General features: G+C 41.2%; 1 protein-coding gene across 2 annotated transcripts; it reads right to left on the bottom strand.

Annotated features, from left to right (window-relative positions):
• Positions 1–32,940: 32,940 nt before the first annotated feature.
• ADGRL4 (adhesion G protein-coupled receptor L4) lies at positions 32,941–131,936 on the bottom strand. 2 transcript variants are annotated; one of them, XM_054037085.1, is made up of 17 exons: positions 131,815–131,936; positions 128,731–128,880; positions 76,073–76,225; positions 69,096–69,251; positions 68,167–68,237; positions 65,873–66,052; positions 65,599–65,782; positions 63,222–63,338; positions 60,950–61,143; positions 59,585–59,755; positions 57,838–58,041; positions 55,980–56,200; positions 55,799–55,865; positions 37,002–37,093; positions 35,276–35,444; positions 34,610–34,668; positions 32,941–33,067 (listed from the first exon to the last, which is right to left on the bottom strand). In XM_054037085.1, the coding sequence occupies exons 1-17, from the start codon at positions 131,834–131,836 to the stop codon at positions 33,058–33,060; spliced, it is 2,220 nt and encodes a 739-aa protein (XP_053893060.1). In that variant the 5' UTR covers positions 131,837–131,936; the 3' UTR covers positions 32,941–33,057. The 2 variants fall into 2 exon arrangements, with proteins under 2 accessions (XP_053893060.1, XP_053893061.1); XM_054037086.1 differs by lacking the exon at positions 32,941–33,067 and having other exon boundaries at positions 33,432–34,668.
• Between the last annotated feature and the right edge of the window lie 12,243 nt (positions 131,937–144,179).

Below are 144,179 nucleotides of genomic sequence, written 5' to 3'. Positions count from 1 at the left end.
CTCTGGGGAAAGCAGTAGCAGGATTATGCTTTTCATGGCCTTTTTAGAAAAAATACTGGGAAAGCAACTTCTGAATTGTTCTGTAGCAGTCCCTGCACTGATCAATAAATAACAATATTCATTCTTGAAACCAAAGTGTGATATAATGACCAAACTGAACAATTCTATATGGCCTGTAGTGGAATAAAAGAAACACAGGGAGATGCCCTGCCATATAAGGTTTATACTCTTTATGCACTTTGCCTTTTCCTTCACCTTTGACAATAGGTATCTACTGTTTATTGTATGAATCAGTCAATGAGCTAGAGTTTCAGCGGGGGGGGCTCATCAAAGTCTATGGACTTATGCAGATTTACTGCAATTGACTATCTAGCCCAGTATTTCTAATCCCCCACTCAGGATGATCTTGGTTAATGTAATTTATTGTAATTACTTTTTTCTGGTAGGATCTATACCAATCAGCTGAGATCCCCGTGAGTGGGAAATTAGAAATACTGCATGAATCTCATACATTACATTCTTGTTGGATTCTTAATTTCTTTCCCAGAATCTTTGGACATTGTGACATTAAAAACTAAGAATGCAAGAACCAAAGAAAATCAGAAATTTGACAACTCATTCATTTTGAGCTAGATCCTGAATTCCTCATGTTTTATAATAAATTTGATCTTAGGACTTCCAGATTTTTCAGTGGTTGATTTTCATCTGTTATGAACGATGATGCAGCATGCATGAAAAAACAAAGTCCTCATACCCAATAAAATCACTCACATTTATTGTCTAGTGATAATACTATTGTCCCATAGACTATTGGCCACTGTCTCACAAGACTCTTGTTGGAGTAGAATTGGTGATACTATTAATAAGATCAGCAAGAGTCTTACTAAAATTTGGCTTCCATGTGAAGAAAGATGCATTTTATCAATGGGGCTGTGAGTAACTCCAGAGACCTAAACATGCTGCTGGAAATCCATCAACATGTGGGACTGAGAATGGGTGTCTTGCTAGATTTCTGCTACCAGTGCCTAACTCATTGTTCTGGTAGCTTTACATACTATTTTGGTGGTGCTTATTACTAAACCTGGAATCAGGAGAAGTTCAGATGTCAGGTAGAAGCCCAGAGTTGATACAATATAATTCAGTAACTTACTTTCAATAACAACAAGGAGTCTGGTAGCACCTTAAAGACTAACAGATTTATTTGGGCATAAGCTTTCGGGGTAAAAACCCCACTTCTTCAGATGCATAGAGTGAAAGTTACAGATGCAGGCATTATATACTGACACATGGAGAGCAGGGAGTTACTTCGCAAGTAGAGAACCAGTGTTGACAGGGCCAATTCAATCAGGGTGGATGTAGTCCACTCCCAATAATAGATGAGGAGGTGTCAATTCCAGGAGAGGAAAAGCTGCTTCTGTAATGAGCCAGCTACTCCCAGCCCCTATTCAAGCCCAGATTAATGGTGTTAAATTTGCAAATGAATTTTAGTTCCGCTGTTTCTCTTTGAAGTCTGTTTCTGAAGTTTTTTTGTTCAATGATAGTGACCTTTAAGTTTGGCCAATGTACATGGCAGAGAGGCATTGCTGGCACATGATGGCATATATAACATTAGTAGATGTGCAGGTGAATGAGCCCTTGATGGTGTGGATGTGGTTGGGTCCTCTGATGGTGTCGCCAGCGTAGATATGGGGATAGAGTAGACAACGAGGTTTGCGACAGGGATTGGTTCCTGGGTTGGTGTTTCTGTGGTGTAGTGTGTAGTTGCTGGTGAGTATTTGCTTCAGGTTGGGGGGTTGTCTGTAAGCGAGGACTGGCCTGCCTCCCAAGGTCTGTGAGAGTGAGGGATCATTTTCCAGGATAAAAGAACAGGAGTACTTGTGGCACCTTAGAGACTAACAAATTTATTAGAGCATAAGCTTTCGTGGGCTACAACCCACTTTTCCAGGATAGGTTGTAGATCGTGGATAATGCGCTGGAGAGGTTTTAGCTGGGGGCTGTATGTGATGGCCAGTGGTGTTCTGTTATTGTCCTTGTTGGGCCTGTCCTGTAGTAGGTGATTTCTGGGTACCTGTCTTGCTCTGTCAATCTGTTTCCTCACTTCCCCAGGTGGGTATTGTAGTTTTAAGAATGCTTGATAAAGATCTTGTAGGTGTTTGTCTCTGTCTGAGGGGTTGGAGCAAATTCAGTTGTATCTTAGGGCTTGGCTATAGACAATGGATCATGTGATGTGTCTTGGATGGAAGCTGGAGGCATGTAGGTACGTATAGCGGTCAGTAGGTTTCCGGTATAGGGTGGTGTTTATGTGACCATCACTTATTTGCACTGTAGTGTCCAGGAAGTGGATCTCCTGTGTGGACTGGTCCAGGTTGAGGTTGATGGTGGGGTGGAAATTGTTGAAGTCCAGGTGGAATTCTTCAAGGGCCTCCTTTCCGTGGGTCCATATGATGAAAAAGGTCATCAATGTAGCACAAGTAGAGGAGGGGCACTAGGGGACGAAAGCTGAGGAAGTGTTGTTCTAAGTCAGCCATAAAAATGTTGGCATACTGTGGGGCCATGCGGGTACCCATAGCAGTGCCACTGACTTGAAGGTATAAGTTGTCCCCAAATCTGAAGTGGTTGTGGGTGAGGACAAAACTCAGCCACCAGGCGTGCTGTGGCCTCATCAGGGATACTGGTCCTGACACCTTGTAGTCCATCCTCATGTGGAATATTGGTGTAAAGTGCTTCTACATCCATGGTGGCCAGGATGGTGTTTTCAGGAAGATCACCAATGCATTGTAGTTTCCTCAGGAAGTCGGTGGTGTCTCAAAGATAGCTGGGAGTGCTGGTAGCGTAGGGTCTGAGGAGAGAGTCCAAATAGCCAGATAATCCTGCTGTAAGAGTGCCAATGCCTGAGATGATGGGGCGTCCAGGGTTTCCGGGTTTATGGATCTTGGGTAACAGATAGAATACCTCTGGTTGGGGTTCTGGGGGTGTGTCCATGTAGATTTGTTCCCGTACTGTAGCTGGGAATTTCTTGAGCAGATGGTGTAGTTTCTTTTGGTATTCCTCAGTGGGATCAGAGGATAGTGGCCTGTAGAATGTGGTCTTGGAGAGTTGCTTTCAAAGTCTTCCTTCCAGCCAATCCACAAAGAAATGTAGCTGTAAGAAGCATTGGAGGAGTCTGATAAATCTCATCTTCCAGGCATAAAAGTATCTGCTGGTAACAACAAAGTGAAATTCAAATATGAGACATGCAGCTCAAAAAAAAATATGCTTCATGTGAAAGCACATCAGCAACTCCACCTATAAATTCCCACTTATCCAATGCATTGGGAAATGTATAGAAAGCGATGAAAGGGAGTTGTGGTAGTGCATGCACCAATACTTAGTCAATGTCTGAAGAATAAATAAAGCAAATTATAGACCTGCAAGTTAGTGATCAATGGACTCTAAAAATATAAAATTGTCCATACTGCCACTGACTGTGATTCAGCCTTAGCCTCTAGATGATAATTACTGGAGCATCGGGGAAACTAGCATAGCTGAAATATATAGTATATTGAAATGAACAAAATTCCACACATTTCTAAGCATCTCAACACAAAGGAAAGATTTTGTGCTATTCTTGGACCTGTGCTGCTATCCCACTTTGCCCCCGAAGATATAGAGAGCAGGGAGTAGGCCTGCTGGCCACTAACTAAAGACTTGCCGACAACCTCCTGAAGAGGTGGAAAATTAGGCTAGTGTACATGCAGGCTTATTTGGGAAGAAACAAGATGGTGCTAAAGATCACTCCAGGAACTGAAAAGGAGGGGACCACTTTCCTGAGGCATAGTAGGGAGAGGGGTTCTACTAGTGATGATTGAGAGAAGATGGTTGTATGTGGGAGGCCAAGGAATAGCCAGGGGAATTGTATGGAGTGATTGGTGCAAATGTTCGGATAATTTGGATAAGATTTAGATAAGCACCCAAACTTTTTAATCCTTATTCAGCCAAAACTCTGAACCTTTGAAGATTTGCCAATCTCTGATTTTGAGGGTTAGCTGGAGATCACCTACTATTCTAAAGGTCACAAGAGTGCGTTGCTAAGCAGGCATTCAAGGAAATTCCCTTTGTATAGTTTTGTTTGGGCTCAGAGAGAAGATTCCAGAGTTCCATTCTGAGATCACTATGCCATTGCTGGGCCCAGCACTTTGCCTCTGGTGCCATTCATTTTGCTCTAGAGCCCTGCAAAATCTTGGATCCTAGGTCAGTGTATTTGTCCCAAAGATGATGCTTTATTGGAAATCCCTTAATGAAGAATCAGTACCATGGCCCATGTTCAAGAAAGATGAAGGCTAGTAGGATAATCAGGGGAATAGAGAGGGCTTGGCTTCTTTAGTCTAGCAAAACACAGGCTGAGAGGGGAATCTGATTGCTCTTTGTAAATACATCAGGGGCGTAAACACCAAGGAGGGAGAAGAGCTATTTAAGGACAATGTCAGCACAAGAACAATATTATAATATGTTATAATATGACGATGAATAAATTTAAACTGGAAATTAGATGGCTTCTAACCACCAGAGAAGTGAGGTTCTGGTACAACTTTCCAATAGGTGTAGTGGGGTAAAACTACCTGAGTAGTTTTAAAATAGAGTTTTACAGTTATGAATAGGATTCTATGACAGCATTAACTGTGATAGTAGGGGACTGTACTCAATCACCCAGGAGGTTCCGTCCAGTTTTATGTATGTTTGGATTTGGTTAGACAGACTGCAACAAGAGAATAGTCAAGAGGGAAAAGAAAAGCACATCAAGGGAAGGAGTGAGCAGGACAGATAATCCTAATGATCATCCACTATAGCCTCGTGGGGTGACAAGTCAGGGGTTGTCTCTGGTCCTCACACTTGATTCCTTCTGTAGTTTGGTTTATTTGGCTTTGGTGACTGTACCAGGCTTTTGGCCACAAGTGAAGCAACCTGGAAGAGGTGAAAGCACAAAGACAAATTTTTCTTCCAATGGAAGCACCAAAAGAAAATGTCCCCAAAAATGTTTCCCTTGTTTCTTAAATAGGCTGTTCCATGATCTTCCAGACCCTTCTAGTAGTTTCCATTATTGCATAGATGACTAGATCGTGCCAGATAAGCATTTGTGTAAGGAATGGGGTGGATCTACTCTGCCCAGATAAAGATGGGGAGAGATTAATCCATCCCTGAGCTCCTGGATGGGCAGGAGGAGCACAGTCTGTACCATCCTTTAGGATAGTGTCGCCGTCTCTTTCTGGGGTACTCAGACCATTCCACTGACCAGGGCAAATGGGGTTTTACTACTTCCCCGTCCCCTTTGGGCTGATGTGCCCTCTTTGACCCCTCCACATGCCCTGTCAAGGGATGGGGAAACACTGCTCCAAACTTCCATGTGAATTTGTTTACTGTTCCAGTCTTGGCATTTTAGTTTAACAAATTAAAATTATTTGAATACAAGAATTTCTGACTGTTTTTCACTTATTTCCACTTATTTTATTGGCATCTGAATAAAACATATGCACAGGTTACTGGAAACTTGCTACACTGTTCACCTCCTTAACTCTCAGGTCCAAAATAGATTCTAAAAATCAGAAAGCAGCTATAGTTCAGCACTACACAGCGAGAGACTGAGCGCATGAGACAGTGTGAGAGAACAGCACATGTACATTAGAAAATAGTCCAAGGACCTGATTCACTTGCTGCAGGATACAAGTAACTTCACTGGGAATAATTTATATCCTGTGGTGCGAAGATAGGTCTCCAAAGAGCCTATACAGGAAAAAAAACAGAGGGTTCTCTATATACAGCAAATGGCTCACTTCTTACAAATCAAAATTGCTATGTGCTTTCAAAGTAAAAGAAGTAACAGCACTTAAAGTATATATGTGTACGGCAGGTTTACAGGGGAGCCATTTCATCCCACGTTTCTTTAGCTTTCTTGTGTCATTAGGCAAGAAGTCTTCAACAACAGTTTATACTAACCTCATTACAGACCATGCAATCTTGGGGACGGCTTTCTATACAGCCTCTTCCCCCAACTGTTCATGATCAAGAAGGACACAGTTCACAGTTTCCTCTTTCCCCAATTTTATTCAGTTTTTATAAAAGCTTGCGGTAAGTAATGAACGTTCATTTCTATGAGCACATTGAAAAACATCTATGTGATGGTTACGTGAGAGCTTCATAGCCCTTTCAGTCCATAGTACAGAAGCGAGCCTTTGGGGCACCTCAAAAAGTTTTAAAACACTTGATTTCATTCAGGGAAGAATCAAAGAGTTTCAGGAGGAGAAATTGTCTTTCCACACATAAAAATGAAGGGATCTTTTAGCGAGATGACAGCAAACCTGCGTTCTGTAATCCCGCAGGGGTTCTTTTAATAAGTCACTGAAAAGTTCCATTTGATGAGTTAAACCTTCCATTTTTTTCATACTTATTATAGCCAAGGAGGTGCTAACCTAGTACAATGGGCAAGGGGGCGTTAACACATTACAATAGACTAGACAGAGTTAGTACAATACGGGACCTCAGTACAATGAGTGAAAGAGGCAGTGTCTGCCACACAAAAATGTGTTTTAGAAGAGAATGCTTTAGGCTGTTACTGGTCATTTTATAGCTGCCATTACAACCAAATGATATTAATTAAAGATATTTAAATATTTCCCTACTATTTTTTTAAACAGAGTGCCTAAAGATTCATAGGTCAGAAGGGACTGTTTTCACCATCCAGTCGGCCCTCCAGAATAACACAGCCCAGAGATTTTTATCCACTGATTTCTGCACCTAACTAGAGTCAGGCAAAATTTTTTGGACAAAAGGTTTATTCACTGGAAAATACCATTTAGGCCTCTGTGTATATGGAAATAGCAAAAGAAAAATGTCAGTATGTCAACTTCTCTTTTCAAAATGATGTTTTGTTTTGCAATTTATCAAGATTTATTTCAAACAGATTCGAAAACACCTAAGAATGAAACAAAAAACCCTGGAAAAAATAGTTTTTGGTTGAACTAAATATTTAATTTGACCTGACATAAAATTTCATTGCTATTTTGGTGAGAAAAAAACAAAAAAATTACTATTTTGGGTAGACCCAAAATGAAAATTTTGTCCGATTTTTCAGTTTGGCCACATATTCACTTAGCTCCACATCTAACTCAACAAATTGAAGTTATAGAGATGAAGTTAAGCGAGGGATTAATTTGGCCTAATAAATCAGATACCATGGTGATTGGAGTCATATTACCATGTAGATAGATAGATTAGCTAGCTAGATGTAGATGGGAATGCAGCAATATTGTTGCTGGTAGTATTGGACTATATCTGAATACAATTTGCATAAATTAAAGCTGCTTGCTCTGTGATCAATTTTTCTATAGGCAAAGCGAGCCTCCAATGTCCACCTTTGTTTCCCTGATTATATCCAGGCCCATCAGTTCTCTCACTTCCATTCATATTCACTTCCCATTTCGTGCCTGAATATCACAGAAAAAGTATGATACATCAGCCATACATTCCTGCTGAAAGAAAGAAAGATGCATTTGTCAGAAGAGAAGAGAAGAGAAGAGAAGAGTATTCCTATCTGTCGCTTCATTGTAAAGCACAATGTGGGAACAGTCTTCTCAAAAGAAATTCACAACATGCACTATGTAAATTTCCATAGGTATTCGGCAAACTAAATTCTGCAAATGTATGTGACCTACTTTATTTCAGACTATTTAACACCTAACGGTATCCCTACTGCCAATCAAAATGACAACTTCAAATGTTATATATGCCCTTGATCTGAGAAGAACTGAACTGTTGATGGATGACTTGAATAAGACTCAGGAAAGCTATAGGAGAAAATGAGATGTGTAAGAACTAGATTTTACAGCACTGTTGCACAGATGCACTGTTAGGGAAAAAGCACTGTTCATTCTGTTGACGTGTGGCCAGACTGAGGCATACAAGGTAGACTGGTGCCTCTGAGCATAAATTTAACATTCTGAGTTACAATTTAAGATCATTTTAATATTCATATTAAGGGCAGCTGAGAATCCAGGTAGCACCTTTTCTGAGTGATTACAAAAAACCCTAATAGCAAAGCTTCATACAAAACACTGAGGTGCTAGGAAATAACTGTCAGCAATCATAATGTATGATGCACACTAATTTTATGGATGCAGATGCAAAGAGAAGGGAAGCCAAATGCTTTTGGAGTTAGCTACTGCTGTGCTCTCAGTACAATTTAAAGAGGTCTGTGCTGACTACTGGACCTTATTTCAATGGCTTTGTATCAAGGAAAGTGGGCCTTGCTGTCCAGTACATGCAAGCTGCTTAGTGGTATGTAAGCATGAATTTAGTAACCAGAGCACATGTATAAATTAGAAATATAGTTAGTGCTTGGGTTCAGTATTACTCAGTGGATGTGTGCTAAGATAAAGGGATCTGAGGAAATATTTCTGGATTCCTTTTGACAACTCTACTGAAGGAAGGGGAAGGATGGTCTTGTAGTTAAGGTACTCGCCAGGGACTGAGGAGAACTGGGTGAAATTCCCAACTCTGGCACGGACTTTCTGTTTGATTCTGGGCAAGTCACCTCATCTGTCTGTACCTGTTCCCTGTCTGTGACAAGGGGTCTTGTTTATTTAGCTTGTAGGGTCTTTGGGGCAGGGTTTTTCTCTCACTATGTGAACGTACAGCATTTAGACCATGGGGCTCCAATCCCAGTTGGGGCCACCAAAGTACACATAATGATAATAATATTACATTGGCATTGCTGAGAGCTGGCTGTGTCTTCAACAGATTCCTTCAATGAGCTGTGGTTAAGCGGAAAGGCTTACATCATCAAGCACAAAAGGATTTGGCTAGTGCATCCAGCATTACAAACTCTGCAAAGATGGCACAAAATAGATTTTGAGCAAACTTCCACTTTATTCTTCCAGCAGGGATTTCTCTAGTTCAGTGGTCTGCAACCTTTGCAGCTCTGAGAGTCACTCTTCTCATGAGCCCAAGGGCCACAACTAATTTACATAAACATATTTACTAAATCTGCAGAGATGTCATATCAGATAGTATCCCCATGATGCATTTACAGTATGGAACTTGAATACATCCGATATATTTTCCAATCCTTAAAACTGTTTTTTCTTGCTTTTTATTTCCCTTTCTCCCCTATTTTATTCCCCTTTCTCCATCCATCTGCTTCTTTCCTTCTCTCGTGTAGTTTTCTTTCTCCCTTTTATTAGTCTTTCCCACTTTCTTCTGGCCTTTTTCCCATTCCCATTTCCCATTTCCTTTCTCCATCTATTCCTTTCCCCTCTCCATTTCCCTCAATACCTTTTTCTCAATTTCATAGCTGTTCACTACTCCCCCCCCAATTATTACTCAGTTCCCTCTTTCCACTACCCCTTTTTGCCCTCCTCTTTCATTCTTTCTTTCTCTGTTGTCCTTCTCCAGTCTCCTTTCTTTTTGATTATTCTTCTTGTCTCATTGTCTTCTCTTCCTCCTCCTTTATTCCCTGTCCACACTCTCCATGTCTTTTGTTACATTCCTGCTCTCCTTCCTCATTTCCTTCCCCTTTCCAGCCCGTCTCCTCCATTGCCCACTAACTCATGCCCATTGTCCCACATCTCCTACTCCTTTCCCTAGTGACACCTCTGGAAGGCTGGATCATGGAGTGAAAACAAAACTCCTCCTCTCCGTTACCTAAAGCTCTTGGTTGCTAGCACTTTGTTCCTGTTCCTGCATCACACCACATTCTACATAACTTTGCCCAGTGTCAAAAAGTCAAAACTTACACCAAACTATTGTGTACTCTTACAGCTCTAGTCAGAACAGAGAGCTCAGAAGGAGACAAAGCACAAAAGAGTTAAGGTTCAAAATATAGTTCACTTATAAAAATACTATCATTATATGGTTTCAGAAATTATAAATATTTGTAGCTATATTAAAAAATATCCCAAACATTAAACTCCAATGAAAGCTGAAGTTCCTACACCAATCTTAAATTTGTTCCAATATCTTTGGCTTCTCCCAATCATGCAGCAGAGAGTTTAACCACTTGCTACATGAGTTTTGATCCATATTTGTGATATAGCAATGTATTTGCTGGGGAAAAATGCACATTCCTTTGCAACTTGGCTTTTTACAAGTGTTGAAAGATCTACCAATGAAGGCTGCAAGGACCAGCTCCTGGTCCATTGAACGCCATGTGGGTTTTACCATTGGTTTCAATCGAACCACAGTTTGGCCCTTTGAGTTGTGTGGTCTTTTTTTATTCGGTGTGTTGGATGGAGAAGATACAGGACAATGTATGGTCTCTATGTGGAGAGTACTGCCTCCAATCTAAGGACTGTATTCAATATTCTTTCCCTGTCACTTGAATGTCCTTGAGGAATTAAGTGATGTGGAGACAGGTTACAGTGGGATGATGAGATTTTTTCTGTCCTATATTTATGAATGAAGATGGGAAATACAGTAGTTTCTGGCCATTAGTGAGGAGTTTGTTTTTCTGAAGCTCAGTTACATGTGATTTGTTTTGCAGCTAACAAGATAGTATATTGAACGAGTGAGTGCCTATGATCTGTACTGCAAAGGGAGTAAGGTGCTCCTTAGTGTATATGTGAATACTAAAGGTGCTCCTTAGTGTATATGTGAAAGCTTGGTGGAATATGGGAGCATGGTTAGAGTTGGTCTTAACCTTGAGAAACTCCAAAATGGCCAACTGAGGTCTAATGCAGCAGTTTTCATTGGGGATTGGTGTCTGCTACAATTTTACACAAAAGACTTGACATTCAAGAATGAGCAAACTATTACACCAATGACAGGTTTCAGAGTAGCAGCCGTGTTAGTCTGTATCCGCAAAAAGAACAGGAGTACTTGTGGCACCTTAGAGACTAACAAATTTATTAGAGCATAAGCTTTCGTGGACTACAGCCCACTTCTTCGGATGCATACAGAGTGGAACTACAGCCCACTTCTTCGGATGCATACAGAGTGGAATAATAATAATAATTCCACTCTGTATGCATCCGAAGAAGTGGGCTGTAGTCCACGAAAGCTTATGCTCTAATAAATTTGTTAGTCTCTAAGGTGTCACAAGTACTCCTGTTCTTATTACACCAATATTTTCTGGAGGAGGAAGGTACCTTGATTCATTTTACACGTGCCTGTGTGTGTACACACAGATAGAATAATGCTGTCCAGTAAGTCTCTCAACTCATGTCAGAATGTTCTAAAAAAATCTAAATAATACATTTTTGCTAAAGTATCTAGTAAAAGGGCTGTGTTATTAAGAGCAACTTTTCCAGCTTCGTATTCATTAATAAAAGTTATCTATACGTGGAAGCTGAATCTTTTTGTTAGTTAACAGTTGTCAAACACTGTCTAGCGTGATTAATGATATTTTCGAAATATAAAACAGGGCTAATTGGTGTCTAATCTGAAAGCAATTCTCATAGTTTAAACCTTCTTTCACTCTTTTGCAGGAATGCTTGTGTGTTTTTAAAGAGGAACTGATTGCCTTGTCTAGGGAGTGAATTATTTTATTCTTCTGTATTAACAATTCATGAATGATGCCAATAGCAGCAACATGATCTTCTTCTCCCTATCCCACCAATAACCTCAGCTGTGTCCTGGAGGGTAAACTCATGTCACATCGATCAACGGTCTTCATGGTCTGTAGCATAGATATATGAACTGTGGCTTATGCTATGTTCTCTTTTGCTCTCCTGACTTGTGGGAGTTGGGGCTGTGCAAAAATGAATTAATCGTTACAAAGTTTCCCATCATCCTGCTGTTTATGTGATTTGTAACTCAACTAGAAAGAAAAAGGAATATGGGTTTTCAAAGTGTGGGCAGAGATGCTGCTAGCCCATTGGGGGCCCTAAGTAGGAATATTTTTGGGGACCCCCCTCAAACAACACATACTACAAAAGTGAATACGGGGCCCCCTTAAGCTGCTTGGGGCCCTAAGCAATTGCTTAGTCTGCTTATGCCTAGTGCTGGCTCTCAGTGGGGGGTCATGACCAGATGTCAGGAAGTCACCATAACTATGCCCTTTCCCTGTTGCCAATTGATAGGGATGTCCCAGCAAAGCCAGAAGGACATTGCGGGGAATCAAGTTCTTCCTAGTATTGGAAAATTTGAAAACCACTGGATTAGAAAGCTAAAGAGCAGTTAAGGGGGTCAAATTTTCAAACCAGACCATAAAGTTGCACCAGCAAATTTGCACACTCCATTTCTGAACATGAGCAAAACCCTGCATTTGCATCAAGAAATGACATTTAACTATACAAAACTGGATAAACAAACATCAAAATGCCTGATTGTAAAAACAAAATCAAATGCAAGATTATATGCAGACAAAAATTGTATGCTCAAATTGGAAGGTGTAAATTTAGGCCTTGAGCTCGACCTGAAGTATGTACATGACTTAATCCACTTTTGTTCCCTTTAACTTCAATGGCAGTGCTCACGAGAGCCAAGTTAACTTAAATGTTTGCAGAATCACAGCCCAAGAGGCTAGATTGAGACCACTTGCAAAAACTGGGGCATGATTGTAATCTGATTTACACAAGTTTTACACTAGAATAAATACACTCATTTAGTGTATGGCATGGTGCATAATAGATACACACACACACACACACACACACACACACACACATTGAGGGACTTTAGGCTTTCCTATGTACTAACATGTCTGTTCAACAGACATTTCTCCCAGTTCAGTTTCATGATTGCCTTTGGTATGGGTGCTTGAATGGTTAGCTACAGTGGGGAAAATATTGTGATTTAGAAAAAATAATCTTTTTTATGCCTTTCATTACAAATAACATTTTTGATGACCGGAGTATCCATAATAAGGCTTGACAAACAAAAGGTAACTTTGGTTGCCAGACAAAAAGAATGAAGAGGCAAATAAGTGAAGCTAGTTTTAACAAAAGTCGCTGTGGCCTCTGATATTAAGCATTTGATCTCTCTGGGGAGGGAAGAGATACAATCTATCAAAAACATGTTTTGAGGTAGCAAGCCATATATCTGAAAATATAAAATCTGAGATGACTCCTCTTATAAATGACCTTGGGAGAAGAAGAGCTTGAAGACAGAGGAGTTATAAACAAAGGACGAAATAAAAGCAGTGGCAGAACTGCAGGGCACATGGATAAAGAGGTAGGAGATTGCGAGCATGAGAATAAATATCAGTCAATGGGATGGGTTACCCAGGGTAAAGGGTAGATAGCCTCAAAAACTAAATCCAAATTTCTTGAACATCTTAGCTCCTAATGCTGCAGAGCACGGTACTGTTTTTGCTTTTCTATTCATAGCACTTGTAGCCTTTGTTCATAATGTATATTATGATTTTACATTTAGTTTTTTTCTCTTGCTGCTTAAATTGTCTTTTGTTGATTTCTATTACAATAATTAATAGAGAATTTGTACAATAAGAACAAAACCAATTCAGTTCAGGACGACTGTCTGGAGTATGTGTCCTTAGGAGCTTTTTCCCTATCATGATGATTAAAGAACATTCAGATGCATTCTGTAATCTACTAATATATTTCAATCATATTTTGATTAAATTCTTATAGTGTGGCTAAAGACCACAATGGAGATCAGCGCCCCACTACTATCTTAGGCACTGTACAAACATATATTTAGATACAGTCCCTGCCTCCGAGAACATACAGTCAAAGTGGACAAGACAGATACAGATCAGGGGAAAGGGAGCTGGGAAACAGCTGCACAGGAATTAAGTGACTTGCCTAGAGTAACATAGGAAGTCCATGGCAGAGCTGAGAACTGAAGTCAGATTGCTCAAGTCCCAGTCCAGTGCCTCTTCTGAAAGATATTCTACAGCACACATTATACAAATTTTCCATGCTGACCCCCTTTGCTCACAGAACTTTGTTGTCCTAGAGTCCACAAAATGGACTGTTCTGCATATGGGCAGCAGCAAGGTAAACTTCCCCACACTAGCCTGTCAGTTGCTAGGACTGACCATTTCCTCTTAGGACAGGACCATTCTTTTTGTTTTCACGACTGCACACTGATTAACATCAGGTCTCTGTGGTCTCAGTGGCACACTGGTCTTATGTATTGTGGCATGACCTCCTCCTTTCTGGGGCACCCCTATCTGAAACCTTGCAGCAGTTGTTAATGGATTGCAAAATCATTTGAGAGCACGTGATTTTGGTGAAATCTGTCTCAACTGTATTTTAAGCCGAGTATACACATTTAGCATTTTTTTTCATATACTTGCACGGTGAATAGATCAAATGGTAAGATATGCACACATGTTTGATTTACTTTGAAGGACTGAAATGCCACCTGGCATGTGTACTCGGCTTGAAAGGAACCTTTGCCACCTCATATTCCATGTACGTGGGTTGCAAAAAGCTCCCTTTGTCTACACATTCCTGGCATGGAAATGCCACAAAGGCAATCGAAAAAGAAAATTAACGATTTTTGTTTCAAGAAGGAGATTTCTGTGGCTAAATTCTGTTTTGGATTATCTGACTTCAGAATCACAAGTGAACATGATTAAATCTAATGGAAATTACACTCTAGGGAAGTATACACCCTAACTGTGCCCTTATCTGTACTAAACTGTGGCCAAATATTATTAAGTATATTGTGGGGTAACACTGTTAGATTCTATTTTATACTTTTAGGGCAACCATATATTTCCAGTCTAAATTACTTATTTTAGTTTGAAGGAAAACAACAGAAAAAGATAGAACCAAGAAAAGTCTTCACAGGAGAGCACAGTGGTTTTCAAAGATGATGGGTTTTTTTTAGCCACCCAGCTCTCAGTAATTTCAAAGCTCAGTGTGGGTGCATATGTCACCTTTGTAACAGATTACATCTGAACTGAACACAAAATGGCAGCTGCCTCCAGCAGACAACATAGACCTAAATATTTAAGGTCCTGTACACAGAAACAAAATCACATTAAGTAGCTGCATATACTGGAGCAGGGCGATGGGATAAGAAGTCTTTTCTAGCACTGATTACATGATTGTATGAAAAACAGTGGTTAAGGCCTCTATTTTCACCTCAGTTTCTGTGTGTGGATCCCATTAACATTACGGGGAGTTCACTATGTGTACCAAAAAAGGATATACCGTATGCTGTAGTAGGTATTATAGAGTGCTTCAGTTTTAATGACAGATTGCTATGTGGCCTGATGCACTAAAATAGTTTAGTCCTGTGTTGTTTCAAAATGCACATTCTCTTTAACTGTCTTTGTTTGTGGTCGCTGTTTATATCTTCAGCCCTTATTCTCCTGGAACAGCTTAGCACAGTTATAAAAGTAAATGATTTGAATATGACTCAAAAGAGTAAATAAACCCTTACCCTGCAATTGTTCTAGGCACAGCGAAAGAGCAAACAATTATTTTGACAGGTAGACAGGAGACAGGTCAAAGTGGTCTGCTGAAAGTTTGCTTTCAACAGAGGTCAGCAATGTAAAGCTTTTTTTATTTCATGATGACCCGACAGCATTCACAGATACAGACTTCATTCCCAGACAGAATGTTTGTTTTCTCATAGGCAGTTGTTGGTTTGTCCATATCTTTTCAATGGTCTTTTTTTGTGTGTGTGTTAAAAGCAAGTGTTTGTTTCTGAATCATGCTGAAAAATCATTGCCAATATGAAAATCATGATAAATTTACCTGTCTTTGATGCAGCCTCAGTTTGGACAATGAAATTAGGCAGGTCAGGTTCACTTTGTATTTATAGTCAGTTTCACTTTCTGCTTCTCATTGTTTCACTCACAACTTCACAACTGCAGGTCTGCCAACCTCAAGCTTTCAAAAATCATGTCTCAGTCCCCACAAAACCACAAGATTGGCTTAAAAATAATAAGATTTTAAATAACACACTTTGGCTTCTTTTTATTTGTCTTCTGGTCTTTGAGCCTTTAGTGGGCACTTAAAAACCACAAGGGCTAGAAGTTTACTTTTTTAAAATGAAAACTGAGGTTCTCCTGCAGTCACTTGATTCCAGCAGCTTTAAGCAGAACACCAAATAAAATATCATAAGAGTTGGCAATGCTGAAACTGCAGGGGAATATTGGAATGTCAACACAATAGTTTTCATTCAAAATATTCTGTCAGTGTTGTGTGGGATGAGCCAGTGTCCCTGAAAACTGGGAGTGTCCCTGTGTCCTAGCCCCTGTACAAAGAATGGTGTCTTGTCCTGTTAGTACCCCTTCCTGGGCAGAATGGTCACGTGGAAGAGCCACTGAGCAGCTGAGCCAGTGAAACTGACACAGAGTGAGAGAACATGAGAATGAGTGCAGTGGATAGAGTGGAGACAAACGGCAGCGATAGATAGGAGACAAAACAAAACAGAAGTAAAAATACAGAAAACCCCCAAGAGGGGAGCAAGAAATAAATGAAGAAACCAGAACAGGGGGATTATAATTTTAAAAGGTGCTGGCTGAAGACTGGGCCAGCTCCAAGCACCAGCTTGTCAAGCAGGTACTTGGGGCGGCCACTCCGGAGAGGGGCGGCATGTCCAGCTATTCGGCAGCAATTCGGCGGACGGTCCATCACTCTGGCCAAATTGCCGCCGCAGATCGCGATCGTGGCTTTTTTTTTTTTTTTTTTTGGCTGCTTGGGGCGGCCAAAACCCTGGAGCCGGCCCTGGCTGGAGAGATGACAGTGTGAGCCTCCTGACACAACACCTCACCCAATACAAGGTTGCCCAGTGCCCACACAGGAGGGTTAGAAACACACACACAGAGCTGCCTCCATACATAGATCTTGAAGGCCATTCTGACCCACTGAAATGAGCTATCTACAGCATTCAGGCTGGATTATTCTCTTTATCTATAGATTGCGGATGTATTACCTTCCCTGGCCTCCTTTTAAAAGGGGCCTGCAAGGAACTTGCTCTGGTGGAGGAGGCTCTTGTTAGTGCAATTCCATTGGAGAAGCAGGTAGGGAAGCACAAGGCACAGAAAGTTCCTTACAGTTAGTTAACCTCTAACTTTATTTACAGTGATGTATAGATCACCTGGGTAATAACAAGGGTAGAAATTGACTTGCTTTCTAAGGGCCTGATCCAAAGCCAATTAAAGTCAACTGAAAATTTCCCCTTGACTTTGGATCAGGCCCTACAGCCAAAGCAGCATCTAAGTCCCCAGCATGATGTATAACACTCTCCTGGGAAGGAACGTATTGTCGGAAGAGAGCCTCCAATTATAAACTTCATAGGAATGCAAGGATCCAGCAGATCCTTTAGTGTCTCACAGCACCTAGTAGATCTTCATTAGCAAACATTCTTCCCTTTGAAGATGAGGAAATACACAAGGGGTCAGATCCCCGGCTTGTGTAAATAATTGGAACTCCATTAAATTCAGTGTTTAAAATCCTCTTTTCTGGAGCCACAGTACATAGCAGACCCAGCTCATTTCTGGTGTAATTCAGGACACTCTTTCTTGTAGTTCTTTATGAGACAGGTGGGTCCTCAGGTGGGATTTAAATGACTAGAGGGCTTGGCACACCAGTTTAGGTTAAGCAGAGCTTGTTCCAATTATATTTTTTCTTGCCTTGCTAGATGAATTCAAGTCAGCCCTCCTTAGATACACCATCATTAAACAGCCAATTACAAGTCCACTTTGGTAATTCATAGGTACAATAAGAATTGCAGTTCTTGGCTCAGGATGACACTAATGCAGCAGTGCAGGGAAATAAGGTAAGTCAGAGCTCCTTCCCCTGCATGTCATCTCTAAGCAGAGTGTGTGTGTGTGGGGGGGGGGGGGGGGGTGAGGAGGGAATCTGTGTGGCCTCTATTCCTCCACTTCATGTGACCAACTAAGCAGGGAGGTGTAGAACCCTGACTTTGCCCCCACAATGGGCCAGCCAGTGGAGCACCAGGGTAAAAGGTGACATTAATTACTACTTTTCTGGAATCACAGTTCCTTCCTGGGGCTCCTCTTAGGGTGATGCATCTATATGCCACCTTATATTCAGGGCATCAAGCAAAGACTCAATCTAACACTTACTGATGAGTGTTGAAAGCATAAAGAACAGAGCCTGGGCCTGACTCTTCCCTCACACTAGCTTTACACCAGTGTAAATCCATTGACTTCACCAGTGTCAGTCCTGAATACAATTCTGTTGGCAAGAGGGGAATCCAGCCCCTGAAAAGATTCCATTTGGACATGTTCTCATGGGGTTCTCCAGAAACCGCTTTACTATAATGGTCATTTGTGTGGGGATTTGTGCTGAAGGCTGAATCTCTGTGGTATGGGTCCAAGGCTTAATCCGTAGAAACTCCAACATGATGGACCACAAGCGCAATATGAATAAATGCAACATAAGGCAACATAATACACTTCTTCACTGAATTCTAGAGGCCCTGACTGAGCAACACATGTGTTTAACTTAAAGTACTAGCTTAAATTCCATTGAGGTCAATGGGACTTGCTCAAGTGCTTCGTTGAATTGGGGCCAGAGTGAGGTAGGGTGAGGCTCCCAACTCTCTCCAATCTCTCTCTAAGGACACTTACCCCCCAGTATCTTCAGCAGTGACTTCCCCAATCTCTCAAGCAGTGACTTCTGCGAGGATCAAGAGCCCAATACCCCGCCAGCCAACCCTCATGTTCCCAATGACCTTACCTCCCTGACTGTACAGCACAAAGCTTCTTCAGGGATTCATGCCAGGAAGTCACCCCCAGCAAATGCAGAGAAATAGTTGGGAGTGGCGGGGCGGGGGGGGGGGGGGGGGGGCGGAAGCGAATCTAAAGGTAGATGTCAGAGTCTTACCTGTTTAACACCTATGTTATGAAAAATGCCACTCATATTAAGCCCAGATCGACTCCACCCTGTGGATCTATCACTTCATTACTGTACCAGTTGATATGCTGAATCTTGTAGCTACCCAAAAGCAGTTTTCAGAAAAAAAAAAATCCCTATGTAATTCCTTGCTCCCATCTTATCCGTCTATCTATCTGCCTAGGCTAGGCATTTAGACTGAGCTCAGCACCATGATATCAGAACAATTCCTCGGCTATTTTATATTGTGCCCCTCATTTTGGGTCTTTGTCACACCTAGGCTGACTGAGGGAGATGATTTTAGTGCCATTTCTTCAGATTAGTTAGCTTTCTAAGTGCTCTCCAGCAGGTGGCACTAAAACACTGCGCCAGGGTACAAGCTGTATAGCTCACTTCTCAAATGTCATCCTTTGATAAGAGCTCTACAGGGTCAGAGGGCTGGTAGATGGAAAAGAAGGTGTATTCGCAAACAAAAAATATTTCATCCTTGAAAAAAAATGAACACTGTATAAGTTTAAACTACTAGCAGCAACTGTCTTGAACTTGCACTGCTAGTTGAGAGAAATTATATCCTTCTTATATTTACATAGCATAAGTGTGTGCGAGCATATGCTGTGGGAAGGTCAGAGTATGTGTATGTTTCCTGCAAAGAAACAATTCTTATGTCTGGGTTATGTACTAGCAGAACGAATCTGCAAGAACCCAGAATTAAAAATGTATTTATTATCCTCAGGGATATATTGTCCTCTCGATGCATGGGGATTTGTGTGCATACTGTAAGTCCTATTAGTGTTAATGGGAATTATGTGTGTAAATCCCCAAATCCCAGTGCACAAAGATGAGAGTGTCCCCTCAAGGGTCTGAAATATGTATTTGAATTAAACCTGGCTGTTGGGAAACTCATCATGCTGCTGCTGTTATTATAAATTTATACTTACTAGGACTAAGTTTCACCTGAAACAACAGAGCCTGAAGTGTTATTTGTTCCAGCAAATTATTTTGTTAGATGTGATAATCAGTTCACAGCAGGACTGCAAGTGGCTACTCAGATTGTTGACAATTCTGGGTCCCGGCCAGCTCAAAATAGCCTCTGAAGCTGTTCCAAAGGTCATAGAGGATACTCCCAAATCCAGCTCCTAAGGGGAGGTATCCATGGGTAACAACCAAATAATGCTAGTTCCAGTTTTCTGCGGCAGCTCCCACTGCCTTTTCCTGAGGAGTGGAGTTACAGACCTGCCCATCCCACTCACTACTTATGACAATCAGGCTGAGCCCCCTGATATTTTACCGTGGAAAGTTGGGAGAAGAGTGAGCAAGTCAGGGTTTAATGGGAGTGCTAAACAGGCTCTTTTTGGCTGGTAGCTCTATTGGAGTTTAGTTAGGGTCACAACAATAGGAGTCATGTGGCCCAAGGATTCTTTCTCCTTCCCCCACAAACAAACATCAGCTTTGATATTGGTTTAGGAGGGAGTCCTTCAAAGAAGGTCCTGCTCTTTTGCTTACCTTCCAACCCCAACTCAGAGTTAGTGGCAGAGTTGGGCTGTGCCGTAAGGTTCATGCAAGCTACTAACTAGGCAGCAGTACTCCTTCAGGCTTCACACCCTGGGTTGTGGAGAGGGAACAGGATCATGAGAACAGTTACAAAATTATGGGAGGCAGGAAATTCACTGACTATCGCCTCTGCCCTCCTTCCCTGAGCAGCTTCCAAAATCCTCACTGGTTCCTTTGGTTAGCTTACCACAGAGCAGCCATGTATTACCTTGTGGCTTGCACAGCCCAGATATTTGGCTGAATCTCTTTGCATCTAACACACCAGGGTGCCTACATTTAAATAACATGAACAGATACAATAAAATAGTAATTCATAAAAAAGAAATTAATTAATAGAACAATTTAGACTCATGCAATTATTTTAAATCCCAGCCTTCTATTGTGAGCCAGCGAGTGAGTACAACAAAAGTTCTGTTAAACCTTGAAATGGAATAGAAGTAATTTCATTCCTCATTAAAAACACAGTGAATAGCTGCAGCAGCATTGCTGTGTTCTTTGTAATGACTTGTTTCACTGATGGATCAAATAGGCTGTTGACAATGGTTGAATGCAACTGACAAGCTCTTCTAATAAGACAAAAAATTCTACATTTTATTGATTACAAAGCAGCAGTGCTAAAATTGGGTTTTTGTCCCTTTAAATTTTTTATTGACTACAAAATAAAGGCCCTTTGCCTTTGAAATTGCACCTTGCCATGGTATTACAATGAATTATAATCCTAACCTATTTGTGCTTCCTCAAAGGCTTAAAACGTTTGCTTTCATGGCAAGCATATTGTAAAATGCCTGTATCTGCATATATATTTTACAGGGCCTTCTATCCCAGATCTGTAGAGGATTTAAGAAAAGGGGCCAAGTGAACTTAGAGTCTTGGAATATGAAGAGCTATGCTATATAATGGCAGAAATTACTGAAAGAGGTTCTTTGATTTGTGTTATGCAGGACGTCAGACTTCTGGTCCCTTCTGCTTTAAAAATCTATCAATCTATGTTCCTGAACTGCTTGGGAGTGGAGGTCAGAGTGTACAGGAAAGTACTGCAGTATCTCATATCACAGCATGTTAACAACAATAACACTACACTGTGTCTTTTACCCATAAAACTTCTATGACACTTAAATATTGAATTCTCTAATACTATTTAAAACTTTCCACGTTCAACCTCAACCCAACATTAATTCAGGAGAAAGCGAGGGAGGAATAATATGAGCATGTGCACACACACACTTTCTGCCCACTGCTATGTGAGCAGGCAGATCTAGGAAGGACTGAAGGACTGTTTTTTTTTTTTAATAGAGGCTTCCAACTGCTTTAAGATGGGCTTCTTACAAAAATCAGCCAACAACTCTTTGCTAAGTGGCAAGGGGCTGTAGCCAGGTGTCCTAGCCACAGAGAAAATTATCTGTCATTGATCTTCTGCCACCTATATTGAGACCTGCTTTCAGATCAGCACACCTTGTTTGTTAGCTGGAGCATGAATTTTGCTGATTGGAATTTGGATTTAAAATTCCGAGAAGGCTGTTTGCCACTAGTTGTGGGAACCTAGTGTTAGCTAGGCGAAATCCCGTGGGTAGGCATTTAAATAAATGACATGATTCGTATCGGTAGGTGCTCAGTTCCCTTCACTCTCTGGTGACTCCTTTCAGTGCCTAAGTATAGATGTAGGTGACTCATGAGCTTGAGAATTTTGGCCTAGGTACATGGTATTGTCATAAACAGCCACTCAGCCTTAGAGGTGGCTGGCGGAGAGAAGCTTGCTGTGCTGCTGTTGCTCATTCTCTCCTTGCCCGATGGATAAACAGAGCCCTTTAGTTTCCTGCTTTGTCAGTGTATCACTTTCAGTTGAAGGGAAAAGGGAAATGTACAGTGCCTCTCAGAAATAGTGCATCTCTTTCTTGTGTGGCAGCAAAACAAATAGAAGTTGAAAGTAAACGCTTTCTACTGGCAGACCTGTCCCTCTTTCTGTGGCTGGAGTTACATTTCCCTTTAGCCAGCAGCAAGGAAAAAAGTTCTGCCAGTGAAATGAGTTATTTAAAAGCGTTCACACTTTAACTCTTTATTTGCTTTGTCCCACTACACACAAAATGCAAGAGTGTGTTAAATGGTCCTGTTTTCTTCTGACTGACTTGAGTGCTGGGTTAACAGAAAATAGATTTCCCTCTTTATCCACACAACAGATTCAGTAATGACAGCAGCAGTGCATGCTTCCCATACAGTCCTCCCAGTGTGTGCCTTGGCCCAGATCGGGAAGGGCCACCGCCAGAGGCAGCACTACACCGTTCACTTAGGACACAGACTGCCATGCATAGCTAGTGGAGAACACATCTGGGAATCTCAGCTCATACAGCTGGGATAAATTAGTGCAGCTCCTCTGCAGCCAAAGAAAGGAGCTACATTATTTGACTCCAGATGAGAATCAGGCTCTCGGTATGTAGATGTCAGGTTCTAAGTGCTGCAAATATTGAACAATATTGTTCAATACATTGAGCAAATTTTGTTTGACTAATTATCTGTTCCTTCTGCAGAGGCATAAGGCTAGATTCTGCTTTCATGGACACTGGAGTAACTCAAGAGTAACTCCATCAGTCCACTGACAGTGAAGCCCAAATCAAGCTAATTGAAACTGACATGTTGGAGATCTTAAAAACTTGGATTGAAAAAAGGGACAACTTTGTTTGTGAAAAGTCTTGTGAAAAACGTTTCCATTTTTCAACCGGCTTTAACATTTCCATTTGGAATGCAGACTCCTACTCTTCTTGATCAGCAGTTCACAAAGGCTTTTGATATGTTGTTATTTATATATACATAAAATGTGCAAGGCACGTAACAAAACCTGCTTGAAGACTGGGCCCCGCCCTGAAGACCTTACAATGAGTAGATGGGGGAAAGGATGTAACATACACTTCAAAGGGCATGTCCACACTTCGAGCTGGAGCTGCAATTCCCAGCTTGAGGAGACAAACTTGCACCAGCTCTCGTTGAGCCAGCACTCCAAAATAGAATGCAGGAGGGACTGGTCACCCATCTGAGACCCTAGGCTCGTATTTGGGGTGGCTAGCCCCGCCTGCCTCTCGTGCTCACACGACTACACTCTAATTTTAGCGCACTACCTCCATGAGAGCTAGAGTGAGCGCGGCTCTTTGAATTGCATCCCTAGCTCGAAGTGTAAATATACCCAAAGTGACCTAAGGGAAGTTAAGCACCAATCTGGTTGGTTCTGCATTGGTTTGTTTTTAAAATGCATCCATTCTCTGCAGCTCCGTCCTCTCCCCATCGGCCCCAGTGCCCTGAGCTTGTTCCTCCCCATTTCGAATGAACTCTCCCTCTTCCTTTCCTTTCTGACCAGCATTCCCCACTGCTGGCTGTAACTTGGTGATAAAGACGCTTATATCCTCAGCCAGCTGGAACTAAGATCAGAAGACACTGGGGGCGATGTTAGAGAATTAACTGATTGGTGTAAAACAAAAGAAAAAATGTTGTCAGGAAGCTAAGCACTTTTGAACCCATTTAAACAAATAAGTGGCAAAGGAGCAGGTTTGTCACAAGAATACATTTTGCGAGATGCAAGCCAAAACATGTAGGATAGAGAACAATCAGATGGAGCCTTCTGAAACCAATGTCTGTTGGAAGACTGCGTCTGTGTAAGGAATAAAAGTTCCTGTCTTTCAAAGAGTAAGATAAAATAGGCCAAATTCTGCTGTTGGGTCCCCCTTTGCAAATTCATGCCAAAATCTTTAGCTTGCTCAATTTGAAACACATTCAAGGACACAAGAAGGCATCCCTGCATATTCTCTTTTTGGTCTTACCTTTACAAGTATAAATCTGGTTAAAAAAATTATATAAAAATAATTATGCATTTACCGGTTTCTATGCAGTACCTCATTTTATTTAGTAACAACTGCCTGGAATTTCCACTTTTCCATCAGCAGTAATAGAGTTAATGTGTTCCTCTTGCACTAGCCTCCAGAGACTATACTCACTGTGGTTCCAGACGGATTTCAGAATTCTCTAAAGTTTTGCTGCCCTGATAAATGACAGATGTGGGAGCTATAATTTGGTGTTTAGGCCCACTACAGTAAAGTGACAGGCTTACACACAGTTAATGGGTCTGATTCTGCTCTCCCACTGACGGCTGGGTACTGCAAGATGCTGAGTATCTCCAAGTCATTGGGAGTGCAGGTCACTCAACAATTCATAGGAGATGCTCAGTATCTTGCAGAATTTGGCCCTTATATTAGTTTTACATCAGTGTAAATCCTTTTATTTCAGTGGAATTGCCCCTGATTTACTGTATACTAATGTAAGTAAAATCAGAATCAGACTCAGTGTTCTTGACCTTAACTACTCCCTCTCACTGGTCTGGAAGTTGCAGTTTCAGTTAAGAGAGTGGATTGATTTTCTCTCTCTCTCTCTCTCTCTCTCTCTCTCTCTCTCTCTGATACAACAAATTCTGGAAGCAGAGTCAAAGTGTGTTTCAGATTTACAGTCCCTTTAGCTCTTCTTTCTATGGGAAGGTGGAAATCTCAAATGTGACCAGTGTCATGGAAAGGATGTTTACTTTGGCCACCATCCAGTAGTACTGTAGTAACTGACAGGTAAAGCATCAGAGGTCAGCTTGCTGGAGTGGCACTACAAGGGCTGGAGAAGACACTGTTATGAGCTGGGTTAAACCTTGTTATGGGTTGAGTTAAAACCTCATTGAAAATGTCGTGTGAGCATACCCATCACTTAAGATAGTTGTGAGAAAGTTAAAGGGCCACACCTAAAAGAATAGAACCGGCCGAGGAGTTCTGGATTATGTGGGCAGAAGGGCTTTTTGCTGAGTATTATTTTGTGCATGTGTGTGTAAGGGAAGGAAACTGAGGACAGACACAAACAGTAAGAGAGGCATAGGCAACAAAGCAAGAAAGCCAAGCAGTAGCCTGCGAGCATGATTTATGATCTTGGAAAAAAAGCTAGAGAGACAGCTGTTTGGGTTCGGTATTGGCTAAAGAGGTTTGAGTTTGTAAGCTAAGAAACTGCTCCTTTTGGTCTTGGTTCTTCCTGCATTTCTTTTAAATAAACAAGACTGAATAAAAAAAAAATACCAGACTCCATCAATTTCAGTTTCCACATGGAACATCTCTAGAGCCCTGAATTCTGACTAGCAGCTTGGGTCAAAAAAGGAAACAATACTATTGCTTTGTTGTCACTGTATAAAACCCTTCGCCAGGTGCTGTTTACCTGTCATGTCAGTACAAAAAACATAGAACAACTGTCACTTGTAATACTTCCCATAAGTATTGCTTGAACTACGGGGGGGGGGGGGGAGAGAAAGGAGTCTAAAATTTGCAATATGCACTCATTCCCGAATGGCTTAGAATGTGACTTAATTACAGGCATCACTTTGCAGTGGCTCATGCATACAGTTTACAGAATCTAGATCATTGGCCTTCCAGAGATCTTACTAATTCAGAGACCACTGGCCTCTTGAAAGGCCAATTCACTTTTTAAAAGTCTTTAGGTTGCTTTTGACAGATTTTCACATTATTCATAGAGAGAAAGTACAGAGTGTGCTTCGGTTCATCCTTCTCATTGCACATTATACCATATTGAGGTCACCTCTGACTGATACATTCGGAGGGCGGTGCAGATCCAGAAGGAAGGCAAATACCCAAGCCATATGTCTCTGGTTCAGTACATATTTAATATATATAATTTATTTTAAAAGAAAGCAATATGTTTGAAAGAAAAAAGGGTGAAACCTAAGTGATAGTTCAGACCACATAGTACCATAAGCAAATGTCATAGGTGGTGCTGCTTGGGTGGTTTCATAGAAACCTAGCTGGACCCTAAGATCTTTTACTCTTCCCTTGTTATGGTAAACGTTTTCCTGCGGTGTCTGCAGCATTATTATGTCGGACTCAGTAGCCTGTAATACTGTCATCCTGCTTGGAAGCGTTGCATACAAATAATTCATTAAAAAGGCAGAATATAGGATGTAATTGAAAGCTGATTTAAGATTTGGTGGATGTCTTTTCAATTTTGTTTAGCTCTAGAGGAGACATCCTTTTCAAACTGCGATAATTTCATGTGTCTCTCATTTTCTCAATAATCCATACATTTGTTTTTTTCCCTTTTTTTTAACACAACCACCGCCTCATCATTTCCCTTTTCTCTTGTCATGTTCAATTTGCAGGTAAGGAACCAAGTGGTTCTTCAAGAGATGGTTTTACAGTATATCCACTTCATCCAAGAATTGTTTATTTTACCTTTGGAAACTTTAAATTGTGGGTTTAGCAAGATTGTTTTCACTACGCACTCTGCATCACATTAGAAATGAAGAGGTTACTCACCCAATGCATTAACAGTAGTTCTTTAAAATGCGTGTCCCTATGAGAAGATTTGGAGAACTGTGAGGATTTCTCCTTCCTAGAGAATGTTGCACCAAGGTGGAAGGGCCATTAGAAATACCCGGATACCAATGTCCAGGGGGGTACTAAACTGGTTCTGAAGCAGGGCGAAGGGAACTCTCCATCATAAGCAGTCAAAGTTTGACTTCTTGGTTCTTCCAAGCCTAGATTTCATGGCTAGAGAGAAGTTGCCCTTCTGTGAAATGTGCAGCTAGTCTAAGCAGCAAATGCACTTTGGGTATCTGTCACTGACTGGGATGGCCTTTTTACATGAGAGGCAGCATTTAAACCACAGCAAATCAGGCACGCCCCTCACAGGGAGGATTTCCCCGGAGGGAACAGAACAAGTTTCAATAATCAAAAATGTGATTTAAAAATTTTTTTTTAAACAAATACTAAATGAAATACTACTAACAAACTAATGAACTAACTACTTAATTAAACAGAACCTCTAATTTCTGTAGTAGACAAGAAGTGGACACGCTAGCTCTGTCTTGGGCCAAAGCAGTTGAGAAGTTGCTGCCTGGGTGGTTTGCCTGGGCAGCCTGATATAGCCTTGGTGCCGGGCACAAGGATACGAATGGCGCACACACAAGCTGAACGGACACTGCTCATGAAAATCTCCAATTGTGGGCACACACGCACCAAGAGTGGAGCACCCATAGGCACTCTACTTGAAGAATAACGTTTTCTCTACAAGTGACCCAGCCATCCCCCATTTCCATCTCTTCCCATGAAGCAACATCCATACTCTCCAGCAACCAAAATGAAATGTTGGTTCCTCAAACTCCGAGCCTAGGGATGCCACTCTTTGGATTGCAGAATTTGATTGGAGCCTGGAAAGAAATTGTGGATCCTAGGTGAGAAAAGGTTGTACCAATGTTTAGTGTTATGAAAACTGCTTTGGAGCCCTCCTTTGGAATTTCAGGGATGAGCAAAATGAGTAGGGTTTTCTTGTTCTTCTGAACACTATGGGCCAAATCCTGAAGCCAATAGGAGTTATCCTGCAGAACTTTGGGAATTCAGTGTGTGAGAGAGCACAACAGAATGTGAGAAGGAAGGCTGTGCTCTGTAACAGCATGCACCATAACTTCAGTGAAGGGCAGAGCATGGTGCAGTAACCTTAGCTTTCCACTGCCTCCATAGCACTAAGAGCTAGAAAGCAGATGTATATAACCTGCCTTTACTTTACTACCATGCATGCCAAATGTGCTGTAGATGCTGCTAATTTCTTTTAGCTCCTAACTCCCAGGTGACAGGAACCCTGACTTGTGAAAGAGTCACAGTGGCTGCATGATTTCTAGATCATTCTTGGGCATGATATTTTTGGGGATTTTGCAGATTATGTGTTGTAACTTGATCTTTCACCAGTAACATAAATGAGCTGATGCTAAACTACAGGGATTAAGATGAACATTTATAAGTGTGTCAAGGGGAAAAGTAGTATTAGAGGGAAAGTATGTGCATTAATTAACAAATGAAGGAAGGGATGAAATTAATGATGGCTCAAAAGTAGCTGAGATACCAAACTTTAAAAAAAATTCTCTTAAAAACACCCCAACTGTATATAATCAGTAAATGAGGAATAACTAATGAAAAATCACTACTGATAATGAGCAGATAAGGGAATACTGTACTTGGAGATCATGAATATATGCAGATCCATTAGTACAGATAATAGGCATCCTAAGACCCCTATCATGCAAACACTTACATATGTGCTTAACTTTATGCACATGAGTAGCTCCATTTAAGTTAATGGAACTACTCATGCATAAAGCTGAGCAAATGCATAAGCGTATGCAGGACTGGGATTTAGGTGCTAAAGGAGAGTAAACAAATTGTATCACTGATAATTATTTCTGAAACTCATGGGGAGCCAAGGAGGGACCGGAAATCTGGACACTGTAGAAGCAATATTCCAAAAAAGGGAGAGAAGTGATTCAGGCAACTACTGCCTTTAAGTCAAACTTCTAGTCCCAGAAAAATAATGGAACACATATGGGGGGAGCGGATCACTATCTAGAGTATAATTAAATAATGGATATTAGCAACATGGATCTATAATGAACAAATTTTGGCAGACAAGTCTTACTCACAAATTGTTCAGATTGGCCTGGGTTTATGTGCACTGAAGGGTTTATGAAAATACATACGATACATACAAAGGATTAAGTCAGAAGGAGATTTCTAGGGTGTTGCTGTAAGGATTAATGAGAGTAAACATCACCTCAATGAAATTCACAGATGGTACTTGAGTTTGTGAGTCTCCACCATACCCTCCAAAATATTAAGGAGTAAGTACAATAGGAGATAAGAATATTTACCTACTGGAGGAGAAGGAGATACAGGAGACAGTTGCAAAATGGCTGCTTTAGGGCAGCAGTTGCTTGTATCTGTCACATTTAAAGGGCCAGCAGCTCCTCAAAAGGTATTCTGGGAAAAAGGTCCTAGAAAAGTGCAATCACACACTGGGAGATTTGGTGGTAATCTCCAGGCATTCAGAGATGAATCAGTGTCTGTGTAATACCCTACAGACCTGACCCAAAGCCCACTGTAGGCAATGGAAAGACTCCCACAGGCATCAGAGGCTTTTGGATGAGACTCTGTATCACCATTCCTACTGTCTTCTAAAATTGTGTGGGACTGTAAGTCTCACAAAACATTTACAGCTATTAAAAACTACTAACAGTAGCAACCAAGGAACAGCTTGCTTGAATCGCTTTAAAGAGATAGGATTGTGTTTCACAAGGAACTAATGTGTAAAGCTTTACAATGGAGAAGTTGTCTGTACAGGGCAGATTTAAGTGCTTCCATCTCCATTGAAGTTGGAGAGTGGGTGCTAAATAAGGTCAGCACAGTTTGTATCCTTTACACATGGGGAGGTGTAGAGAGCTGCATGTATTGTGGAATGCTTTAGCAAGTTTGACATTTTTCTTTACGTGAAATAGAGTGTCAGTACACTGAAGAGGGTACGGTTTCAATCCTATATCTACCCTAACGATGTCATTTGATATAAAAATAGCTTTTCCACTCTGGTTTGGTGGGGTGGCATCTTCACTTGTGTGCACCAGAGCTGCCGAGTGGCACAGTGAGGGAATTATGTGTGTCTGAATACAAACCGAAAAGGAGGAGCTCAAACAGTGACAAGACGCTGCCACCCCTCCCCCCCCCACCTTCCCTGGATGGAGGAAAATTTCAGTATTTTCAGTATTCAGTATTACATTTTGGCTTTTAGATCCCACTTGTAAGATTTCCCAGGAAGGGACCGGGTCTTCCTATGTTTTCATACAGCACCTAGCAGGAGGGGAACACTGCTCCTGAGTAGAGTCTTTGAGGGCTGCGACAGTACAAATAATAAACAGTATTTGATGCTAGAGTGGTACTGAAGTTGTGGCACCTGGGAAGAGGTGCCTGAAACATTCTGCTTATATAGAGGCAGCACTCATTCTGCCAGCTGCCACCAGATGCAGCAGTGCTCCTAACAGCTGGTCCAAAAACAGCGCTATGTGCTACCCACATAATCTGACCTGGCCACACCACCCTGAGGCAGAGGACCACTGTTGGGCTATTCAAGCCTCTCACCTCTTCTTTAATAGACCATAGGTTATCCATCCTGCTTTCCTTGCAGCCACACCACAAAAGACTGAATTCAACTCCCTATGCAGTTAGCAATTTATCCTATGTACAAATGAGAAAATGGCCTATGTGAGAAGAGAAAAATTCCTTGTATGGGCAGACCCCCATACTTATGAAGAGTAGTTTGTAGCCACATGGCCCATGTAGGGAATATCTACGTGTAAAAAAGTACACAATCATTCAGAACTGAGACATGGGAGGGCTGAATATGGTAGATGTAAATACTTACTTTGCCCACCTAAGTAACATTATGTCCTATAAATAGTAATAATAATCACTATACATTAATGTTGTGCTGTAAATGCCCATGATTGCCAAGTGGGACTAAATAGCGGAATAAATGGCCACACTGGGATACTGTCGTTCATGAAAAAAATTAGAGAGTTGAAAAAAAAATTGGGAAAGTTTTAAGTGTAATTTGAACAATATTTGCGGTGGTGGTGGCACATGCTTGTTTCTTCACAGCAGGCAAAGATTACAGGTGGTCTATTCTGCAGCGCTTCTCTTGCAGTCTGAAACTTCCAAAGCTGGGCTGGCTGTGAGGATAATTATCTCCTAAATGCTGCAGCTTCTTTGAAATTCACTTTCAATTCAGTGAGGAATGGAGGGGAAGTAATTATTTACAGAATGAACAGGTCTTTCTTAACCTAGATCTTATTTATAAAGTTCTGTAGCACATCTCCAACTATAACAGTGAACATAAGCTTTCATTGGTTTAGTAGAAACACTCCCTCTCTTCCAGCCAGCACAATTTCAGAGTTGAATCTTAACATTTTATTTTTATCTATCTCGTTCACTGAATTTCCCTCCCCCACACTGAACCCACTTTGATGTGCCACACTTTCAAAAGCTCTTAATCTGTAGATCTCAAAAGAGTTTAAATCAGTCAACTGGTGATCAGCTGGCCTGACAAATAGGTCATGCAGCTTTCTCATTGGCACTGCAGTTTGTTCATGTTATACAACTCACTGGAGTATGAGCTTTCTTAGCAAAGCCATAGATAATGTGAAAGTGGCGTTTTCCATTTGGATATTTCTGTTGGTTACATTCTATGCTTTGGTTTTGGTGGAAGCACACAGAAATGAATTTTATTGTAATTACTCTGAACCCAGAATAACATTTCTTAAATTGCATCTGAAGAGGTGGAAAGGTACATCAACAAAACACACAGACTCTGAAATATGATTTGACATGCAGAATATGTGGTACACAATTTATTGATTACACCCTGCCATATTACAGAACTGTTGCTAGTTTCATTATTATTTCATTATTGATTAAAAATGTGTTTTTTATCATGATTTTATTTTGCCATTTAGTACGCATCAAAGAATAAAGCAACATAGTTTGACTGTGTGGTTTTATACCTACTGTAGTATACAGTATTCTTCATTTGCTAAAGGTCCAGTTCTACAAAGACTTATGCATGTTCTTAAGGTTGCAGGATTGGGATCTCCATGAGAAATACAAGATCTTTATCCAGTATGGAAAAGTCTTCCAAATAGCTCAATAAAAATCAAGTCACTCTGTCAATGACTAACTCATTGGTTACCTGAATACTCAACACTAATTACACTGCATGCCGAAACTACTCAAATGAAACACATGAATCTAAACATAATTAAACAAATTAGGCCATAGGAAAATGGTCAGTACTCAGGTAGCTTAACCTAGGGAATAGCTAATTTCCAAGAGATTTGGGGAGCAACTAGAAAGTGCTATGCCAGTATCCCATGGGAACTGAATTAGGTTCAGGACTCCTGTCTGCTCACAGTTCCACCAAGCCAGGAACCATCTCCTCTCTTCCCTACCCTGATGGCTCATTCAATGATAGCCATCTACCACCTGTTGCTGAGTCCTTTCTCCCACTCTCAGCCCAAGAAGCAACAGTATGTACTTGCCACAGAGCCTGGTATAGACCACAGAGCAGCTGAAGAACAGACTGGCCACCAAAGCTGGTCAGGAAGTGAGAAACTGGCTGCCTCAATGTGTGGCTGAGGGCCAATTTCAAATGTTCACAGTGATAGATGGCTAAAGGTGAGGGAAAGGCTTATTCTGGAAATAGTATTGGAAATGAGAAACCTGTGTGGGATGGGGCATGTGTTGATGAGGTGATTGATGTGTCCAGTACAATGACATTTATCCTCAATATTTAGTGAGGACAAATATATTAAGCTCCTAAGATTTAAGAACTCTAAGAACCACATGATAGATCTTCTCTTTCAAGCATGGATCTGTGAGGAAAGTAAAGTATCAGAGTAAAGATGTGACCCATGGATTGGACAGCAGAGTTTTGCTCTAAAATATGTTCTTTAATTATAAAATCCATTGTAATGTAAACACTTTGTGGGATATTTTCTTTCAAAGGTACTTTTTCAATGTCCCTGAGCATACTGAAGTCATTATGCAGTTAGTAGAGGTGTTTCTTTGCTCAGACAACCTTAGCACAGGTTACACATTTCTATATGAGATAACAGATGATGCGTTAATAGGTATTCCTGTGAAAACACATATGTAAGTGATATGCATCTGTATATCCCCACAGCTTAAGGAGAATATACAGCTAGCAAAATGGATGCAGCAAAACATTCAGGCCAAGAAATATGTTAGCTATAAAACTTGTTTCTTTATTTCTTTAAACGAACTAAAGGAAACATGTTGAAAGAATCAAACAAAACAGTTCAGTTTATTAACATATTTTACATACAGGTGACCGACAGTAATTACTTCTCTCTGAAAAAAAAATGAAAAGAAGATTGCCACTTGAATTTTCCAAAGATGATTTTGACAGAAACATACAATATGTTCAATGAGAAATGTACTGTAAGTAAAGCCTTGTATGTAAGGAAAATAGATAAAAACCAAGCAAATTTGACCATTGCTAAAAAGCCTTCTTGGTTATAAATAAAATTATTGAGAGGTGTTCTTTATTTCCACAGAAAAAAGACAGTAGTAGAATTTTATAAACAGCTACATATTTACACAGCCCTCTACCAGTAATGGGACTGGGCCTGATTCTTTAAGGTGTGGGGCACTTCCTGAGAAGGCAGTGGGAACTGAGGGGTCTCTGCACCTCACAGGATCAGGCACTTAACATGACAGCAGACCTTATAAGAGGACAACATTGGAAATGCTGAAGTAACATGTTTAGGCTGCAATCGTGCAAAATGTACATGAGTAGGCCCGTTGACATCAACAGAATTATCACACGCTTAAAGTTAAACACATGTGTAAGTGTTTGCAGTATCTGGGGCCTGGATGGAAGTCTATTGCATGTAACAAAGGAAGCAAAGGAATCTGCTATATTTACAATATATTTTACACTGAAACTAAGGCACATACCCTTGCATTTACACTTGCATTGATTTGCCCATGTAACTTATGCTCCTGCATTTTAATTTGACAAATAAGGTCAGGATCCTGAAAATGAGTACCAGATGACAAACTCATAAAAACCTTTCTTTTCCAAAACCTTCTCAAGTCACAATGCTGGACGTAGTAGATATCAATCTTTCAATAGTTAAATAAAATCAGCACCAAATTCTTGTGAAGATATTCACAAAAGAAATTGGACTTACAAAATGTCTAGTCCAAGTTATTTTATTAGACCAGACCTCAGAGGAATTCCTTACAAGTTAAAAAAAGATTAAGATACAACTATATATTTGGGAGGGAGGAGAGAATTATATGAAACCACAAAACATTTTAAAAATCTACTTTAAATTGAACAAAAGCTTGGGCTGAAGCAGACCTGTATCTATGAACACTTTAATGGAACCCGTTCCCTGTAGATGGTTAATATACAACTTTATGTGAAGAATCTCATTACCACAAAAAAGGCAACAGGCATGTTTCCACTAGCAAAGTGATTAATAAAATCTGCTGTGCCAGTTGGGTTTTTTTCTCTCCCTTTTCTCTCTCATGAACTGCAGATATTTCTAATATTAGAAATAAATCCTAAACTATGAAAAGTCTCTAGCATCTTTAGGAATTCTACTCCTTTTCTCTTCTTGTTTATGATATTTGTTTTACAATAATCCAGCTTCTCTTGTGTATGTATACCAATTGTACACAGTGTAGTATAAATACCGTGCATGAGTGCACATTTAAGTACAGTGCCTATACTGGAGAGACAGTTATTGAGTTAAGAGAGAGAACTGTTCACTAGGTCATTTCATATTTTCACAATGCTACATTTTCTGAAATAACAATAATAATGGCTGGGTTCCTCCCTTATTCCATTGTACTGCTCATACATATTTTTCTTCCATTTACCTTAAGCAGCTGAAACAGCAAGGAACATTTTTGAATAACCTATAATATTCTTCCTGGATCTGAAATGAAAAGATGGGATTAAAACATGACAAATTTATTAACAGATTAATAAAGCCAGTGTTCCGTTTTACTTGGTTTTAAAGGTGTTCAGTATTGAGGTACTGATTTTAGCATTAGGACTGATTTTAGCAAAGGACACCAAATCTCAGAACTAGAAGGTGAACAGTAAGCCCCAGTTCAGATCCTAATTGAAAAGAATGAAGACCAGATTTATTCAACCTTTTAAATTATTTCATAGAGTAGTTGCATTGTAATAATTTTTGACATTGAAATGCATTGTTTTTAAAACCCTAAACCTGGGAGAAATATCTGAGAAGATAAGAATTTGGGGTGAAATTCTGGCCCCACTGAAGTTAATGGCAAAAGATCCATGGCCTTCAGTCGGGTCAGGATTACACCACTTATGCCAGAGGGCATGATCCTGTAAACACTTATACACATGCGTAACTTCGTATATGTGAATGCCCCCCATTGACCTCAAAGAGCTAATTCAGATGCATAAAAAGTTACTCATGTGCGTAAATATTTGCAGGACTATGTTCCTGATTATGTAGCTACATATGAATATTCACATGAAGCATTTCCCACAGGAAAGATGGTACTTACTTTTCTAGATAAAACACAAAGAAATATGAAGATGAACATCCCCTGAAACGCATTGAAAATTGTAAAAAGATACGCAGTGGCCACTGATCCCTGGACCACATGGAGCACCCCAAAGATCCAGGTAGCCCCAAGAAGGAACAGGAGAGCAAGAGCACCCCGAGCACAGGACCTAGGAAAAATAACAACATTGCAATCAATGTGGTGACTTATGTCATTTTCTTCCTCTAATCTCTCCTTTGAAAACTGAATGCTTCACAAAGGTCTGAGAACATTTAGCTTTTTGCAGTTACATGGTGTGTACTTTAGGTTGTGCTGCAGTACTATTGTAAGAATATGCTCACAGTCATTGTATAATAGGAAAAGAATAAAACTGGATGGATTTAAAACACTGGCTTTCTTAATCTTCATATAAGTTTCCTCTGGTGTACTGCAGTGCTGTATGATTTGATTTTAAATCTACTGTGAGTGTAATTCCCCAAGGTAAAACATATGTCTGTTATGAAGTATTCTCTCCCCAAAACCAGGAAAAATGTACAGTATGCTGTTAGGTCAGCACATATGCATGGCATCAAAGGGATCTTATGGCTCCCTCATCAGAAAATGGGGCCGGCAGTAAAACAATGCACTCTCTTTAAAAAGAAAAAAAAAAAGATTTTGCTTTTACAACACAAATAGCTTCACATAGTTCCAGGTCAGAATATTGCTGCCTTAATATTCTATACATTGATTGGCTGTGATTTATTTTTGCTAACATATTGTATAGCTCCCTCGCTCCAGCAAATTACAGTATGTTGTCTTGGAAATGAAACCACTCATTACTTCCATATTCATTCTTAGCCCAATCATTGCAGGACTTCCTTAGAGCAGAAGACATTTTTAGCATTGTTCCTCTGAAAATGAATAATTTTCAACTTCATTAAAACCAACTCACTACATGAAGCTATGAAGGATGAGGGATAAGAGAAAGTAATCAATCAAACAATTTCTAAATCCTAACTATAAATCTTGGGCAATGCATTGAAACTGCAGGAGTGTTTCTAAGCAACACAAACAGTAAGTTGTTTTCAATGTTCCCTGTAGTACACTTCAGCTTTTCCTGCACAAACGGTTTTCAAGGTCTCTATAAATCAGTTTTAAAGAGAGAGAGTTGATGGAAAAATCATAGCAGCATGCAAAGTAAAAATCCTGGGGAAGGAAAAAGAAAAGAAAGAAACACTGAGCCTCATTGTACAATTTCTTCACAGATAAAGTGACTCACTGAGAACTTGGTTTCTTTATATATTTATTATATGTCTCTTTACCCAGGGAGAAATCTTTCAGTTCTGATTCAGGCACAATTCCTGAAATCAGTTTTTGCCTGAGTAGGGGCTGCAGGATCTAGTGCTTCAAAAGGAATGGAAAATTAGTTGTTTACCCCTTACCACCAGTCTTTAACCTCTTCTTTATAAAGGGCTAGATTCTCATACTCATCTTGTTTACTCTGCAGGCTGCCCCATTCTTGTCAGTGGGGCTATTTGAAGAATAAGGCATTGCTCCATCTGAGCAAAAGATGGCAGAATCTAACCCAAAATGAATTTAATGTGATAACAGAGAATTAGTTTTCTTTCTACAAACCATTAAAAAAATTCTCGAGTAGGCAAATTCATTATTTTTGGAATGATCACTTTAATCTCTGATTGTATTTAAAGTTATGGACAGTAGAATTTGTGTTAAAAGGGAAACTTACCTTATATTTTCGTAACAGCTAACTTCTGGCTTTAACATTGCAGTGTGTCGAAATACTTTGTAAATAATCACCCCAAAAGCCAGCAAATTAACCTGAGGGAAAAAATGCTTTTGTTTTTAGTTCAGACTAATGTGCAATATCAGTTGTGTGTTTAAATAAAACAAGTCAGATAAAGATTTCTGTGTACATGGAATCTAAAGAATCTGTTGTTGGGGGCAAAAAACCCTCTCTCTGATCCACTTATATTAAAAACAAAATTATGAGCCCTGTAATAAACAATGATCAAACAGGTCTGTAACTCTATCTCACCTAAACAGTATCACTGACAGTAGCCTGCAAATGTTTTTATTGATTTCATTGGGAAATCTCTTAGCTTTCCTGCTCACATTTTTTTCCTCTGTGGGTGTGTATATATATATAAAAATAAAATCCTACAGATTTATCATTATACTCTATATTGATAAAACTTGCTTTTTGTTGCCAAATAATATTAATGGCATCATATAATCTGAGGTCTTTAGTGTGTGTAAACTTTCAAGTGGAGTAAAAAACAGAGGTTTACACAAAGAATTTCAAAAATAACTTTGCTTGAAAGGTTTCTTGCTGGGTATTATGTGTTATTTTTATGTTTGTTTGACTGAGGAATAATGTTTTAGTGATTTTTTGGACCCACTTTATGATTATGGTGCTTTATTTGTTGTTGAAACAGAAAAAAGAACTAAAAAAGAGGTTTTGCAAATGATGCTCAATTTGCTTGCTTGGCTAGGCTTCGCTGAGCTTTCATGTTTAAGTTTCTACTACATTCCTCTTACAAGATGTATGGATTTGTGGTCTTCCTTTTTTAAATTTCTTATTTTGGTTTGCAGCATTTAACATCAGAATCTATTAAAAATGTTAATAAATTAAGCAAGTTTCAGCTGGATGTCTTCCAGATTCTATTTGTAGATGCTTGTGGGATTACAGCTGTAGACTGAATAGAATTAATACCTCCCTCACTTGTTTCTCCAGAATGATTGTGTATTATTTTCCCCCTTCTCTTCCTTTAAAAAAAACATTATAAAAGTGCAGCATCACTATTAAAGTATCGGTTTAATTTTCTAACATTTGCTATGTATGGTCTCAGAACATTGTTGATTATGTTGGCGGGGGGGTATTAGGTATGTTGTTAAATGCAGGTTCTGCTTTAATTAGCCTGCTTTAATACAGTAATAATGTATTTACAATTTGATAAGACAGGAGAGAGAGCTGATTAGTAGTTTAGGGAATTAATTCTTCATTGAATACCTTGCACTTGCATAGATCATGAGAGATTTTCTGAAGCTACTTACATTTAAAATTGTAATCTATAATATCTCCTAAACCAGCAATGTTTCAAAGTTAATTATAAGTAAGTCAGTAGTTGTGATAATTATATGCAGAGTTACTTTTTATCATATATTTGCTGGTGAATAATAGATCAAGTAACTTCGTATATACAGTGTAGTTTGCATAGCCAATCTAATGTATTTCTTAAAATACTGTCTAGAAAGTAAGGTAAAATGTGATCAAAATACTGTACACAGAGAGAATTCTCACTATAATTTCTCTATAAAGTGGCATAGGATTGGAAACCTTTGAGTCATGATACAAAGCATGTGGCCTAGTTTCCATTCTATGGGCCTGTTCCAAAACCCACCAATACCAAAGGAGAGCCTTTTCCATTGACTTCAGTGGGCTTTGTAGCAGGGCCTATGGGACAAATCCTATTATTCTTTGCCCATGGACAAAAATGTCCTGAAAGGTGAGGAATGGGGCAGCCCACAGGGAGTAACTGGGAAAGGGGCGTACCGATGAGGGAAGATTCCATTTCTCTGGATCCCAATGGGATTCCCCTACACAGACCATTTACTCTGTCTATTGAGCAAGGTACTAGGATTTGGCTCTCTGCATTAATGTAATAACCATTAATTCTAATAATTTGATTCATCAATTAATTCTAACGGGAATAATCTGTATGTATCAAGGGGATGGGTGAGGTTAACGTTGGCTTCACTGGAGTCTGCTGTCAGAACACGGTTATTGTCTCAAGTAGCCTCATAGGAGGTTGTGTTACAGGTAATGACCGTGAACTTTACTGAAATACAGGGTATTTTGCAAGAGTTATTAAAATCCTAAGTAGGTTTTTACCCCATGTTCTAACATTTCCAAGCACTCCGTACATAAAAAATAATGAGCCAAATACATTTGCAGTGTGTATAATAAAGTGAGAATGCTCAAAACAGTGACTTGTATGCAAATTTTTCAAACCCTAGCAGGAAACTTCTTGGACTGCAGCTTTGCCTGTTAGATGACCCAACAGTAGGTGATAACAAAATATTTGCAATTGCCCCCAAGGAGCCACACTTTTCCCAAGTAAGGAAGGAAGGAATTTACAGTATATCTTGTTATAAAGTTTGTTTTCAATATAACAAAGGCTGAACGGCTTGAGAAATCGTTGCATGTCCTGACGGGTGTTCTGTGAAGTATGTATTTGTTTTTGGTCTGCTGTGCTAACACCATATGATCTAATGGGGGAAAGGGGAACTGTAATGTCCCCAAGAGATATATCAGGTCTGGAAACTGCATTCTCCAGCAAAAAACAGGGGAAACTGCCATGTACACTCATAAAAACCAGGTGCTGCTGGGCAAGTGGCAAACTGAATTCTTATTATTCCACTTTCCTCCCTTAACATCAGGCACACAAATTAAAAGCTTCTGACGTAGAGCCCAAGCCTGCAAGGCGCTGAGCAGCCCCTCCCAATGATTTTAATGGGCACTCAGCAACTTGGAGGATTGGGTGCTTTGCAAGTACAGTTTTTGAAATTACTCTGACTTTTCAGTAGTGTCCTATGAAGTTCAATGACATAAGTGGTTGGCCAAAGAAGATAGAGGAATCGCCCCTACCATATCATCTGCAGCACATTACCTGCTTCTAAATGCATTTACAAAAGCATATTTAGCCATATTTAACCTTCTAGTAGCATTTATGTACACTGGTATATTTGTGATTCTACAGCTTTGTATGTGAACAACAAAAAAAGTGAAGGCACATGTAAATGAAAAGCCTTCCAAAAGGAAAATTAGCTATAATGTATGTTATAGAGGGAGACAACTATATATATGAACCAATGTAATCCCAGATTCCTCCAGCAAGAGTCAGAAATCCAAATGACATCCTGGAATACTGGCTTTTATGTTAGGATCCATGATGGATCTGAAAATATCAGACAGCTCCTTATTGGGTACACAGCTAAGGATACTCAAGGCACATAAGTTATTTCATCTTTTGTTGGCACCTTCCAGGCATTAGAGAGCTGGCTTTGAATGCATTTTGTTGTCATACAGTAATAGAAGTGCTATATTTTGATTTGTCCAAACACACCCTTCTTTGTAGGATCCTCCATATACAGGACAGGAGGATTCAGAAATCTGAGATAAAATCCTGCCCCTAGTGAAGTCCATGGAAAAACTCCCATTGACTTTAGTGGTGTCAGGATTTTACCTAAGTGTTTTCTGGAGGAATGGTGGAGTATCAAAAGATTTGCAGGTAAGAAAGACACTACTCTGAGCCCCATCAGATGCATAACTCAGTCTACAGTTTAAATATGGCCCTCATACATGTATGTAATGGTCTGGATGATGCCCTGCTGGAGAAAAACTCATAGGATTAAAAATATGCAAATTCCAAGAAACCCACAGAGGTCTCAACTAATCAGCCTGTCATGAGATGGGATTTGTTTGCCAATGGAATCAGCAAAGGTATGCCCCTCAAGCCACAGTTATTCCATGATCATGGAGAAATCGACACCTCTACCCCGATATAACACTGTCCTCGGGAGCCAAAAAATGTTAGCGCGTTATAGGTGAAATCGCGTTATATCGAACTTGCTTTGATCCGCCGGAGCGCGCAGCCCCACCCCCCCGGAGCACTGCTTCACCGTGTTCTATCTGAATTCGTGTTATATCAGGTTGCGTTATATCGGGGTAGCGGTGTATTTGAAGTGGTTTCACTCTCCTTGCTTGTCTACCCCAGCCCTGAATTAGGATGGCTCCCTCAGAAGCCTGGGTGTCATTGCTTCCCTGCCTCTGCTCTCCTACTCTTCCATTGACAACATGAAGTTGGACTCTGAAGTTTTCTGAGAACTGGTGATATAGGGAAACAGTCCAACAACAGTGGTGTGTGGTGCTCCTGGGTCTGCAAGGACTCAGAAAAGTACTGAAAAATAGCACTATGTTATTGTCTAAACAAATTACAAACTTCCTTGTTGATCTCTAACTGTATTTTGCAAATTGTGTAATCATATAAAGATGATAACATAGGTTTTAAAATGCTAAATGCTCCAAGCTGTTGGAGTCCTGCTAACAGCATATTGCTTAGCAACTACTAAGTTTAAAAATGATATTTAATTCCACTGTTACAATGTTAAAAATGGAGTATTTTATAATGGCAGAATAACAATGTTACATCCTGGAGTAAATAATATGTTTCTGCTTCGCATTATATGAAACACTTCTCTATTTAGCATCAAATACTAATTATTTTTTGTTGAGTGCTGAATATTACAATGTATAAAATGTATTAAAGCATGCAAAATAACTGCCTGATTCTGCTATCCATACTTACGTTGAGTAGCAGCTTACTCCATAAGTAGCCCTTACTAAATCACTCTGACTACTTGAGGAGAAAGGGTACTACTCAATGTGAGTAAGGGTGACAGAACTCAGAGCTTTCTGAGCAAGGAGATTTGCCATCATTTTGCTCCATCAGTTTGTGTTACAGTTTTCAGATTTTGCAACCAAGAGAATACTTATTTTTTGTAATGTACAGAATGTGTGGCGCAAGAGCAACTGATTGCACAAATATATACAGTAGGTTTCTGCCAGATGCTTTGTTATAAGCAAGAGCATCAGAATAACTGTTAAAATGAAATTGCCCAGGACTATCTAACCTTAACCCTTTATAAACAAACAGAGCAGTAATAGTTTAATCTGAAGCTAAGCTTTTTGAAGCTATTTCAAGTACAAATGTATTTACCGAAGAGAAAGGAATGTGTACTTTCATAAATGCTATTCTGGTTTAAGAACACTGAAGACACAGTTTAGCTTTTCACAAGATATTAAAGTCCTTTTAGTTCCAGACTCTAAAGCTCTCCATCATTACAAAGCAGAGCTAGTACAATAAAGAAGGAGCTAATTCTAAAGATTCAGACATACTAGTTCTGATTCAGTCTGAGCACTCCACATTCAAACTTCAAAAATGAAGCCCCCAAATCATTCTTTTTTCCTTTCTCAGTCTCGGTCTCAATAATTGATGAAACCATCTATATGCTGATGTCAGATCTCACAAAAAAGAATGAGAAAATTTCTCCTGCTGCTCTCTTAGGCATATACTTGAATTTTTTACATACATCAGATTGAATTTGGCTCCTTCAAACAATGTCTGATGTTCAGCACAGTTGTATCTTATCATTTCCTTCAATGACCCTTATTATCAGTGGTGGAATTAACGAATCTGTGATGGTCTGAATTCTGCCATGAAGAGAGAGAGAGAGAGAGAGAGAGAGAGAGATCTGTCTGGCTACCTGACTAATGGATGGGTAAAACGACAACAGTTAGTGGGACATTATTTCTGAAAGGGTAGAATAGAGTTAAGCTGCTAACAATATTCAAGCTTCAAATTGAAAATGTATGCCATATTAATTGCATAAAATTGCACACAAGCTGGCAGTCAAACAGTCTGGGTTTTGTTTCCTGTCTGATTTCTCTCATTATCATCTCCCAAATGAATACAACTTCTTAAATGCTTTACTTAGACAATAGTAACCTTACGCAGCAGTGGAAAATGTAGGGAAAAAATTAAGAATTTGTTTAGAATAAAGGAAAGGTCTGCAGTGGTTCATGCTAGATTTTGTGACTCTAATTGTTTAAGTAACTTCACGTATTTAAAAGTGTGAATGTGTGCTGGTTGAGTTCATTTCAGACCCTGTCTCAATAATTATGACATCTTCTCATAAAGTTGTGTAGCTATGAATATTTGATAATCTTTTTTAAACACCTCAAGCTGTGGATTTAGCAATTTGATAAGTGAATAGTTGTCAACATTTCTGAGAACACTTTTAGGGAGGCCTCAATAAATAAATAAGTGATTTTCTGCATTTCTCGGGGGACTGCCTAGCTTCTGTTCTCTGAATCACTCAAGATTCAATGCAGTTTGTTAATGGATTGCAGGGGGCTAGATCCACAAAAAGGACCTTCAGTATTGCCCTGTCTAATGCTTAGGGGCCCTGCTGCCTAGTGGAATCTGCAGCGCTGAGTTAGGTATCCAGGCTCCCTATATGATGCATGGGAAGAGTTAGGCACCTAAGAATGGGATCCACAAAAGCCAGTAAGCTAGCTAATAGGAAATGCTGAGGTTGGGAGTGTGTCCTTCAAAGGGAGTGAGGCACGTCTTTCCACACAGGATTCACAGCTATGAACCCACTCCTGGAGTTAAGTGCCGATGCCAGGTCAGTCCTTCCACAAGGGAAATGAGAATATTGACATGGTGGTGGTGCTGAAGTCGCTGCTCCAAGTCAAATTTGAACCTGAGTCTCCCATGCAGGTGCCCTGACCACTAGACTACCACCACCTTCTCCCCTTCTGCTTTGAGTAAGGTCCATTCCAGCAGGTTCTGAAAGCACCTACTGGATGTGGTCCCACGGGTGACATAGGCAGGGAACACCCAGTCTGAGAATCCCACTGGGACTTAGATTCTCAGCTGTGTGGAGTGCACCAGGATTTAGGTAGCTTTGCACACGCCACTGGCAGAAATTTAGACAGATTGGGAATTTTGGTACCTAAAGGGTTTGATGGCAGGTGTGGCGTTTTGAGGATCTAAATTTTGGATATAGGTGCCTAATGAGGCAGGTAGGCTCCTAAATTTCTCTGCAGCTCTAGCCCTGATTTACTAGTTAATTCTGAAATAGCTTTCTTTAATCTCGATCCTGCAGCCAAGGGCGGACTTCTGTGCCAATGCAGAGATCCATGGGACTCCATTTGGGCATAAAGGTGTCCTGCTTTTATTCTGTTGTAGGACTGTGGCCTATACTGGTCAGTATATGAGAGAAACTAATAGTTCTGATAGGTCTATATGAATAAACTATTTACTAGATTGAATCTGCCCCTTTTTCTGCAAAGACTCTGTACCCTTTGGGCCAAGTCTTAGGCTCCTCTTAAGTCCCCACACACCTTCAAAAAGGTGCAAAGAGGATTTAAATCTGCCTTAAAGCAGTGCCTGAAGATTTCCCTTGCATAAGGGCATCCTTAACTGGTGTAGCGCTGGCTACACAGGGTTTGGCCCTGCTCCAGGACCCCAGGCAGTGGGCATTTGGGGGTGAGCAGGCAGCTGGGAGGTGTGGGGCAGAGTGATCAGCAGCATGACACCTGGGGATACTCGAGTCCATTGGGAGCCTACAAATACAGGGTGTGTGTGTGAATATATAGCAGACAGTCCCCTCCATCCCACAGGTGCACAGAGTGCTGCTGTGATGCACAGGGAAACTGGCTTTTTTTAAAAACCGGATTCATTCATTATTTGATGTATTATTTATCAAACACATTTTGACGTATGGATTGCTCACAAACTATTTGCTATGACCTGTCCCCTGAATATTCACTATTTCAGCTGTGTGACTGGTCACTGAAATCACATGGTATTGTTTCCGATCCCAGGCTGGGTGACTCAAATCCAAAGAGCTTTCAGGGGATGGCCATGTGACACTGCCAAGGAGAATACTCCTATGACTCTGCGGTCATGGGAGTATTTGTAACATTTTTTCTGCAATCATTTTTGTGAATAAAAATCCCCTCCTGTGAATGTTTGTGAAAGATGAATCGAAGTAGTAGAGTGGAAGCAAATTCCCATTTGAATAAAAACTTATGCTCATGAATATTTTTACATAGTATTCATCCATTGATGGTGGTGTCATAGAGATAATCATAGCTCATCATTAGGAAAAGTATAGAGGACATCACTCTTCTCTGTAGATTGTCTAAAGCAAACCCACGCATTCCTTTTAATGAGCACTTTAAAGAGAGACAAAATAAAGTAGCTCCAATAGCATTTTAAGGGATAGAAAAGTAAGAAGAGAAGTCGTCCAAATGTCAGTGGCTTTGGTGAAAAGCAGCATGAAGGTAGAACATTACATGTGGATATGGTTTCCGTAGCTAGAAAAGAAATGGGTGCTGAGTGAAAATGTGGGGGATTGGGCTGGCTGTGGGATGTAGGGTTGCCAACTTTCTAATTGCACAAAACTGAACACCCTAGCCCTGCCCTTTCCCCAAGCCCCCGCCTCTTCCCTGAGGCCCCACCCCCACTCACTACATTCCCCCTTCCTCGGTGGCTCGCTCTCCCCCTCCCACTTTCACTGGGCTGGGGTAGGGGATTTGGGTGTGTGGGGGGGTGAGGGCTCTAACTGGGGGTGTGGGTTTTGGGGTGCAGGAGGGGGCTCTAGACTGGGGGGTGGGGCCGAGGGATTTGGAATGTGGGAGGGGGCTGTGGGTTGAGGCAGTGGGTTGGGATGCAGGAGGGGGTATGGTCTCTGGGCTGGGGCAATGGATGAGGGGTTTGGGGTGCAGGAGGGGGCTCCAGGTTTGGGGGGGCTCAGGGATGGGGCATGGTCTTACCTCAGGTAGCTCCTGGTCAGTGGCACAGTGGGGCTAAGGCAGGCTCCCTGCCTGTCCTGGCACCATGCTGCATCCCGGAAGTGGCCAGCAGGTCTGACTCTTAGGCGGGGCAGGGGTGGGGGGCAGGAGGCTCCGTGCACTGTTCTCGCCCACAGGCACCGCCCCTCCAGCCCCCATTGGCCAGGGTTCCCAGCCAATGGGGGTGCAGAGTCAGTGTTTGGGGCAGTGGCAGTGTGTGGAGACCCATGGCCCCTGCCAACTAGCTGGACCTGCTGGATGTTTCCAGGGCGCAGTGCGGTGCCAGGACAGGTAGGGACTAACCTGTCTTAGACCTGCTGCACCACCAACCAGACTTTTAATGGCCCGGTTGGCAGTGCTGATCGGAACCACCAGGGTCCCTTTTCAACCGGGCGTTCCAGTAGAAAACCAGACACCTGGCAACCCTAGTGGGATGGTGTCACGTAGTCTGCAAGGGTAGCTTGCACCTGGCCTGTATTCCTCTCTTTCTTTCTTTCCTTGGTTGTTTTTCTATGATGGAGGAAATTTTAGTTTGGTCATTGGAATGTTCCTCCAGTTACCATGAGTGAGCATAGGCCTGGAGAAGGTGGCAGTGGGCCCTCCACATACTGGCAGAAACTAAAAAGGGGCTGCCAGTGGGAGTTGGGGCCTTTCTTATACCACTGCTAACAACCTGAAAGTGCTCTGCACCCATGCTAGAAAGAGCTGAGAAAGAACTTTTTAACTCTGATAAGTGAAGTTGAAGATTGGGCTTTGTGTGGCAATTGCTTCTAAGGCTGAGCTCATTTGGATTGATCGTCCCTCACATGCTCCATCCAGGGTGAAGCTGGTCACCATATTTGGGGTTGGTAAATATATATATTTTTTTTATCTGTGGCACCACCTTCCCCTTCCCTTGGAGCATTTAGCTATCAGCGTTTGATGTCTGTTCTCAATGTAACAACTTAATAGGAGGGCATTCCGTTCTGGTGGAAATTGGTGGCATGGCCTCTTTCTCCAAATTATTTGCAGGTGCTTGGGAACAGGTGTATTAAGGATGATATGGGGGAAGACATGGGTGCAAGTTTGGGTCTTCTTCTCATGCACAAGTACCAGGACCTCCATGAGAAAACAGTTACCCCTCCAATACTGGTAAGATTGGGAACTATAGTCTGGAGGCTGCATCTGATTGGTGTCCATGGCACAAGGTAGGTGTCCTCAGGTTTTGTGATTATTTAGTACAGCAGGGTCTATGGATTGGTGAATAACACTGCAGTCTGAACTACTGTATTTCAATCAGGATTGCAGCCTTGAGCTTTAAATCAACTACCATTGTGTTCAGGGCCGGCTCCAGGCACTAGCTTGTCAAGCAGGTGCTTGGGGCAGCCACTCCGGAGAGGGGCGGCACGTCCAGCTATTCGACAGTAATTCAGCGGATGGTCCCTCACTCTGGCTCGGAGCAAAGGACCTCCCACCGAATTGCCACCACAGATCGTGATCGCGGCTTTTTTTTTTGGCTGCTTGGGGCGGCCAAAACCCTGGAGCCGGCCCTGATTGTGTTACAATTTTTTCCCACTTTATCCAAAGAAATGGAGTGAAAGGTGAAAAGGTGACTATTAGCACTTACTTTTGTGAAGAATAATAAAGTCCTTGAAAGAAATTAATTTCCACTAAAAGGCAGACTTAATAACAAGAGTTGATATAAAACAAGTGGTTAAAATGGCTTATGGAAGATGCACTCTAAACACTAAAGACCAAACAATACACATCTGTGTAAAAAATGTAAATAGGTATCTACAACAATGTATTAACCTCCAGGAAAGCTAAAACTCTAAGGAGCATAAACACTAGTTGAAAAGTGTGAGCTGGTGGTAAAGTTTGTTATGGCAGATGCTGGAGGTCAAGGAACCTTTTAAATAATATATTGTAGGCTATCAAGAATACTGGCCATGAACTTCACAGTTAGAACAGAAATAATAATATAAGCATCCATATCAAAATCTGAGAGACAATGGGCCTGATTCACCATTCCATTAGTCCAGTTGTTGTTGTTACTTTTTAAACCAGTGGAACTCCACCGATTTCAGAGGTGTTACATGGTAAAACTGAAGTGGCAGAGTGGTAAATCTGCCTGATATCTGAGGACTGAGAAATATTTTTTCTGCTGAGCCTATTTTCAACATGAAAGTGTGATCAATCAGAACAATCCAGATTAAAGCATTAAGTGTGGGAAAGTTGTTAGTACCATGGGAACCAGTGCAGTAATAGTTTTGTCTAGAACTTCTTTTGCATTGATTACAGCAATATTACTAATCCTGACTCAGCCTCAAATGCACAGAACTAGTACGAGAACTGTTGAATACTATTTGATGAATGCACCATTCAGTTCATTTGACCATTTTTGTTGAATAAATAATTTGACAAATAACGGCAAAATTCATCAAATAAAAAAATATGCATCAGATAATTTAAGTAATTGACCAGTTCTAATGAATATGCAGGCAGTCCCTTAATGAAAAGCATTAATCTACTGGTAGCCTGCTTTCATCATTCACGTGTCACTCTTCTGAATTGTGCAACTGCAATCTGTATATTTTATTCATTTACCCATTCATTTATACACGTGACGTTCAAAATCCTATGGTTAATCAATCATTGCAATTATTAGAATATTTCTATTGTACAATGTATGATTCACACATACTATGGTATGTAACCTATTGCTTTTCAGCCTCAGTACCAGATAACTGGAGGATAGCTAATGTAATGCTGATTTTTGAAAAAAAGACTCCAGAGGCAATCCTGACAATTACAGATCAGTAAACCTAATTTCAGTACCAGGCAAATTGGTTGAAGGTATAGTAAAGAACAGAATTATAAGACACAAACAAACATGATAAGTTGGGAAAGAGTTCACCACAACTTTTGTAAAGGGAAATCGTGCCTCACTAATCCATTAGAAATCTTTGCGGGAGGTCAACAAACATGTGGACAATAGTGATCACGTAGACATAGTGTACTTGCACTATCAGACACCCTTTGACATGGTCCCTCACCAAAGGAAAGTAAGGAGTCATGGGATAAGAGGGAAGGTCCTCTCATGGATTGGTAACTGGTTAAAAGATAGGAAACCAAGTGTAGGAATAAATTGTCAATTTTCACAATGGAATGAGGTAAACAGGGATGGGGAGGGTCCCCCCAAGGATCTGTATTGGGACCTATCCTGTTCAATGTATTCATAAATGATTTGGGAAAAGGGGGCAAATGGTGCAAAAATCTGCAGATGATACAAAATCACTCAAGATAGTCCAAAGCTGACTGCAGAGAGTTACAAAGGGCTGGGTGACAAAATGGCAGATGAAATTCAATATTGATAAGTGCAAAATAATGCACATTGGGAAACATAATGCCAAGTATACATACAAAATAAGGGGGTCTAAATTAGCTGTTACTACTCAAAAAGGATATGGTGGCATCATTGTGGATAGTTTTCTGAAAACATCTGCTCAATGTGCAGCAGCAGTCAAAAAAGCGAACAGAATGTCATGAACCATTAGGAAAGGGATAGATAACAAGACAGAAAATATCATAATGCCTCTATATAAGTCCATTGTACACCCACACCTTGAATACTGTATGCAGTTCTGGTGGACCTATGTTATATATTAGAATTGGAAAAAAAGTACAGAGAAGGGCAACAAAAATTATTAGGAGTATGGAAAAGCTTCCACACAATGAGAGATTAAAAAGACTGGGACTGTTCAGTTTAGAGAAGAGATCATTAAGGGGGGACAGGATAGAGGTCTATAAAATTATGAATGGGGTGAAGAAAGTGAATAAGAAAGTGTTATACTTACCCCATCACATAAACACAAGATCCAGGAGTCATCCAATGAAATTAATAGTCAGCAAGTTTAAAAAACAAACATAAGGAAGCACCTCTTCACACAACACACAGTCTACCAGTGGAACTAGTTGCCAGGGGATGAAGGGAAGGGCAAAAGCATAACTAGGTTCAAAAAAGAATTAGATAAGTTCCATAATGGGCAGGACCATCAATGGCTGTTAGCCAAGGTGGTCAGGGATGCAACTGCACGCTCTGAGCATCCCTAAGCCTCTGACTACCAGAATCTGGGACTGCACGACAGGCAGGGGCGGCTCCAGACACCAGCGCAGCAAGCGCGTGCCTGGGGCGGCAAGCTGTGGGGGGTGGCCTGCTGGTCGATGTGAGGGCAGCAGTCAGGCAGCCTTCGGCGGCATGCCTGCGGGAGGTCCACCGGTCCCACGGTTTTGGCGGCAAGTCGGTGGAAGGTACGCCGAAGCCGCAGGACTGGAAGAAACGCCACCGAATCCGCGTGACCGCGGACTGCCCGCAGGCATGCCGCCACCAGCCACCTGATTGCAATGCTTGGGGTGGCAAAAAACATAGAGCCGCCCCTGACGACAGGACATGGATCATCAGATAATAGCCTTGTTCTGTTAATTCCCTCTGAAGCATCTGGCATCAGCAACTGACAGAAGACAGGATACTGGGATAAATGGACCATTGGTATGACCCAGTTGGACCATTCCTATGTTCTTACAGTTGGCATTCTATTCCTGTATAGGAGCACCTGAAAAGGAACTCTGCATTTATGAGATACCTTTCCCAGGAAGTAATTACAGCCTGTACTTTCCAGGCCCAGTTTACAAGAACAATCTAGAAATTGCAGGGATCATTTTATAAGCCATTTCTGTAGTTGCAACCACCACAATTACCAATTGTTTCAAGAAATTAGAGTCTGACTCTGATCCAAATCCCTTCAGTGTCCCTGAAAACACATTAGAGGAGTAAAAATGGAAGAACACAGTAATGATGTCCTCCTTACAACACAGCACCGCAATATCTGGATGACATGTCAGAGAGATCATTTTATAGTGTCCAGTTTTGGATATCTCAAGGCCCCATTGTCAGGGATCATGTATGTATTTTGTGATCACAGAGGGTGGTCTTATAAATAGTAATGACTGCACTGATAGATACCATTGCTAAACTGAAATGCATACCTAATATGTTAATACTATTGCTTATAATACTTTCAGAACCCAGTTCTCTGCTGTGGTATGCCAGGTTCATATCAATGGATATCAATCTACATAGGTGTAACAGGACAGTTAAGACCTGTGTGTCTCTGCATGTCTTGTCGGGGTGCAAGTACTGTTACTAAGGGACATTTTGATTGAATTAATTCATTATGGCTGAAATTCAACCCTTGCTGCACCAAGCCCAGCTAAACAGGCTTTGTGTAGGAAAGATGACAGGGTTGGGTGAGTAGGATATTGAAAGGGGCCCTCTGATGGCTGCTCATCCAAAAGCAATTGATTCGTCTTTGTATCATCTACTCAGTGGCTTCCAGATGCTGGATCTGCATAAGCATAGCTCTCATGGCTCCGTTCCTGGCCCATCCCTGGAAACCCCTCCTCAGCAACTTACGGGGGAGCTACTGCAGAACTCTTCTCTGCAGTGTGTGGGAGTAGAGGGCTTCATCCTGCCCCACTGAAATCAGGGGGGGCTTTGTCAGGGGCCTTTCTCCCTCTTACACAGTACTTAATGGGCAGCTTCAAATGTGTGGGAGGCTCTGCATGAGATCTCCATACAGAGGTAGACTTCATCTTATGCTAACATTATGTATTAACACTACACTGTGTGCAAAGCATGTTTTCATTTTACATTCTTTCTATTGCATAGAGATTAAAGCTATAAGAGTGCATTAAAAAAACTAGAACATTTTCTCTCATTTTTATACCTTTTATCGCTGGAGCTTACTTTTGTATTTGCCTCATTCAAGCATACAGTTGTGGGTGTGTGTATAGATTTTCTCCCCTTAAAGTCTGTAGTACATTCATTTTTATATTAAAAAGTCTAAATTGTTCTTACAAAATAATTTCTTCAAGCTTGTAAGCTTTGATCTAATCTGTGGCACAGTTTTAGTTAAAATGGTTGTGGTTCTAAAAGATTACAAGTATTAGGAAGAAGAAATAAGAAGATGTGAAGTTGTGGATATTATCTTCAACTTTCAGCTTGCTTTACAAAGGTTTAAAATGCCCTTTCATCCATAACCCAATCTAGCAAACTTCTGACCCACTCCTTTTCATGTACAGTCATCAATCTAATAAATAATAAATAATAAATAATAATAATTAATTCTTAGATAGGATCAATAATGCCACTGGTTATACTTCAGAATTCTGTTGGAAACTTAATATTAATAAACAAATACCTTAGGCAATAGTGTTACTATTTAAGCAAACAGAGAGGAACATAGCTTGTACTCTTGATGATAAAGACCTGAGCTTCTTGCGTTTAACTATTATTACAGTAGATTTAAAGACCAAAGATCTGTTTGAAACAATGCACCCAGAGGTAGATTATCCATCAGCACAGAACCAGTTCTGTTCTTAATCATTTACATGTTGTCTCAAAAGCATATTACATTATAATCCCAAACCACAAATCTCCTAGGGCTCCATTCATAAAAGCAGAAAGCACCATTTACAGTACATGGGTTTTCCTGTTGACTAAGAATGTAATGTTTCTGAATAAGATTAGAGCTACGGTGAGCTGTTCATTAGAGATTTGAACTCTGGTGTACAAATCCCTTTAGGCTTGCTTGGAAAAGCCTGTGAACTCCCTGCCATCAGTTAGTTAGGCTCAGGATTAAAGGCAAGTTTGAAAGCTGCTGGTATATATAGTTCTATATCTGAAGATTCTGTTGCTCTATCTGTTTATCTCAGAACAAAAAGTAGCATTTCCTTCTCAAAGTACTTAATTGTTTTATGTTTTTTCTCAGCAATTTCTCTACTGATTTTAAATTAATTAATCTTTCTCTGGAATAACGATCTTGGAAAGTCTTATGGTAAGAAACAGGGCTTACGAATTAAAAAGGTATTTCCAAATACTCATTGCCTTGGAAAGAGCATATATTTGTTACATTCCCTGCACCTAGCACACTATTTGGGAAGGAGGAACAACAAGAATGGAAATAATGCCATCAGTATCCATTCCACAGAACTTAGTACTGACTTCATCTCCTAAATCAAGCATTTCATAAGATATTTTCTATTTTCTCCTTGGAGAGTTACATGGGTTGAGGTTTTCGAAGTAGAGCAGGCAAATTAGCTAATCCCCTGAAATACTTTGAAAACATTCCTGTGTATTTCACTTCTTAATTTCCATTACTACCCAATCAAAACTATCAAAAAGTCACACAGCAGCAACAGAGTCCACTGTGAATGGAGTACATTCCCTCATGGATTTAGTAGTGTGTGCACACATGGTTATTAACAGATAATAAGCAATGTGTAAGAATATTGTTAAAATAAAGTGTCAGAAAGAAGCACTTTCATTGCACAGGCAACCACAACAAAACAATTGTTGATCTGATTTCCTGACCTGCTACAGCCATGTTGTGCTGCTCCACGGATGGAAAGGGCTTGGAAACTAGTCAGAGTGGTCTCTTCCTGGAGAGGGGAAATTACTTGGTGGTGTAGAACTGACATAGTGGGTCTAACTCAGATGTCCTGCCCGGCCCCTGAGCTCCCGGCCGGGGAGCCTAGTCCTCAGCCTCTCCCCCCCGTGGGGAGCGCAGCTGGCTGTGGCCGGGTGTCATGGCTGCGAGCTCCTGCAGCTGGTAAGGGGGCAGGGAGCGGAGGGTCCTGAGGGGCAGTCAGGGAGGAGGGGGCGGTTGGATGGGGTGGAGGTTCTGGACGGGAGGTCAGGGGATGGGGAACAGGGAGGGTTGGGAGTGAGAGTCCCAGGGCGCCTGTCGGGGGGGCCTGTAAGGGGGCGGGAATGTGGATAGGGGTCGGAAGGTCAGTCAGGGGACAGGGAGCGGGGGGGTTGGATAAGGGGGTGGGATCCTGGGGGGCAGTTAGGGGCGGGGAGTCCCGGGAAGGGGTGGTCAGGGAACGAGAAGCAGAGGGCAGTTGGATAGGGGGTGGGAGTTCCTAGGGGGCTGTCAGGGGACAGGGAGCGGGGGGGGGGGTTGGATGGGTTGGGGATTCTGAGGGGGGCAGTCAGGGGGTGTGAAGTGGGAGGGGGCGGATAGGGGGTGGGGCACAGCCTTCCCTACCCGGCCCTCCATACAGTTGTACAACCCCGATGTTGCCCTCAGACCAAAAAGTTTGCCCACCCCTGGTCTAACCCATTCCAATCTGTGCCCCATGATCTTCTTGGTGTAGGGGGCATGGTAATCAGGTTATCATTGTATATCACGTATTCTACCTACTCCTGGATGATTGGTCTGCTTCTGGGGTCACAGGTGACTAGACATAAATGAGAGTAGTTCTGATGTTACTCTAACTTACGACAAGGGCTGAGCGGGCTCCATAACTGAGGAGCCACAAAAATGGGGTCAAGCTATCTTTGCATCTTTTCTCTTAGGCCCTGCACCAAGCACAGCTCAGTTGGACCTGAGAATTGAAACTCATATGTATATACTGTGATGATTTTTACATTTGGATCCCATAGTTTTATAGACTGGAGTTCTGGATACTAACAGTGAATTAATCTAACGCATAGCAATGACAAGAAATTAATGATAAAAGGAAAAACTGATACCCTCCCCTGGAGATATGAGGCATGGGAATGGAAAGAACAAAGAAATGTGGACCTTGTAAGTTATGCTCTCAGAAGAAGTGGATAGAGTCCATAAAGGAAGCAGGGCAAATGGCACCCTAAGCCTGTGAAGCCCTACGATCTAGAAGACAGGAGAAAACTGAGTCTTAGTGAGGAGTTGTCTCTCCTCACTGCTCTTCTTGCCCCCTTTCAGCCCTGACAACCTGCCTCCTGCAAACTCTACTTTTGCACTACTCTGATCCTGGAGTTACTCTCCACTGGTCTGCTTCCCATGGAGAAGTTAGAATGACTTGAAATTTGCCTATGGTTTCTGTGCTAGGCTTGGAAGGGATGGGCGAGTGGGGGCTATATTGTCCTGAGGGCGATTGTCCTGTATCTGGTAGAGTTGTCGGAACGATGCACAGCTAGCATGACAGAGCTTAAGATTTGGTCCCCTAATTTCAGTGGGAATTTTGGGTACACACATAATGCAAGTAGAATTGGGCCAAAATATATCTGGTATGTTATTCAGCATTAAAGAGGTTCATATTTTCATGTACGTAGTCATTGCTTAAACTCTTTTGCTTTCACTCTATTCATGTTGAGCACTGTCACTTGCTCCTTTTAAAAATCCACAAAATTTATCACCAAACACATAAAAAAATTAGCTAAGGATTGTAACTGAACTGACCATAGAGGCCACAAGGCCTCCACTATACCTTCTCCTTCTTAGAGCTCCTGCTATTGTCTGATCACTGTCAATCTTCTCACATATAGTGATGCTCGATTACAGATGGAATGGTTTGTTAAACTTCAAAAGCATTTCTAAGTGCTGTAAAGTACCAAAAGATGTCTTATTTAGAATGGAACATATAATACCTGCCAAATTTGCAGGTTTGAAACCACTTCCAATAAGAATTAAAAAGGCCCTCTTTCCATCTGAAATAGGGCTATCAATACTTGACTTGTCTGCCCACGTGAAATAGAAGGTTCTTGTCTTTGACATCGCAATTTAGTTTAAAATAGCTTTGATGATGACAGGGTACATAGGAAAGATAAAACCATAAAGATGACAGTCTAATCTTCTAAGATGACCGATCACTGATAAAAGATTAAGTAACGCAACATTTCAAATACTAGATTATCTGTCTGTTGGCATAGTGTCTGTATACACCTCCTGCTGAGCCTTGCTGAGATACCACTGACATGTGAAGATGTTGCTTCTTACAGACTAAAAATGCTGCACAGAATTCCTCAAACTATCAGGTTAAAAGGAAAAAAAAGAAGAAACAGCCCTGATCTGCAATGGAGTTTTATTAGTCAAACATTTGTTTTCCAAGCTAGCAAAGCATTTAGATGTACAGCATAGAAATAATTTAGAGACACTATAAAAATAGTTTTAAACAGTCAATCCTGCCCTATAGTTAGCACTCACAGATAGACTGCCAATAGTTTAGTGATTATTAAACACCTTTTATTATCAGTTTTACAAACTATAATAAAAAAGGGAAATTATACTTACAAGAATTATTAGACATGCTGGTCCTATAAAACTCCATATAAAGTTATTCTTTGTGCTGAGCCAACATCTGAAAAGTAAACAGCACAGAATGTCTTGAAATGTGCCCAACTCCTACATATACTTCCTCTGCATTCTTACAGCATGTTACTAACTGAAACAGACACGTAAAACAGCAACTTACACTTCGGTAGTGCCGTAATATTTATATCCTAGCGCTGCTGAAATTCCAACCACCACTGCTGGACTCACATAACCAAAGATATAGAAGTTCTTGTGCAAGAATCCCTTGTTGTAGATGACTCCCACAACTATAAGGTACAGGTGTATGCCTTCGATGCACATCCATGCAAAGGCAGCTAAAAGGAAATAATGGAGTAATCCAGCAGTGATTGAACAGAAGAGCTAGAAAGTCAACCAGAGAAAGCAAAGTCATAAATAGTAATTAATGTAGTACTATTACAATACATGACTGGGGGCTCTGTTTATTAATAATTATGCCAAAAGGGTATTATCACAGTCTAAATTTAACCATGACTTAGAGATACTTGGCCTAAACACAAAACTAAACCTCTTCATTATTATTTTTCTGTAGCAAACTGTAAAGCAAAGAAAATATATTTAACCTTTAAAATCAAGCTGTGGATATGTCTGTGTCCCCCTACCTAAATCCCTTTAAATGGACACTCTTGACCCCACAACTGGAGCTAACTAGTCTATATATTGTGCTGAATTAATTAAGATGCATTTTTCCTTTAGATACCAAAATTAAATTGCCTGGCAAATCATTATTTAAGGTTTTATTTTAAAGCATATGGACATGCTTTTAGTAAACAATGCTTGTAAAATTACACTCCTCAGTCAATCAATACTGGAGAGCTGTCTCAGGAATTTCAAATGATATTTTTCAATCAATTTAAAATACTGTTCTGCAATACAGGAGAAAAGAGAAGATGGTTTTTTAGCAACTGTCCATTATTAAAATGATGTCAAACTAATTCAAAAATCATAATTATTAATATCTGACATGTACATAGCAACTTTCACCTGAGAATGTCAAGGTGCTAAAGAAGACTTTTTACATCATTGAGGTGGATTACACAGGGATTACTTCACAACCCCCACCTCCACTGAGACTCAGACACCTCTGGTGTGTGGTACACAGCAATGCTAACCAGCAGTTTAAGGCAGGATTTGAAGAATACCATATTCACTTGAAACTACAGGATAATTTAGGTAGGCAGAATATATCTAGGTGAACTATAATCTTCCCAGGAAGCAGGGCTCAACAGCCTTACACCACTGAAGAGTGTCATGAGGTCTTAAGTGACAGTGAATGGTCAAGAGGGGGAGGGATAGCTCAGTGGTTTGAGCATTGGCCTACTAAACCCAGCGTTGTGAGTTCAATACTTGAGGGGGCCATTGAGGGATCTGCAGAAGAGAAAAAAACATAACTAACTGTCAGGGAGAGTACTTGGTCCTGCTAGTGAAAGCAGGGGACTGGACTTGATGACCTTTCAAGGTCCCTTCCAGCTCTATGAGCTAGGTATATCTCTATATATTCTAATCACTTTTAGATCTTCTCTGGTAGACGGCACTTCTAGCAGCACAGTGTCTTTAACACAAGGCTGAGGCTTTGGTTCAGGACTGACTCTGAGGGAAAAGTGCCATACATTGATTCACCAGCATTGCTTTGTACAGCACCTAAATGCTTAGTTGGTGGAACTGTTAAAGGTCAAAACATTAGGGTTGTGAAATAGTTGAAATACCAACCACACCGAGGCCAAGTTTTCAGATAGCATAAACTGGCAAAGCACTATTGAATTCAATGGAGCTACATCAATTAATGTGGCTCTATTTCTAAAGCATGCACAATAAAAACACTTTGTATTCACCATAAGTACTGTGGAGACTAGGATGTCAATAGCACTAGAACGTTCATATTAACATCAGAAAATATTGCATGCTATATGGAAAATGGTACTTTATACTGTATATTTACTTTGCAAATGTAAAAATCAAGGAATGACAAAGCCACGCACCTTGTTATTGTTCATATTAATTCCAACAAGAAAGATAAGTTCTGCCAGGAAAAGACTGCAGCAGAGATTTTTGTGAATTGTCGTTCTAGTACTTTGAATTTCACTGAAGAACCAGAAGGTAAAAATGCAAATGGAGAGGCAAATCAACGAAATAATTATTCCTAGCTGAGTGATTCTTGTAAGAATGTTATAATTTGTAACACCCTGGGGGAAAATTATATTATAATAGTTAAGAGAATAACTGTGTACCTTGTCAAAAAAGCATCATTCTATAATATACTCCCTTTTACCTTTTTGCAAAACATACATCAAAACTGTTTGTAGGGTTGCAGTGCAAATGCACACTTTTGATAAGCTCAAAAGTATTTTTTTTTTGAGGCAGATATCATGCTCAGTAAAACCAACAATAAAATATATATTTCAATGTTCTTAACACCAGTGATGTGTTATTTCCTTGCATAATATCATTTTAGTATTGATATCTGGTAATATGACTTTAAAAAAATCTAATCTATTACTAAATGACAACCATATTGGCAACAGAAAATGTATTAATACCTGACATTAAAATATTACCCCATCAGTGACTCATTCATATTTTCCTACATAGAATAAGGGCATCACTTTTCTTCAATGTAAACATGAGCAATAAAGGACTTGGAAATCACAATTGCTTAAATCAAATGCTAGTTCAAGATACATAGTATGGAAATGGTCTAAAATATTATGGGCTATTTTTAATGATTATGTGCACGTATTTTCTGTGCAGAAGGACAGTTACAGTGGCAACTTGGTATTCAGTAAAAAGAACCTCTGAAATACGTGACTGCATAAGGGCAGGCTGTGGCTGGCCATAAAGTATATCTAAGTATGAATTCTAAATACAGGCCCAGAGATTATCCTCTTTTTAAAATAAACTATATAAGGACCCCTCAAAAGTATTAAATTTGAACGGAAGACTTAAGATGCTATTTAGCAACTAAGAAGCACCCTCTATCAGTATGAAGTACACAGTGTGGAAGAATTGTCTCAGCACAACGTATTCATGCTAATGCTCTTCTTATCACCAATCCTGATGCCTAAAAAAGCTGCCTCCTGAGACTAAACCTAGGCTCCTCTCTCTCTCTCTATATATATATATCTTGTATGGATTCCAAAAACCTTAGGAGCCTTTTAATGTAAATGGGGCACAAAGTGCGGGAGCATTTTAACAATTCTGTGATGTTTGTGAGGATCCCTGTTTTAATGTTCATGAACTCAGTCCTGCCTTGCTATTCCTATGCAATTTTCTGACAATGCTATTGCAACTCAGGGGATACATTTAAAGGAGACATTCCAGATTTTTAGATACTAAGACAAATATATGACAAAAAAGCATTGTGAGCAAAATCCCAGGCCATATGGTTGCTGACCACTTCAGATACCAGTTAAATCTGAATGTAGCCTTGAAGTGGGTTTTGAACTAAAGAACAACAGACTAAAGGTTTGGAACAAGATTCTTTGCTGCATCACTGTCCTGTCATACTGCAAAATGGACACAAAGAAATTCAGACAGAAATGGGAGGAATTGTGTTTGCACTGTTCACAATAAATTGTGTGTTTGCTGAATAAGGAAAAAGAGATGGAGCCAAAAGAGGAGTGGGGGTGGGGGGGAGATGGCAATAAATTATATTAGTGGCAATGAAAAAAACCACATTAAATGAGATCTAAGTATTTGGTAAAACACTAAGTGAAAAATAGCACTTACAACAGAGCCGCCTGAAGACATCAAAACAGCAAAATGAGTCAGATGATTACATTTGCATGAGGTATGAGTAGTGTTGGAATGTGTCAGCTCACAGCCTTCGGTAGACCAGTGGCCATTCATTGTGTCTGCTGAGTAGTTCCAAAATGCACATTTAATATCCTTATCTGCAGTCTGCAAGAGAGATAAGATGTTTTACTGATGGTGAAAGGCAGACATTTTCCATCAAGAGACTCTTCAGAACAATTCATTAAAAACTGTATTTTACTGAAGGAAGGTTCAGGAAAAAAAACAAATCAAAACAAGACTCAACCCGCCCCCCACTCCAAACCAACCTTCAGAACATAAAACAAACAAACAAACCTATCCCAAGCAATTAAAAATAGCACAACATTGAAATACCTGATTCACCTCGTTAACAGCGGACTAAACAAGCTGGACTGATCCAATTACCCAACCTTCCTGGCATTTACAAAGGTGTCAGAATCTTATATCTGGTACACAGCTATATATACATACATGCACCTATTGAATGGAACAACTTGCAACATTACAGCCACATTGCTGCCTCTATCCTACCCAATAGAACAGCTTGGTTCCATTCTTTCCTTCTCATTTCCTGCCCCAAGGCAGCATGGGTCTTTCTGTTCTGTCACACTGAATACCTTGGGCACTTGTAAAGCAACTTGGGGTGCCTCCATCTACAAGTAATGTGAACTAGAAGAGGACTTTAGGCTTAGCTCACTGCTCATAAATGATCTTGTGTTGCAATAGTCACAGCACAGGGAGAAAACAGATTTGTCCTATACATTTTATAAGTCCAGCCAGAGGGTAGGTGGGCGGGGAGAGGAGGAGGGAGCCAGGGGTACTTAAAGCCATTTCTGGCTCAACATCAACACACTGACATCAAATGTGATACTGGCAACTGCCAAGACCCCATTATTATTATTTGTATTGTGGTAGGACCTCGGAGTGCCAGTCATGACATGCCATGGGCCAGGGCCCTGATGTGCTACACACGCTAATGTGCACAGAACAAAAAGCTTCTGCAGTCACTTATCCTGTGCAAATCCGCTTCAATCTGATTTGAAGTGTTTCCCTTTTATGGATATAGCTCTAATCATCTGACAAACTGTTGGTGAGATTATCCTAAATACAGAAAGGTCAGAAGCCGGAAGATTCTCTGATCACACTCATAAATTTTGCTCACAATTACAGTCCAGTGACTCTGTAGTTATTACTGTTGACATACTCTAGAAACATTTTCCCATGGTAGCCAACATATCCTGTAGGTACAGTTATATCACATCAAATAATTACAGTACTGTTTTCCTTTCTTCAGATGTTGATTAAAAAAAAAAATCTTACCTTGATGTACTTTAAAGTAAATGTTATTTTCTCAAGCTCATAGAGTGTAGGTGGATTTGAATTAATTGCAACAGCAATAACTGATGAGCTTACTGTCTCTCTCTGCTCTGAACTATCTTTCGATGAGGAGTTTTTAGATGATGAAAGCAAAGAACCAATATTGCTATACCTCAGAAACACAACTGCAACAGTGCCTATCAATCAAACAGACTGTGTTTAGTAGTTTGTGGGGTTTTTTTTTATAGTAGAACAAAATTGAAGACATTAAGGAAACAATAAACAATAGACATGATTACTGCTATTGCATAAAATATGCAAAACAGATGGAATCTTTGTGGAATACTTATAAAAATGTTTTAGAGACAATGAAATATAGCCTTATTTAAAACAACGTAATGTCCACTGGAATTAAAAATGTGTGTTTATATTGGATATTCTAATAGGATAGATGCACATTTTTTTCTGGAGTAATGTATACTTGCAGCAATACTACCTCTGGCTGCAGGTCAGGTGTCAGATCTTGTAAGATAACAATGTTAATTATAGGGGATACAATCCTGGCCCCAGTTTTAAGTTAATGGGAGTTTGGACATTGATTTTACTGCACCCAGGATTTCGTGCCTGGTCAGTAACTGAACAGGAGACATGCAAGGCACAGAAATCCACAGTAATACGTAGGATGCTTCCTCCTGAGTCAGTATTGATACCAAGACCTTCTGTGGTGTTTGGGATTGAGGTTTTGATTGGCTGAAAACCCAGGTAAAGATGGAGAAAGAGCTCAAGGTTGGTTTTGTCAGATTTGGGGCACTAGTTCTGGTATTCTGGCAAAATTCTAATTTCTTATTATTATCCATATTTCAGTGACAGCATAAGGCCCCAGCTAAGATCAGGGCCCCAATATCCTAAGTGCTATCCAAACACATAGTAAGAGAGTCCCTGCCCCAATAAACTTACAAACTAAATAGACAAGATACACAGAGCTACCGAGAGTTGTGAAGTGACTTGCCTAAGGTCACCCAGCAGATCTATGGTTGAGCCAGAGATAGAGCCCAGATCTTCTAAATCCCAGAAGCCAGTGCCCTGTACATTACACTACACCAGTGGTTCTCAAACTTCCTTACACTGTGACCCCCTTCTGACAACAAAAATTACTACACAATTAAGGGCGGGTGGGGGTGGGGCTGTAACCTGGGCTCCACCTCCTAGGGCTTAAGCTGAAGCCTGAGCCCCACCACCCAGGGCTGAAGCCCTTGGGCTTTGGCTTCAGACCCAGGCCTCAGGGAGTCTAACCCCAGCCCTGGCAACCACATTAAAATGGGGTCGCAACCTACTTTTGGGTCCCAACCCATAGTTTGAGAAGTGCAGCACTACACTATCTCTCGCAGATCATTTAAGTACATTATGCCTGCCAAAATTCTCCACCTTGTTTCAGCTAGACATTTTTTCTTCACTGTCTGTCCTAAAGTGTTATACAGTGGTGCTATGTGCTATTACACAGCTGTTGTGTTTCAATTTAGGGGGATAGTATGAGGGGATTTCACATAAATGGTATATTATCCCTCTAGGTTCTCAATATAGCCACCATCACTTTTGTATATCTCTGAGTGGTACTCCCGCCACTGCAATCAGGGTAACAGCTTCTTGGTTTCAAAGAACATTTGACTGGGTATTTTTCAGGAGGGGTAACTGAGTCTGCAAGTCATTCCTTCCACTTAATCCAACTCTGACAGGTTGTAAGACTTGTCTACTGTCTTGGCTTTCTCTTTGCTGAGGAGTGGGTTGAGATGCATGGGGTAGTTGGGAATGGGAAGTTTTATTGTGCTGCTGATCAATTCATTCCTTGGGAGTTGGGGTCAGTCTGGATGGGCTAGTTATACTTGGATCTTACTTTACATATTTTTAATATATGTAAACGCATCTCGGGCTTTAAGATAGCTACAGAAATATGCTTCCTTGTAAAGTGCTTTAGATGTGCCAGTATGATCATTAGTATTTTAGTACATTTAAAACATATTGTAATAAAACATACAAAAATGGAGGGCGGTTTCCATATAAAAACTGGCAAAAATAAGAGGCATAATATTCCTGTGGTGCATTACACCAGTGGAAGCTGTAGATAGGACCCAGGGCTAGACAACAAGGTGTTACAAATGCCTTTCTCTACTGCTATCAACGTCACAACTGCACAGTTAGTGAATTATGCATCTGATTTTTGCCAGCAAGTAGGTACCAGGAGTGCTGCTTAAACCATTGTTTAATGGCTTTTTCTTACCATTAGAATTAGGTGATTCCTTTTTCTTTGGAGATATCTTTATATAATCTCCTCCCAGGTGTGCATGAGGGTGAATGTGTTTCATGTGGTGCGAATCAAAAGCAAAAACCCTGAGAGCTGTAAAAAGAAAAATACTATGCAAATCACTTCCATTACAGTCTAATATAATTTACAGTTAGGTTAATAAATGTGACATCAGATTGCATAATTATTGTGAATTTTAAAAATACATCATTGTGCCAAATATTTCGAGGAGAAATGCTATTAATAGGTACATGTTTGCTTTAAACCTCTAGACTTTGTTATTCTAATGCATACATTTTTCTCTCATACCTTTTATTCTTTCCATGAAAAATATGGTCTTTTATTTACTTTGCATTAAATTAGGCACTGGAAAGAATAATGTAGGTTACTTTAGGAAGAGCTATTGCTTTATTAAAAATTCATTTCTGAAAGGGACCACAAATCACAATTATAAAAAGCAAAGGATAAAATCCTCCATTGAATAGTAACATTCCGAAAAGCCAAGTTTTGAAAAGTGAATATCTCACAGTGATCATTCCCTGGTACGAAATGCACCATGATATAATGATGTGTGCTGTCAACAAACAAAACAAAAACAAACAAACAATCTTCGCCCCTCAGGACAAAAACTACATTAGAGGACACTGAGCTCTTTACTCAGTTCAATATAGTGCAGAGTTTCAATCACCCTCAGTGGGGAAAAAAAAGTCAATCAGGCCTTAAAGAAAAAAAAAAATCTAAAACTTGACTGATGGGCTAGAATCACTAAACTAAACCATCTGCATTGCTTATAGCACAGCACACAAAAACAATATGAGCTCTTAAATAGACCAGCTGTCAGAAAATGTTTGTCAGGATGTAAGAAATAGTTCTTCGCAGCTGAAGATTTGGATAGTCTGTAGTTCAATAAGCTGCACCATGAAATGCAATGGAGAATGAGACATTCTTGTGGGCCTGGTCTCAAAAATAAGTGTCTGGGAAACACATAGGCATTGTGGGTAAGATATTCACAGTGCTGAGTAGTAATGGGAAAACTTCAAAAGGTTTAGAGTTTGAGTTCAGTTTGGATAAGCACCTATAAATTCTGATTCTCAAACAAAACTTTGCCAGAAAATGACTGAAATTTTCAAAGCTCTTCATTAGGTCTCTGTATTAGCATTTGCTCTCTTTAGGGTGTGGCCTAGTAAATTACTCCCACAGTTGGCCATACAACTGGGTCCATCTGTTCTACAAATTTCAAATGCAACAGGCACCCTGGAGCTTATGAGACAGTGGTTCATTCTGTGTTGTCTCCCTCATTTCATCTGACAACAGCAAATCTCACTAAAGTGAAAGAAGGAAAAGGATCTGTTCTTCCTTAGAAATGGAGGCAGGTTTTTTCTCAGTATCATGGTGAATTCTGGGGAGTGATCTGTAAATGGCAAGATTGATGTGACCAGGGGAGGCAATACTGGATTTTACTACACCAGATCAGGAAACTGGGTCAATCAGAGGATATATGAGTTACTCTGGAAGAAGGAAAGCAGAATGGCTGGTCACACCAAAAAGGGGAAAGAGTATAGTCTTAGGATAGAGTCTCAAAAAGGGTACAGCACGAGCCTTACTCTGCTCCCACTGAAGCCTATAGTAACACTGTTATGTTCACTGCATGACTGCCTTCAGTGAGAGGAGATAGGCCAAAGCTGAGCACTTTTGAAAATGCTACTCTTAGTGTCTTCCTAAGACCATAACACAGAAGACAATCAACTTATACATGGAGGGAGATACTGGGAAGTCAAGTTGAGATCTTCCCCAATATCCTTATCTGAACTTTCTTGAAATTCAAAACACAGCTGTGCCATCACCAGCACAGGGCTGGGCCTTCAAGGCACAGACTAGTTGTTTATATTGCTTTTACTGAATCAAAAATAAAACAAAATGCGGCTTGTAGAGTTCTGCTAGCAACTCTAATTTTCATTCTGTTGGCATTTTTAATGCATCTGTTCAAGATGTACAGTGATTTGCTAAAAGCAGTGTGATGACTGCCACTTTGGTGATGAGTGAAGTTTGAACTGGAAAACATTCAGAGCGGAAAGCATGACCCTCTACATCATCCCTCTAAGAACCAAGCTAGATCCTCAGCTTGTGCACCCGGTCTTACCTTCATTGAAGTCAATATAGTTAGCTGATTTACATTAGCCGAGGATCTGGCCCAAAATCTGTAGGTGTTTTTTGGTTGCTCATTCAAACTCTTAAAACCCAAAATCTGTGGGTTTTACATAACACTACTTTAATCTCAACAATTTATACTGAAAAAATTTCACAGTGTAATTCACCTCTAAAGTATCACTTACATTCATTTTCTTTTTCTTACCCATTTCACTTGCATTAATATCTAGCTGTGTTGTCTTTTTGAAGTTCTGTGACATGAGCAGCATTGCCTGTTCCGCAGCATGCATCAGCTTAGTGAGACTTGTTCTCCTGTTATCTGTAGGGAGTGCTTCCCAAACTGTAATTTTATCCTTTTGAACAAAATTGTTCACGGTGTTAACAAAAACCTGTCAGTATAAAAATATTTTTTAAGCACAAAAGCCTTATGCTATTTATAAAAGAAAAAAAAAATACAACAGTAATGCTCAAGCACTTACATTAATAGTCACATTAGTAAGTGCTTCCTTGTCAGAAATTGTGTTATTCATGGTACTTAGTGATGGGTAAGATACAGATAATGCTTCCACATATGAAATCATATCTACAGGTGAAAGTTGTCCCACAGTGTTCCTATTGAATTCTTGCAGGAAAGCCAAGGGTTCTTTTATAGTCCTAATCTGAAAGAAACAGGAAATCAGTATACTTAGGAGATTCCACTGGCAATTCAACCAGCAAAGCAACCACTGATGACTTTTTAGGAATATAAAAGAGTTGCACAAATGATGGGGAAATAAATTAATGATTTCTGTGAATTACTGAATAAGGGCTGGTTTCTACACACAAACAGGGGCACAGCCAGGGGCGGCTCTATGTTTTTTGCCGCCCCAAGCACGGCAGGCAGGCGGCTTTCGGCGGTGTGCCGTCACGCGGATTCGGTGGCATGCCTGTGGGAGGTCCGCCAGTGCCGCGCCATTGGCGTCCCCGCCGCTGAATTGCCGCCGAAGCCGCGGGACCGGGCGGACCTCCCGCAGGCATGCCACTGAAAGCCGCCTGCCTGCCACCCTCACAGCAACTGGCAGGCCGCCCCCCGTGGCTTGCCGCCCCAGGCACATGCTTGCTGCGCTGGTGCCTGGAGCCGCCCCTGGGCACAGCAGGTCAGTGGGTCTACTTATGGAGCTACTCCAATTGAGTAGGCAAGCCAGAATTTGACCAGGCAAATAGACATCATAAAAGTATAATACATATACAGCATACTGTTTTAATTTATTTTGACCAGTACAACTCAGTTTTATTTAGCATAATGCTCCATTATGTTCTAGTAAACATTTTGTTGCATATTTTGTAAAAATAATTAAATCTTAGTAGTATGACAAACTTACCTACAGCCTCTTCTGTTAAATCTTTGCTGAGAGGTGGAAACAGATGGCCAGTTTTTTAAAAAATGAGGACTATAAAGCACACAGATTACCAAAATTCTATTGCAATCTTAATCTTCACTGCTAAGAGTTGAAAACTATTAAATAACTTCCCTACTGAAAATATTAATATAAAGTAATTAGATGGAAATGTTTGTACAAAAATGTTTATATTAATAATGGGCTGAGAAGATTGAGATCTGGATCTGTATTAGGTTTAGGCTAGGGTTCAGAATTCAGTGTCATGGCTGAATCAGAGAAGGGTTTCAGATTTTCTGGCATTGAAATCCAACGAGATTTCATCCCTATATAGTAGAAACATAATGAGATCATCCAATTTGGTGAGATTCCTGTGATCTCAAAGGTGAATATCCCATGAGATAGTGCTCTCATGAGATCCGGACTTTATCTTTGGTTGCATTCTAATGGAACTGGAAAACAGGCCTCTTTCTGTTTTTGATCTAACTCAGAATCAAAACTACACGGGTAGGTTCAGATCCAAGGACTCAAATTTAAAGCAATCATTTTTCTTCCAAATTTAGATTCAAGGTTTTGACCCAACCCTAGTTTAAATACAGGTTTAAAAACAGACAGTCATTCGGTTTTAAGTTCAGATGTTGTACTTATCCTGTCTTCTCTACTTAATTTACAGTAAGCATGTTAATATAATGTATACCTTAAAATAGAAGAAATCAAACCTCTTATGTTAAAAGACTGGGTTCTTTTAAATCTGATCATTGAGGCAAACTGCTTGAGATAAAAAGCAAACCCACACTGTGGTGATTCACTAAGTCAAATCAGAAACCGATAGTCTTGTGGACTCACCAGTTTATTTAATTTGCTGTTTGAAATTTATGCTACTGGGGAAAAAATCTGGTTCCCCAATTCTTTCACATGCAGCCTAACACACGATGTTTTGAAGGAGAGAAAAATATTGGTACCCAAGTGTATTATTGCTCTATTTTATATTTTGTCACTTGCCTTCACTGCCTCTATAAATTATCTTTCTAGGTTTCCTTCAGAACAAACAAATAGCTGCACATAATTAAATGTAGAAAGGTGTAATTTCAAGAACTTGCCATTCAGAAACTGTTGAGTGATTACCACACTTCTGAATTCTATGCACAACATGATTTAGTTCACTGGAGACACAAACAAAACAAAGCTTGCAGGCAAATTAACACTGCTATTCAAATACATAACCATTTCAAATAAGCTGGAAGTATTAAAAAGACTTCTATATATATGCTTACATTCAACTATATCTTCAGCCATTTGTTAAAAGTGCCTCAATAGATATTATAATCGAAATAACAGTTTTAAAAGAGAAACAATAAAAGAATTTGCAAATTAATCTATAAACCATTGCTACTTACTTCAGCTAAGGTTTGAGTAATATTTTCAGTTATACAGTCATTATGTAACTTGCACTTTGCCTTTGGATTTTCTGTAGAAATTAAAAAGAAGACTAATCAATTACAGTAACAGTTATTGCATAAGAAAACCCAAACCTCTACAGTATTTGAAACTTGTGCCTACATATGGATCATTCACAAGCATAAACTATTAAGACCTGATTCTGACCTCACTTACTGGGTTTACAGTGGTATAAAGGCACCAAACCACATTCTCTGCTGGTTTAAATGGGAACAGCTCCATTTACTTCAGTGGAGTTTTGCTAATTTACACCAGCAGAAAATTTGACCCATTGACTCGCTGGTCTGCACTGGGGGGGGGGGAGGGGGGAGAGGAGATCTATTCAAGATACACAACTTCAGCTACGCAAATAGCGTAGCTGAAGTCGAAGTATCTTGGATCGAATTACCTGGGGTCCACATGGCGCGGGATCGACGGCTGTGGCTCCCCCGTCAACTGCGCTACCGCCGCTCACTCTGGTGGAGTTCCGGAGTCAACGGTGAGCGCATTCGGGGATCGATATATCATGTCTTAACGAGACGCGATATATCGATCCTGGATAAATCGATTGCTACCCGCCGATACAGTGGGTAGTGAAGACGTACCCACTGTTTACACTGGTATGAGTGAGAGAAGAAATCGGGCTTATACAGCTTAGAATACACCGCAGCACAATGTCAGGTTGGGTCTTCAGATTTCATCACATTGTTCAGTACAAATACATTTCTAAGAGCACATCTCAATGATATTCTTAGAAAATATAGGTGTGAGTGCCTTGCCTCTTTTTCATGTCTGGCTGATTAATCTAACTGAAGATAAAGAGACACTGGTGGGTTTCTCAGAAGATGTAGTTCTATAATAACACATAAACCTTTATAATATCATTTACCTTGGCAGGAAGTGCCATCATTTGGCTTAAACTGTAATTTTCCTGTGGATGGTTGATAACCTTCCTTACAGGAGCAGTTATATCCTCCATACACATTTTCACATTTCGCATGATCTCCACAGGCAATGGTTACTGCTTCATTGCACTCATCTATATCTGCAAATATCATGAGAAATTGAATTTTTTATTAAGTATTTAAAGACTAACACCTTGCTGCCTTGTTGATAAGTTATGCATAAAGCAATTTCACATCAACATTTCACAAAATACTATTTAAAGAAAAGAATAGCAAAGAGCTAACAAAGCCAAATTTAATGGCAAACACATCTGCTAATTATATCACTTAGGGTTTGGAACAATAAAGCACAATTAAGCATCTTTTTAACATTAAAAATATTCTTCAATGAGAGACTGCTGATTTTTTGCACAGCTATAACAACTCTATGTTCATTGAAAAAGCCTTCTATTTGTACATATATTTTTCATGTTTTAAAAGTGAGTTTAAACATTAATTCAACAATATCAAAATACTAGACTATGTATGATGAAAATAATCTGAAACCTAATTTTTCTACATATTATACTAAAATAGATTGTACTACCTTAGAGGAAACTGGTATACACAGCCTTTTAATTTAAAATCAATGCTTTATTATTTTAGTATTTAAAGGATCAATTTGCCTGTCTGGTTAATCTGATATTTAAGTCAAAGGCTCTTCAAAGTGCTTGACTTGTCTATTTTATCCACATTTAAACTTAATTTCCCTAAAATTGATGATGCCTTCCTAATTAATTTGGGTAGGTAAGTTCAGTAATTCAATTGACTGAGTGAGAGTGGGTCTGAGAATTAAACGGATGAATTGTGGGAAGGAAATCTGTGAACTGATGGATTTGGAAAGGCAAGGCAAAAACTGATTCGATGGATGGGAAAGCGGGTCTTGCATTATATCGACTGACTGGGGATAGCGACCAAATAATTCAGCTGATACACTGAGTCTTGAAACTATACTGACTAATTGTGAGCAGTGGGGTAGGGGTCTGAGAAATTATGTACTGGGGGAGGAGGGAAGAACTGAACAGGCTGGAAAGAGGAAGGACCGAAAAAAGAATTGATTAATTTGTAGAGAGAAGCCAATACATGTATAGATTTAGAAGAGGAGGGGCTGAGAATTGAACTGAAGGATTGTGGAGGTGGAAAATAGAACTGATGATCTGGGAAAGAGGCCAAAATTAAATTGAGTATCAGAGGGGTAGCCGTGTTAGTCTGAATCTGTAAAAAGCAACAAAGGGTCCTGTGGCACCTTTGAGACTAACAGAAGTACTGGGAGCATAAGCTTTCGTGGGTCAGAACCTCACTTCTTCAGATGCAAGGGCTTGCATCTGAAGAAGTGAGGTTCTGACCCACGAAAGCTTATGCTCCCAGTACTTCTGTTAGTCTCAAAGGTACCACAGGACCCTCTGTTGCAAAATTAAATTGGTGAATTGGGGATTACTGAATACATTGGGTAGAGGTTGGGGGAAAAACAACTGGAGATCTGCTTGCGGGAGGGTGCAAACACTTATGAATCGATGGAGGGGCTCATGCTGATAAGAGGGGCTCAGGAGAGAACAAGTTGAGAATGGATGCGGGGACTACAAAATAGTCTTTTAGTTTTGAGGAACTGATAATTGGTTTTCAGTGCTGGCACTGGTTAGATTAGAGAGTGGATTTCTGGTGACAATGATTCTGTGAGGCAGAGAATGTGTGAGGCCAAAATGGGTAAGAAAAAAAGAATGAATAGATTTGGCACAGAAAGGGGAGAGTACGGATTAGGAGGAGCGGGAATACATCTGTCAGAAGTAGATGTTAGAACATAATTTGCCAATGGCAAGCATGTCTGGTTAAAAAAAGTCAGATAAATGCTTTAAAAAAATCTTATGTGCACGGAATTGTACATGGCATTTGAACATTTAATGGAGGAGTCTAAGAACCATCTCGCCCCACTTTTTTTTATTGCTTTGTCTGCAGTCCCCCACAACCTCCGATCGTCTACTGGTTTAGACTGAGGCCTTCCTAGACAATTACAGCTTGCCATAATCACACTGGAAGGCACTAAGAGGTATCTTGAAAGATCAAGGGTGAGGCTAAGTTGCTGACATCTGTATTATGCTGATAATTCGTTTTGATACTTAATTAACAAATATTGAGTCATTTGATTTCAGCATATGGGCTTTTGCATTATTTATATCTGAATGGTTTTTATGACCTGCCTGCTGAGGTGGCAACCATGTCAAATCTCAGTGGATTGATAAAAGTGAGGAAAACAAAAAGAGAAGTACCATGTGAGATATTGCCACACAAAGGGTAAATCATAATTAAATGCTGTCATTTGAAGGCATGGGGCCAAAGACACTAGTCCTGGCATTTAAATAATCCATTCACATCAATTAATTGTATTGCTCTTTTCTGGAGCATGTAAATGTCACTCAGTGTCCCGCTATGTGACTCAGTGTAACATAGATGCACTTGGATTAAATTGAAGTGCCAAGGGTGAGAAAACAATGACAACACCAGTCTGCATAAGGGCTCCATAGATGATCCTCATCTCCAGGGATTTTCTTGGCCTTCTCAGCTATGTAGAGAAGGATGTGTAAGTCCTAACAAGATCTCCAGCATGCAGCTCATTGTGAAATATCAATAAATGACAAACTTCACAACAACCCGAAATGCCTGATTTGAATCTATTAATAGTTTGATTTATAACAACACTTATAAAGTTGGTATTAAAATCAATAGATGACTAATAGCAACTTTCCTTTCCTAAAAATTATACCTCCTAGAGACGTGCATAAATAATTGAATATATTCCAGATCATCATTGCTAAGTATCAGGTTGCTATGTCACTTACCATTACAAAAGTTTTTCCAGGTTATTATACTTGTCTTGGAACATATGCTAATTTGTTTTTCATAAACCCAAATAATTTATTTGTCATTATCAGGTATTTATACAAATTACCTTTCTTTTCATACTGTTGTCACATATTAATTGTAATGGAGACCTTAATGAGGAGGCAGGATTATCAAAACAGAAGTGGAAGTTCATGGACATGACAGGCAACAAAAATGCTAAGGACATACAAACCGACTGAGGAGTATATACAAATAGTTTATCTGCAGCTGAGTTGTCTATACAGAATTAATTTATATGAATCCTAGCTAATTCAGTGTTTGCTGGAGAAAATATTTACTGGAGTAGATAATTAAAAGGTACTGATCATCTTCCCGTTCTCTTTAAACAAATATGATTTGCAGTTGCCGTCAACAATTTTACTACCACTTCAAGGTAGATTGCATGTTACTTTTAAATAGTTTAACAGTGTCAGTTTACATTTTCTTCTGTACTTTTTGCAGGGTTTTGGGGGTCATTCTATTTTAGATGAATATGCAACTTTAGACCACACAGGAAACAACAGCTTGTCAGTGCTTTTAGAAAGTGATCCATTTCCACCTGAGGTTTGTAGCTAGGAGCCCATTCAGTCTCCCATTACCTACAATAGGAGCAAGTTTGGGCCCCAAAAGCCCAGTCTTACGACTCTAACTCACATGAGTAGTCTTTAGTGAGAAGATTCATGAGTGATGGTTGAAGGACTGGGCCCTTTAATGAGAAGGCCAATTGCCACGGCTCAGCAAGGAACCCTGCCTTTCAGAAAATATTCAAAATAAACCCTGGAAGTGAGCTTTGAAGCCTTTATAATAGCTCTGATCAGAAAGAAATATTAAAGCAAAACCCCCCAAAATAACACCACCAACCCCATTTAACTAGTGTGAAAAGAGATGTATAACTTTTTATTATATTTCTGCTTTTTTGTCACTGCTCATTTACTACAGCAGGCAAGATCATTCCAATTAATATAAAGGTAGTGAGAATGGTTATGTTCAGTCTTGCCAATTATGGGATCATAGCTATTTTTCTTTGATTCTTCATCAGCCAGTCAAGACAGCTTGATGTCTACATTATAAATGATGCGTATTAGTAGCTTGCAAGGTATTGAAACGTCCACTGCTAAAGGACCAGATGTTCCTTTTGGCTTTGCACTGTGGAGAGAAGCAATGTACACAAAGTGGATTCCAAATTGTCCTAAGAAGGGCATATGCAAAGAGATAACAGCTATGTGGCATAACAACATATCCCCACACAAACGGCACTCCAAAGTGCTATGAGGGAGAAAGGGTTAATGGCCAATCAGCTGGGGGAAAAGTCAGGACCCGAATGCAGTAGTGTACGTTTGGAAGAATGGTGCAGCTTCTTCCAGAAATTGTGATGCAGAGATGTCAAATTCATTCTGGACAGAAACAAATTCTATTTTTGACCCCTTGGGCTGGGGTTACAATTTAGGGCTCCATTCCCCTTTGACCCACAGCAGAACTAATATACAAAGATCAAGGGTGGAAAATGGCTTTCATGTAGTAAATAAGCTTATAATTATTATTTAACTTATATTGAGCATAAGAAGCAGGAAAATATCCTCACCTTCAGGACCACCAGTATTTCTACTTTGTGGTTTTTTTCATTCCCTATTCTCCTTTCTCAATTTCGCTGTCCCCTGTCCTTGTGACTCTCCTCCTTTCTTCCCTGTGTTTTTCCTTCTCTACAGCAACCTCCAGTTTTTCTTCTCCCTGTGGGTGTAATCATCACCCCATTCCCTAATCTATCTGATATAATGATCAGCCATGAAAAACTTATCACTTACATGTAAAGTGTCATCATTAGATATGAGAGTTAACAGCCCAATTAGATTAATGTGGGGGAACTGCCATCTCCCAGAACCAGTGTTTTAGGCTGTCTTTAGACCCAGGAAGACAACATTGCATCGGTTATGCTTGCTTCACATTTGAAAGGTTAACATGACATCTCAGAGGGACAGAAACTTTGTGTTTGTTTGTTTAAAGAAAGCTTAGATTGTGCAAATTCAGAATGTGTCTTGGGGCCACATAAATCATCAAGTGGGCTGACAGCACTGTCCTAGTGCAAATTAAGCAGCTCTGAGTTGTACAGCATAGCCAACACTTCTATTATAATACTGATGCCCCCTCCAGACATATGGCACTGCCTGCCACCTAGGTACTCCACTAGGGTGCTATTGTCTGTGTGTAGAAGACATGTCTGAGACCTCTCCCACATGTAGATGATCCATGGGTTACAACGTAATCCTCTATGGCTTCCTTGATAAACTGCAAAACTGACTTTATTTATTTTGTACCTGTATTTAATGAGATAATATGCCACGAGGTTATTTTTTGTTTTGGAACATGTCAGCTCCATCCACACTGATTTGCACAAAAGAAGAGGAAAGCTGACAATGAGGGACCACTAGAGGATGACAGTAGAATGTCTGCACTCTGAACAGCAGGGAAAAAAGTTTATTATTAATTTATAATACCTTAGGCATGGAACAGGACCCCATTGTGTTAGATGGTATACAATCACAGAACAAAGAGATAGTCCTTGCCCCATCTAGATACTTACAATCTAGGATACGTCTGCTTTGAAATCAGGGACTTCAGCACGTGTAGGCATATCCAAGCTAGCTTGGATCTAGCTAGCTCGAATCATAACAGTGAAGCTGCAGCAGCACAGGTGGCAGCACGAATTAGCCTCTTGAGTACATAGCTAGCTAGACCAATGCGAGCTCAGGTAGGTCTACACGTGCTTCAGTCACACCTATGACTGCAGTGTAGACATAATCTTAGTACAAGAAAAGAGACCAGGGATGGATATAGACAGACAAACGTAATAATAAAAGTAATCTCTCTCAATTGGCAAAAAAAGTAAAGCAAAACTAGGAACATTCAAGTGAAACAACTTTGAAGACAAGACTTCTGAAGCTTATAGGAAAAATCAAGACATCTTCTAGAAATAGGTAATTTTTATAGCTAATTGTCCTCACAACATGAATCCCAGTTTACTAAAATTGCTGTGAATCTGTTCTCAAATTAAATGGAAACATGGTATCAGGATGTGAGGAACATCAATGAAAGTTTGACTAGATCACTCTCTAGCCTAATATGTCACTATTTTGCTTATATTTGGAATGGTAAGAAAAGACAGAGATTGTCAGGACTGCCCAGCTTTGGAGAGAGATATCTGGAAATAGATATAATCAGTCCAAAGATGATATACCTGTGTAAAGAGGCAACGGATTTATTGCTTGTTTTCCCATTCCCCAAAGAGTATCACAGCACACAAAGAAAATTACCGAAGGATTGAAAAAAGAGAAATAGTTACAATTCTTCCAATGAAGGGCAATCCTTAAGGACTGCACAATTGTTCAGAAATAATATTTTCACAGAGAATATTTCTGTCTTGTAATCCTAAACGTGATCCATCAAACTGCTACACAGGCAGAAACTGAAGGACTGCACAGAGGGTAGGTAGCTACTCATTCTACTCATTACCTTAAACCAGAACTGAAAAGAAGAATTAGTGAGGGATGAAGGGAACTTTGGAATATTGGCCAGAGTCTGGTGCTGAGGTGTAAGCAAACTGAACGTGGCTGGGACAAACCCTAAAGGCCATTCTGCTGGTCCAGGATTAGTGGATTGCCTTGAATTCTGACCAAATCCCATCTGACCCCTGCCAGGCCCATTGTGTTGGCAGAGCCAGGAGAAGGTGGTATAAGATGGAAAGAATGTGGGCCACCATTTGGCCTTAGATCTGTATTCCTATATAAAGCTACTGCATTCGGGTTAAATCCTGAAGTTCTGTTGAGGTCAATGGGACTTTTGTTGAGTAAAGATTATAGGAAGCAGAATTTTGTTATTGAGACATAGGGGCTTGAACTGGAATACCAGGTCTGTGAATTGTGGGAAGCTCTCATTCAAATTGCACAGATCAGGGCACCTGAATTTCTTTTACTGGATTTCTCTAATTAACAGGACGCATAAGACATAAGTGACAAATTAAAGCTACCTGGATGACATTATAGTAACTTACCCACACAAAAGGTTCCATCATTAGTTACAAACTTCTCTTGACCACTGCTCGATCTGAAACCAGTTGCACACATACAGTAATAACTCCCCACAGTATTGGTACAGTTGGCGTTTTCTCCACAAGGTTGTGTAGCATTTTCACATTCATTATCATCTGTCAAGAGACAAATTACATAAAAATAATTTTCATTTGCCAGTTTAACAAAATAATGGTTTCATCTGGACTCCAGTATTTTTTATTTATAGATGTTGAGATTAACATGCTGATTATTTGTTTAACACTGGCCTCACCAATGCCAAGGACTTAATCATGCTCAAAGCCACATAGGTATCCAAAGTAAAACTTTCCACTACATGCATCTGACAAAGTGGGTATTCACCCACGAAAGCTTATGCTCCAATATGTCTGTTAGTCTATAAGGTGCCACAGGACTCTGTCGCTTTTTACAAAGGAAAACCAGCTCTGTATTAGAGGAGAACAGAAATGCATGTACTAAACTGATGTTCTACCAGGAATCCCCACTTCCAAATCACATATTAGGTCAGATACGCTCATGTTTGTCTGATCTCCAAATAGAGACCTGGTGTGATGTCATGGGTCTCAAACCCAGGCCTGAGAGTGCCCAGACAACTGTCGCATTTTCATCTCCACCCAATGTCTGCTGAAGCCTGGTGGGTTGAGGAGCTAATATAACTACAGCCTCAGCCGAGGCACCACCCACAGGAGCCTGGATTGGAGGATCGCCAAACTCCACGTAAGCCAGAAGGAGGCCTAGGAAGTTGTCTGAGCAACTAGGTAATTCCCTGTTGCTGCTGCGTTGGATCCTGCTTGTGCCTGCTTCCTTCATTCTGCACCCAACCCTGTTCCTGATTCCTTCTTTGCTCCTGGCTTCTCCCTGCCTTTGTTCCTGCTCACCACTGTGCTCCTGCTCTGTGCCTGATCCCTGCCTCTCTTCCAGTTCCTGTCATTTTGCCTCACTTCAGTTACCAGTCCCAGCGCTGACCCTGGGCTCTGGCAATTAGCAGTTGGCTCTGGTGCTGACCCTTGACTTTATCTGCTGACCTGGACACCTGCTGTACCCTCTAGACCTGACTTCTGCTCTGACCTTAAGACAATTGTCCCAGTCCTTAACATGTGGATGGTGTCCTGAGATCCACACGTGGAGGATGGGCCATGGGCAGGTGCACAGATATACAGTATATTGTTCTCCACTTCCATCCTTCTAGAGATTTTTTGGAAAAGAATGCATTATTTTTGCTATGGAGCCTCCTCTCCTTAGGGTCCCTGGGACAGCTAATGCCAAAGAGAAGAGCGCTTCTGCCAAGGGCAAGAAAACGGACCTAGATAACCTTAATCTCCCACAAATTTTGGGGGATTCACCAACTATAAAGGCAGGCCCAGTGGTATATTTCAGAAGGGGGCCAACCCATGCTCTCATTGGAACAACAGGGACATAACTTCATAAGGGTATCTTTCTGAAGATTACCTCTCTAGACACCTTTCCTATGGGTTTTATCATGGGGGAGAGGGAGGAGAAGAGGAATGATCCAAGTGATTTGGCAAAACATACTAAGAAGCCATAGACTAGCACATTAGTCAAGTGAATCTATACACACAATACAACTATTTCTTCTATTTTCTTCCATGCACATTGCATTCTGGGTGCTCTATCCAATTAAATAATCGTCTGACCAACTTTAGGGAACACTGCAAAACCTTCATCTTCAGTAAAGTCTATTCATTATAGCAAGAATGACACAACACCGATACCTCCATCCACTCAAATGTTCTCCCCCAAAAAATCCTGAAGCAAAAGAAATAAATTAACCTACCAAGAGCTCCCAGGAACCAAAAAATACTCCAAGCAGAGTTTTTAATCCTAAGAGAGGGAGGCTCTGGCTATTCCCATGAAGTCCACTAGGGACTTTGCTCTTACTTTTATATGGAAGATGCTCAGTGATGGGGAGCAGTATAAAACCCTAAGATATAACTATTAATTGCAAAAGGATATTTATATTAAGAGGCATGGTAGCAGGGGAGAAAAAATGATGGCAAGTGTCGCAAATAAGGTGTTTTCAGACACAGGAGCAAGACTGTGTGAGCAGATAAAGATAATACCAGTGTGCCAAATTTGTTGAGAGAATGGCAACATTTGTAAAGATATAGCAGGAACAAATTTCTGCCTTGTAACTTATTCTGGACCCGTGGAATAGCCCAGGCACAGGGACCTTTTCAGATGCAAAGTTAATAGGAAGCCCTTTCACTACATGTGATTTAACACACCTTTCAGTTAATTCCCAGTGCAAATGCCAACTCGGGAACATCAAATGGATTTACAACATTCTCCAGAGGACTTTGGGTCAATGCTAATGAATGGATTACACTCATTATAACTAATATTGTAATTTAATTTAATAAGGAATCCAAGTGTAAAAGCAATTTGCTAATGTACGTTAACAATATTTATTTTATGGCTTTAGCAGCTGCACTTCTGAGAAAACAATAGAGAAGGGTGTGTGATTTGGCTCTCACTTACAGAACACTGGTGTACCCCCGCATTAACTTCGGTGAAGTAATGGAATTGCATCAGGGAAAAAGTGGTGTAAATGAAATCAGAATCAGAGCCAGGAACTAACAGTTTAAGATATGAATACTTCATGATCAGTGTCCTGTGTCTCACTCCAATGACAAGCATGCTAGAGTACATGCCATAGAAAACTTTAACCTTCAAGCTGTTTTCCTTTAGAACTCACCCTCTTGGGGACAGGGAGTGTGATGATGGAATTGCATGGTATGTGTGTGTGTTTGGTGATCTTGCTCAGAATGACCCATTATTGTGATGCATACTATCCATTAGAACCCTAGCCTTTCAGCCGAAAAAATCAGTGTGGCTATGAGTGTGCCATACAAGTTCTACTATTAAGATAGAAAAAATTGGTGTTGGGGCAGGCAATGCCGTGATTTCTAGAAAATAAGACACACTGGTTTTGGAAAATGTGGGGTGGAAGCCTTAGAAGAACAGAAGTGGGTAAGAAAACTGACTATATAGAGATTTATTCAAGGCCGGGGGAAATAAAGCTGACTAGACAGAGGTCATAGAATTTTGTGAGTGGAAAAAACAAAAACTCCTGCCTGAATTTTCTAGTGTCTCGGACATAAGAGCTGCAGTCCTGAAAGCCTGGCTGTATTATAGCTCTCAAGTGGCCCAAAGAACACTCTCAAGCAGTATAAACTGACTCATACAGTGGACACCATTAAAATCTTTACAGTTTTGCCTAATTAACTTTCCCGTGGTATTGGCGGCATTCCATATATTTAGGGAGCTCATAAATATTTTAATGGTAATCATTGTATATTAGAAGGATCTCCTGTTCTGGGAACCTTTTCAGATAAGCGCTCCTGCTGCCCCCCACTTTCCTCAGAGGAAACAAGTCTCTTTTTTAATCACCCTACAAGCCTGGCTTGTTTTCATTCATCTGGCCTGATTAGCTAATGAGCACAGAATTTTAGGCTGCTTACACAAAGGCATCACAGGAACTCCTTACAAGGAAGATTATGAAAGCTAACTTCCCAGATCACTTAACGTCAGGTTTACATGGATGCAACTCCATATACATCAATGGTTCTAATCCTGATTTGCTCCCGTGTCACAGACAGCAGAATCAGGCCTGATCTATGTATAATTTGGTTCCACAATGTCTAGGACGGTCCTAATAACTGTGTACAAACATTTGAAGTATCTCAGTACCAAGGAAAGAGAGAAACTATTTAGTATTGAACCTACAAGTGCTGACGTGATGCACAGCAGGAAGCAAATGGCTATTGCTTTCTAGCACTATCTGTAAATGCAGGCTATAACTATGTACAAGTGTGCACAGAAGTAAGTCTCAAGTCTCTTGTATGGTTCCTCTTTTACTCTGCAGTAACGGTGCAGGTAAAATAAAGGGTAGGACATAGCAAGACAGAAAATGTGTGTGTCTAATGACATATAGGAGTAAGTGTGAGCTGTAGCATCCTTGAAGACAATGGACTATGCACATACTGTTAAGTGGTTTACTGGACTGGAGCCAGAGTTCTGAGCTCCTTCCAGGATAGAGCTCCTAGACCAGAGGAACTTGGTGGTCACACTGCATTGTTTTAATTAATGCCTGATAAAATTCACCAATTGTTCCCGGTCATGATCATTACCTTTCCCTCATGCTTGCACTGTGCAAGATAAACTTTTCTGATGTGGGACAAGGTATTAGAAATAGGAGTAATAGGAGAAACTATGAGATCTGTTTTGACTGAGGAATAGCCTTTGAAGAAAAATGGTGGATATTCCATCACCTGAGACAATTAAAATAATTGGACAATGCACTAGAAAATGCACATTGCGGATGCAGGCTCTTCTCTAGAGAGGTGGAGAGATGCCCTGCAGTTGGGGTGGTCATTTAGACTTGTGCAGAGTGGGTGCAAAATGCTACCAAACTCAGAATGGCAGCATTTTACACCATTTTGCATAGCTGTCAACAGTGACACAGGGATTGCAATAGAGAATTAGGCCAAACATGACCTTGCCATCTCTAACTTGACCACCAACTCTGCTTTCAGAAACAACAAGGCTTGTCATAATCTAGATTGGAATGCAAGAAACCTCAAAGTCATCTGAGATGAAACCTAGCAATTTACATGTCAAACACAAGCAAAGTGAGCATCTGAAGTGCTAATATGATATCAATGAAGACTTGACAGTAAACTTTCATTTAGCTTTCCCTACACGCTCAGATTTCATATATATATGACATTTTGAGTAGACCGTGCCAGGGATCTAATTTAGTGGACCAGGTCCTACTCCCATTGAAATTAATGGCAAAAGTATCATTGACATCTGTGGAACAAAGGGGTTGCTCAATATGGAAAAAAATTACTGAGTTCCTGCAAGGGACAGAAAGGGGATGTGTTTTCATGAAAAACGAAATTTCACATAAATGGAAAGTTTGCAGTACTGTCCAGATGGAATTTCTGCTATGCAGTTGATGGAAGGTTGCATCCCATATATCAATGAACAGCGGCAAGGGTGGCCGTTGTCGTATTTAAGTATTCTGCTTGACTTCATAAAAAATATTTAAAAACCATTAACAAAACATATTTTTCAATTCTTTTTATAGTCAAGATATTGAGCTACTGTATAAAAAAATCCAGTGTGAAGCCTATGAGTTTAAAGATGTTTTTCCAATTTTTACATAATTTATAATGCTATCAGATTTGTGGTTTACAGGGAATCAGACAAAATCAGGATTTATAGATTAGAAAATCTCTAACCCCTTCTTAAACAAACTTGTTTAGCAATATGGACAGAAAGGAGGATACCCTAAATGACGAACAGCCATATGAGCCATTTGCTTTGTTGCTGTATAATCTAATTATGACGTGCATGCACAGTAAAGCAACTGCTGGCAAAAGAAACTCATTAAGCATTGCAGGCAATATTTCAGGAATGCAAACTGAAAATCAAGGGAAAGAAATGACACAAGTGAAACAGGTATTTTTTAAAGATTTTTTTTTAAATAACTGATGAAAAATATGAATGACTTTTAGAGACAAGTGTGGTCAAATGACAAGGGTAAATTCTTGTGCCTAAATGGAAATGTGGCATTCCAATCTATTTGATATACAAGAGGTTCACAGAATGGCTGATCAGTCTTGAATTCATTTTTTTTAAGCACAGAGTTTTATAATATTTGGAATGCACTCAAATTGTTATAATTAAATATCACAATGGGAGGAAACCATGAATAATTTGTGATTTAGTTACAGGAAATTAGTTTTAAGTAGCCCAAAGACCAAAAAGGACTGTATGTGGGGGTGTGTACGAGTAGGATGTTTTTTTGTTATAAGTGTAAAATAAAAGTGATTATTCATGCTGGTCTCAAAAAATATAAGGATAATGGACATCTGTTTTCAGAGAACACTTTAAATTTTTTGATGCACGGGCATATTTATAGTCAAACAAAAATCAAGTCAGTTATTGGCCAAACTCAATTTCTCTGCTAGTTTCCAGGCTACATATAAAGTTGTTCTAAAAGAATAGGTTTGAGAGACTGATGTGCTTTTACTTGCCCACTGTATTCTGAATTGGGGTGATGTTATTTCTGTATAAACAGTGCATGACATTAGTTCATGAATTAATTATAGGGGCTAATCCAAAAACCACTGATGCCAAATGTATGTCTTTCCATTGACTTCAGCAGACTGTTTATTGGACCTCCCCACCCCCAACCTTGTAGCTTGTACAGCTACTGGTAAAGAAAATCTATAACTATTTCTTTCAATGCAGTTACAAGAAAGTTTTACATATGGAACATTTCTTATGCATGAACTCTAAATTGTGGGTGAAATACAACTTTTGGCTTAAAATATTCATTTGTGTCTTGATGCCGCCATGTTACTGAAAAATGCATCATTGTGCTATTCAGCACGACTTTAACAATCTCCATCCCCCCCCCACTCAACATTTCAGTTTCTCTGGCAATTACCCAATTTTAATGCATGATGGAAATAGGGTGACCAGATGTCCCAATTTTATAGGGACAGTTCCGATTTTGGGGTCTTTTTCTTATATAGGCTTCTATTACTGCCTACCCCCTGTCCTGATTTTTCACATTTGCTGTCTGGTCACCCTAGATGGAAACTAAATTACAATCTCCAACATGGATGTGTTGGAACTATTACAGTTACAAAACGATATCACTGGTCCCTGAAGTGCCAACGGTAGTTTAAACGTATGGTTTGATTTGAAATAGCTTTTTCATTTTTTTCTTGAGAGAAAGCACAAACTTTCCTGGCAGTTAGCTGAGCAAAACAACTGCCTTAAAGGATTTCCATTACAAATTAGTGAATCTCCACGATAAACTTTGTTTCAGAGAGAACAATTTGTTAGCCAAGTAGTCTCAGGTTCAGACCTGCCATACTAGATCTTAGCCAGGTAGCAATAGCATTATTTTTCTTATTAGAAATTTTGAAATAAACCACTTTCATTTAAAAAGAGAGAGAGAGAGAGAGAGAGAGAGAGTTTAACACTTTTGTTCTCCCCCAACTACAAAATATTTCTACAACAAATTCAGCCCTCTTGGACCCACACATAGCAAGCGGCTTGCTAAAATGATGCACTGAGTTTTAAAAAGCAACAACTGAACAAGCACAGTAGCTACTTTCCATAAAGGTAGTTACACATTTGATATGATTATGGTTAATAAGATACTCAGCTCATACTGATGCTAATGTATGTTCACAGCTTTATTGTCAGATTTTCCTCCCTCCCCATATCACCCTGAAAGAAGCAATTAAAACAAAGAATCAGATTGAGCCCCGATTCAGGCCAGCATAAACCAGGTCCCTGGTGGTAAAAAATCTGTCAGGGTGGTTGTGACAGCACAAGCCTGGGGACTAGCGTGAAAACCATCACAGTCTGAAAAATGGACAGCACTGGCTGGGAAGGGAATGTAGCCAAGGTGGCTGGGGAATACACTGATTCATTGCATTCTGCTGTTCTCCTTTGACAGCAGCCTCTACTGCTAGAGCTCCTGAAAAGCCTCTGGGGGAAACTTAAAGCTGACCTTCCCCAACATAACCCCCAAGAGAGAGCAGTGGTTGAAGTGCCTCACTTAACCCCTCAAAAGCAAGGAAATGAAGGCTTCCTGTAAAACAAATTCCAGTGCTACTCACCCTGCTGTGCTTAGCCTGTCTAGAGGTCTCAGAACAGTGGGCGATCTTACATACATTACTCATGTGCTGCAGTACAGTATCTCTACAGTTATAAGAGACTGACCTGAGAATAGCAATGCCATTAACAATCCGGTTTTCCTTTCTGCAATATGTTACCATTAATGTTAATTTAGCACAATTTATTTATGATTCTTAAAATATTCAGCATTTAGGTTTGGTCCAAATCAGCAGGAAAGAGCAGATGCTTAGATGAACCATTTGAGACTGCAAAACTGGGCTGGAAATCTCATTAGGATTAATTATTTTCATAATGGGACTGATTCATCCTTGACCTCCGGTGCCTTTGTGCCAGTTATGCTGGCACGAAGGGAATACACAGCAGCCACACAGCTGCATGGGAAATACCCAGGCCTCTTTCCCGCTGTGCTTTCATGGCTGTACACCTCCTTGCAAGAGTTTGTGGCACTGGAGATGCCCCGGGCATTCTAATAGCATGCTGAGGTCTTTTAGGCATGTGGGTATAATGGTTCCACACAAGTTCCAAACTAACCCTGGGAACCCCTGGAATCAGTGAGGCACAAGTCTGCCTTCTCAGTCCCTGCACCAAGCTCTGCATTGATGCATGGGCAAATTGAGGCCAGTAGTTCTTGTGCTTCTAGCTGAACAATGGGACTGCATAGTCCATGTAAACAGACTCTGAGGTCCTGGTTTGAACCCTGAAGTGCAAAGCAGCCCCACAAAATGAAAGACAGTGGGGAGGAAAAGGGTTACACTTTTTTGAAACCAAAAAAGCATTCAGCACTGGGTTTATTCAGAGCTTGGGCAAACTTTGGAGAGGTTCTTATGTTACCCAAAAAGCTTTCCTCATTATTGTTTGTAAAATCAGACATTACAAATTAAATGTGAAATGCATTTATTGTTGGGATAAATGCTAGTGATGAGAAGTGTCATTTGCTTAGCTGCACAGAACAATGCACTTCTCCAATGCTTGTGGAGTATCATGAAAAGAAAATCTATAATTTGTGATCATTCATATGTGGAGAACAGAATAAAAGAAAAAACATCATTAAAATGCTACTCCTTGACTGGAAAGAAAACATTTACCCTGCAAAGCATCAGCTGGGACTCAAGAAGAAGCAGCAGGTGCTCAGATTAGTCAGGTTAGAGAAGGGAAAGTGAGCATGGGTGTGGGGGGCAGGGAATTCAATCATTTAGGATCCGTGTGAAGTCTGGAACAACTGCGTACAATCTCACTGTTCCCATACAGAGAGGGATGTGTTTATTTAGTAGCGTCCTTGGCACTGTCACTCCTCTTCCCTCAGAAAGTCCTGTGAATGTGTGTGTGGGGAGGAGACGTGTCGCACTCTCCCCACCTTGGTAAGATTCACCAAAAATGTGCATAGGTCTGCAGCACTGCACTGTTGAGGGCGGGGGTATCTCAGGAGCAGCAGTGGACAGGAGAAGACTCGGTAGCCCATCTCCTTTACAGCTGTGCTGCTTGGAAGCTTATGGGTGGTTCCAGAATTCATGTGAAGAAACAGAGTCAATTGCTTGTTTCACTTAGGTAACTCCTACCCCCCTCCTTGTTTAGAACAATTTGAGGAAAACTTCACAAGCTGATGTCACAGAGACTTCCTCCCTCTGCAGTGAATTTTCCCATAGGAGGTGGCACTCCCCACACCCATCAGGAACCCAATAGCACTGGCTGTTCTATGAATTCATCACAAAGCAAGTAGAAATTTGACTTCAATGGCATTATGTCAATTTACACCAGCAGAGCATCTGGTCTGGTGAGATTGTTAAGGCACAGACTGAAAGAAGAAAAGTGAGTGACCTGTTTGTAATAGCCTAGTTATAACAGAAAATGATGAGTCACAAACAAAATTGAAATGTTGGCAGTCCAGGTTAGGAGTGAGTTGTCTGACTTCTCAGTCCGTGACTGTGAGGAATGGATTAGTTCTCTGGAAAATGGGCTGATGGAGACTTGACAAGAGGAGATAAACAATTATCCAATTTCTATTGAGAAGTCACATGCAGCATCTATTCCTGAGTAATTACAAATACAGCGAACTTATTGGAGAGGATGTGAGCGAGATACCGTCATGCGTGTCTAAACATTTTGGTCCCATACCAAAGATTACAGAAAAGAACACATCAGGAAGCAGTTTGATTAAAAAAAGATGAAGAAGAAAAGTTTATGTTCTGGGCAACACTCTCCCAAATTTCCAGACAACAGACCATGATCACCACCAGCCAGGAAATGCATCACAACAGTCTGGCTTATAAACCCTGTCATTGCAGTGTGGATAAACAAGACTACAGCTTGAATTAGGCAGACACACCTAGGGTTTTATCTAACGAGCTACTCATAACATAAAACAGACAACAAAGGGCTTGAGATAAACAACACTACATTAGACTAAGGTATATGCCCACATTTTGTTTATATAGGGTCAAATCCTGGAGTCCTCAGCCTGTCGACTTTAGGCCCAAATGGCAGCAGAAACTGCCCATTTCCAATTTGCAGGTGGGTGCTGGGGTGAGAAGCACACTGGCTATAATGATCTATATGGGACTACTCACATGCACAAAGTTAGGCACATGCTTACATACACTGCTGAACTGGGGTCTACTGGATGCAAGGGAAAACCACATTCTGTTCTGGTTTGGTCCATTATAGAGTTAGGGGCCAGACATGAAATTTCGATCCAGATTCAGGTGGGGATTCTGAACTCCCTCAAAGGATGGGGATGGCAGATGAGTGTTTGGATTTAGGGTTTGGCTCAGGCTCATCTCCACTGAACTCTGATAAAAGAGCATTTTCTTGCATGAACTGCACTATCATTCCCCCCTAGTGATATGATGTGAAATGGCAGTACAGCCTCCACATTGACCTGGAGCAAGTGGACCCACAATTTATTCATATATAATTATATTTTAAGTGTGGGAAGAGTCTGGTACCGAAGTGGGGCCAGATCTATAACTCACTGAAATTAATGGAAAGACTCCCATTGACTTCAGTTATTTTTTGTCAGGCTGGTGGAGACAAAAATGGCACAGAAACAGAAGGAAGAATGAAAAACATATGGCCCATATTCTTCTCACCATAAATGGATCAAGTTTCCAAGTTCCTTCCTCAGGGAAATACAATCTGGCATGCACCCTGTGTCAAACATCCCACTTGGGTATCGGACACAACATACTTGAGACATTATGGCAAGAGAAACCACCACTGGATGCCTGGATTTCCTCCATTGAAAAAACTGAATTAAAACAAGGTGATGTATTCTTGAATTGGAGTATATCAGATGTGGCTTGCCAGCCATATACAGGTGTGAATGTTTTTCTGAACACTACCAATAAGGGTTTTGGAAATTTTCATGCTTATTATATTAAGTCATTCTCAATTTGTGTTATGTTTTTTTGTTGCTAACCGACCTATTTTCATTAAATCACATCTTCTAACCAAGAAGTAAAGAAGCATATGTACATTAAGAAAATGTTTTCTTTTCAAAGGAAAGTGAGAAGTGAAGCAGTGTTTCGAATTGAGAAAGATTCTTTGATTGATAACAATGCCCAGTGCAGCATTAAATATGCAGTCCAAATGAATGCTTCATTTCAGCAGGTTAACTAGAACAGTATTTGTTTTAAAACTAAAAACAGACAACAACATCTCCACTGTAATTTCTTGTGGATGTCCCATTGTATTTTCAATTTGCCATGGTGCGGATATTACGCCAGCATTACAGAATTAGAAGGACCAGAACCTGTAATGCTCAATTCTAAGTGCACAATCTCAAATTAACTCTTTTTCGGCATTTGGGAATACAATAGTTTCTCCTAAGAAATGAATACCAGAATCCACTCTACAAAAGCATTCAGGCAAGTCAGAGCTAAGGCTACCATTCAGCCCTTAATTCACTCTGCTGTAGCTATTGCACAAGATAGATCATCCAGGGCTGGCTCCAGGCACCATCCCTCCAAGCAAGTGCTTGGGGCGGCACCTGCAGGGGGGCGGCGCTCACCCAGGGAGAGCAGGGCCCTGGCTGGGCTCGCCGCTCTGCCCCCGGCGCTCCGGCCGTCAGGGAGAGCGGAACCGCGGCGGGCTCACCACTTCCACCCCCCGGCGCTTGGCCAGCCAGGGAGAACGGGGCCGCAGTGGGCTCAGTGCCCTCCCCTGCCGTGCTCCCCGCCGTGGGGCGGGGGGCGGCGGGAGGCTTTTTTGCCTGGGGCGGCAAAAAAGCCAGAGCCGGCCCTGAGATCACCCACTTCTGAATCTTCCAGATGCAGAACCAGTACGATTTATATGATCTTCTGAAATACATAAGCTCAGTAGAACAAATTCAGGATGGAACATCAGCCTACATCTGAATTTACTTTCTTTTGCATGTTTAAAGCAGAATCTTTAAAATGGTTTCACATCTAACTACTAAGTGCCATTTTATGTATAGCACAAGTTGTGTGCATCTGCAAAGGTAATATCGTTGTCTCTGTGTGTGTGTGTGTGTGTTCGTGTACCCTCAGCATAAGTTAGTGGATCTCTCAGGCTGTTTTAACTCATGTCAATTGCTAGCAGCTACAAAGGGCCTGCAAATGCAGTCAGAGGCCAGAAAGGCACACATAAGTATTGACCACAGCCCCTTTTCTCGAGCAATGCCCCATCTACTGGCAGCATGAATGGGGAGGGGTAAAAGAGTCCTATGCAGGCTTCAGGGTGTCATCTGTAACCCAAGGTGATACTCCAAGATTGCCTATGCCAGTGCTACACAGCTTAACTAATTAACAATATTTTGAGGAGGAAAAAAAATTCCATCTCTGCTGAAAACTTATTTGCCAAGTCATGATATCAGATGAATTTAAAAGTCATTATAGGAAATCTCAGCTCCGAGAAACAATGGCATATATAATATGAGCCATTTAGTACCATCAGTGTGGAAACAGAACTCCTGCTTCACTTCACTGGGTCTTCCACATAAAAACTGGTGCCACATTATGGCACTATGTATGATATATATGTAATAGTGTGTTACCTTTCCCTTCAGAAATGCCAAGCTTTTTAAAAAAGAATTTGCTTTATAGTATCTAAAATAAAGTATTTATTAATGTTCTTGCTTGCTTTTAGATTGAGGTCTGTTATAATAATGCCCTGAACAGTGACAGAGGGTAACTCCACCTGTATTCCACCCTCTATGGTCTACCGAGGGTACCCACCTTCAGGCTTCCTCCTCCTAGCTGTTGCTGTCTTGGGTGGAGATTCACATCTCACTCCCTCCTGTCCAGATGTATTTACAGGTAGCACATTGCCTGCCTACATTGTGAAGCCCCTAGCAAGTCAGACCTACTTTTCTTTTCTCCTCAAAGGCTATAAACAGTGCAATTTCCCTCAGTTTATAAGATACCACCCATCTTTCCCTATGCAAGCACGTTAATTCTTATGATGAAATCATTACAGAGAAAACATATCAAAACAATGGAAGAACGGACACACATACTAATAAGCTTACCCCAACTCCCACAAGGGCTCTGGTCGGAAGTCAATCCTTCAAACCCCACTAAGGGGTTTTCGGATACAAGTTCATAAATGCCTTGGCTCAAAACAAGCACACCATGAATCTCAGAGTCACTCCTGTGTACTTGTTGTGCCTCTGATCTTGTCCTCATGCAACAGTGACCAGCAGACAGAGGTCCCCTCCTCAGGGTGAAGTTTCAAAAGGCTGAGTTTTTGCATTACCCACAGGGATACCTTTGTGTACATCTCCCCTTAAAGATTTCCTGGGAAAACACTTAACTTAAAAAGTTCATTCTTGTCTTGCCTGTTGTTTCAAATGGTCCTTTGAAGCTAACAGCACTTCCCAGGGTTTACATTAGTCACGGCTCCCCCCTTGAGATGTTATCCACAATAACACAAACATGTGCAGTTTAATATAATTAACTCCTAAAATACTTCAACTTAATTCAATAAGGTTTGTCCTGGATATTGCAGGAAATTGCATATCTGTCGCACCCTGTCATAATAAAATAGACCAAAAGATGTGGTAAAAATTGCTTTGACAGAAGTAATGGTTCAAATACAACAGAAACCCTTAAAGAAGGGCCTTCTGAAGAAGATATTTGCTCTGTGTGGAGCAGCATTCACTGATTTCTAAAACCAGGAGCTAATTATCCTCTACATGGAGAAAGTCCTGTTCAGAGATCTGTCCGGGTATCAGAGATTGAGACTATGATATGCTTTAGTCAAACACAGCTTATGAGGCTCACTGCAGAGGTAACTGGATGAAATTCTATGGAGGTCAGAGTAGATGATCTAATGGTCCATTCTGGTCTTAATCTGTGACTTGATGAGAGACACTGAGCTATGTCGCTGTGTCTCCTTTGTTATTAAGGCTGAGTTATTAAAGGAAAAACAAACCCAGTAAATAAACCACTTGATGTTAGCATGGAGTGGACATTTTTTTTCTTTAATTGCCTCTGCTTCATTCTTCTTTTATGACTACACGTGAACAATAAAGCTACCATGTCACCAAATAGCTACATGATGACTCCCCTAGTATTAATGTGACTTGGTGATAAACAAAATGCCTTCTATATTATTTGTAAGCCATTCAGTTAAATGCTCTGGAATTCAGTAGCTTCACTATTCAACAACAGACTAACTCACAAAAGGAAACCATTTCAATCTATAATTGAGAAAAGCCATTACTTTTTGGAATAGTTCCAGTCTCCAAAACGGAAGATATCATGTACGGTCTGGCAAGCTGAGACCTAGGAGGAGACACCCAGACTGAGGTATTCCGCCCAGAGGGAAAACATCCCAGCCATACTGCAGCTAGACTAATTACTTCAACTATAATAACTACTGTAAGTATTTCTAGCTACTGTAAATGCTATAAGTATTCAATCCCTTGGTGAAAATCCTCTTCAGATAAGGAGTGTGTATATTACTGACAGTCATGTTCTTAGACCTGAACCCTAAAATTACATTTCTGGTAACAGGGGTCACCATCAAAAAGATAGGGCCTGATTGTCCTGTCCCCAGGGCCTGATCTTCCATTTAAGCAACCTAGGCAGTTGCCTAGGGCGTCAGGATTTGGGGGGGCGGCATTTTGCCGCCCTCGGCAGCAATTCGGTGGCGGGTCCTTCACTTGCTCCGGGACCTGCCGCCGAAGTGCCCCGAAGACCGGGAGCGCAGAAGGACCCCCCCACCGCAGAATTGCCGACGACAACCAGGAGCGCAGAAGGACCCCCACCTAGGGCACCAAAAACCCTGGTGCCGCTCCTGCCTATCCCTTACTTTGCTGTGAATTAGAACTAAATCCACTGATATCAATGGAGTCACATAGAATAAGATGGGGAGAATCAGGCCCCCCTGCCAAGGAGTAGCAGATTTTTGGGTTTTTATAAGTCAGTTTCCTCTTTGGAGCAGAAATTGGTGATTTGGAGCCAGGTATTTGCTTAGTGTAATTTGTTTATTTACAAAATAAACACCTGCTTGCTTTTCTGGAGCAGAAGAAACAAACTTAAATTTTATTAGAGAATATTTAAAAAATAAATAGTACATAGACAACCCTTTCTGGCAGAAACCTCAGGCCGGAACCTCTGCCCTGCCCAAGAAACAGCTCTCTTGCCTCTGTCTCAGGACTCACAGTATATCTACACTGTTAAGCAGGTTAGCTGAGCCAAGTTAAAATAACAGCCAAGACATGGCAACTCAGCTATTAACTTGGGTTAGCAGCTTGGAGTTCAACTTGAGCTGCTAAAGTGAGCTAAAAGCTGTGACTTCACTGCTATTTTAACCCAAGTTAAGAACACACTTTTCCCCCCCGTGTAGACATATCCACAGTCTTTGCCAAAACTGATGACTTCACAGAACAGTTTTCCTCTTACAAACCCAGCTTATGAGCTTTACAGTTGTGTAATTCTGGCAGCCCCAAGCTGCCTTCAGACCACATGGTTTGGTGCGCTGGGTTTCAGCTCTCCTTTTGTGCCTGTTTACAATACAGAGGATTCTCAAAGCTTGAACTCCAAGGGGAGAGTGAGTTATCCCACTCATTGACTCCTGTGTGCGTAGTTAGCGTATGAGAGAGACAAGGTGGGTAACTGCAAACATAGTTTATGGCATCTTAACTCTTTCCATGGGGAGCTTTGCCTTTGATGGTTATATCAGTGTCCCCTAATGGCAAACCATTAAGGTATTTGTCAATAGTTATTGCACAGTGATTTCAAATACCACTAATATACCTGAATAACTTATGTAAATAACCTTCTTAGTTATTACTGAGAATGTTTGTGCATGCACACACACACACACACACACACACACACAAATAAATGCTTGGCACTGAGATGTGACACTCCCAGTTTATACTGGTCAGATTATGAACAGGAGGCTGCCAGGCAACTCTCCAAGACCACATTCTACAGGCCACTATCCTCTGATCCCACTGAGGAATAACAAAAGAAACTACACCATCTGCTCAAGAAATTCCCAGCTATGGGAACAAATCAACATGAACACACCCCCAGAACCCCGACCAGGGGTATTCTATCTGCTACCCAAGATCCATAAACCCGGAAACCCTGGACGCCCCATCATCTCAGGCATTGGCACTCTTACGGCAGGATTATCTGGCTATTTGGACTCTCTCCTCAGACCCTACGCTACCAGCACTCCCAGCTATCTTTGAGACACCACCAACTTCCTGAGGAAACTACAATGCATTGGTGTTCTTCCTGAAAACACCATCCTGGCCACCATGGATGTAGAAGCACTGTACACCAATATTCCACATGAGGATGGACTACAAGGAACAGTATCCCTGATGAGGCCACAGCAAGCCTGGTGGCTGAGCTTTGTCCTCACCCACAACCACTTCAGATTTGGGGACAACTTATACCTTCAAGTCAGTGGCACTGCTATGGGTACCCGCATGGCCCCACAGTATGCCAACATTTTTATGGCTGACTTAGAACAACGCTTCCTCAGCTCTCGTCCCCTAGTGCCCCTCCTCTACTTGCGCTACATTGATGACCTCTTCATCATATGGACCCACAGAAAGGAGGCCCTTGAAGAATTCCACCTGGACTTCAACAATTTCCACCCCACCATCAACCTCAGCCTGGACCAGTCCACACAAGAGATCCACTTCCTGGACACTACAGTGCAAATAAGTGATGGTCACATAAACACCATCCTATACCGGAAACCTACTGACCTCTATACGTACCTACATGCCTCCAGCTTCCATCCAAGACACATCGCACGATCCATTGGCTACAACCAAGCCCTAAGATACAACCGAATTTGCTCCAACCCCTCAGACAGAGACAAACACCTACAAGATCTTTATCAAGCATTCGTAAAACTACAATACCCACCTGGGGAAGTGAGGAAACAGATTGACAGAGCAAGACGGGTACCCAGAAATCACCTACTACAGGACAGGTCCAACAAGGACAATAACAGAACACCACTGGCCATCACATACAGCCCCCAGCTAAAATCTCTCCAGCGCATTATCCACGATCTACAACCTATCCTGGAAAATGATCCCTCACTCTCACAGACCTTGGGAGGCAAGCCAGTCCTCGCTTACAGACAACCCCCCAACCTGAAGCAAATACTCACCAGCAACTACACACCACACCACAGAAACACCAACCCAGGAACCAACCCCTGTAGCAAACCTCATTGCCTACTCTGTCCCCATGTCTACTCTGGCGACATCATCAGAGGACCCAACCACATCAGCCACACCATCAAGGGCTCATTCACCTTCACATCCACTAATATTATATATGCCATCATGTGCCAGCAATGCCCTTCTGCCATTTACATTGGCCAAACCAGACAGTCCCTCCGCAAAAGAATAAATGGACATAAATCGGACATCAGGAATGGTAACATACATAAGCCAGTAAGTGAACATTTCAATCTCCCTGGTCATTCTATTACAGATTTAAAAGTCACTATCATTGAACAAAAAAACTTCAGAAACAGACTTCAAAGAGAAATAGCAGAACTAAAATTCATTTGCAAATTTAACACCATTAATCTGGGCTTGAATAGGGACTGGGAGTGGCTGGCTCATTACAGAAGCAGCTTTTCCTCTCCCGGAATTGACACCTCCTCATCTATTATTGGGAGTGGACTACATCCAGCCTGATTGAATTGGCCCTGTCAACACTGGTTCTCCACTTGCGAAGTAACTCCCTGCTCTCCATGTGTCAGTATATAATGCCTGCATCTGTAACTTTCACTCTATGCATCCGAAGAAGTGAGGTTTTTACCCACGAAAGCTTATGCCCAAATAAATCTGTTAGTCTTTAAGATGCCACCAGACTCCTTCCAGTTTATATAGTGGGCAAACTTGAAATGTTTCCATTTTCAAAAAAAGATTATAGATTTAGAAAAAAAATGACCTACGAGGAAAGACTGGTTTGTTTGAGGAAGGTGATACATTGTTCTTCTTAACCACTGAGGTCAAGACAAGAAGTAATGGGCTTGTGGAATCTCCATTGTTGGAAATTTTTGAGAATAGGATAGACAAATAGGGATGGCCTAGATTAGACCTCAGTGGTTCAGGAGTCAAATTAGCGATCAACATTACCCACAAGAGCCGCAGTAGTGTGAATTCATTGTTTCATTTACTCTCTCTATATATAATTCTCACAGCAAAATGACTAACCAAGTATTCTAAAATTTGTTAATAACATAGTAAAAGTATCCTGATTGGTTAATAACTTAGACTGGTTAATAATTAAATCACACAGTGTTTTAATGTCATGTGCTGCCAAGAGCCGCAGGAGACACACCGAAGAGCCACTTGCAGCTCCCGAGACTCAGTCTGAGTATCCCTGGTTGAGATAATACTTATCGTCCTGCCTCAATTCAGGGGACTGGACTAGATGATGTATCGAGGTCCCTTCCAGTCCTACATTCAAATGATTTTGACAGATTCTACTGGCTCGAGAGATAACTTGTATACATATAACAGGGAATACTGCTGAAACTCGTAGTGACACTTCAGGGTTGCGTCACTGCCTGCCCTGCAACACTGAGTGCCTTCAGTGCTACGCTGCTGTGGCTCACAGCCCTGATACCAACAGACAGTCTACAAGCATGCAGGACTCACCCTGTTTATACGGTGGGCAAACTTGAATTCCACCACCCAGTTACTTTTTGCAGAGTGACCGCAACACCCTCCCAGGCCTGAATTTTCCCCAAACTGTTTGCCAGTGTAACAATCTGCTGAGGTTCAGAGAACTGTGAGTTACTGGGTTATCCTTCTCAGCCTCAGCAAGTAAGAGTTTTGCTACTGCTAAGATTAGTGGCAGCTCCCTGCCATATTAGCTTGCCTGTAAACTCTTCAGGACTCTGCCAGTGTTGCCTGGCAGGTAACAAACAGCACACTGCAACCACTGAGTTCCCAGAGATGTCTCCCTGCAGCATCCAGCCCCATTCTTACTGAATACTTACAGAAGTTATTTAGTTTGTTGCTCCTTTAAAAAGTCAAGACACTGCAAGTCATTAACTTAACTGGGGTTTGACAAACACTTATTTCAGTCATAGCACTGAATAGGTTTATAACTCCTGAAAATATAGTTCAATCTTAATTTAGGACTTAACTTCACCAAAATTAAAAATGGAATTTGAATACATTTTATCCAGTTTGGGTGACTTCACCTTAGGAAAGACAGAGATTAAAAAGGTGCGAAACAATAAAATGGGTAAGCGGTACAAGAAGACACGTATGAAAAAATGTTGCAAAAATTACTATCATGTAGGTTGGAAAGTAGTGAATGAAGGGATTCAAAATTATGAAGATTATAGCCAAAACGAATAACAACATCTCTCCCATAATCTGAAAGCAAAGGGGGAAACAATGAATTTAAGTGGCTATACATTCAGAAGAAATAAAAGAAAAATACACAGAATATAGTTAATATAGGGAACTCACTTCCACAAGAGGCCATCAAGTAGTTGTACAGCATTCTCTCCCATGTTGATTGGCTACTTGCTCCAACCCTCTCCCATTCCTTCCCTCAGTCTCCTCACCTCAGCCTCACTCCACACCTGCTCCTCCTCCCCTTCCCCTCCTCACCTGCTCTGTCCTTTCCACTCTCCCTCCCCTAGTCTTTTTATTTAGCTCATCTCTGCTTAATTCAACCCCTATCTCTCCTGCCAATCCTCAAAGTGTCTTGGAACTGCATGTTTGTTGACATCACATTGATTTCTCTGCTCAGATGTTATGTCCCTTTCCTAAGGTTGCCAAGTGTGGCTGGATGTATGCCTGGGGGTTTTATCACATGACATAATCTTTAATTAAAGATTAATCTTTAATTCCTGGAGACTCCAGAGCAATCCTGGAGGGTTGGCAGCCCTACCCTTTCCACTACCCTTTCCACTACGAGTTTCAGGGCAGGGACTGTCTATTTCAGTGCCTAGTAGAACCAGGCCTCATTCTGTGTTATTACAGGACATTGTTATTACAGTAAACTATCATAATCATACCATTTTATCTCTACCAGCTAAAATAAAAAGAATAACCAAATCTCATGCTTTGTGATCTTTTGTGGAGTTTCCACAGCACCATTCCCAGCACTGCACGAACACCTGGGTGTGTTGGTCAGTTTCCTCTCTGATGTATTGGTCACTGCCAGAGTTAGAACACCAAATTAAATGAACCAGTGGCCTGGTATGTCATGCTAAAATTCTAGGGCAAGATTCTTAGCTACGTTCCAACTCCTTTGTGCCTCATAAAAGATCCAGAATGGCATAAAGGGGTTCTGGAAGGTCAGGGAAACTGCCTTCCAAAGACCCTGCTGCAAGCCCTGGCGTAGAGACTGAGCCAGAGCTGGGGTCAGGAGGGGAACATTAGGGATGAGACCACAGCATATCACACTGTTGAAATTCCAGGCAGCATTATGACTCAGGGAAGTTGCTGTAATTTAGAAAGGCCCCAACGACTGTGTACGTTATACAGGGGGCATCTCCAGTCCCCAAAGCAGCTCAGGATCAAACAGTTGCACGGGTAGCTTAAAGTCACCCCTCCTCCCAGCCTGCGAGTTCTGTGCTGTGCCTAAGAGACAAGGCACAGAATCGTACTGTTATTTCCTATGTTAAGACACAGGAAAGAACAAAGAAAAACAGTTCAAAATTAGGCCAGTTTTAGGTCATCTTCAAGGTGCAAGATAATCATGATTCTCTTGAGGAGCTGCACATTTCTTTCGTGCCTGTTTTAGCCAAAGGCTGTATCATTGTGTTGTTTTATGTTTAAACACAGCCTGTTGTGACAGGCCACCGAAGTCTTGAAAGTGTCTCATCTTTATTTCAGACACTACTTTGATCCAAGTGGTAAAAAAGGTCAATACAAGTACCTTAGAATTTAAGTTGTTTACATCCCACATATGAAGTGAATAAGGGAATGTGGCAAGGACATCCAAGGGAGATTAAATGAGGCCATTTTTTCCAGTTGTACTTTAAATGTTTTTGTTTCTGACTACTGTGGCGTTAACTATGTCATTGTGAAATCCAGTGAAATTCCCTTATTTAAGTCCTTCTTCCAAAATGCTTAATCAATCAAAGCATAGAAGTGCTCCATCATAGGATAATTGCAAACTGGCATGCCAACCAAGGGCATCCACAGGTCCTTGGTTTCCTTATCTATACAGTGGACAGAATGACAGCCATTTTATTAGCTGAGATACTGTTACCCTCACTAGATAAAATGCGGTGCTTTTCCGCTCTGATGTTTTCTGTCAGCGGAACAGAGCTGACTGTTTCAACTGCATATTTAAAGGATGGGTTCAGTGGCAGCATATGTTGCTTAACAATAATGTTGTACGGAAACATCTCGTGAAAAGAGGTAAGCAATGTACTAATTGCACTTCATAAGAGAAAAGAAAAACTAAACAATTTCTGCTGCAGTTACTTCCAGTCAAGACATAATTGCAGAGCCATCTTTCTTGTCTACAATCATTCCCCTGAGGGAAGAAGATAGCCAGAGAGAAAATTTGTTCTGAGAGGAAAGCTAATTGGGCAATATACCCCAAAAAAGTAAACCACTCATAAACCCATAAAATATTTAATAGATTAAAACAACAATTTTGGAAAACAGGATAAAGGGAACCATTGCTTATATTTCATAGTTCTCCACAATAAAAAACAAACATTACAGCACTCAGAAACATGTATCTTACTTCTACATGCTTGGTTAGATCATGCAGACTTGAAGGCTAACAGAAAAATCTGTCATGCAGAGCAATATGCAAACCCATTTAATTTTCTATTGAAATCCTTCCTGACAGAGTGGACTTCTCTTGAATTTCAAAACAGCCAGCCTGTTAACTAAACTCTGAAGGTGGATAAGTCTGCTTGTCAACGCTATGCTTATCTCACTACACTATCACCTTGGCAATAATTATATGAAGTGCTGTAGACACAATTTTAAAATTCAGCATTTGCCAACTGCTACCAACAGTCACCCTGATACCTTCTACTCTAAGTATAGAGTGAGAACTGCAGCACCTCCAACAACACTGTGTGATAACTGCTGGGAAATGCTGACTTTTGAAGGGTGACTACGGTAATGTGGAAGGTGTGATATTCTTGCGGATACCAATTGGATAGTTTGGAATGATGTTCAACACAATACACTGGGCCTCATCATCTTCTCCACTGGCAACACTCAGACAAAGGAGGTTGTCCAAGGTGGAAGAAAGGAAAAATGATCTTGTGGTTAAGCACCAGACTGAGACTCAGGAGATCCGTGCTCTGTTCCTGTCTTTGCCACAGACTTTTAGTGTGATGTTGGGCAAATCACTTAATCTGTCTGTGCCTCAATTCCCCATCAGCAAAATTCTGTCTTCGACCTTGTCTATTTATTTATAATCCCTTTCAGGCAAGTACTGTCTCTTACTATGTGTATATATAGCATCTAGCACAATGGGGCCTTGATCTCATTTGGGACTTCTTGCTGCTATTGTAAAACAAGTAATTAGTAATAACTATAGTAACAAAATATTGCTATGTGTCCCTTCAAATTCCTATGTTGTTGGGTGAAGGATAGTAAAAGAGTAGGGTGTGACTTTAAAACAGGCTAGCTTGGAGTCCACTCACATTAAAAACTAAGGGTGGAACTCCCAAACCTCTGGAACCCATGAAATCTGTGCAGAACTTGGAACATCCTTTGAGGCCCAAGAGAATTTATAGCCCTCTGCCTCTGCATTAGCTTCGGAGCGCCTTGTTGCTGTCCCAGTGGTGCAGTTCCACTGGAGCTGAAACAAGGTTTCCACAGCCAGTGCCTGCTCCTTTGGGTTTTATTAATTTGTTAGAAGGATTTATTGATGAGTGGATGATGCACAATCCTGAGACATGACCTTAACCTATAGAACACTGATCAGGATGTCTCCACTAAGACATTCCCTCCATAATGAAACACAGAAATTCAGGTAGTGGTGGATTTGAGAGATAAATTGTAGCAAGAAAAAAAAGCAGATGCTGAACATAATTTTGGGCAGAATTTCTGGTGCTATTTTACTGTGAACAACACCAAGATGCTATGAGGATCAGTTGCTTTAGAAATGTTTAGATTGCACAAGATTAATAGTCTCATGATATTTAGTATTTTTCTAAAGCCTTAGCTCCTGGAATCATGTGACAATTTTAGTTTACATGTGGAGAGAAAACCATCTCTCCCCCCCCCTCCCAAATATATTCTAACCCCCTTGGTTGCAGCGAAAAGGCTCAAAACCCAAATTAAAAAAAACAAATTATGCCAACCTCATGACTTTTTGGTACCTGACTCATGATTTTTTGAATGCTTGATCAAGAGTTGTTGCTACTTCCAGTGTGAAATTCTCAATACCATCCAGGATATCCTGTAATTCTTTAAAATTAATAAAAGAGAAGTATGCCATTATTCTCTCTCTCTCATTCTATTAAGGCCTCAAGAACTAATGTCTGGGAAAGTTATGGGCAGAGAATTATTTACTTTATCATCTCTAACCAGCCCTTCAAACAATAACCACTGCAGCATTCTTGATCAGGCCAGACTAACTAATGCCTATTGACTGACCACCTAGCTAGGATGACCAAGTTTTGGACCGGAACACCTGGTCAAAAAGGGATCATGGCAGCTCTGGTCCACACCACTGACCGGGCCGTTAACTGTCTGGTTGGGGCACCATCACGCTGTGCAGTGGGACTGGCAGGCTCCCTGTTAGCCGCTGTGCCACACAGCTCCCAGGTCAGCAAGAGGCCAGCATGTCTGGCTCCTAGCCTTAGGGGTGGCCAGGGGAGTCCGTGTGCTGTCTCCCATTAGCTGGGTCAGGGCAGGGAAGGAACTAGTGTGACTCACGAGCACTCAGCTGTTGAGGGGTCACATGGCGTGCGCCTCTCCCACTGCTGCCCAGCCCTCTTCTTCTCACACTTCTTGTGAGGCAGGGCTTGAGCTGCAGCATGTGCCCTGTGGCAATCCATGGTGTCTGTCTGTCGCCCCATCGCTGGCACCCAGGAGTTCGAGGTATGTGTATCCCCATCTCCGAGTGCTGGGAATGGGGCTGCACCCCCATCCCCCGTCCCACCCCCTCATCCTCCTCTCTGCATCCGGCCCCATCCCATCCTGTCCTGCCCCTCACACCTACCCATCCCAGCCCTGTATCCCTTACAGCACTCTCCCACCCATCCTCTCCACCTCCCAGAGCTGCCACCCCCATGTCCCTCACCCCCCACACCCTTGCACCCCATTCACCTCCATACACTGCTGCACTTCCATTATGTCCTTATACATCCCTGTGCCCCCCACAACCTCATGCACCTCAGCTTTCTGCCTCCCCCTGCATCCCAATCCACCCCACATACCCCCATTCCCCCTCCTCTCTCCTTCATTGCCCCCTCTCACCCCCACCCTGATCTCATCCTTGGCCTTTTCCCCTTCCCATCCTCTCTCCTCCACCGCCCCTCCCCCCAATCTTTTCTCCTCTAGCCCAGCCTCCTCCCTTCCCAGCTGGGTGATTTAGGCAGCCCCTGGAAAAGAGTATGAAAAAGTATCTCTGTGTAGACAAATGTGTGCATGCATTCAGAGTGTGTGTGTGTGTGTGTGTGTGTAAGAGATTGTGTCTTTGTGTAGGGAAGTGTGTGTATTGCTGCACATGTGTATACCTGTGTGAATAAAATGTGCAGCCTAACTCTTTGACTTTTATTCCTTTTCCTGGCTTGCGCACAAAAAAAATTGATGACATAAAATGTGTGTGTATTCATTTCATAGCAAGTTTTTAAAAGAGAAGGGAACTCTCAAAGAATGTATTATTTCTTAAAAAGTGAATGTTGTTGATTAGTAATTGCAAAAGAGCCAATGGATCATAAATTTCTCCTCACCTTTGTCTAGCTACATTATAAACTCTTTGTTGCAGACGCTCTCTTTTTGTGTGTACGGCCAACACCTACCACCCTGGAGCCCTGATCTTAGTTCGGGTCTCTAGGCACTAAACAACAATTGTAATATTATGTGTGCTATACACATGAATACATGTGTGTATCTGCATGTAGGTGTGGGAGTCAGTTTCTACAGATTTATTTATAGAGGTATCTGGACAGGTGTACATTTCTGTGGTTGTGCTATATGGTTTTTTATTTGGGCTTCAGGGGTGGGCCTTTAATAGACCCATTGCAGCTGTGATAATGTGTGGTCCTAATTCCACATATAAAGTTACAATAACTTTAGTGAACAAAAAACATGGAGCTGATTATGAAAAATGGGAAGACGGGAGGGAAAGAATCATTAAAATCTTTGTGAAATTTCATTTTTGTTTAAATTACCCTTTTTGACTACTTTGCTGCCAGCTCTAGGGTCCTGTAATAAGTAAAACCGGAACTTAGCATAATACATCTGTCAAAACAATAAATATGCCTGTTTGGGCCTTTTAGTGAAAATGAGCATGTGAGAGAGGATGGGGGAGAGCAAGCGACAGAGGGAGGAGGGATGGAATGAGTGGGGGGCAGGGCCTCAAGAAGGGGTGGGGCAGGGCCTCAGGGCAGGGTCTCAGGGCAGGGGCGGGACAGTGGGCAGGGCAAGGGAGTTTGGTTTTCTGGAATTAGAAAGTTGGCAACCCTAGCTCACACTTGTCTACTTGTTTTACAAATAAATTAAGTATCTATGATTACCACTTGCCTGACTCATAGACTCATAGACTTTAAGGTCAGAAGGGACCATTATGATCATCTAGTCTGACCCCCTGCATGCTGCAGGCCATAAAACCGTCCCTACCCCTTCCCTGGACTCTGCTGTTGAAGTCCCCAATCCTGTTTTAGGTGACTTCAATCGGCAGAGACCCTCCTGCTAGAGATCCCTGCCCCATGCTGCGGAGGAAGGCGAAAAACCTCCAGAGGCTCGGCCAATCTGCCCTGGAGGAAAATTCCTTCCCGACCCCAAAAATGGCGATCAGTCAGACCCCGAGCATATAGGCAAGAGTCACCAGCCTGACCCCTGTCAGCCATTATACGATTTACCTACCATTGTTTGGTTTTCCTTGACTACTATGTTTTACCATTAAACCATTCCCTCCATAAATTTATCTAACTTAATCTTAAAACCAGACAGGTCCGTCGCCCCCACCGTTTCCCTCGGCTGGCTTTATTTAAAATATGGAAAAGGTTTTCTTTGTCTTGTTTCTGTCTGCTGCTCGGCACCTGGCTTCAAGCAGGGTAGCAGTGACAATCCCACTCCTCTTCCTGTCTCTGCACTTACTAGAAAAAAGGACGCGAGTTGGTATCTGGAGCATAATGGTACAACAAGCAAATTTATTTGGCATTGGGAACAGATGTGTGGCAGGTACGAAGGGTTCTGTGTAAATCATAAACCTCCATAATGAATTGTAACAAAACCACAATGCGGGGTGGAAAGGATCCTTAGATGGAGAGGAGGCCTAGCATTTGTACATGTGGTATAGTAAAGGATTATTCAATTATCTAATAATCAACCGTTTAGACAATGTGATGTGTATGTGAAAAGAAAATCAACCACCAGGATTTTACAACAACAGATGCAAAACAGACCCATCTGCCTCCCTCCATACTGGCAAATCGGTTGCTTTAGTATGTTCCATTTGTTCTCCTGCCAATTGCTGATCTCTTGTCAATTCAGTCTCAAACTTGGAAGAAAATTAAATGGTTTAATGACATATTGGTTTCTGTATTTCATCTTTGAAATGCAAAATATATATTTCAATGTTCTTAGTAAGAAACTTCCCACCCACTCCCACCCAAAAATTGCAGCAGGAAGATATGGAACTAATTGGAGCTTTGCCAATTTACACCATCTGGGAACTGGCCCATTGTTTTTCTGCATATTAACATAGAAAGTGGTATTTATGTAGTTAGATCTTGACACCTTACAAATGGTGTACCCTTGTAAATACATACCAGTGTTTTCTTTTAACATACTGTATATGGATTGCCCAAAGAAATGTTCCTTAGAGTAGCCTTCAATAGCCAGACTAAAGACAGCACAGACACCATGCCCACGAAATCAGAGGAGAAACGAAAAATGATAGCAGCATCTACTACCATAAAAACTTGCACCAATGAATATTAAAATGATGAAACCAGTAAGTTAGCTACTCCTTAAAAATGTAGGCCAAAATACCAGGCAGGTCCAATATCTCATTTTACAAGTGACAATAGTTATACACCATTTATCAAAATACATCATAGAAAGAGTCTTTGTATATTGTCACACAACCCTGGTTGAGCTCCTCCAGCTGGAACTCGCTAGGTGGCTGTGTTTGGGTCCTACCGTACAAAAACCATGTGCGTCCTTAGGCCAGAGTAGGCAATAACACTGTTTCCTTGGCTGCTCTAGGATAATTCCTAGGCACTAGCTGTCTGTTACCCCTTCACGGAAATGAGGGTCTGCAGCCCAGCTGCCCTAGATCCCAGGACCAGTGCTGATTCCCCATAAGATTAAGCATACCCTTTCCCAGAGCACCAGTCTTGTGGCTGCTTTGGGTTTACAGTTCAGTTCTTCAGAGATGCCTGATGGTGAAAGCAAACTGACACAACTGACAGGCTTTGTAAGCATCCCAAAACACCAATCACTCTTCACTTTAGCTGGCCCAAGATATATGAAGATCTAGACAAAATAATAAATGCCTATATGCATTTCCCTGCCTCAGTTTCCTCACCACTTTTGAGCATTCTTTGTGCTCAGATCAGAGTTCTGTAGTAGTCCATGATCCCCACTACTGCACACAGCTTCTCCTCTGAATCTCAGAGTCTCTTTCTCTCCTCTGGGGCCAGTTTCCTGCTTCTTCACCTAGTCCTGCAATTAAATAGGTCCCCTTTGCTATGAAAGCTTTCCCCTCTCTCTTGTTCATGCTTCTTTTGTCTCACTCTCAGACCCACCCAGTCTCTGAGGCTTTAAAAGCTAGAATCAACCCCTTGGTTCTCTGTCCTGCCCTGGAAAAATTCCACTACTCCAATCCCAGGCTCTCTCCAAACACTCTGGGCAGAACTGGTTTCAGTCAGGTTTCAACAACCCCATTATTCTATTATGGGCTAGATCAATTCAGGTGGTGGTAATCTTTTATGATTAGCCTATTCAAGGCAATACACACCTGATGCGCTTCCCTCATCCTGGACACAAGGAGTACGATTTAGGAACACAGTAAATGACAGGCATAAGATATAAGGATACACACAGTTCATAAAATCAAACTGGAATTCCTAACCTTTACAGAGACTGATCCCCCCAAACTGTCACAGCTATAACTGGGCAGGATTGGAGTGCTAGCCTAGGACTCAGTAGGGTGGGGCTTCCTGTGTGACTTTGGGCCAGGCACTTGGTCTCTCTTCTTTCAGTTCATCACCAGAGAAATGGGGATAATTGTACTTTCCTATCTCCAAAGGTGTTGTGAGGGTAAATGATTAAAGACGGTGAGCTGCTCATATAATGTGGTCCATATGAGTACCTACAATAGATTATTTACATAAAAAGGAGGGTCTGATTCTCCTCTCACAGTCACTAGTGTAAGACTACTGATGAAAATGATGACAGAACCAGCCCCACAGTCTGTCTCCTTATCATATTTATTGTTTTCTTTTAGAACTAATCAGCAAAAATTGGAATAGGAATAAAATACACAACCTTCCTCATATCAGAATAAAACTATAGTTTGGGGGCAAAATTTCCTACTTGGGTGTACAAATGCAGGTATCTAAATTCATAGGCCTTTGATCTGCCACCAGATCATCACCAGATTTTCATCTACTGTTTGGAAAGGAGCTTTAGCTGGCTCACTGGCTTGGTCCCCAATTCTCTGCAACTGTGGGGTCCACACTAAGGTAGTAGGTAGCAACTGTGTGGGTTGGTGGCAGGGCAGGGGACTGCTCAGTGCTGCATTATCTTTTCCACAGAGCATCCCTCCCCTCCAAGGATCCTGGGGGTGACTACAACCAAGTGTCAAGTATCAGAGGGGTAGTTAGTCTGGATGTGTAAAAAGCAACAGAGAGTCTTGTGGCACCTTTAAGACTAACAGATGTATTGGAGCATAAGCTTTCGTGGGTGAACACATGGGTGAAGACTTTCTGTTGCTTCCTACAACCAAGTGGAGTCCTTGGTTCCACAGCTCTATTGGAGAGGTGCTGCTGTAGGTCCTATCAAAGTAGGTAGCAAGTGTGAAAGCTCTGCCCACACGAACCAAGATCTGCCACACGAACTGTTTGTGTGCTGGCCCTACACCTTTCTCCATGGGGGGTGGGTCCTCATGAGGGGATCTTCCCAACTCTCTCCCATGGGTTTTGCAATAGTAGTGAATGGATTGGAATGTATCTAGGCATTTAAATACTTTGAAGATGAAATTCAGAGCTGCTGAGCACCTGCCACTCTCGTTGAAACCCAACAGCTGACTAGAGCAGACAAGGTCCCTTTTTGACCAGGCATTCGGGTCGAAAACTGTGCGCCTGGCAACCCTAACCAGATAACAGAGCGAAACTCTCAAAGTTACACTATCACCACCAGCTTCCTACTGAGTTGTTTGAATAGGCAGAGGATATTAACTAAACTGGCAGCCAAATTCCAGTGGGTGGAAGTGACAACATCTGCCTTTCTGCTTGTCAACAGAGGAAGTATGCCTTTCTGCTGCTCTATCAACCATATGGCTTGCAGGTCTGCAAGAAACAAAAATCTGCTGTGTGAGCTAATGTTGTTTTCTTCCAGGAACTAGATCAAGATTTTTGTAGCATGGACAAAGTGTCCACGCTGTCCTTTCAAGTCAGACCTTACATGTTTTCAACACCATTGTTTTCACAAGGAAATCCTTGATGCTGTTCAAAATGAAACTCATTATCCTTTTGAGGAATGTGGTTTGGCGAGAGAGAGAATAAAGATTGGGGAATGAGATACAGAGAAAAAAGAGAAGAGAGTTGGAGAAAGATGATAAGAGATGCCAGCAAAGGAAAATAATGTTTGAAAATAAACAAGCATGTTGGGACCCCTTGATACAAAAGATTAGGGAACCCATCAGAGTTGGTGGCAATTAGCATCAGCAGCAATAAGTTAGCATTTTCCTAATTTGGCACAGTGGGATACATTAGTTTGCACTGCAGCTCAATTAGGCATCAATTTGAAAGTTAATCTGGGGTGGGTAGACTCCTACACTCATGCAGAGTCCCACTAAGTCCACACAGAGTTGTTTGCTAGATCAGAGCCCGAGAGAGCGCTTTCCCATGATCCCTGTTGATGTTGAGCCACTATTAGAGTTTCTATCCTGTCATAGCCAATTTTCTCTATTTGATTTTCTTCCCGCTTCTCGTTCCCCCCCAATAGGTTCTTACAACTGAACCATATCACTGATTTGCTGCCAGACAGTGGTACAATGTATAATTCCCATACAAAAATAATTCCACCGAGGGTATGACCCAGCAGTCCTCAGGCAAGTACAACTCCCACTGAAGGCAGTGAAAGTGCCTCTGTACTGCAGGCTTAAACCACAGGATTGGCCCCCAAAGGGGGATCACAGGTACAAAGGTTATCCTCCGCAACACAGCAAAAGGCACAGATGGCACAAGAAAAGAATCGCAGATTAAAGGTATATACTAGAAACAAATGCATCACATTTCACAAACAGAAACTGGACATTAGCCTTATGATCAGCTTCTAAAATCACCAGTGCAATGCCCTGAATAAAGCAGTAACATGAGCATTACCAGAAAAATGAAAAGCGAAGACCCCTTCATAAAAAATAGCAACTTTAGGAACTACTGAAATGAATGAAAAATTATGGGCCCTCCACTGTAGTTCTCATCTCCACCAGTTATTAGAGAATACTGAATACAATTCTGGTGTGCACAATTTAAAAGGATGTTGAAAAAATGGAGTGGATACAGAAAACAGCCACAAAATGATTTGATGGCTGTAGAAAATACCTTACAGGGAGAGACTTAAAGAGCTCAGTCTGTTTAGTTTATGAAAAAGAAGACCGAGCGGTAACTTGATTACAGTGTATAAGTATCTTCACAGGGAAAAAAATACTGGGGTACTAAAGGGCTCTTTCATCTAGCAGAGAAAGGCACAATGTGAACCAACAGCTGTAAGCTGAAGTCAGATATATTGAAGTTAGCAATAAGGCACAGGTTTTTAACAGCGAGGGTGATTAACCATTGGAGGAAACTGTCAAGGGAAGTGGTGGATTGTCCATATATATGGACAGAGTTTCATACAAACACAGAGAGCCTGATCCAGCCCATAATCTATTTTGGTTTTGCATGCTGCATGGGCTACAAAGTAGAGACATCCATCTCCATCTCTTGATGTTTTCAAGACTGAATGCCTTCCTGGAAGATGTGTTTTAGTTAAGCACACATTATTGGACTCAACACAAAGGTAATGGTAAAAATTAATGGCCTATGACATACAAGAGATCAGACTAGATGATCTAATGGACCCCTTTGACTTTAAAATTTATGAATCTTTGAGCCTCAAAATGTGTTAGCAATCTCCAAAGTGAAAGGAGAAGGAAAGGAAGAACAAGTCTGGCAGTTATCTAACAAGTCTGGCAGTTATCAAGGCTACATTCAGTCCCATGTAAAATAATGGAACAATTATTAAAGGGTGAAAACATTGGGAAGAGGGTAATAGAATTATGGCCAATAAGCAGGATCATGCCAGGAAAATGTAATTGCTTTTTTGACCATTATCAGTTAGTGGATGGCGGGAACACAGTTGCTGGAACATATCTGGATTTTAGTACAGCATTTGATAAGGAGGCTCTCAAAATCTTACTAGATTCATATTCTTGGGTAGGAGTGCTGTCATGTGGATTGAAAAGTGGTCGAAGGAATGTAAACAAAAGATAAGGATGAGTGGTGACAAATGGTACTGTAGTGAGTTGTGAAGAGGTGGCCAGTTGGGTTGCCACAGGGATCAGTGGTAAGCCCAGTTTTATTTTACATATTTATTAATATTCTGGAAGAAGATATGAACAGCCTGTGAATTAAATTCACAGATGATACTAACTCAGGAGGTGTTGTTAACACCAGTCAGGCCAGAAAAATAATACAAAGGCAGGCAAAAAGATTAGGATCTGCAAGAGTCAATGACAATATTTATATGTACTAAATATGAGCATCTGTATGTCCTATGGGAATATTTGGGCACAATTAAGGAGGCCCATTGACAATTTGTCCATGCCTAATCAACAACTGGGGCAGCTGTGACAGCCATACCGTGACACAAAGTCCTCAGTACAAAATCTCAACATAGGGATTTCATTTCTATAGTCCCAACAGTTTTTATACTTGGAGGTGCCTGGATTTTTTTTTGGTAGTACTGTCTAGAATCAGTTTAGAAAGCTATTGCAATGAGGCCTCTTGGGAGCAGATGTCAGAGCCTTGCATGTTGATTTCCTGTTGAAAAAGAAATCAGTGACACAGAGTGTTGATGTTTCCTTAGTGTTACTCATGAGAAGATTAAGGGTGACTTGACTACAGTCTATAAATATCTACACAGGGAACAAATATTAATAATGGGCTCATCAGTCTAGCACAGAAGGGTATAATATGATCCAATGGTTGGAAGTTGAAGCTAGACATATTTAGACTGGAAATAGGTGGTAAGTTTTTAACAGCAAGAGTAATTAACCTTTGGAACAATTTACCAAGGGTCATGATGGATCCCTGACCATTTTTAAATCAAGATTGGATTTTTTCTAAAAGATCTGCTCTAGAAATTATTTTGGGGAGGTGCTATGGCCTTGTGCTACAGGAGGTCAGACAATGTGATCACAATGGTGCCTTCCAGCCTTGGAATCTATGAATCTACTTGTTTTATTTGTACTATATGCACCAGTCCTTGAAAAGAAGTGGTCCAACAGGCACAAAAGCAATCTGCTCTTTCAGGGATCTCAGCACCAACACAATGCCCAGTTCCCTGCAAGCAACTCTACCCCAACAATTGATTGGTTACACAGATTACGGCAGAGAGCAACCTCCTTGCTATTTGCAAGAGCTTCTCCAAACACAATCTGACTCACAAAACTAAGCATGTACCATTCTTCAAAGACTGCTTATACAAGAAGAAAAAAAACTTGTTAGACTGTATGTAATAGTGCCATCTGGTGACTCCATCTATAATAGTAAGTTTAGCTCATTAGTGGGTTCTCATTTGAAATTTGTCAAATTTTAGTTGGAAATAGGTAGTACTGGAGTTGGGTACTTCACATTTAATTGTTATTTTTGAGATTTCACTATCATTTTCTGTACTGCGGCTTCCATCTCGAATGAATGAGGTTTCCGTAAAAAGCAAGTCACTATGCTTTACAATTTGTCCATTTATATGGATTCCTGATCCTTGCTGATCAATTTCCAGAATAAGAACATGAATGGAACATCTTGTTATAGGGTGAAATACACTCAATTGAGGAGAGTCTATACAAAAAACTTGGTGCCATTTCAGCTACATGGAAGACCAGCCACCACATCCCATATGCACCAGGGAGGGGAGGCTTCAAAGTGTGTCAGAGAGGGGAAGTTCCAAATGGGTTGATGTAGCTGGCCAGGAGAGGGGCCAATGGAGCAGAACATAGCATCTGAGAGATTATCCTTTGATTTTCATGGGGTCTGGATTAGATTATTGCAATGGCCAGGAATTGCAGTACAGGGGCTGTGCCTCCAGAGGGGTTCTGTTGTGTCCCAGTAGCCTGTCTGTAGGTTGGGATGTGTGAATTTCTTCTCCAGCATCTCTTGCTTATATCCCTGTCCAAAGCCATTTTAGTCAGCTTTGTGCAGGGCAGAGGATATTTCAGCCACAGGGAATCTGATTTTTTAATATATTTATGGAAGTCAAGTACCTCATAAATCAAATACTGATCCAAATTTTCTACCAGAAGGTTTTGATCTCTGATGTTTTTCAGCAGATTTCAAGAAATGTAGCTATCATTTATAATTTTTATTGTATTTGCACATGCATATAGAAAGAGATAACATGTATTTACCAAGAGAAAATATAGGAATCTCTCTCGCCTCTACTTTGTAGCCCACACAGCATGCAAAACCAAAACAGATTATGGGCTGAATTAGACCCCCTGGGTTTGTCTGAAACTCTGCATGTTAGGATAATCATGATGTTTATCACATTTATCAAATTGTAGCAAAGCAAAACAGTGATGTATACTGCATGTATAAACACTCCTACATATGTTCATTATTCAGTATTAGTATAGCATGGAAAGAAAAATAAAGCAACCTTTTAAGGATTGCAATTGCCTTCTCAGAAACAGTGTCTAACCTGGCCATTAACAAAATACAGATTAATTATGAAAAAAAATGTATAAGACAAATGGTATCCCTAGTGGGGCCCTGCAAGCCAGTGCAAATTTAGAGTAGCTTTAAGGATTTTCTAAGTTACACCATGGATCGGGGACAGAAAGAGGGTGAAAAGCCACCATTGCCCCCCTCTTTTAGGTGCCTTGAGCACTGCTCCTGCATACCTGAGGATCTGGATCAGAACACCTAACAGGGTGTAGGACTAAATCAATGACTTTAAAAGAGATTTAATTTTTCAGTCTTTCAGATCTGCATCATTGCTAGTGTCCAGTATTACTTGCAGAGATTACTTAGGGGCCAAAATTATTTGCAGAAGACGTTTAACTGTAACAGCATCTGAGGAAACATAGGTTTTGTTTTCAAGCAATATTATCGGTTTCACCAGATAAAGCTGTTGCTTGAATGTTTCATTCTGAAAACGAATGTTAAATTTCAATTAATTCTTTCTCACTTTTTTTTTTTTTGGTTTTGTTTCTTACACTGAAGCGTGGGAAGATCATTGGACCAGATCCTCAGCTGGTGTAAATAGCCATAGCTCCATTGAAATTAATAAAGCGATGTTGTTGTACATGGTGCTGAGGAGTTCTCAAGTGGAGTTCTGCACAGAGTGGCCACGCATTATCTTGCACACTGAGGATGGGTCTCTGTGCTGGCTATGAACTGCCTGGAATGGAAGGCTCTTGCTGGAAGCAGACTGGCTGAGGTGATTACGCGGATCCAATGCCCTAACATTCCATGCAAGTGGTGCCGAGGGATTGAAGCTGGAACTCCAGTCCACAGCCTGGGATAGCAGCCATTGGAGGTAAAAGGGCAGTACTGTTGTCTTGTGCATTGGAGTTTGCCGTTCCTTTCAGCCACTTCCCCTCTTTGCCCGCAGCAAGCCAATTACTCTGTTTTTCTGCAGGCTACCTGAATTCCACAACTAAAAGGGTACCGAAGATAAACACAGGTTTATAGTGGGGATCTGATAAAGTGTCTAAAGAAAAAAATCACCAATGAGGGGAAGTGGATCCAAATTAAGTGAGGAAGATACATCTGGTTACATTGACTATATCGAGCACAATAGATGAATCACGATGTGATGGTACTAATGGAAAGGATGTTATTGATGGAGCTGTCAGCAAGTATTCTAATAGCAAGCCTTCAATTTCAGGTTTATGGGGGGTTTAACCACCAAAAAAGTAAACATATGTAACAAGGAGGGATGTAGGAAATGTTCGGTGTTGTGCTGTTCAAAAGGAAGAAAAATGTCCCTCTACGAGCATTGCAGCTGATAAAAATTGCCAGAATGTTTTTTCTCCATTTACTGATGTTAAACATTGTACTGTAATAGTATAATGTCCTTATGATTTTCTAAATCTCATCAATAAGGAGGAGATTATCTGCTTATCTAATTATTGAATCTCTCGTGGCAGAGGAGCCATTACCACTAGCAGATCTTACTCATCTATATAGTTCCCTCCCTAATTAAAGCGTCTCTGAAATTTCAAAATAAGTAAATCAAAAGTAAAAACTGCTAGCACACAAGGGCATAAAATGAAGGGCCAGATTTGTCATGGGATAAGAGGGAAGATCCTTTCATGGATTGAGAACTGGTTAAAACAAAGACAGGGAACAAAGGGTAGGAATAAATGGTAAATTTTCAGAATGGAGAGGGGTAAATAGTGGTGTTCCCTAAGGGTCAGTCCTAGGACCAATCCTATTCAACTTATTCATAAATGATCTGGAGAAAGGGGTAAACAGTGAGGTGGCAAAGTTTGCAGGTGATACTAAACTGCTCAAGATAGTTAAGACCAGAGCAGACTGTGAAGAACTTCAAAAAGATCTCACAAAACTTAGTGACTGGGCAACAAAATGGCAAATGAAATGTAATGTGGATAAATGTAAAGTAATGCACATTGGAAAAAATAACCCCAACTATACATACAATATGATGGGGGCTAATTTAGCTACAACTAATCAGGAAAGAGATCTTGGAGTCATCGTGGATAGTTCTCTGAAGATGTCCATGCAGTGTGCAGCGGCAGTCAAAAAAGCAAACAGGATGTTAGGAATCATTAAAAAAGGGATAGAGAATACAATGGAGAATATCTTATTGCCCTTATATAAATCCATGGTACGTTCACATCTTGAATACTGTGTACAGATGTGGTCTCCTCATCTCAAAAAAGATATACTGGGATTAGAAAAGGTTCAGATAAGGGCAACTAAAAGGATTAGGGGTTTGGAACAGGTCCCATATGAGGAGAGATTAAAGAGGCTAGGACTTTTCAGCTTAGAAAAGAGGAGACTAAGGGGGGATATGATAGAGGTATATAAAATGATGAGTGGTGTGGAGAAAGTGAATAAGGAAAAGTTATTTACTTGTTCCCATAATATAAGAACTAGGGGACACCAAATGAAATTAATGGGCAGCAGGTTTAAAATAAATAAAAGGAAGTTCTTCACACAGCGCACAGTCAACCTGTGGAACTCCTTGCCTGAGGAGGTTGTGAAGGCTAGGACTATAACAGGGTTTAAAAGCGAACTAGATAAATTCATGGAGGTAAAGTCCATTAATGGCTATTAGTCAGGATGGGTAAGGAATGGTGTCCCTAGCCTCTGTTTGTAAGAGGGTGGAGATGGATGGCAGGAGAGAGATCACTTGATCATTACCTGTTAGGTTCACTCCCTCTGGGACACCTGGCATTGGTCACTGTCGGTAGACAGGATACTGGGCTGGATGGACCTTTAGTCTGACCCAGTATGGCCATTCTTATGTTCTTATTTTCAATTGCTCAGCACCCACAACCAGGACCATATTTTCGAAACAGCTCAACTCCCATTTGGGCACCTAAATAAGAGCTAGATTTCAACAGTGCTCCACTCTCAACTTTTTGGAAACTCTGCCCCAACCTATAGGTACATGTTCTATGGCTGTTGTGGCTTGTAAAAGTCATCTACAAGTCACTGCCCCACTACACTATAGTCAGCATCAGCACCCCCTCAATGGACTTATGATGGAAGTTTGGCATACAGTATCATCATAGTGATCATGACTGTTATTGATTCAGTAGTTCCTATCACTAAAGGGAGAGTATAATTTACGTGGAAACCAAGTAAATCAAAGGGGATTTTTCTTATCATAGTGGCACAGAATACAGCTAAAAGTTGACCCAAGAGCTACTATCTGAGTTCCCTCACTGCAGGTCAGGTGTCTGCTCTGCTAGCCAGAAAATGCAAAAGGGGGACTTAGTTGTTTCTAAACAAAATGAAGGGGGAATCCTAAAATCCTGTCCGGACAAGCCATAGCATGTATCCACACAGCAGAGTGGCTCTGTTAATAGCTGTCAACAGCACTCAAGTTTCAGCCTGTACCTGCTGACAGGCCAGCTAGCTTGGGTATAAAACACCACCACACTTGAGCTAGAGGTTTTTGTGGAAGATGAAAGGCAGGCTAGGGACAACACTCGAGAGCCCAGTGTGTGAGAACAAAGAATCCAGCCCAGATGCCAGTTGGAGCACCCCCACAGCAAGCAGCATTTGGCAGTGCATGCAAACCAAGAGGATGTACAAAAAGTTCAGCTAATGAATGTTTTCTTTGCAGCACACAGCTGTGTAAATATTACCTCAATATCTCCTTGCCACATCCCTCTCACTCTTAGACATTGTGTGTATAGTGATACAAATGAACTTAGCATTTTTGTAGCCTACTGTCGTATCCTGACACACCTAGGCCATAACACGTTTGAGCTCTTAGCCCTGCCTGTGAAAATAACGATGCCACGTGATGCATGTTTAAAAGCAGACTATGATCTCATTTGTCTAAAGATGGCTTTACTAAAACGTTCCAGGATCCTAATCATGGAACTAGGTCTAATCAAATCTTAATCATATTTACAATTACTGCACCAAGATTTGCATGACACCCACTTATTATACTGTGGTAGATGAAAAGGGGCTGAGCCAGGGCCGCACACCATTTACAGCTGCAACCCAAGTTCATTTCTGTTCAGATTAACCTACATGAGAAGCTGTGTTAAGTTACAGAAACTTTCCCCAAATCTGCTTTTAAGTCAATATTCATTTGAAGCTATTTGCCTTTCCTATTTTCTCTGTGGTTGTTATGGAGATAAAATTCTCTCTGTATGCATGATGTATCCTTTATACAATAGGACAGTGAAACTGACATTTTTGCATCACTCACCGTTTCGAGACAGATGCTTGCACCACCGTGGATATAAATGATTAAATACTTTACTGTGCTTTTTGGCTGGACACAAGGGGCCTGATCCTGTTCGTTATTGAGCAGTCTCAACTTCCACTCATTTCCCCTCTACACTATGTGCTAATTTGGGGCCAGTGGAGCTGCATAAGTACAGATCCAGTCACCCCTCCACAGGCTCTGCACTCTCTCCCGTATTCCTCTCCATGATGATTTATTTAAGTGAAGGGAAGCTTCTGTTGTAATGTGACCTCTCCATACAAAGGTGGGCTGTGGGAAGAAGGGCACAGCCACCAGCTATGCTAGCTCTGCAACTGTTTGGGGACTCTCTCCCGTGCTATGGACTCCTCAACTGGGGAGATGCTGGTGGTTTCTGCCCCCTTTATGCTGTGGTGTAAAGGAGTGGAATGGAGGCAGCAGAATGGTGTTTCTCTGTTCAGATGGGACAGGAATGAATTTTCAGAATTCATCCTTTATTTGGCCTCTTGCAATTTGCCTATTCATTGGCCTTTGTAGAGCAGCTTCTTAGGGATGAGAAACAATCTGTTACACTTTCAAAATACTACAAACTAGCCCCAAATTCTTTACAGACACTGTTTGCAACAAATAAATATTAACTATATAAACATGCTAGTCACCATCTATACTTATGCCCTCCCTCAAGGTAACTTATTTAGATAGCTGTGTATGTGAATAGCTTTCATTATGAATAAAGCATAAAAGGCAATGCATATCCGAAAGAACTATTTTTCTATATTGAACACCTCTAACATAAATAAAGATTGGATTTGACTGTTTTTGAACAAATAACCATTTATTATGGAGGATTTTCAGCCAGTTTAATTTTCTATTTTGAAGAAACAAGATCCTGGTGTCAAGGTAACAAATGAGTTACATTAAATCATAACTAAAATAATGAGACTATCTGCCACATTGGTTTACAGGGACAAGGTGGGTGAGGTAATATCTTTTATTGGACCAACTTCTATTGGTGAAACAGACAAGTTTTTGAGCTTACGAAGAGCTCTGTGTAAGCTCGAAAGCTTGTCTCTCTCACCATCAGAAATTGGTCCAATAAAAGATATTACCTCACTCACCTTCTCTCTCTAATATCCTGGGACTAACATGGCCACTACAACTGTGTAAACAGCATTGGTTTACCAACAACTTCAGATTGTCACACTTGCCTGAACCTAAACTGGGCCAAAAATTCACTCCCAACATCAAACAAACATAACATTGAAAAGCCACCAGAAAAATACTCTGGGCAGGTTTCTGCCATGCAGGCTTGCTGCTACATGCCATACAATGGGTGCACTTTGCCCCTATGCTGGGCTGCAGAGATCTTCTCTTCACAAGGCAATCCACTGACACAGAAGTTCTTACGCCAGTGCCAATCCACCTCTCTATTGCTGGCACGGTATAGAAGAATGTGAGTGGTCAGGATGCCCTTTCACTACATCAGTTTTCTGGTGTTGGGAGGGCGGGAGGCTAGCAGAGAGTGTAAATTAGAAGAGCCTCAGCCAAAGGTGTCGAGTTCTGTATACAAAGGCAGCAGGATCATAATGTTGCTCAACTGAGCCTTAAACTTCTGTTTCCTTCCTTTGTACTGTGTCCAGCACAATTGTAGCTGTGGTTTGTCCCTCCATGTTTATTCAATGTTAATTCACCCCAAATCTCCATTTTTAAAATTATCATGAATCTCTCAACCTTAGCTCTAAATCCCAAAGTATTCACATAAGACTCTACCCATTAGACAATGAACAGAGATTATTCAGTTTCCTTGTACCACATCAAAATAGCAGCTTCCTTCCACCCAGTGATTACAGTTGTGATTAACTGCAGAGTTCAAGGTGAAAAAATAATATGGTTCCAAGCATATATGGCTTCCTCTAACCGCCACAAAACCCAGTGCCAGATATTTCAATTAGAATATACCAAGGTCACAAAATCAATTTCTTATCAGCCAAAAACACACATACTATAAATTTTATTTTCAAAGCATAATCTCCAAATTAAATCTGTGTACCTAAAAAATATACAGGGCAAAAAACTAGTTCTTGGGTTCCCTCACCCACTCAATAGCATTTTCACAAATGGCACCTGGCTTTGTGCTCTGTATTTAGAATACAATGTTTGGTTAGATTCTGATCTTCTTGGAGAATGTCATTATCTCTTTCTACGGCAAATAGAGGCCCGAAGTGTCAATTTACTTCTTAAAGTCTTTTATCCATACAAGATTTATACAGGGTTAGACGTCCTGTCTGCCAGTAGCTCAGTTGGCAATTTTTCACAGTCATACACAGAAAAATTGTGCACCTGCATATCATCCCGGATAAATTACACATTTCAAATGAGGTTGTATGCACAACACCACCACCTCTGCCCAGTTCATACCAGGGAAAAACTAAGAGCAACTCCTCTAATGTTAAACTAGATAAGTTATACAATGGGGACACAATAAATTGAACAGACCAGACCAGCCACACATAGAGAAATAATTTACATACCGGTACTTTATAGAAAACAGCAAGGTACCTGCACAAAAATGATATCATTCTCTTTCACATGTATAATTCTATGGGATCCTACTTTAGCTAACACATTTTTTTCTCAGCTCTCTGCTTAACCACAAATACAACTGCGGTGACTAACAGTTGGCAAACTTTACTACTGTCTAAGTCTAGGTACTGGATCTAAACATCTAAAGGTAATGGAAATTATGCAAGCAATTCCTTCCCATTAAACCCCAGTATACATTTGGTCTTTTAAGAAAGTGTTAAGTCTTACAGCATAAGTAAAACAATAGCAATTTTATATTTCTTTACATTTTCTTGTTAGAAAGATAACTTCATATTTTTGTTCCAAATATTTTTCTAGGGAATATATTGCATGTAAATTCAATTTCATACATATCTGTATACGCAAAAACATAGGTGTATACTTAAATATACACACATTAATACATACATACATGCTGGAAATACATACCTTCACTTTATTTCGGACAAACAAGCTAGTTATATGTATTTGTTACTTCTGGAACTTGGGACCGCTTTACTTTTGATACTAGAGATACCGATATAAAATCATATCTTTGGTAGACACAAAGTAGAGCAGACTCTAAGATAATACATTTACAGCTTCTTAAATGAATTTTCCCACATCCTCTAAACATGTAATATGTTGATTGATTTTAGAGCCACAAAGCAGGATGAAAAGGATCTTTCTTAGAGAAAGGAAGTCAGCAACACTTGGCGAATGTTAAAGCACATTTTTAATTAAATAAACAAGTATTCATCCATATTTGGATAATCAACTTGAAGGTTTAGGAACATTTCTGAGAAGGGGAAACTAACACTTTTCTATCACATCAGCTACCCACCTTTTTTTTAGCTCTATTCAGAGGCTATCAGAAGCAATTTAGAAGAGTGTAGGGATATGATTAAAGATGTGAAAAGAGGAAGTTTTGTTCCTTCTGGCCCATTCAGAAAATTCATTTACTGAACTTTACTCATGTTCAAAGCATGATTTCAAATGAAATAAAATACAAACAAAACAAACAAAAAAGGATTTTTTCTGTCATCTGAGAGATACATAACTTGTAGAACATGTAAAATCTCACCATTTCTTCACAGTAGCCTGTTCCATAGGACCTATTCCCATTTTAAATATGCACCCTAGCCAAGAAACAACATGCCAAATTATTTGCAATTTGTTCACATCCATCTGTTTACTGTTGTTTTGTGTGAAGATGAAATAATGACAAATACAACTGTTTAGGCCCCAATAATAATGTATGTAATAATAAATATTACTTAGTGCTTTTCATCCATAGATCTCAAAGTGCTTTTTCAAAAGTGTTTAAGTAATTGTGACCCTGGGAGCTTCTTAAAGCCAACTGGCAGAGTACCCAACATACTGTAACTCATATCAGGCCTGACACTGTCCCCAGCACACTGTTGTCATAATATGTATCAAAAAGATGTCTTGTTAGCAATCATACCTAAACTGGTGACATGCTGGTCCTGAAAATCACTGTGCAATGTATGTATAGGTTGCATACAGCGGGGTAGAAAGGATAGCTCAGTGGTTTGAGCATTGGCCTGCTAAACCCAAGGTTTGAGTTCAATCTTTGAGGAGGTCACTTAGGGATCTGGGGCAAAATCAGTACTTGGCCCTGCTAGTGAAGGCAGGGAGCTGTACTTGATGTCCTTTCAAGGTCCCTTCCAGGCCTAGGAGATAGGATATCTCCATTTATTTATGGAGGGAGTTATATATGTGTGCTAGAAATATGTCCTTCAAATGTGGTTGAGAGGCAGTGCATTCATTAAGCCTATCCTAGACAAGGAATATGGTTTCCCCTTTCTGACTGGCCTGATAACAGGCAGAGGACAAAGTACATTTACATACAAGGTAAACAACCCCATCAAGCTAACAAACAGGGAGAAAATACAGTTTAACGATCATGCCAGGGGACAGAATTTGCATCCCAGGAAGCCCTGCTAGCCCTTGAGTCAGAGACAATGGACTCTGGGTAATATTAGCAAAAGATGTTTTAGGAATCCATCACTTAGCGAATATGGGGAACAGCATCCTCTGAACCTGTGAAAGCTGGAGCTCCTGGCCAGGAGGGTTAGGGCTGCTGGTAAATTGATGTAAGTAAGAAGATTGCTTAGACAAAGATTGTAACTTGCTAAACTTAAGTTTTAGTCTCTAGAAAATGTGTTTTGTTTTGTTTGTAACCATGACTATCTCTTTTTTCTCTTGCTTTGTATCATTTATATCTCTGTTCTTTGTTAATAAACATATTCTTAGTTTTACCATAAACTATCTCAGTGCTGTTATATTGAATTACCGTATGAGTTCTCAGCTAAGATAACAGGCTGGTGTGCACTCTGCTCTTCGGAGGCAGTGAACTTAATCATTTCTGAGTATCTAGTGAGAGGGGACTGGGCACTGCACAGAGATGTCTCTGGGGACCTGGGGTTCATTGATCATTGCCACGAAGGCAAGGTTTGACTGGCAGAGTCTTGAGGAGTATGCTGGTAAAGCAGACAGGCCAGTGTGGCAGGGAGCTGACACAGTCTAATCTCCAGCAAAGCTCACTTTTGCTGACACGGGGGGATAAAACAGTGGCTGACAGTTCTGGGTGTCCTCAGCAGAACATCACAGAGAGGTGAAGTGGTGTGTCAAAGGTTAACCTGCAAGTCAGTGGCAGAACCAAGAATAGAACCAGGTCCAGTGACTGACTCCATGCCCTATTCACTATACCACTCTGCCTTTTGGTATGAGAACAGATATATGCACTTGGTTCTTTTTCAGATAATCTATCATCTGGATCCTTGCAGATATGTGGCTTATCCTGAAAGAATGAACCATAATCATCTTTTAAAAAAAAACCTCATCCAATGAGTTGGATGACATACACTGAACAAAATTTTAAGATCCAGGCCGGCATCTTTGTTGGAATCCCGCACGAGGGTCTTGCATTCCAATGTCCCTTTGCTTCACTGCCAGCTCTGTTCCTGCCAGATAGCACAGATTAAAACTAACATGAATTCTTAGTTACCTCATCCTGTTGGCTCCCAAGAACAGGGCCAGCAAAGATGTGGAGGTACGATGTAGTGGGCTCGCTCACACCACATGCACATCCATATCCACAATGAACATAGCATATATTGGATTTTCTTCTGATGTCTCCAGTCAGCCACCGAAGATGTTAAGATTGGGTTGGCTGCTTGGGAGAGCTGATAACATGAGTGCAGTGTTTTTTATTTTTGTTTTTGTTTTTTGTGTAGGCAGAAATACAAATAAATAAATACATTTGAAAAATCAAGTTTATGCAGAAGGTCATACTTTGGACATCTCAGCCCTGACAGCATCACTTTAAATAAGACACAACGAGATAATTTGTCTTTTAAAGTGTTGGCCTTTTAGATAGGTAAATATAGCATCCTCCATCAAAGGATCTCATGTTACAATTATTAATAAACAAAGCCTCACATAGCACCTTGGGAAAGGAAATATGATTATTCCCATGTCACAGCTGGGAAAATGAAACTATGTTGGATAACACGCCCAAGATCAGAGGCACGAAACATTTAAACAAATATATTTTTTTCTATCTTGGATTTTCTTCTTCAGATTTTATATTGCTCATCCGGAATCACATATTTTCTTTAGAGAGGAGCCAATAATATAGGACCCGCTCCTGAGCAAAACGGAAGCCTCGGTGATGGCTCATATACAGAACTCTTCGGGAGAAGTTGTGGCTACCTAAATCAGCACCATGTCTACGTCTGCCCTTTTTCTGGGGGGCAGAAATAGACTCGGCCCAGGCATCCTGGCATGCTTTGAAAATGCTCTGAGCATGTGTAACCCACGCACCTGCTGGGTGTGTTGTTCTGTCCCATCTAGTGGCACCGAGACCATTTAGAGAGAAAGATTAATGAGTCTGCTGTACAGCCTTAGCTAAGAGCCAGTTGGCTTTTAGGTCATGCGGTGGAGGCTCATGCACTAAGCTCCAGAGAGCCCCTGTTCAAACCCGGCCGCCGACAACTAGGGACAGTTGGCATTACACATGCTCAGTATGCCTCAAGTTTGCTAATTAAACTAATGTTAGCCCATGTGGAGGAGAGGACTGGACACATCATCCCTTGGGACTCCTTCACAACTCCATGTTGCAGAGCTGTGCTTCGGGTCAGCCTTTCTAGCCTTCTGATCTGCAAGAAGGATTGACCTTCCTAGGTCAGCAAATTCCAGAAGATCCCTTACATTCTTTACCACATAAAAGTACAGAATTTTAATAGAAGCACAAAGAAAACTTGAACCACATCTGTGTGCTGTATACCAAAGCCAGGCACCTTATTCACAAGACTATGCACACACTTCACTCAGCTAGCCCCTTCTCCCAGAATGATGATCAGTCTCCCAGGAGGACCCTACCTAATAATATGAATGTCAAAGTCAGCCAATATTAATGCAAAGAAAAAAATAAAATTGCTTTCAATAGAAACTAGGGTTGGAGTACAATGTGTCGGTACCAAGCTTTTCATGGCTTCAGATCTTCATGAACAATGGACTGAGGACTTGATACTGCAAACTCCTAGTCAAGTGAGCAGTCCTTGCCCATTGACCTCAGCATAACTATTCATGTGAGGAACAGTTTGCAGTGAGCTGCTGTGACAATAATGAGGAGGTGCAGTACCCAAATGGTGGCCTACATAGGGCAGCACATGGGCTTACAGAGGGCAGGAGTACACACAGTGCTGCTGGGGACCCAGGGTGAGTACACTCAATGACAGCCCCTATTACATTTGTACAATTGCCTTCTTCACAGACTCACAGCCTCTGGCCAGTGCACAGGAAGTGTAGAATACTCTGAGTTGTGTGCATGGATGTCAGCAATGGTGCCTCCTACCTTTGCACTACTAGGACATGATCAATCACATGGCTGTATCCTGAGCCCATTGCGGGATGATGGAGCAAAAGGGTTTAATAGATTTCAAGGCCAGGAGAGACCATTAGATGATCTAGTCTGATCTTATGCATAACACTGGCAAAATAATTTTGTCCCATTACCCCCATATTGAGCCTAATAACATCTGTCTGACTAACGCATATCATCTCCAACAACTGCACTATGCTAAAGCTGCTGTAATTTGGCTTTTATGGTTTCTGGTTACTGATACCAGTGACATGGATTTAGAAGTGGGTGGACTGGATCCTTTATGTCAGTGGTTTCAGACTTTTTGGTAAACATAGAAGTAAAAGCTTTGTGACATTTAATGATGTATATCTGCTGCTAACAACAAACATTATCCTTTGCTGGGCCAGCATTTAGACTAGACTGTTTGCTGCTAAAGACCATCTTTTTATAGAATAAAATGACTAGAGACAGTGGTTTTATAGGGCCATGTTACTTTATAAGGAAATAATCTCTCTGGAAACCATACACCTATAGTATACCATTTAATGACCATAGGGACACTGATGAATCAAAACGAATTCAGTGACTGTCATGAAGGCTGGATGGTGGAATATGACAACATCACATTATGGTGATAACCTGGTGTCTTGCAGGAGTGATCATCTTCAGAGTTGGCTAAAGGCATAAAGCCAGCACCATGCTTCTCAAGAAAACAAGTCACATTAATAATACATCTACATTTGGATTTCCAGTAGGCTTTCGATTTGATTTAGCTGAATTTAGGTAAATTACCAACAATCTAACAAGGTTTCTGTATTTTGGTATAAAATATTACTTTACACAGGCTGTGATTCTAGAAAATTGATAAATATTACTCTATTGCATATTGAACAGAGACATGATTGCTTTTCAGAGCCCTGTGTCCTACTAAAGTTTAAAGTGGTCTTGATGGCATCATTCCCTTCTCACTATATCTGAAAAAATTGCATCTATTTTACAAATAAGATTGATTCATCTTTTAGAAGGCTAATTTTCAATGGACATTTAAAAGGAAATCTGGGAGGGATACTGTGTTCCTATTTTTCCTGCCTGCCTGCTTGGAACAAACAGCACTGCTTAATTTTCCTGCCATATTTTAGAAAGTTAAAGTAAACACGGTGATCACACTGTTTACTTAAATTTTCTGCAGTGTGCCAACAAAGCCGCAAATTGGCAGTCAGCATGCAAGAGGCAGCCAGTGCTGAAATGATAGAGCTGCTTGAGAAAGCTTAAATGGTGCCAGCCCATTTTTCTCTCTGTTTTAAAAATAAAAGATTGACTTCCATTAAGCTTCACTTCCGCACCCTGCTTTTCTCTAAAGGTCTGAAAGTTTTTTGGAATGGAGGAAGTCAGGATTACAAGCAACATGTAATTTACATGGCCAATTCTGTTCTCTTTAGCTTGTAAGGATGTTTTGTGTACAAAAGAAAAAGGTCACCCTTTTTATATAAAGAAAAGGATTTATGAAAGTGGCAGATATATTCTATTTGTTTGTACAAAATCCACAGAAATCTTGCATGAAAGGAAGTTAATTCTCTGATAAATCAGTCCTATTTGGTTATATTTTTACTGTAATGCTAGCTTCATGCTTTACCTTAATGTTAGCTGTGCAAGTTCAATTACGGATGGAAGGAAATATGCAGCTAAAGCCACATGCATTATATTCAAAATATACTACTATATTTGCCCCTAAAGCGAGCCCTAGAAGGAAAACTGTTACATTTTTGTAAGGTCATTCTCTCTGCGTCATATTATAAATTGAGAGTTAGAGACACAGATCTTTTACAAGAAACAAGAGAAATGTAAGGTGCATTTGCAGCAATGTAGTGTAAAGTTTGAAAAAGTGACTCATCTGTAGCTTTCTGAAGGATTATATTCAGACAGAATTTATCAGTGTGTAAATTGTAATGCTAATATATAGAAGATGCCAGATCCAGCAAATAGTCATTCCCATAGCTATGCTCACTCCTACACATATTCCCACTGAAGACAATGGGACTAGCCATGGAAGTAACTGTTTGCAGGATTGGATGAAACTGTGCTTCCTGAAGATCCAAAACATGACCTAATTGAAAACGCCTGATATCTGGTGGGAAAAAATCCACACGGTTCTAAATGGATAATTACTTTAAAATCCATGATTTTGACACCAGGAAATTAAATTCATATATATGTGTATCTTTATCTAGACACAGTGAGTCCAATAATTTTGTGTGCTCTGCAGTCACTTAGCCAGCTGGCAAAGAGAGGACAAGTTAACTAACAAACCCCATTCCCTAAGGTATGCTGACATCAGTGATTCATGATTGATCAATGATAGTGCTAGGAAATAAGTAACAGGACTATATTGCCTTGTGCTCCACAATAAACTCAGAGGGAAATGTCTAAGTGCATCACACTGAAAAGACAGACTTGGCAGGAAAATAATTTTTACAAGTACTTAAAAGGTGTTACAAGCAACTGAGTGTAAAGAGACAAATTAAAACCACTTAGAAATAATTGGGTATGTCCCTTTAAATAAAGAGGGACAGTTTTATATAAACTGACTTGGAATTAAACTGACAACGGGTGTGTTTTGATGTTAAAAGCATTTTACAGAGAGAAAATCATATCATGAAGACAAAAATGGAGCTTGAACTTCTTTTTCAAAAGAAACAGCTACTGTGGTTTGGTTGGTTATCAACAGAAAGATGCAATACAGAGGAGAAGATAGGCTTACGCAGTGCAACATTATTCATGTTAATGACAGTAATTATGACTGTTACAACCTTTCTAAATAACAAAAAGGGCTAAAATTCTTACAAAATGGCATTATATGCACTATTTAGAAAAAATGCTTATGTTAACGCATGATTGATGGTCTGCTTTGAAGGTGACTGAATTATCATCATAAAAGCCTAAACTTATTAATTGAAGAGAAATGTGTAGCTTTCTCTGGAACAGTAGAAACTTGTGCTGCATGCTTTATCTAGAACAATAAGATCTAATACATCATTAAACAACTGCAGCTTTGCTCTACATTTTTTAGCTTTAACCTAATTATGATGAGGTGTAGCTTGACTATATTTTTAATCCTTTTTAGAGCCTATCCAATTAAAATGGAGTGAACTTGTTTATGCTATTATAAGAATACATACATTGTTAACAATGTGATGCATAACACAGCCTCTCTTTCAGGAAGAATACCCACATATGAACTGCCCTATTAAGCTGGAGGGTAAGTGACTTTGGTGGTTTTAGAGGTAGTTTGTTATGGAAACTGTTAGTCTCACCTCACTGAGGCTTCTAAGGGTATGTCTACACAGCAAAGAAAAACCCATGGCTGGCCCATGCCAGCCGACTCAGGCTCAGGCTGTGGGGCTGTTTCATAGCCGTGTAGACGTCCGGGCTTGGGCTGGAGCCTGGGCTGTAGGACCATGCAATGGGAGGATCCCAGCGCTCAGGCTCCAGCAAGAGACTGAAAGTCTCCATAGGAATGAAGCAGCCCTTCAGCCTGAGGCCCACAAGCCTGAGTTGGCTGGCACAGGCCAGTCGCGGGCTTTTCTTTGCTGTGTAGACATACCCAAACAGTCTTGATTTCACTGTGATGCACCATGAATCTGCCTGGAAGCTGCCTTAATTGAATGCTTGTAGGAATTTATTTTGAAGGATTCAGCTTCCTGACACTTAGGGCTTATCTACACTACCCGCCGGATTGGCGGGCAGCGATTGATCCAGTGGGGTTTGATTTATCGCATCTATGCTGAGCACTCTCCCATCAACTCCGGTACTCCACCAGAACGAGGAGCGCAAGCAGAGTCAACAGGACAGCATCAGCTGTCGACTTACTGCAGTGAAGACACAGCGGTAAGTAGATCTAAGTATGTCGACTTCAGCTATGCGATTCACGTAGCTGAAGTTGCGTATCTTAGATCGACCCCACGCAGTAGTGTAGACAAGCCTTTAGCATAACTCTATACAGCTAAACAACCCCGAGGCTTTGAGAATGATTGGTACTTATTGGTTACCATTTACGCCAGCTGCAGTTTAAGACAAAAGTATCTATATGTCTTTGGAGGAGAATTTTTTTAAAATAAACAAAATATAAACATTCAAAATACCTCAGACCTTGGGGAGGAAGGATAGTGAAAGAGGAGATAGGGATCTTTGCTGTGAATTTAATTGCTGACTCATAATTGCTCCTCACTGAAAAAATATCAAAGTGACACGATAATGGGGCAGAAGGAAATGTGAGCTGCAAATAATATTAATTTAAATTCTTGGATTTTTTTCATTGAATAATTATTCACAAATACAGGTCTTGATTCTGCAAACATGTATTGAGCATTGCAATCAATTAGATTAACTGATCTAGTGGATAGATCATTGGATTGGGATTCAGGTGACCTGGGTTTTTTGTCACTACAATTTTTCATTAATTGATCAGTTATATTTACCCCTAAATGTTCCCTAGACACATGCAGGGAAGGCAGCTTTCCCTGGCAAGCACCTTCAAGTTCTATGCTTTCATAAAAAGAAAGTAAATTTCTAGCTTTTAGGCTTATGAACCTGAATCAAGGGCTCCCAAGTGCAGAGATTTTTCTTTACTCTGCTCACAGCTAGCTCCAGTGCCTTTGTTTCTGCTCAGAGCTTTGCCAAGGTGCACTAGGGGAAGCTCTGACCAGAGTCTGGTTACTGTTCATGACTGCTATTAAAGATGTAGTGAGCAGCAGTGAAAACTGATAAGAATCAGGTCACAGTGCTGCAGCTGGGCATAGCTTGACGAGCAGCAGAGGCGGGCACTACAATTCTTCATTGCAAAGGGCAACTCACAAATGAAGGTTGGGGGCAGGGCCAGCTCCAGGCACCAGCCGATTAAGCTCATGCTTGGGGCGGCAGATTCTAAGGGGCGGCTTCCCTCCAACCTTTTTTTTTTCCCCCTTTTTTCTTGGTTTGCTGCTCCGGCCACCCTGTAGGGGGCGGCAGCACTGAGGAGGGGAGCGCCCTGCTGGGAGCGGGCTGCGCGCTCTGTCTGCCCCAGACAGTGCCAGGTCTGTAGCAAGCCCAGCAGGGCAGCCCGTGTCCTTCCCTGCCTGCCAACCGGAGCGGCGCTGAGCCCTCCTGGCAGGTGGTATGGTGGGAGGGGCCGCGTGGCGAGCGCCCTGCTGAAGGCGCCCCGCCTGGCCGCCCCCCTTCTCTCTCTTCCCCTCCTCCCCCCCACTAGCCGGGGCGCGCACTCCGCTGCCCGGGGCACATCTGCAGCTCTGGGAGTCCCTCTGCACCTGCGCTCCAGCTGCCCTGCATGGTTTGTTTGTTTTTGCTTGGGGCGGCAAAACAGCCAGAGCCGGCCCTGGCTGGGGGAGAGGAAGAGTATAGAGACCTCACTTGCAGCAGCCTGAAAGCAGAGAGAGGGATAGAGTAGCAGGACCTCCCTTTCTCTCCACATATGTTGCAACAGCCCAGAATGCTGAGTAGAGATTGGGATGGGAGAGGGGAACAGAGAGAAAGAGAAATTCCTTAGCCCTTCCAGCAGCCAAAGGGATATGGCCAGAGGTGAGGGAAGCTTCAAAGTAATCAGATACCTATGAAAGATGGAGTCCACAAGGGACAGATTCCTGTTAGGCATCCCAGCATACTTCCCTTTCCAGCAGCTGGGGCGAAAGGGGGAACATTGGCTCATCAGTTATTAATATTAGGTGTCTAGAAAAGTTGCAAAGCCTTATGTGCAAGTGGATCGGTGTGAAGGAGTGTGGAAGTGGCAGTATTGTCTATCTAAGCTTCAAAAATACTGAGTCAGGCCCCTCCAAAGTCATGTCATGGGCTTAAAATCCATGAGATTGGCTTAAAATATTGTATTTAGGACTCTTTTTATTTGTCTTCCGTTTTATTAGTCTTTAGAGTTCACTTTTTCAAGCTTTTCTCCACAGAAAGTTTTTTTTTTTATTAAAGTTGAGATTCTCACATAATCACGGGGCTCCAGGATCTGGGGCTTTAGGAAAAAAACATCAGATATCATGAGAGTTGGTAGCACTGAGGTGGGCAGCAGTGGAAAAAGGCAGAAAATCAATGTAAATGATCTATATAACCATTCTTTCCATAAATTGTGTACTTCTATTCTTGTAATCTTTCCAGAGCAGTGCGGGGAGAGGAGGACAGAAGGAAAAATAGCTGAAAGTAACTTGGGGAAAATACATAATTATCTATCATAGGAAAGAAAAGACAGACAAAGTGGAATGAAGTCCAACTTGGTAATATGGTAAACGACATTAAAATATTAGATAGAAAGTTGATTGACAAGTTGCAATAAAATACAGTACCCACTATTACTTTAAATTACCAGGGATGGTACTTCAGTTTTTTAGCCTTGGTGGCATGTCAACATAGGTATTATTCTGGTTATAAATGTAGTCCTCAAGCTAATAGGTACTGGGTATATTTTTCATGCCCTGTAGCAATGTACATAGGTAAAATATGTTTACCGTGACAGGAAAGTATGCCATTTCCTGTGAATCCTGGGAAGCAATAGCAACCTTGTATTCCACCCTTAACTTCACACGCCGCATCTTTATGGCACGTCATGTTGCAGTTCGGAGAAGTGTAGCCATAGTCCAGCAGACTGGACACAAACACTGAAACAAATGTAAACCATGTTTATTTGTTTCTAAAATGCATACTGAATTCTAAAATCAGATATGGGCAGGACATACCCAGCCAACTGGGGGCGTTCCAGCAATCAGACACATAGATGAACACAGTATGTTAGGGAACAGTCAGCACAGCTTTTATAAAGGGAAATCATGTCTCACCAATCTACTAGAATTCTTAGAGAGAATTCTAAACCCAAACACGTGGACAAGGGAAATCCAGTGGATATAGCGTACCCTGGACTTTCAGAAAGCCTTTGACAAGGTCCCTCAAAGGCTCTTTAGCAAAATGGGCAGTAATGGGATATGAGGGAAGGTCCTCTCATGGATCAGTAACTGGTTAAAAGATAGGAAACAAAGGGTAGGAATAAATGGTCAGTTTTCACATTGAAGAGAGGTAAATAGCAGGGTCCCCAAAGAATCTATACCAGGACTGGTGCTGTTCAACAAATTCATAAACAATCTGGAAAACGAGGTAAACAGTGAGGTTGCTAAGTTTGAAGATGATACAAAATTACTGAAGATATTTAAGTTCAAAGCTGACTGTGAGGAGTTACAAAGGGATGGTACAAAACTGGGTGACTGGGTAACAAAATAGCAGCTGACATTCAGTATTGATAAATGCAAAGTAATGCACATTGGAAAACATAATCCCAACTATACATATAAAATGATGGGGTCTAAATTTGCAGCTCCCATTCAAGAAAGTGGTCTTGGAGTCATCGTGGATCGTTCTCTGAAAACATCCGCTCAATGTGAAGAAGCAGTCAAAAAAGCTAACAACGATAGGAACCATTAGGAAAGGGATAGATAATAAAACAGAAGAAATCATAATGCCACTATATAAATCCATGGTACGCCCACACCTGGAATACTATGTGCAGTTCTGGTTGCCCCATCTCAAAAAAGATATATTAGAAATGGAAAAGGTACAGAGAAGGGAAAAATTATTAGGGTTTTGAACAGCTCCCATAAGAGGAGAGATTAAAAGGACTAAGACCTGTTCAGCATAGAAAAGAGATGATTTAGGTATGGTAGAGTTCTATAAAATCATGAGTGGCATGGAGAAAGTGAATAAGGAAGTGTTATTTACCCCTTCATATAACACAAAAACCAGGGATCACCCAATGAAATTAATAGACAGCAGGTTTAAAACAAACATAAGGAAGTACTTCTTCTCTCAATGAACAGTCAACCCATGGAACTCATTGCCAGGGAATATTGTGAAGGCCAAAAGTATAACTGGGTTCAAAAAAGAATTAAGTAATTCCAAGGAGGATAGGTCCATCAATGGCTATTATTCAAGATGGTCAGGAACACAATCCCATGCTCTGGATGTTCCTAAATCTCTGACTACCAGAAGCTGGAACTGGAAAACAGTGTATGTATCACTCAATAAATTGCCCTGTTCTGTTCATTCCCTCTGAAGCACTTTGCACGAGCCACTGTCAGAAGACAGGACATGGGACTAGATAGAGCATTGGTCCAAGCCAATATGGCCATTCTTATGTTTTTATGTAAACATTAAAGAGTATGGTATCACTGAAGTGGTACAAAGGATTGAAGCTCCAGGCCTGCAAAACTTACTCCATAAGATTACTTACATGCTCAAAATTCAGTATGCATTTAAGCCTTTGGAGGATTGGAACCTGTGTTCAACAAGCTTAAAATGATGATCAACATAAAAGGTACATAGTGGCGTGGGAAAAATCTTTGAAAGATTTTCAAAACTTTCTACTCCTTCCTATTGAAGATGCAGATACTTGCCTTTGTATCCAGGATTATGCATGGAGTGTAATCCAAACTACGCAACAATAACCAGGTGAAAAATACCAGTGAGAGTTCCCCAGATCAATTTTTAAACCATGTCTACCCATATCTAGTTAACACAGAACATAGTCACAATCTGAAAGAAGATTAAATTGCCCTGGAACAACATTTGTAGCATTATCATTTTAAAATTATTTTAAAGGAAGTCTTTTTAAATATCATGTCTGTGTTCCAAAAATGCTACCTTCTATTTTCTCCCATTAAATGATTCCTGAATTAAGAAGCTGCTTTCCCATTGTATAGTTTTCAACACAAAGAAAGACAGAGGAACTGCTGACTTTGAGGAAACTAACAGTTCACAAAAAATTATACATGCCCACTGACATAAATATATATAATTAAGAAAACCAGGCAGCTAACACTGGAGGGAAAAAACATTTCTGACTTTGTACTTTACAACCCATTAGAAAGACATAAGGAAAGTTACAAAACATAAAGCCCTTTCTTGGTACTCTCTTCCCCTGCAATTCTGCTTCTCTCTACCAAAATATCATGCTGAATACTTGCTAGCCTAGTATTACAATTACAGCTTTCGCTGCCCATGAAGAGTTCATTGAAAATTTGCTTTGCTGGACAAATAAAAATTTCATGAAAAACTCAAAAAATTAAAAGTTACATATTTGTTTAAAAACTATATACAAACCAAATCAATTCATTTCCTACCAAGTTTCATCTTCTTGCTCATTTATTTTTACTGTTCAGAGCATCTTTCAGATATCAGAAGCAAAAAAGCTAGAGGAGCAGTAAAGTCCAAGAACATCCCTAACCAAGACAATCAATAGCATTGGTTTTACAGAGGAGATTACAGAATGAAATAAATGCAAGCACTTGAGGGATTCAGAGAGTTAATACTTATGGCCTTTAAGATGTTGGGATTACCCTGATGAGATGAGATAGTCAAATGCAGCAGCAGCACTAACCAGAGTTCTGGGAAACTTTTAATCACTGTTACCCGTGAGTTTTCTCCTCAGCTGCCACTGACTCCATCCCATGCCTAGCCCCTGCAAAGTTGTCCCTCAGTTTCATCTTTCCAACCCCCACCCCTTCTTCCACCTGCCCCTCACTTATTTGTGAAGCAAAATCACCTACCTAGGAGAGGGAGTAGTTTCATTGGTGGTGCTGCTATGCAGTGCTTGGTGTTGAGTCCCTGTGTAATAGAAGAACCTGCCCTGCCTTAGAATGTCTGAGCATGTGCAAAGTGTCTGCATACGCCCATTAGGAATGTGAAACCCCAGTGAAGCTGCTGGCCTTACCCTGCCCTTTACCCCAGCCTCATTTCCCCCCCTCCCCAAAAAAAAAACTCTTTAGTGACTCAGGAGCTGGAGAGGGAGGGTAGAGAAGGATAGGAACCGATCTGCAGGGGAAGATAAGGAGCAGGTGAGAAAGCACAGGGGAATAAGCAGGCAGTAGGGGTAGGTATGGAGAGGATGCTGGAGTAGATCAGGGGGTGAGTAGGCTAGAGGGGTAGTTTGAGGGGCTCAGAGGGCAGTGGAGGGATGGAGAAGCATATTGTCACTGTGAGGCGGTGGTGCAACAGATGGTGGGGGTGGAGGGTGGCAGGCCAGATGCGGAACAGACCAGTGGCAGGGAGGGTGGAGGCAGTTTAGGTAGTGGAGGGGGACGAGGTGGAGCAGACCAGGGACTGGGAGGGTAGCAGTCGCAGAGTGTAGAGAGGCACGGGCAGTGGCGCAGATTGGAGCAGGGGAATACTGGACAAATCATAGAGGATGGGAGGAACAGACAGAGGGGTGCACGGGGTTGATAAGCAGCTCAGAAGCTGCTGCATGCCTCCCCTGGCTGTTCCCTGTCAGAGCCCTAACACCTATCTCTGAGAGAAGACCCCCCACTGTCTGTAGTTGTTCTTGTCCCTATTGCTTTCCTCATTTTGAGGGAGGTCCTAATTGCTGCCAGGCTCTGTCACTTTAAGGGTAACAGCCTGAGAAAAAGTACAGGAAATCCACTGAACTCTGCTTTGTGAGGAAAACAAAGACATGGAGACAGGGAGGAAGGAGGCAGGAAGGCAAATACATGGCTGGGAATGTCAGGAGTAGAAGGAGCCAGCATTTCTAAGGATTTATGTGACTGAAGCAGAAAGTTATGCAGCAAGGCATATTCAGGAAGGTTGATTCACCAAAGCACTTAGACACATGTTTACTGCTGATTGTCATAATCCCATCCCTAGTCAGCAAAGCAAGTGAATCAACAGGATTTAAGCCTGTGCTTAAAATTAAACATGTGCTTAAATCCTTTGCTGAATCAAGGCCTAAGCACGCAAGGAAGGATGGATTATTCCGACTAGGAAGATCGTTATACAGCAGGCATCCTTTTTCTCCCTGGAAATTCATGATATCTTGTACTGAAATGGTCACTGGTCTCTTGTCTCCAGCTTCTAGTTAAAAAAGGCAGGCCAACACAGGAAATGTACCAGGCAGGCTAGGATACTGTCATCATCCCAGCTCAGACAGTATTGCTGAGCTACCTTGGACTAGGGTGACCAGATGTCCCGATTTTATAGGGACAGTTCTGATAGTCAGGACTTTTTCTTGCATAGGCGCCTAATACCCCTCACTCCCGTCCCGATTTTGCACACTTTCTATCTGATCACCCTACCTTGGACCCAGGCATAGAGATTAGAATCAAAGAAGGTTGGACCATAGGTTGGAATGGTAACTTCTGATGAATGGCATTGGATGTGCAGAGAGCATAAGGGAGATAGATGCTAAAAGCAGAACAGAAGGTATAGGTTGTGAGGGAACTGAAAATGATATGAGGAACTCAGATCAGATTGAGTAGGCAATAGGGAGCCAGGGATTTAGGACTGTCTGAATGTGATCTTAATACTGGGAGATGTGGATTATTTTTGCAACAGAGAACTGGAAAAATTGCATGATGTGTCAATTGGATTCTGAAGAGAATAAGATTGCAATAATCAAGGATGATGGAAGGATTTCTGTGGTGAGAATGAAAAGGAAAGGAAAGATTTCAGAGACATTTTGGAGATTAAACCAGCTGGATTTACTGATAGTGTCTACCAGTATATGGGATAAGGAGTAGATTGTCACATAAGAAGAGAAAAGTAGGTGAAACACATGAGAATATAGACACTTGCAAAATCTTCACTGTCATAGTTTTCAAAATCTGTTGAGGAAAAAATTGGTGAGATGTCAAAAATATTAAATCGATATATGCATGATCATGTCTATAGACAGAGAGGGGCAGGGGCGTGTGTACACATACATACACATCCCTGTGCATTTGAAAAGGACATTCAAATAAATGATGTGAGAAGGTGACATGGAGTGTCAGTGCTGAAAAATCTCTTCCACTTCCCAACAAATAAAGAAACAAACATAAATGATTCATGACAACATGGTAAAGAAAACATATACCTTCATTTTTATAATCCACATGAAGCTCAATGCGGCTCTAGTTCTTGCCCTGCTCCTAGGACAGTGTAGTTTACTCAGGCTGGATTTCCCATGCTGATCTTGTTGGTAGGCTTAAGGACCTCCCCCCAGCCTAAGGGGAGGATCCACATGTCCGGGATTCCAAATAATTGCGGGGGACAACCTAACGGGGACACCGAGCAGAGAACCCTGGATAGCGCCCACTGCTCCTCGAAGGTGTCAAGGGAGCCAGCGGATGCCGCCCAGAGGATGCGTGAATGGACTGAGGAACGGAAATAGGTCCCACAGTCTCAGGAAACCCCGTTGGCCAACCTCCTCTCCCTGGTTTTGTAGATGGCCATTTTGGCCAGGGCTAGGAGGAGGTTTACAAAGAGGTCCCGCGACTTTGTGGGGCCACGGATGGGGAGTGTGTAGATGACAGGTGATGGGAAAAGTGCAACCAAAAATGCAATAGTATATACAAGAGGAGCCGGAATAGGGGCTGCAACCTCACACACTCCAGGTATACGTGCGCCAGGGTCTCCCTCACGCTGCAAAAGGGGCAGGTGTCCGGGAGGGGAGTGAACCGTGCCAAGTACACGCCTGTGCTCACGGCTCCATGAAGAAGCCTCCAGCTGACATCCCGGTGGGGCTCGGGACCGGGGTGGAATATAGACTGGTCCACTGGGGCTCCTCACCCTCCAGAGGTGGCAGGAGGTCCCACCACTTCGTGCTGGGGTGAAACACGAGGGTGAGGACATGAAGGGTGTGGAGCACGAGCGTGTACAGATGTTTTCGTGGCATGGTCCGGAACCGAACTGTCTGCAACTCATGCAGTCGGCTTACGGTAACGGGGCGGGATGGCTGGGAAGATCTACGGGGTAGGGGACTGATGAAAAGGTCCGGAGGGCCTGGGGTGGAGGGTGGGTGGGGTGTGCCCTCTCACAGGACCAGGTAGAGGAAAACATGAGCAGTGGGCGGTAAAGCGCCTCTCACCTCCTGAAATATGCGCCGGGGAGTACGAGGCCTGGAGAGCCCCATGCGCCAAGCGAGCGTCAGGGCATGCAGCCAGTCTCCCTGGTCGTAGTCCAGGAGGTCTCCGACTGGTGACTTCCACCAGGACCAACCTCTGGCGCATTGAGGGGGACTCCGCCACCTGCACATGGAGCTGGGGGTTGTGTAGCAGGGGCTTTGCAGGGAGAGCCATCCCCTCGGTGGCTGCCACGGACCTGGTCACCAAGAGCAGTTTCCAGGTCCGGAGAAGGCCCTGGTAGAAGTCTGGCAGCCCAGAGAGGTCTCCTGGAAGACCTCTCAGATGGAGATAAAGGAGCTGCCAGTCGTATCGAAGCCCTCGGAAGCGGCGCAAGAAGGCGTGTGGCAGTATGCTTCATGCCGGACTACCTGCACCATAAAGGAGCCTCTGCAGGGTCTGGCAGTGGAAGACGTGGACCTGAGTGTACAGGCACCTCAGGCCCTGTCCTCCCTCCTCCAGGGGCAGGTGGAGGACCCCTGCAGAAACCCAGTGCAATCCTGGCCAGAAGAACTCCAGAATTGAAGTCCGGAGGTTGGCCAGGAAGCCTGGGGGCCAGGACCAGGTGTTGAGCTGGTGCCAGAACATGGACAGGACTAATTGATTGAGCACCAGTGCCCTCCCTCGGAGGGAGAGGCACCAGAGTAGTCCTGTCCATTTCCAGAGCCGCTCTACCACCCTGCCCTCTAACCCTTGCCAGTTCTCCGGCGGAGACGGATGTGTGACAGAAAGGTAAACGCTGAGATAGAGCAGCGGACCCGTGCTCCACCAAATGGCTTGAAGTGTGGGTGGGAGGGAGCTCGCCTGCCACCCATCCCCGACCACCAGGCCAGAGCTCTTGACCCAGTTGACCTGGGCGGAGGAAGCCGCCGAGTAGATGGCTTGGCAAGCCTCCACCCGTACCAAGTCGCCCCGGGACCACAAGGAGCACATCGTCAGCGTACGCCAACAGGACCAGCTGCAGCTCTTGCTCTCGCCTGATATGCTGATGTTGATATAGCATGTATGTTCTCTTCTTGCAAATGTTACGATACCTGTAAATAAAGGAACCTCTAGTAAAGCACAGACTTAATAGTCAACTCATTGTCCCACTAAACTAGCTATAGGCAAATAGCTTGATAGTCTTTTTTTACCAGAGATGTATATTTGCATATACCCGATTAGCAGGTTTTCACTGAATATTTTAAAAAATAAGGCCCTAGTTCTACAAAGATTTATGCATATGATTAACTTTACACATGGGGAATAGTCCCATTTGTGTATTCAGGATCAGGGTCTTAGTTAGGCATGAGCATATGTATATGTACAGATGAGGGTTCCTAAATTTTAAATTCTGATTTTTGATCACTAATCACAGAGATTAAAGTTATCCTGTGTCAAATTGTAAAGTTCTCAAATAAATAGGTGTTTGTTTGATGGGAAGACACCGGTCTGCTCTTAGAAATCATTGGATATGTTCCAGCCTTTGCATTATGAAGTTTATTTACCTACAAAGTTTTTGAAAGGTAATTAAGATGTTGATTATGCAGACAATGTTATAAAGTTAACACCCCATTGATGATGAATGGGGGTAGTTCTCACTTCCTAGGACTGTGTCTTAGTCAGCTTGCATAACAGATAAAAACAGAGCAATTGTTTCATTCCAAAGACCACCTACAACATCAGAAAAAATTAGAAATCAACTGAATGAAGACAATTAGGGTGTCCAATACTCTTCAAAAAGAACCTTGCAACAGACCTAGGATTCCAACAGGTCAATGACTACAGGCAGTCTAGCTGTGGTTTTGCAGATTATATAAAAATTTAAACAGACCCACCCCTTCAAATGCTCCCATTTATAGATCAGACATTAAAATTGGAAGTTGGACATTTTCCAAGGGGTGTTCCACGCCCCACAGAATATATTAGTGTATTGTACATTTTGAGGCAAGGTCTATCACCTTGGGTTTTAAGCATGCATGTGTGTCAGGGACTCAGAGGTCCTACCAAGTCCAATAAGGTCCTTGCATCCCCAGCCTACCTGCTGCTCAACTCCAATATACTTTTACACGTCCCGTCTTCTCACATTCTCACACACACAAAGCTCTGCTCCAGCACATGCAATGCTAGCACTGTCAGAAACTTTCATCTATATATGCAAAGAACTCAGCATGCAACCAACCACACACACACACACACACACTCTGTTTCCATTACGGAAATAACTAAAAAGAGCTGGTGACTATTTGATGTCAATAGTTAAGAGTTATCCTAGTTGTTCTTTTTTATTTTCCCTGTTTTTTCCCCTGACAAATGCAAACTTGCTCAAACCATAAAGATTTCTGCCAAAAAGAAACGGATTCAAATACAACAGTCTGAGGAAACTTTGGGGAAATGTTTTGGGACTGAGATGTTTTGGGGAAAGCCTTTGTTCTTCTTATTCTGTTTTTGTAAATATCAAACTAATTCAACTGTTCTAAAACAAATCCTTTCCATACTATAGGAATTCAGATAGTCTCTCTGCCACTTAGGAAATGTTTCATTTATCTAGTCACTGAAAAGGGCAGTTATGCCATTTTTTCCCCAGGCAACACAAATCTGAATACAATTGAAAATGTAGCTAGTGTCACATCAAAATAAAGAGTTTCCTGGGTTTCCAGAAGTTATTTTCACGAAAAATATTCAGAAGAAAATTTCCCAGAACACACAGGTCTATCACAGAAGCAGTCTTTGCAGCTTCTCCTGCTTCCCCTCACTCCTTATCTTAATGCCTTATGAATCCTTTTCATTTTATGTGCAAACATCATATTCCACTGGGACAAATAGGACGGAATATACCCATTGGGATGATGTACCTAGCCAATCCTCCAGCAATGAACACACACATCCTACCTAAACCTATATGGCTGACTCCAACTATAGGAGACTGCAAATTTGAATGGATGAAGCCAATTTCTCTCTACTCATTCTTGCTTTGCTCCAGTAAAATACATGACAATATGAGGCTTTATATTCGAATTTAATGCTTGTGAAAACCAGATTAAGAGCCCTGCAATTGCAGTCCTCTATTTTCATTCACAGACCAGGTGCAGGATGGGAAGCATTAATACAAGGATCCTCACAAGCAAACTCTTCCAGGGATAAAGTAATTTAGTTCCCATGACCATTTACCTTCTACTGGGACTGGCAACAAAGGTGCCAACCTTAGGTTCAGTGGTGGCGGTTTTTGTGATACAGACAGCTGTGCAGAAGGATCAGGACTGAAACCACAAACTCATTTTACACAGAACACTGAACTGACTTCAGACGGTAACGACTTTTAGTCACTGCTGAAGTGAACTCATTTTGAACTGTAGAATGAGAGGTGAAAGGCTCATTTATTATGGTATCATGAACAGTTTCAGGGAGGTCATGATCGCTTCCTCTTTCTTTATGGCTAGTTGAAAGGAAAATCCCTAAACTATGGAATAGGAGTCTTGACAATTTCTTCTGTTGGGATATGTGGTCACTGTATGGAAAAAGGTGAGAATCTCTGCCTTAGCCCATCTAGACCATTCTCTCCCAACATCCCATCCCAAATTGCCACAGTTATTCCATATTGGCTTTTTACTATCATTTTCTTTATTTAGAACCTTGGCTCTCAAACAAGGTCAAACTAGGCAGCATATCTTGAAGTCCTTACTCAGTTAAATTCCAATTGGCTTGAGGAATGAATAAACACTGAACAAGGATCTCAGGATTTAGCCCTATTTTTTTCACACGATGACATGCAAGTCTTATAGACTGTAGAATACAATCATGCACTCAGAAAGAGATCGACTAGAGACCCAAATAGTTCTTTTCCATCTCTGAGGTCTAGGATAGAATGAACTGTTAGTAACGCTAAAAGTTAAAATGGTAAGGTTATAAGGTGATTGATTTTTTAAAATAACCTATGGCCATTGTGCTGCAGAATATTCTCTGATGTGTGGATGCAGGAACAGATAGATAATTTGGACAGGACTATCTGCTCATGTAGGCAAGCTGTTTCTGTATGACATCCTCTCTTTCAATGCTTCAGGACACAGCTGTGCATTGGGAATCTCTACAGGGGAAGTTGGGAGGAATTTCGGCCCCAGTCCATAAAGCATGAGTACACTCCACGAAGGTTACTCCATGGCATTAGCAACCACTTCATAAGGAAGAGAACCAGAGGATTTGTGTAGGGGTGAATCCTCCAGCCCCACCTCCATCTGCACTGTATTACCAGTTCAAACTTCAGTACCTCTTGAATTTCAAACCACGCCCCTGAGTGACGAGCTAGCTTGAGTTTACAGTACCACCTAACTCAAGTTAGAGACTTGTGTGTATGCTCAAACAAGTTGGGTTGGGGCAACACTTGTGTTATACCTCAAGCTAATATTACAGTGAAACAAGCCCTGAGACGACATGAGGAGTAAGGTAGTATTCAGTGTAAGTGTGGCAGCAGAATCTAGCCCTTTGTTAATTATTATTCTGCTTATATTACTGTTCAGGAAGTGCCCTGAAAGGTTTGGTGGAGTGTGCGTGTGTGTGGGGACTTTGTAAATATATTTTTTACATCTAAAATGATGATTAATGTATAGAACCAGTGTGGTGATTTATTAGTAATAAGCCCTTCCACAGGGCTCAACACATGTAGTTGTTTGGTTCCTCCCTGCTTTATTGCCACTGTCCCATATAAAGGACTTCCCTGAAAAATTATTGCTTTTCTTTGCTATTTGGTTTTAAATCATCATTTATCTCCTCCTTTCTTTGGTAGTTTAGAGCAATACCTGAAACTAATATTTATCTCTGGCCCTATTATTGTTTAACTCTGACCTTTCAAACAGTGGGATAATTAACCATGCTCTATGACAGCTTAAAGTCTGCCATTCTTTCCAGAATAAACCCCAATTTTCAGGGGATTTATAACTCCGCTATAAAAATGTCCTGGTGTAAAGCTTGACAGACAAGATCTGTTTTTAGTTCCGTTTAGATGTGTTAAAAAAAAATGTCATAGTGATTTTAGATTTTATTCTTTAGTGTGTTGCCATAGTTTCCAGCACTGGAACATAGGAAATGTCAAACAGACCTTCAGAACTCAGTGAAAAGGCAATTACGTGTTACTATAACTTATGGGTTAAAAAGTATCTTCTCTGACCCAGCTACTGGATCCCGTTATGGCCTGAAGAATCTTTTATGATCAGAGATAGTAAATAGGAGCATCTGATTGGCTTCTGTTGTATTATAACTTATCACATAGGCCCTTATTACTTTTCTGATTTTCAAACTAACTAAGAACGCTTTTAAATCTCTCCTGCATGCCTTAAGCCGCTAAGCATCTCCGTTGCTCTTCTCTTCACCTTCTCTATTCTGACTATATACGTTTTGAGTTGACTTTCTCAAATTTTGAAAGCACTAATCAAAATAAGAATGCAACTATATCACTTACTACAAGGTGTAAATCAGTGTAGAATCTAGCCAAATGTCAGTGATATTTTTTCCCATTTATTCTCTGTGTTAAAATTGATCCCTGTGCAGAGGCCTATGCACCAACTAAGTCCTTTTTCAATAGGGCTTAAGTGGGATCTAAGTGGTGCATAGGATTTGTGTTGGCCCTCTGCACAGGGGTGAATTTCAGCCTTTTTGCTTTCTGACTGCTGGTATTCACTATACCCACCCTAACTCCTAGATCTGTTCCAGAGAGGTTACATCTAAATCAGGGCCCATCAATATGTGCAAGTAGTTCCAATGATTTTTTCCCAGTGTTCATTATCTTGCTTGTGTCTGCACTGAACTTCATCTGATATCTTGTTACTCAGTCACCTATGTTTTATTGGCTCCTTCTGCAATTCCTTGCTTTGCCCCTTGGTTTATATCAACTGAAATCATTTTGCCTTGTCAGCAAATTTCAGCTCTTTGCTCTTCATCCCATCTCCCAGATCATTAAATATGAGAGGTGAGCAAATAGTGGAGGAAATTATTCATGAATATTCATTTGAAGTCAAAAGCAAATTTCATTTGACAGTATATGTGACCATTCCTTCTTCATTTCCTACAAATACTTAAGTGATTTACTAGTGCAAATACATGCCAAAAATTTAAGTTAAGATCACAGATAGTCACCTAGAGCAAAATTCTAATTGTACGTACACATGTAAAAGTCATGCTGTGCAGGGTAGGAGTGTTCCAGCTATTTTCTCCTCCCTCCCAATACCCCTATGCTGTGGGGGGCCACTTCCAGGAGCTATGTGCTACACGGAGAGCCCCAAATACAGGAGGAATTTGAGACCAACTTTACATTACAGCTGTTGTGTGCCACCAAAGAAGTGCAAATCAGTCATAGTGAAGCCAGGAACGCCACTCCAAGTCCAGAGGCCCCAAATTTAGGGCTTGATTACCCAAACTCCTCAATCTAAATGGACTTGACAGACAAAGGGTGGGAGGGAAAACAGAGAAGTGAAGTGAACTGTCCAAGGTCAGTGGCAGAACAGGAAATAGAATTCAGGCTCCTAACTCCTAGTCAAGGCCTATCCACTAGGCCATGCTGCCTCCAGTTTTCCCAGGCATTTATCGCCCACTTGCCACACAGGTGTCTGAGTGCCTTGCCCTGGGACTTAGGTGTACAATTAATACAGCATATATTGTAAATGTTTACAATTAATCAATGCTATGCACACTAAGGGCTTGATTTGCTACTCGCCTCAGCCGAGCTTGGATGGAGTGAGGAGGTGAGGAATGCAGGGAGCTGGTTGTGACACCCTGATTCCCAGGGGCCCGGCCTTGGCACAAGTTTGGGCTGCACAGGGGCAACCCTAATTTATTCTATGTCAGTGGAGGGTTGGGCACAGAGGAGCTCTGCTATGCCCCACTTCCCTGTCCCACTCACACCATGCCTTGGGACATTCTTAACATGTTCCTGCCTTCCCCTGGCACCAGGTTGGAAGGGCAGCTGACACAGGAGGTGGTGGAGCCATCATCACCACATCTGTGCCAGCAGAGAGCTCCCCTTCACGAGGGGAATTCTCCATTGGCATGCTTTAAGGATTCTTTGGCCCCCTTACCCTGTGCAAAGTGGCCATAGCAGTCAAGAGAACCCAGCTCTCAGAGTTATTCACTGAAGAAATTCACAGACCATGAATACATTCAGCAATTCAAAAAGCTGCTTATAAACGGAAAAAATAGGCGAACTTCATCAGTTACAAATCATCACTGAATACTCTGAGAAATACTGAGCTTAGCATTGGTTCCTTTGAGCCCATTACCATCTTCTTATACTCCTGAGAACTGGCTGTTTATTCCTAATTTCTCTATCTTTGACCTATTTTATGATCAGTGACTAAATTATCACAAATTCTCTTTAAAACCCCTTGTAAGGGTGTGACCTGGGTACTAGGGGAGCCAACTGAGGTCACTCAATTACGGTGAACTGCAAAGAGTGGGGCAGACAATCCCCAAACCTGGTGGATATTCCAATACTTAGATTTACCAAGCTAGCACAAAACAGCTTCTGTAATATCTCACTGGATACCCAGAAGCCAACAACACAGTTTCATTAAAGTAACCCCACCTTAGGCCTCCACCCAGATACCCAAGTCAAATATGATGAGGATTACTGAAAATCTTATTCATCATATAAAAAAGTTCTACGAATCCCAAAGGATCAGACACATTACCTCCCAGATTAACGAATAGTGCGATGTGGCAACTCACCCCTGCGGCACCTCCTGCTGGTCATCCTGTGAATTAGCTCTTCCAGCTCAGAGCGCCCTCTTCAGGCCAGTGTCTCGTCTGCCACTGGCCCCAGTGTCCCTTCCAGCCCCCCTGTGCCCCTTTACCTTGGGTGCTGCCCCCTGGCAGTACCCCCACTCTCTTGATCTCCCCACCCAGGGGAACCCCCAACCCTCTACCCCCACCTCACCTCAGTGGCTACTGCCAGTCACCATCTAGCCCCTGCTCACTGGGGCAGACTTCAGTCTATACCACTCATCATCGGCAAGGGGGGTTTGGACCTGCTGCCCTTGTCTGCCCTGGGCTGCACCTCTGCAGCCCCAGTACCCTTCCCAGCCTTTACCAAGGCCAGCAGCCTGGTGGTTTTCCAGGCTGGAGCTCCCCAGCTCCTCTGGCCCCCAGCCCTGCTCCACTCTAGGTAGCCTGTTCAGCTCCCAGGCAGCCAGGCCCTTTTCTCCCCAGCAAGAGAGACTTTGTCAGCTCCTGGCTCACTGGCCTTTTATAGGATCAGCTGTGGCCTGACTGGGACGCGGCCCCAGCTGTGGCTGCTTCCCCAATCAGCCTAACCTATTGGCTCCCAGGGGCAGCCCTTTCCCAGGGCTGTTTTAACCCCTGCCGGGTCAGGGTGGGGTAACCGCCCCACTACATTACCTAAATACATGCTTACAGACAATTCTTATTAACTAAACTAAAATCTGTTAAAAAGAAAAGAGAGACAGTATTGGTTAAAAGATCAGTATACATACAGATATGAGAACAATTCTTGAGATTCAGATTCATAGCAGAGATGGTGAGCTTTGCAGCTGCAAAGAGTTCTTTCAGAATTAGTTCATAAGTTATCGTCCAATGTTTATAGTCAGAGAGAGACAGTCAAGACCGGAGATCTCAATCTTGGGCAGTACCAACAAGGTACTCTCCAGACAACTCTGAAGCGTAATAATTTGTATTACAGGAAGGTCTAAAGACCTGTCGTATTTATTTGAATGGAATATATAGGTCGAAACATGACCTTGTTACTATCCAACATTAAATACTGTTAAACGACATTTGGGGTTTCATATACAGAGACCTGTGCCTACTTAGCACCACGGCAAACACATTAGGAATTTCATACTAAAGGTTAGAAATTTATTGACTGAAACACACAAAAGGGAAACAAAATAAAATACGATAAAAAGCATTGATGCACAAATTGAGTGTTTATGCAAAACAATCAAAACTTATTAAAATCTCTTTCTAAAGGGGATGAATATTGGGTAAAGTCTTTCATTCTGTCAAACAGTCCCTCTTATTGGGAAAGAAAGGTTTAGTTCTGTTGTTCAATTTTC

Source organism: Malaclemys terrapin, chromosome 8 (genome assembly GCF_027887155.1).
Source record: "Malaclemys terrapin pileata isolate rMalTer1 chromosome 8, rMalTer1.hap1, whole genome shotgun sequence".
In the NCBI taxonomy this organism is placed as follows: domain Eukaryota; kingdom Metazoa; phylum Chordata; order Testudines; family Emydidae; genus Malaclemys; species Malaclemys terrapin.
The sequence above is the reverse complement of the archived record's forward strand: the minus strand, read 5'-3'. Positions and strand labels throughout refer to the sequence as shown.

Coding starts and splice junctions, on each gene's coding strand:
- ADGRL4 (XM_054037085.1), bottom strand. CDS start 131,836: ATGAAACTACTCCCTCTCCTAG. Junction 76,226..128,730: donor TGGCATACTTTCCTGTCACG/GTAAACATATTT, acceptor GTCTCTTGACAG/ATGATAATGAATGTGAAAAT. Junction 69,252..76,072: donor TGATGGAACCTTTTGTGTGG/GTAAGTTACTAT, acceptor TGATATTTGCAG/ATATAGATGAGTGCAATGAA.